General features: G+C 42.3%; 4 protein-coding genes across 7 annotated transcripts; 3 read left to right on the plus strand and 1 right to left on the minus strand.

Moving 5' to 3' along the window:
• The first annotated feature begins 36,859 nt into the window (after positions 1 to 36,859).
• LOC121972928 (dirigent protein 23-like) lies at positions 36,860 to 37,342 on the plus strand. The gene has a single exon (XM_042524541.1). It carries the CDS (start codon positions 36,860 to 36,862, stop codon positions 37,340 to 37,342), a length of 483 nt encoding a protein of 160 aa, XP_042380475.1.
• Positions 37,343 to 67,578: 30,236 nt separating this feature from the next.
• Positions 67,579 to 72,105, plus strand: LOC121971658 (leucine-rich repeat receptor-like serine/threonine-protein kinase BAM1). The gene is made up of 2 exons (XM_042523018.1): positions 67,579 to 70,705; positions 71,486 to 72,105. The coding sequence occupies exons 1-2, from the start codon at positions 68,080 to 68,082 to the stop codon at positions 71,890 to 71,892; spliced, it is 3,033 nt and encodes a 1,010-aa protein (XP_042378952.1). The 5' UTR covers positions 67,579 to 68,079; the 3' UTR covers positions 71,893 to 72,105.
• Positions 72,106 to 73,857: 1,752 nt separating this feature from the next.
• Positions 73,858 to 84,749, minus strand: LOC121971659 (regulator of nonsense transcripts UPF3-like). Of its 2 annotated transcripts, none has more exons than XM_042523019.1 (12): positions 84,376 to 84,749; positions 79,991 to 80,097; positions 79,686 to 79,781; positions 79,480 to 79,578; positions 79,274 to 79,353; positions 78,634 to 78,741; positions 77,371 to 77,521; positions 75,802 to 75,869; positions 75,032 to 75,719; positions 74,824 to 74,945; positions 74,692 to 74,745; positions 73,858 to 74,490 (listed from the first exon to the last, which is right to left on the minus strand). In XM_042523019.1, exons 1-11 carry the CDS (start codon positions 84,513 to 84,515, stop codon positions 74,707 to 74,709), a joined length of 1,698 nt encoding a protein of 565 aa, XP_042378953.1. In that variant the 5' UTR covers positions 84,516 to 84,749; the 3' UTR covers positions 73,858 to 74,490; positions 74,692 to 74,706. The 2 variants fall into 2 exon arrangements, with proteins under 2 accessions (XP_042378953.1, XP_042378954.1); XM_042523020.1 differs by having other exon boundaries at positions 73,858 to 74,512.
• Positions 84,750 to 93,817: 9,068 nt separating this feature from the next.
• Positions 93,818 to 97,543, plus strand: LOC121971661 (protein WHAT'S THIS FACTOR 1, chloroplastic-like). Of its 3 annotated transcripts, none has more exons than XM_042523021.1 (2): positions 93,818 to 95,684; positions 96,533 to 97,543. In XM_042523021.1, exon 1 carries the CDS (start codon positions 94,279 to 94,281, stop codon positions 95,653 to 95,655), a length of 1,377 nt encoding a protein of 458 aa, XP_042378955.1. In that variant the 5' UTR covers positions 93,818 to 94,278; the 3' UTR covers positions 95,656 to 95,684; positions 96,533 to 97,543. The 3 variants fall into 3 exon arrangements, with proteins under 3 accessions (XP_042378955.1, XP_042378956.1, XP_042378957.1); XM_042523022.1 differs by having other exon boundaries at positions 93,818 to 95,669; XM_042523023.1 differs by lacking the exon at positions 96,533 to 97,543 and having other exon boundaries at positions 93,818 to 94,210; positions 94,311 to 95,903.
• The last annotated feature ends 24,353 nt before the right edge of the window (positions 97,544 to 121,896 follow it).

The following is a 121,896-nucleotide window of genomic DNA, read 5'->3' on the forward strand; positions in this document are numbered from 1 at the left end:
GAAATGGCCCAGAGGCGAGCGCTGCTGGCGGATCTCTCCGGTGGCGGCGGAGAGAGCAGAAGCCTCTGCTTCGGTCCATGATGGCGGCGGCCGAGTGAACCCGAGGGAGGAGATGGTGTCTTCGCTCGCGAGGGAAGGAGGCGGCTGAGATGTTACTGGGCGGCGTCAATGTCATCGGCGTGAGGGAAAGCTAATGGCGTTGGCTCTTGCGCGAGGATGGCAGCAAGGAAGCATGACCCCCCCCCCCCCTTCCTCTCTGTGCTGGGTTGCGGCGGAGACCAAAAAACATGAACCCGGCCTCTCCCCAAAGTGAACAGTGCTCTCCTTTTAAAACCAAAACCTAATTTGATCCCAAATGTCCAAAATGCCCTCCTCTTTCCTCCAAATCTCTCTTCTGCCCCTTAATCACATCCGCATCACAAGCCTCCCCTTCAAGTCTAGTCGAAGGAGGCGCAAGTCTGATTGACTAGACCAAGCCCAAAACAGAATCGCTATCGAACGTAAAATCACTGGGTTCGTCTTATCATGTTGAACAAGTAGCTGTGGCGATGTCGAAAAGTGACATCGAGCGAGCGACAAGAAATAATGCGGTCTAGGCAACAGAAATAATGCTGATTGAGTAGAAAGACAGGCGATCAAGCCGAGGGCGTGATCAAAAAGATACCAATCAGGCGATCAAAAAAATGCGAACCGAGTAATCGAGAGAGCGTTGTGCGAGAGATGGCAGCGATGCCGAGCGAACTACAAGAAATATGCCAAGTCGACAACCGGAACGATGCCGAGAGAGCGGCAGAACGTGATGCCGAGTGGGCGGCAGAGCGCCCAGCGAGTGAAATGATAGTCGACCGAGCACCACATGGGATACCGAGCAGGCCGAGTGACCGAGCAAGTGATCAAGAAAATGTCGTCCAGTCGATCGTAAGATGCTGGCCGGGCAATCAAAAGGATGTCTGGGTAGACGCCGAGCGACTGATGTCGAGCGCACAAACGCAAAGATAACGACCGGACGATCAGAAGAATATCGATCGTGTGGATAGAAGCCGAGCAGACGATGCCGGGCGTGCAACCGCGAAGATGCCGACCTAACGACCGAACGGGTGATGCCGAACGGGTGACTAAGAAGATGTCGGCGAGTCGACCATAAGATGCTAGCCAGGCCATCGAGAGAATATCGAGCGTTCGAGTAGTCTATGTATAGCCGAACGGATGGTTGAGTAATACCGGTCAGATGACTACAGGAGTGCTAAACGAGCGACCCAGAGAATGCTGACCGGGCGATCATAAAATGTTGATCCGTCAATCGAATAATACCGAGCGAGATGATGATGCCCAGGAGACGATTACGGGAGAACGAAAAATACGGAGTTGGCGTCTCGAGTGGGTGTGAGGCTCATGCAACAAAAAGGCCTGGAGCCCGAGAGATGTCGCGATCAGCGAACAATGGAGATACCCTAGTCTGAGACCATTGGCGATAGCTTGATAAACTGGTTCATGTGCAGTGGAGACTGCTTGACCCCAAATGGGGGAGATAGAAGATCCGATAGACTGGTCTGAGACCAGTGAAGACACTCGACCCCGAACGGGGGAGATAGAAGATCCGACAGGCTCGACCTCAAATGGGGGAGATAGAAGATCCGATAAGCTGATCCGAGACCAGTGACGACCGCTCGACCCCGAACGGGGGAGATAGGACATCTAATAAGCTCAACCCCGAACGGGGAAGAAAGAATATCCGATAAGCTCGACCCCAAACAGGGAAGATAGATGCTCTGATAAGCTCCACCCCGAACGAGGGAGAAAGAATATCTGATGCATTAGTCCGTGCAGCCGGGTTTTTATAGTCACCGATTCGACTATGGGGTTTAACGTCGCCGCTCGACGGTCTTCAAGCCGGGGTTTTATAGTCGTCGGTTTGACTCTGGGATTTAACGTCGCTGCTCAACGGTCTTCGGGCCGGGGTTTTTATAGTCGCCAGTTCGACTCTGGGATTTAATGTCGTCGCTCGACGGTCTTCAGGCCAGGGTTTTTATAGTTGCCGGTTCAACTCTGGGATTTAACGTCGCCGCTCGACGGTCTTCAGGCATAGCTCACACCCGACCGATTGGCACGGGGTCTTCAGCATCGAGCCCTTGGCTCGGATAATATGCGCTGGCCGATCGGCACGGGGTCTTCGGCATCAAGCCCATGGATCGGATAATATACGCTCGGCCGATCGGCACGGGGTCTTCGGTATCGAACCCTTGGCTCGGATAATATACGCCCGACCGATCAGAACGGGATCTTCGGCATCGAGCCCTTGGCTCGGATAATATATGCTCGGCCGATCGACACGGGGTCTTCGGCATCGAGCCCTTGGCTCGGATAATATACGCTCAGCCGATCGGCACAGAGTTTTCGGCATCGATCTCGTAGCTCAGATAATATGCGTCCGGCAGATCGACACGGGGTTTTCGCTCAAGAAACTATGATAAATATTATGACCGAAAGAGAATGTAACTGAAAAACTGACCTGCCGACCAGCAGAGGATTTGACTTAATTTCTCGACTCCCGAATACCCGTGGAGTGAGGAGGATATGATATGCTCGTCGCAACTCATCAAGGCCATGAGGATGGCGAAACTTTCTGGGTCGTCCGTCTTCACGTTCCAGTACAGGTGTGTTCCCATAGACGGCGCCAATTTGATCCTGTCGGGAAGCTGAGAAGACGGACCTGCCAGCGTGACGTGGCTGGAATGTTGACTGCATCTCCATAACCCGGAGGGTGAGCTTTTTCTGTGTTGACCGAGTCGCCAAAAGTCCTCTGGTCAATAATCCCTACAGCCAGCGACCGGGTCGCCCTGGTCTCTAGTACCTCGGTGCTCGAGGCGAATCCCACAAATATATAAGCAGTCGAATACTAATAACAGAATAGTGAAATAAATGCAGGAAAGGTACGGTAACGTACCCTGGCCCCGGGGGGCGCCCTCGGATGGATGGGTGAACTGATCGCGCTGCTGATCGAGTCGTCACGGCCCTGACGAGTGGATGGATGTGAACCCGCTGAGGAACCAGATCTGAGGGCGACGACACGGAATTCGATGAAGCCTGGATCCAGAAAGCGGCATGTAGGTCGGGATATGACAACGACTCGCAAGCCGATACGCGACACGCAGGCCAGATAGTATAGATAATTTATAAGCATAATAATGGTGCGAAGAATGAAATACCATAGCTCGATGGCCGAAACCAAATCGGCTCGCAGGCCGAACATCATCTTAGCCCAAAGGCCGGAGTAAACAAACTTGAGCTTGCCAGATGGCGGCTGTCCAGAGAGTGACAGAGGCTGCTAAGGGAGGCAGAGGCGACACCCACAGTCGTTGGAAACAACCGTGGTGATGGGAGACGCCGCTGGCCACTGGGGGAGGCGACGCTAGATGCGGGCGGCAACTGTGGCCGCGGGAGGAGGCAGTGACGGCTACTGGTGGTGACTGCGGCCACGGGAGGAGCGATGGCAGTGAACGGTCATGGCTCGTAGGACAGCGACAGTGGTCGGACGCTTCTGCCGAGGAGAGGAGAGGTGAGGGAGAGAGGAGGCAGCCTCCCCTCGACGGCATCCGTGTCGGCGAGAGAAGAAGACGATCCCGTCGGGGATAGGAAGAGGCAGAGGAAATGACCCAGAGGCGAGCGCTGCCGGCGGATCTCTCCGGCGGCGGCGGCGAGAGCAGAAGCCTCTGCTTTGGTCCATGATGGCGGCGGTCGAGTGAACCCGAGGGAGGAGATGGCGTCTTCGCTCGCGAGGGAAGGAGGCGGCTGAGATGTTACTGGGCGGCGTCGGTGTCGTCAGCGTGAGGGAAAGCTAATGGCGTTGGCTCTTGCGCGAGGATGGCGGCAGGGAAGCATGACCCCCCTTCCTCTCTGTGCTAGGCTGTGGTGGAGACCAAAAAACACAAACCCGGCCTCTCCCCAAAGTGAACAGTGCTCTCCTTTTAAAACCAAAACCTAATTTGATCCCAAATGTCCAAAATGCCCTCCTCTTTCCTCCAAATCTCTCTTCTGCCCCTTAATCACATCCGCATCACTGCACAACAATCGAATCTCAATCGATCGGTCAATCGATTAGGACAGTCTGAATCGATCGGTGGATTGATTCAAAAGCTTTCTGTGTTCTCGCGATCGCGTGACAACTTCCAGCTCCAATCAATTGACCGATCGATTGGATATTCCCAATCGATTGCCCGATCGATTGGGAAGGCCTCTGTGCTCGCGACTTATGCTCCCAATCGATCGACCAATCGAATGGGTCATTCCTTCCTTCGCAGCACACTCCAATCGACCGGCTGATCGATTAGACCCTGGTTCAATCGATTCCCCAATCGATTGACCGACATGGACTTGACTCAATCTCAAGTCCAAAGTCTCCAACCCAACTCCTGGTCAATTGTGACCTGTTGGATCTCCATGCCTAGCATTTGGCCTCACCCGACCAACCTCGAACTAGCCTTCTAGCCTCCTCCATCAGCCTTGCGTCCCTCGGATATCTCCCCATCCTTCACGCCTTGCCTTCAGGAGCTTCCTTCTACCTCATCCTAGTTGTCGAGTTCTCCTTGCCAAGTTACACTAGGACTTATCTTGCCAAGACCACACGCTTGGACTTACACCCTTTTCCAAGATCACACTTGAACTTTCCAATTGTTTGGCTCCTTACCAGGACTTTCTCCTTTGCCAAGATCACACTTGGACTTTCCAACTGCCTGGCTCCTCACCAGGACTTTCCACTTGCCTGACTCCTCACCAGGACTTTTCAAATGCCTAACATCCAGTTAGGACTTTTCCAGTCATGTCTCCTGTCAACCTTGACCTACTTGACTTATATTCTTATCAACCTGGTCAACCCTTTGACCATCTCCATAACCGGACGATTGCTCCAGCAATCTCCTTATATTGTCAAACATCAAAACTCAAATCCTGACTCAAGCTTGACTCAACTCAAGCTTAGTCAAACTGGTCAAATTTGACCTAGGGAAATTGTCCCAACAATCTCTCCCTTTTTTATGTTTAACAATACCTCTAAGTTAGGCTAAATCCCATAGCCTTAATCTCTTCTTTATACCAAGGCTAAATCTCATAGCCTTAACCTCTTCTTTATCACAAGGCTAAATCTCATAGCCTTAACCTCTTCTTTATCACAAGGCTAAATCTCATAGCCTTAACCCTTTCATGACAAGGCATGAATGAAGGTTTCCTTCATTTTCTCCCTTTCCTAGAGGGCAAACTCTCCCTGCTTGGGATGAAGGTCTAACTTAACCTTCCATTCTCCCCCTTTGTCACACATCAAAAACTAAAAACAAACTCTTCTCCATAAGAGTTAACTCTATGTTGTTTACAACCTCATATGTTGTTAACAACCCCACAATGAAGATCTCATATTCTCCATTGCCGCTAAAGCTCCCCCTTGAGCTCTACTTCACTTCACAATGCTCATCCTAGAGCATGCATCAACTTCCCAATGAAACTCCCATTCATTGTATTCAATGCTCCCCCTTGAGCAGTAAGCTTCTTCTCAATGCTCATCCAAGAGCATTTTTCACTTTACCAATAAAGGTCTGATCCCCCTTCATTAATCCAATGCTCCCCCTTGAGCATTAACCGACTCCACAATGCTCATCCGAGAGCATTTATCATCCTAGTAATGAAGATAACCAATCTTTCATTGTTCCCCAATACTCGACCCTGAGTATTATCAATCACAAAGGTTTAACCCCCTTCCAAGGTCCTTGAAGATAAATATTCATGCATTCAAGGAGTAACTCCCCCTAAAAACATGGTCAAACTTCTGTTATTGCACCAACAATGACTTGGAGTTCTTAAACAGTTAGGAAAACCAAAACTTGAAGTGTTGAGGTTCAAAATTCAATAATGAAATGAAACCTCAACCTAAACTTCACCTAAGGCTACCTTAACCAATCCATACGTGTTTTTATCATGAAAACACCCCCTAAATGTATACAAGTGTATTCCAAAGGATTAGGAATGGTTAATGACCTTTGAAAACCAAAATTTGAAGTTTTGAGGTTCCAAAATTTGAAATTGAAACTAAACCCCATCCTAAACTTCACTTTGATTTATCTTAACCAATCCATACTTATTTTCATCAAGAAAACTCCCCCCTAAATGTATACAAATGTATTCCAACAGATTTGGAATGGTTATTGAAATTTGAAGTGGCTTAATGTGCTGAAATCAGGCTTTTTCAGCCATAATCAGACTTCCTAATCGATTGAAGTTGGGACTCAATCGATTGAAGCTACTTCAATCGATCAATTGATCGATTCCGCAAGCTTCTGCTTGTAGAAATTCCCTCTGAATCGATCAGCTGATCGATCTAGCTTGGGTCAATCGATCAGCTGATCGATCCACTGACTCTCTGTTCATTGGAATTTGCTTCTCAATCGATCGACTAATTGATTAAAACCATCCCAATCGATCGACTGATTGATTGGGTTTCTGATTTATCTGAAATTCAATTTCAGCAGACTTCAAAAACTCTCCAAAAATTCTACAAACCTCTAAAAATCATGAAAACTCATGTAGACATTATTTAGAGTATATTCTATCAAGGAAAAATAGTTTTCTATGAAAATACTTCCTATTTTCAAAGATTGACACAAATTTGAAAACTCTTGAAAACTTCAATGTTTTCTCCTAGTTTGTGTCTAACTTTTCAATGATGAATACTATCAAAAGATAGTCTTCACCAAGGTTTTTAAAAGTATTTTAAAAATATTTTAAAAATCAATATTCAACCATGTTCTTTGGGCTCAATGCACATGACTTGTACATTAGCTTTTTCAATGATTGGAAAACACATAACTATGTGTTTTGATGAACCTAAAACTCAACAAGATGCACTAAATCAACATCTTGAGTTTTGTTCACCATCCTAACATCTCACTTGTATCTAATGTATACTAAAACACATACAAGTCACTTTATGGTTCTTTGTGAGATGTATATTTGGTTTTGCCCTAAACTAAGGGATCATGCATATCTACCTAGGCATTTTGATGGTTATGAACGGATGCCAAGGATGTTACTTGTTAGTGAATGTCATTGGTCCTTAATTGCAAGGAATTAAGCATGATACATGATATGTTATGGCATACATAAAAAAAATAATTTTCAAAAGAAAATTTCCTATAACTACATGATGTATGTATGACATGACATGGTATTTTTATATTTTTCATAATAATCATGAATGTAAAAAATAAATATGATGTCATGACATATGATGGGCAAATAAAGCATGACAAATTAGCATAAATAAAATACCTAAATTGCATATCTAAGTGTTCTTAAACCTTAGCTAATCTTAAAATTAAATCCTAGATTGCTCAATTTCATCAAGAAATTGTCAAACCCCAACTTGACATTTCTTTACTCTCTTGATTTATTTATTCCAATTAAAATTAAGCACATTCCTCAAATTTTGGCATATTTATCCTTCCAAAGGAGTAATCACCTTATATTTTAAGCCCGGATTTGCCCTTGACTCCCTAAGAACATACCAAAATCCCAACTTGGTAGTTCATATGATTCTCCAAATTATGCCAATTTAATTCAAACATAATTCCTTAAGATTTGGAACATGTTACTATTTCCAAGAGTAACAATTTGGATTAAAATTTATATTTCCCTTAATTTCATAAGAAAATGTTGAATTCCAAATTTGACATTACTTTTGCTCCTCTCAAGTGTGCCAATTTAAATTAGATTTAACTCCTCAAATTTTAATACATTTTACTCTTTCAAGAAGTAACACTAATAATCATTCTCATTTTCAAAGGTTAGTAAAACCTTGAAAATGTTCTCCAAGTGCCAACTTCATCAAGGTTGGGTTGACTACCCTTCCAATTAGAGTTGACACTCTCTAAACCCATCTAGAGTGTAGAGAATATGCTCCTAGGAACCCAAAACCTATTGGTACTCCTTGGATGCTCTAGGTACTCACTAGGGATAACTTCCCTAGATATCTTCCTAAGGACCTTTCTAGGCTTCTTAGAAGCCTTGGTCACCTCTAATAGGTCATTTCTAGGAATAACTTTCCTTGTAACCTTCTTTGTGACTTTATTAGGCCTTTTTGGAGCCTTAGTCACCTTTACTAGATCACCTTTAGGGATGGCCTCCCTTGTGACCTTCTTTGTGACTTTGTTAGACTTCTTAGAAGTCTTAGTCAATTGATCTTGCCAAAAGAACCTTTAGGGATTCCTTCCCTAGTATCCTTGACTTGACCTTTACACCTAGGGTTGGTCCCATAACTATATGGAACCCTATGAAAGAAAGTCACATCCTTCTTGGCTTTAGGTTTGTATCTCAAACTCCTATATCCATTGGATGACTCTTGTCTAGCTTTTCCTAGGTTATGCGCATTTTGACCCCTAAGCATATTTTCCATTCTTGCTAAGGTCCTTTCTAAATTATCAAGTCTTGACCTCAAGACTTGGTTCTCCGTCATTAAATCCATAGATTTGGATTTTTCTTGACCCCTATGAGCATTTCTATATTTAGGTATGTATCTATAATTCTTAGAGTTATTGCCTAAGTTACTATCTACCTTCCTAAACTTAGGTGTAGTAGTTCTAGCATGAGGAGGAATATATTTATCCTTAGTTCCAGCATGTTTCCTACTTTCATGATAATTAGCATTAAGACGATAAGAATTATTTCTAACATGCATTTTATCATGACTAAGAGGAATTGCACTATTAAAGTTTACCTTGGGCTTGCTCTTAAAAGCTCCCCCTTGACTTGTGCTTCCTCCTTTGACTTTGGTTGTTTTCTTCCCCTTGGACATTGACTTTGATAATGTCCATTTTGGTTGCACAAGAAACACACAATGTGTTCCTTGCTCTTCTTTGTTGTGGGCCGGGATTGTCTCCTTGGGCTTCTTCTTGCCTTGGGTACTACTTGACTCTTCTTCTTGGCCAATTTGGGACACTTGCTCTTGTAGTGCCCATGCTTCCTACACTCAAAGCAAATGATATGGTTTTTATCTTTTACAATTGAGGTTTCTATACTTTTTCTTGTAGGGATGATGTTTGATTCTCCATTTGATGTAGCTTGAATTGTGGAGGTTGCATCATCATCTTCTTCTTCTCCTTTTGAGGATGTGGGTGCTTCCACCTCTTCAACTCTTGAGGATGTGGATACTTCCACCTCTTCCTCTCTTGAAGATGTAGAAGATCTCTCATCTTCTTCTTTCTCCTCCTCTTCCTTCTTCTCCTCGAATATTGATCTTATGTCAACATCGGATTGGTCCTTTTCTTCTTGGACCAATGAGCCATTCTCCTTGGGCTCCTCTACTCCTTGGAATTGTGATGAGTTTTCATGATAGGCAATGATCTTTTTCCAAAGATCACATGCACTTGTGCATTCACCTACGCTCACAATAATATTAGAAGGTAATAAATTTAACAAGATTTTTGTGACCTCCTTATTCACCTCCGCTTGCTCCCGTTGTTCCTCGGTCCAATGTCGAGGTCGGAGGCACTTCCCCTTTTTGTCCTTTGGAGGCTCAAATGGATCTTCCAAAGCAACCCATTGATTCTAATCCATTTTGAACCAAGTTTCCAACCTCGTCCTCCAATAATTGAAGTCCTCTTTGTCATACGGAGGTGGAATTCGGATATCCCATCTGAGTGGTCCTTCGGACTCCATCTTCTTCCTCTAGCTTCTTGCTCTCTTGGCGATTAGTCCGTAGAAGAGCGACCTCGCTCTGATACCAATTGTTGGGACCGATGTGCCCGCTAGAGGGGGTGAATAGCATTTCATCACGCTCCTTGTTGTTGATGATATGCGTCATTTGCTTTGTCTTGATGATGACATGCAGCAGAAATACAATACAAGACTCACACAACGCTAACACGTAGATTTACTTGGTATCCACCTCAAGATGAGGTGACTAATCCAAGAATCCACACACGACACGCTATCTCCACTATGAATAACTCCTTCTCGGTCGTAGCCGGAGGCGGAGAAGCCTCGTATAAACTCACATATCTTCCAAAAGGGAAAAAGCTTTCTGAGAGTTGTTTCATGGATCCGCAAGAAAATACTTGGGTTCTCTCCTATTTTTTGGAATGCTCCAAATTCCACTTGAACATCCAAATCTGGATCAATACCAGCAAAAACATCTCTGAACAAGGTTCTAGCGCCATGCCAAATGTGTCCGAAAAAGAAGAGCAAAGCAAACGTAGCATGACCAAAAGTGAACCAACCCCTTGGACTGCTACGAAAAACGCCATCAGATTTCAAAGTAGCCCGATCTAATTCAAAATTTTCACCTAATTGGGCACGTCTAGCATATTTTTTAACAGTCACAGGATCACTATAACTGACTCCATTGAGTTCGCCACCATAGAACTCAACAGTTATTCTGAAGCTACAAAGATAGTTATTAAATCATTAGCACCACATAAAAACATTACTCCTAGAGTAGCTGTTAATACGAATAACATAAACTCTGTTATAGCCATTTCTGTACATTCAATGTACTCTACGGATAGAGGAATACATAGAGTTGAACATAGTAAAATAAGAAATTGAAAGATTTCGTTGAAATTGTTTGTTTGTAAATTTCCCGAAAAGCTAATTATAGGTTCTGTTGGTTGCTACTCGGAAAACCTAAAGGTTCCACTGTACAAAAATTTTGTACAAAGGTCTGAACCTTTTTCCTAGCTACCATGTGTTCTTTTAAATTAAATTTTGGATCGCCTGCGGAACTTAACACGTTTGATCCAAAACTTAATCTATTTGTTCTTTTAGGTTTTAACTTGGATCTCCTGCAGAACTTAACACGTTCGACCCAAGTCTCCTTAAGTTATTAATTCCATTAAATACTAATTTCCATAAAAGGTTCCCAGTACTGACGTGGCGAGGCACATGGCCTTCTTGGATATGGGAGCAACCACCACCGACTAGACAAAACCTTTAATAGAAAGCTAATATTTAATTTCCTAAAATAACTTTAGGTTAACCAAAGAGAACAATCAAATCACAAGGAAAAGAAAGAAAACAAAAGAACACAACATCGAAAACATATTCAAATACTAGATCATAAGCCTCTTGTATTTGGTATTATTTCCATAAATAACTAGCATGATGCGGAAATAAAATTACTAATTATACCTTGTAGAAAAACCTCTTGATCTTCTACCGTATTCCTCTTCTAACCTCGGACGTTGTGTGGGCAACGATCTACCAAGATGAGAAACCACCAACCACCTTCTTCTCCTCCAAGCAAGGTTCGGCCACAAAGGAAGAACTTTACCAAAGAAGAAAATCAAAATACTAACCAAGCTCCAAGAGATGCTAACTTTCTCTCCTTCTTCTTCTTCTTCTCCAAGTAGTATCCGGCCACCACAAGAACTCCAAGAGAGATGAAGTATTCGGCCACCACAAGAGGAAGAGAGGGAGAGGATGGCCGACCACACCAAGGAACAAAAGAGGGATAGAAAACAATAGAGGTTGTGTCCCATGAAGGCACCCTCACCCCTTCTTTTATATTCCTTGGCCTAGGCAAATTAGGAAATTTAATTACAATAAATTTTCCTTAATTTCCTTGACTTGATTTAATTGAGATAAATAAAATAAAATTTCCCAAATCAATTTCAAGTGGCTAACCACATCATTGGAAAACAAAAGAGGACAAGTTTTAATCAACAATTAAAACTTCCTAATTTGTTTCTGGAAATTTTAAAAAATAAAATTTCTCTTTAAAATCTCTTCATGGTTAATAAAAGGAAATATCTATAATTTTAATTTTATTAATCATGTGAATAATTTTAAAGAGAAAATAAAACATCTCTCCAATCTACAAATAAGGAAAGAGATCTAATCTCTTTCTTTAATCTTTTGTAAATCTTTTACAAGAGAGATATTTTAATTCTAATTCTCTTTAAATTATATCTTCCACATTATAATAAAAATTAAAATTAAAATCTCTTTTTAATTTAATTTGGCCGGCCCCCACTAGCTTGGGTTCAAGCTAGGGCCGGCCACCCAATAATATACCTAGGCCAGCCCTAGCTTGGTTCCCAAGCTAGCTTGGCCGGCCCCTATTGGGTGGGTATAGAAGGTGGGTATAGGTGGGTATAGAACTCTATAAATAAGAGGCTACGATAGGGACCGAGAGGAGGAATTGGTTTTGGTCTCCCGATAAAATTAAGCATCCCGTGTTCGCCCCGAACACATAACTTAATTTTATCAATGATAATTCATTCCACTAGAGAACTATCATTGAACTACCGCACCAATCCCAAATTACATTTTTGGGCTCCTTCTTATTATGAGTGTGTTAGTCTCCCTGTGTTTAAGATATCGAATGTCCACTAATTAAGTGAGTTACTGACAACTCATTTAATTAATATCTAAGTCCAAGAGTAGTACCACTCAACCTTATCGTCATGTCGGACTAAGTCCACCTGCAGGGTTTAACATGACAATCCTTATAAGCTCCTCTTGGGGACATTATCAACCTAGTATCTCTAGGACACAGTTTCCTTCTATAATCAACAACACACACTATAAGTAATACCATTTCCCAACTTATCGGGTTTATTGATTCAACGAACTAAATCTCACCCATTGATAAATTAAAGAAATAAATATCAAATATATGTGCTTGTTATTATATTAGGATTAAGAGCACACACTTCCATAATAACTGAGGTCTTTGTTCATTTATAAAGTCAGTATAAAAGAAACGACCTCAAATGGTCCTACTCAATACACTCTGAGTGTACTAGTGTAATTATATAGTCAAGATAAACTAATACCTAATTACACTACGACCTTCTAATGGTTTGTTCCTTTTCCATTTTGGTCGTGAGCTACTGTTTATAATTTATAAGGTACTGATAACATCATCTTCTGTATGTGACACCACATACTATGTTATCTACAATATAAATTAAATGAACAACTACAAACAAATGTAGACAATTAGACCAAATGTGATTCTTTATTCATAATAAATGTTTACAAAGCTTAGGCTTTCAGTATACATTCCAACAGGTTCTTCTCAACACAAACACAAATACAAGAAGAAACCCTAAGAATACAAGTGAAAACCCTTTCTTCTTGCTATTTGTTGTTGCCTCTTGAACCTTGAAGATGCTCCTCAAGTGCCTTCAAGAACTGGCGTGAGTGCTGGAGAAATCACCATGAGAATCGCTGTAAGCTCACTAGAAAAGATCGCAAAGATCTACAGAGAGAACGCTCCGCAACGGCTATATTCTGTGCTCCCAATAGATTGAAATCAACCCCAATTGATTGCCATGTCAGTTCTGCACAATCCCAGCCGTCCATCACCCGTATCCTGCGCAACAGTCGAATCTCAATCAATCGACCAATCGATTGGGACAGTCTGAATCGATCGGTGGATCGATTCAGAAGCTTTCTGTGTTCTCGCGATCGCGCGAAACTCCCAGCTCCAATCGATTGACCGATCGATTGGAGATTCCCAATCCATTGCCCGATCGATTGGGAAGGCCTCCGTGCTCGCGACTTATGCTCCCAATCGATCGACCAATCGATTGGGCCATTCCTTCCTTCGCAGCACACTCCAATCGATCGGCTGATCGATTGGACCCTGGTTCAATCGATTCCCCAATCGATTGACCAGCCTGGACTTGACTCAATCTCAAGTCCAAAGTCTCTAACTCAACTCCCAGTCAACCGTGACCTGTTGGATCTCCATGCCTAGCATTTGGCCACACCCGACCAACCTCGAACTAGCCTTCTAGCCTCCTCCATCAGCCTTGCGTCCCTCGGATATCTCTCTATCCTTCACGCCTTGCCTTCAGGAGCTTCCTTCTGCCTCATCCTAGTTGTCGGGTTCTCCTTGCCAAGTTACACTAGGACTTATTTTTCCAAGACCACACGCTTGGACTTACACTCTTTGCCAAGATCACACTTGGACTTTCCAATTGCTTAGCTCCTCACCAGGACTTTCTCCTTTGCCAAGATCACACTTGGACTTTCCAACTGCCTGGCTCCTCACCAAGACTTTCCACTTGCCTGGCTCCTCACCAGGACTTTCCAAATGCCTAACATCCAGTTAGGACTTTCCCAGTCAAGTCTCCTGTCAACCTTGACCTACTTGACTTGTATTCTCATCAACCTGGTCAACCCTTTGACCATCTCCATAACTGGGCGATTGCTCCAGCAATCTCCTTTTATTGTTAAACATTAAAACTCAAATCCTGACTCAAGCTTCTTAGTCAAACTGGTCAAACTTAACTTAGGAAAATTGCCCCAACAGCAACAACTCAGAGGTTCAGACAGACCATTTTTCCTTCACTGGAGGGTTCCATACGACGCTCTTCCAAGCTCCGGCACTGCACAACCTTCTCTACTCAACATGGTAAAGAGGGCAGATCTAGGCTGACGGTTCTTGGTAGATCTCCTTCGCATCCAGGAGATTTAGTCGGAGTGGTATCTTTGGACAAAATTGCGCTTCCACTGTCATTGATTACATCTCTGAACAACAACGTCATCATTCACCGGATTTAGGGGATTTTCAAGTGATAGTGGTCTCCTTCCTCGATGGTTCTATTAGTGACAGACAGAGCACTTCTCATGTTTGGTTGTGGAGAATTGGATTAGTTAACTAGGATTTATTTGTTGTTCTTGTTTGATTTTATAGTTTAGTTTACTTTCATGTTGAGTGTTCATGTTTAGTTGTTAGTTTACTTTGTGTTTAATCTTTTGTTATTTTCTTATGATGCATGTTAATTATTTTCGGTACTTTGTTTAGTTCATTATGCATGATTGTTGATCTTGTATGGTGACAATGTGGTACAAGTTTAGCTTTTATGCATCATTAGGTTATGTTTAATTGTTGTTAAGTTGTTTAGTTTAATTGCTTTTGTTTAATTGTTGCTTTCTTTATGCATGTTTGAGTTCTTTGTTATGTTTCATGTTATGTCTATTGATAAATATTTTTGTATCATAGCGTGACAATGCGGTGTAGGAAAATTTTTAATGATTAGATAGGATAGCTGGTTAATTTCTTTACGCATGTTTCTTTTGTAGAAAGGATACTTATAGTGTAGAGTGACACTGCGCTCTAAGCTCATTTTTGTTGGTTAGTTAGGATTTCCTTTATTGTTTAGGTGCAGAAAACCCCAAAACAAAACCTCGGTTCGATTTTGTCTGAAAACAAACATCCTGTCGTTAGTTCCACGTGAGAGACGACCTAGTCCTCTACTATACTACCTAGTGTAGATTAAGGGGTTTGGTTGAGTATGAATAAATTAATTTGATGTGAATGAGTGACAACCACTTTTATCACACATCAAATTTTGGCGTCGTTGTTAGAGAACGAACTCGGGTCACCCGCGTGACAGGTGGGAATACTCACTTCTGAGGGACGAGAAGGGTGCGTGCATCACTTCCGGGGGACGAGAAGCCGGGAAACAAGTCTGCTCGAGAAGAAGGCCAGAGTTGAGTTTGGGTGAGCTCAACTTTGGATGGTTGAAGAATCACCCAAGTGACCAGAGCAGTAGCTAGACAAGTCAACGTAAAGTTGACTTGTCCAAGTGCCTGGACTAGTTCGGGAGCTTAGACCAGCTTGGGCCAGCAGAGGCACCCTTTTGGAGACATTGCAACGAGGATAGAATTTGGGTCTACGTCATTTTTCCTTGACTTTCTCTTGTACTTTCTCATTCTACCGCTAAGATTCCTTACTTAGTGGTGCATGTGTCTTTGACTCACCGAGTACACTCTTAGTTACTATTTTCAACTTTGATATCATTTTATCCCATGTTGTATTAGAGTCACCATATATTTTACTTAATACTTATACTTCTACCTTCTCCTTAAATATATTTTGCTTCGCATCCTTTAACTTCCACCTCTTAATTATAAGAGTCGTATATATTTTCTTTCTATTGATACTATATTTGAGTCGTATATCCAACACTACTAATCTATGTTGGATAATTAGGCTTTCTCTAGGAAAAATCTTACAATCTTTACAAATCTTTCTATCTTTTTTTTAACCATAAAAAAGTCAATTTGTAATTTATTATTTCCACTTTTGAATATGACTAAGTGATATTCTCTTTTCTTAAAAAAAAAATATTAGCTAATATAAGGTCATATGTTATCGCAAAATCTAACATAGTTTTCCCTTCCTAATTTCACATTTCAAACTCATAACCCCCATGTACCCTCTCATATTCCTCATTTTTTATTTTGACATGCTCATTTAGATCACCTTCTATTAAAATTATTTCATTTGATAGAATGTTTTATAATATTTCATTTAAGTTGTCCCTAAACATTAATTTGACAGCTTCATCTAACCCTACTAACTACTCTTATAACTTTATCCTTTAACGAATTATCTGTTGGTGCAGGTTATACTAATAATCAAACTCAAATTTTGATGTATGACAAAAGTTAGAGTTAGATTATGTTGTAATCTAATCTTTTACCAAGTGTGTAGAATATGAACTTGATGAGTCTAGAGGACTGAAACACCAAGCTGAAGTCCAACTAGATTGATAGCTGACATGAAGTCTAGATTGATTGAGATTTGACAGGAGGAAGATTAGTTGAGTTGACAACTAGCTGAAGTCCAGATTAGTTGTGATCTGGTAGGAAGTTCTGGTGGGTTAGGGGACCTGACATTAAGGAAGTCTGCGATTAGTAAGTGAAGGTAATAACTAGAGGAGAGATTCAGTGAAAATGTATTTTCGATTGAGGGAACAGTAGACGTCAGTTTGACTTAGAGTTTCAGCAAACTCAAAGTCAGGACTGGACAGTCTAGAGACTGTCAAATATTTAATTACTACTCTTATTTCCATATTATTATTTGTTGTGCTAACTTTATGATGCAAGACCAGCTTAGACCAGCTTGGGCCAGCAGAGGCACCCTTTTGGAGACATTGCAACGAGGATAGAATTTGGGTCTACGTCATTTTTCCTTGACTTTCTCTTGTACTTTCTCATTCTACCGCTAAGATTCCTTACTTAGTGGTGCATGTGCCTTTGACTCACCGAGTACACTCTTAGTTACTATTTTCAACTTTAATATCATTTTATCCCATGTTGTATTAGAGTCACCATATATTTTACTTAATACTTATACTTCTACCTTCTCCTTAAATATATTTTGCTCCGCATCCTTTAACTTCCACCTCTTAATTATAAGAGTCGTATATATTTTCTTTCTATTGATACTATATTTGAGTCGTATATCCAACACTACTAATCTATGTTGGATAATTAGGCTTTCTCTAGGAAAAATCTTACAATCTTTACAAATCTTTCTATCTTTTTTTTAACTATAAAAAAGTCAATTTGTAATTTATTATTTCCACTTTTGAATATGACTAAGTGATATTCTCTTTTCTTAAAAAAAAAATATTAGCTAATATAAGGTCATATGTTATCGCAAAATCTAACATAGTTTTCCCTTCCTAATTTCACATTTCAAACTCATAACCCCATGTACCCTCTCATATTCCTCATTTTTTATTTTGACATGCTCATTTAGATCACCTTCTATTAAAATTATTTCATTTGATAGAATGTTTTATAATATTTCATTTAAGTTGTCCCTAAACATTAATTTGACAGCTTCATCTAACCCTACTAACTACTCTTATAACTTTATCCTTTAACGAATTATCTGTTGGTGCAGGTTATACTAATAATCAAACTCAAATTTTGATGTATGACAAAAGTTAGAGTTAGATTATGTTGTAATCTAATCTTTTACCAGGTGTGCAGAATATGAACTTGATGAGTCTAGAGGACTGAAACACCAAGTTGAAGTAGAACTAGATTGATAGCTGACATGAAGTCTAGATTGATTGAGATTTGACAGGAGGAAGATTAGTTGAGTTGACAACTAGCTGAAGTCCAGATTAGTTGTGATCTGGTAGGAAGTTCTGGTGGGTTAGGGGACCTGACATTAAGGAAGTCTGCGATTAGTAAGTGAAGGTAAGAACTAGAGGAGAGATTCAGTGAAAATGTATTTTCGATTGAGGGAACAGTAGACGTCAGTTTGACTTAGAGTTTCAGCAAACTCAAAGTCAGGACTGGACAGTCTAGATACTGTCAAATATTTAATTACTACTCTTATTTCCATATTATTATTTGTTGTGCTAACTTTATGATGCAAGAAAATCATGTGGCTAAAAAGGGAGCTCCAGGTTCCCATACATAGTCCAGGATCCCGAAAGTTCGAGCGCTCGGAGGTGGTCCAGGCGCCCGGGCAAGGAGGCGAAGCAACGGGGTGACTGGTTAAAGTGGTGCACACTGGTTGGCAGGCACACGTCAAGTCTAGGTGCTCGGACTGGTCTGAGCGCTCGGAGATGAATGAAATTTCAAAGATTGAGTTTCACTAAGGTGCAACCATGTCATCAGCATTCTAGGGGCCCAAGGGTGGTCTGGGAGCCCAAAATGGCCTATAAAAGGGCCTTTGACCAGAAGCTTCAAGAGATCATTCACTCCAACTTTTGTACTCACGCGCTACTTCGAGAAGACTCTGATGACACCGAAAGACTACTCCGACAATTGACACTCAATTGTTCCTCTACTTCTTTTTTGTTGTTGGTAACATTTACTTTATAGTTCTTGTACTCAAATTCTATAAATCTTTGCGAACTGATAGTGATTGCCCAACAAAAGCACTCATCGAGTGCGAGTTTTGGAGTAGAACTTGTCAAAGACTCTGAACCAAGTAAAAATTACTTGTGTTAGTGCTTGATTCTTTCTTTCTTTCTTTGGCTGCATATTATCGTGATTTTAAAGAAAAAGCTACGAACGCTATTCACCCCCCTCAGTATCTTTTTAATCCCATACTATGTACAACAATATCCATTCTATTTTTTGATTTATTCTTTCTTGTGTACCATAACTTAAAACACGAGTTCTCCATCATTTTTACCTTCTTTCCTACCCATTTTATCTTTTGTACACACAAAATACTAATTCTTCTCCTAATCATTGTATCTACTACCTCTATTGATTTATCAGTGATAGTTCCTATGTTTTATGTTCCAAATATTAGATTATTAGTTTTCATATCATATTTATTCTTATCCAACTTATAGTGTGAGAGCTCATGCTTATTTAACACTACACTCATGTTTTCATGGAGATATAGCGGATCTTGTAACGCGAACTCTTACATATTTAGTGTTGGAACAATCCCAATGGTCCGCAGGACCATGTGTTTTGGTGTTTGGGCAAAGAGTTTAAGTTAGGTTTACCCTCGTTATTTGATATGTGTACTTGAGTTGTGCAGGACTGCAGGTGACACATGTGACTCAGGTTGACGACTTCGGGTCTGGTGAAGGATGGAGCATCCGAGGGACCGTGGACAAGGCAGCGAGGACAAGGGCCGAGGGAAGCAACTTCGAGGCATACGCGAAGGATGGCATTGGGGATGAGCCGCAGGCTTGGATGCATCTGAGGCACGAGAGCCAAAGGAAGTAAGCTTGAAGGCAAGAGGTCAAAGCTGCAAAGAAGAGTCAAGTGAGTCGTGAGGGTCCGAGTGCTGAGAGAAATGTACTCGGGATGGGAACCCTAGGTATAGAGTTCTACCAGTCGACTGGTACTGGGATCAGTCGACTGGTGGTGAGCACAGAAGCTCTCTGTGCCCGAAATGGCTGGGATCAGTCGACTGGTCCTGTGACCAGTCGACTGGTAGATAGCCGTTGAGAGAGCCGTTGGGATGACACTAGTTGACTAGTGCAAGGACCAGTCGACTGGTAACGGGCAAATCAGCAAGGCTGATTTCCTCAAGCTCTATAAGAAGGAGCTTGGGATGGCCAGCACAAGTTGACGAAATTAGACTTGGTTAAAGCCTAATTAGTAGTCACTAAGTGCTCAAAGGTTCCCTTGTGTCCAAGTGTTTTTGGTGAGTGTTGTGGTGAGGTTTCTCCACCCACAAGGAGGTTGAGCTAGCCGGAGTTTGCCGAGGAATAATCCACCGACAGATTGAGGGATCGTCCACCTTACGGACACGCCATAGAGTAGGAGCAAGTTATCTTCGAACCACGTAAACGAACCTGTTAGGTGTTTGCATTTCCATTCTTGTATTTGGTGTTCATCTTTCTATTTGTGTTCGTTTGTATTCCGCTGCGCTAACATCATAGGAAGCAAGGATTTGGGGGTGCCGTCCATTCAACCCCCCTTCTAGCCTGCCGCAAGATCCTCCTACAAGTGGTATTAGAGCGAGGACGCTCTCCATCGGATTAACCGCCGAGAAGAGCAACGCTTAAGAAGATGACCGGCTTGATTGAACCTCCAAATTTTGAAGGAGGAAGCCTTGGGGACATCACATATTGGATGATGAAGATGGAGATCTTCTTCGACACGGATTGGGACACCATGATGGTGATCAAGGACCCGTTCGAAGTCCCTAGAGACAAGAAAGGGAAGAAGCTCCGACCACGACATGGGACGGAGGAGCAAATCTCACGATCAAAGGCAAATTCAAAGGTAATATCAATTTTAATTGATATGTTGCCTAATAATGTTGTGAGCCGTGTAGGTAAATATGAGAATGCCCATGAATTATGGAGCAAAGTGAAGAAATTTCCATAGGAGAAATTTTTTCCGACACAAGAAGAAGAATAAAAATCCAAAGAAAGTGATGAAGTGGTCCAAGAGGAGAAGAAGGACCAATCGGATGTGGAGCCCAAGGAGTTGGGCTTAGTAGCTCAAGAAGTTGAGGAGGAGCAAACGAAAGTTGAGTCACACTCAACATTCGAGGAGGAGAAGGAAGATGAGGCATCATCTACATCCTCAAGAATTGAAGAAGATTTCAAGACAAGTGAAGAAGAAGAAGTCTTGGAAGTCAACATAGCAAGCACCTCCACCGAAGTGAAGGCAAAGAACAACATAATTTGCTTCGGTTGCAATGAAAAAGGACACTACAAGAGTAGGTGTCCATTGGGTAAGAAAGAGGTAAATCCTAAACCCATTCAAGTTAATTTAAACACTAATAAGGGTTGTAGGAATGAAGAATCCCAAAGGAGAAGATTGCGCATTGTGTGCTTCACGTGTGGGGAGAAGGGACACTACCACAACAAATGCCCCAAGAAGGGGGAAATCAAGAAGCTTGCGCATCTAAAGAAATGGGAGAAGAAAAGGAGCTTAAATCAAGGGGGAGCTTCAAGGGTAAGGGAGGTATACCCTACTTTGAATCGTAATTCAAGTTTGAATTCTTATACTCCCATGCATGCTAGGAATAATTCTTATTATTTACCCATGCAAAATTTTGATTTTAGATATCATGATAGGAATAGGGTTAATGTAGATCAAAACCCTAGGAAACCCATGCATGATAAAGCTAGAAATGGTAAACCTAAGGAGAACCAAGGCATTAATCCCAAGAAGGGGAGGCATATGCCTAAGAAGGCTAGGTCTTGGAATGTCCATGGTGAACATGTTGATTCTAGGTTTAGGAACCTAGAAAGGGAAAATCAAGATTTGAAGGCAAAGCTTGATCAATTGGAGAAATTCCTTAAGAGATTCACTATTGGATCTAAGGGATTAAGTATGATGTTAGGTAGCCAAAAATCCAACAATGATAAATCGGGTTTGGGATACCGATCTAGTCCCTCCAAGGCCAAAAGGAGACCATGTGCTAGGGTGTCACATGATAAGGGCAAGGTAGAGTCATCTAAAGCTAATGAGAAGAAATATGCTAGGGTTGCATATGATTATGGTAAGGATGATGTGTCTAAGGTGCACCACTGTGGTTTAGCCATAATGGAGAAAACATCTAAGAAGATTGCTAAGGTTAAGAGCTCTAGGGGAGCTCAAAGAGTCAAATTGGGACCCATGACCAATGGATCTCAAGTGGGTACTACTTGGGAGTCTAGAGAAGCTATGGAGTGTGCCAAATGGTTTGGAAACGGACTTGAGTCTTAAACCTAGGGATTTGACACACATGGTTTGTGTTTCATGCAAGAAATATGGCATTTGGGGGTCATATAACATGAAAATTGGTTTTGGATGTATAGATGTCATATAAACCAATGCTAGGGATGCATTATGGGTTGGTATGGGCAAATACATCAAGAGGAAACCAAAACTAGGACTTTAGGTCAAGGTTCAATTGAACCATTTAGCTAGTTTTGGATTTTGTGTCAATCTTGAGATTGGTGATAGATACATTTTGTAATATATTTTTTCCAAGTAGACAAGGGTACAATAGATCTCTCCACAAAATTTGGGGATTTTTGGAGGTCTAGGGAATTTCTGGTGCATTTCTGAAGTTGTCCTGAAAAGGTTAATTTTTTTCAAAAATAGGATACCAGTCGACTGGTACAGATACCAGTCGACTGGTAACAGTAGATTTTGACCACAGAATACTTCTGTAATGTTCTGTCGAAGGGGGCAGTCGACTGGCACTCAGGGGCAGTCGACTGATACCAGCCTGATATTATTTTTCAGTGCTGTTCTTGACCGTGTCAACTCGTTTAAATGTATGGGATCCATGGGGGGTAAATACATGAGTTTGGGTCAGTTTGGATGATAAATTTTCAACAATTGGGATATTGTTGGAGAACTTTTTGGATGTTATGCAAAGGGGGAGAAATAAGGTTTAGTTGGGAAAACCTTAAATGTCTTTGCATAGGGGGAGCCTTGTGATAAGTTCTTAAAAATCCCTGTGGAAAAATCCTAGCTCATTGGGGAGCTTAGGTGTTGGGGGAGCCTTGGGATAGGTTCCAATGCATGTTGCATTTCCATTCGGCGGTTGCCAAGTGTGTAGCCTTGGCAACGTAAGTCCATTCGGCGGTGTAAGTCCAAGTGTGTAACCTTAGAGACGTAAGTCCATTTGTTATTAGCATGTTTATTTGCTATATGTTTTTCCTAACTTAAACGTATTGTCAAACACCAAAAAGGGGGAGATTGTTGGAGCAATCCCAATGATCTGCGGGACCATGTGTTTTGGTGTTTGGGCAAAGGGTTTAAGTTAGGCTTACCCTCGTTATTTGATATGTGTACTTGAGTTGTGCAGGACTGCAGGTGACACATGTGACTCAGGTTGACGGCTTCGGGTCCGGTGAAGGATGGAGCATCCGAGGGACCGTGGACAAGGCAGCGAGGACAAGGGCCGAGGGAAGCAACTTTGAGGCATACGCGAAGGATGGCATTGGGGACAAGCCATGGGCTTGGATGCATCCGAGGGGCGAGAGCCAAAGGAAGTAAGCTTGAAGGCAAGAGGTCAAAGCTGCAAAGAAGAGTCAAGTGAGTCGTGAGGGTCCGAGTGTTGAGAGAAATGTACTCGGGATGGGAACCCTAGGTATAGAGTTCTACCAGTCGACTGGTACTGGGATCAGTCGACTGGTGGTGAGCACAGAAGCTCTCTGTGCCCGAAATGGCTGGGATCAGTCGACTAGTCCTGTGACCAGTCGACTGGTAGATAGTCGTTGGGCTGGCACCAGTCGACTGGTACAAGGACCAGTCGACTGGTAACGGGCAAATCAGCAAGGCTGATTTCCTCAAGCTCTATAAGAAGGAGCTTGGGATGGTCAGCACAGGTTGACGAAATTAGACTTGGTTAAAGTCTAATTAGTAGTCACTAAGTGCTCAAAGGTTCCCTTGTGTCCAAGCGTTTTTGGTGAGTGTTGTGGTGAGGTTTCTTCACCCACAAGGAGGTTGAGCTAGCCGGAGTTTGCTGGGGACTAATCCACCAACGGATTGAGGAATCGTCCACCTTATGGACACGTCGTGGAGTAGGAGAAAGTTATCTCCGAACCACATAAACGACCGTGTTAGCGATTTGCATTTCCATTCTTGTATTTGGTGTTCAGCTTTCTATTTATGTTTGTTTGTATTCCGCTGCGCTAACATCGTAGGAAGCAAGGATTTGGGGGCATCGTCCATTCAACCCCCCTTCTAGCCGACCGCAAGATCCTCCTACATTTAGTACTACATCTGAGTTCTAAAGATGTAGCAGTCCTTACTGAGACATTACAGTTAGACCCTGTAACACGTTCCTTTTAAGGATAACCTAGCATTAGCACAATAATTTAATGAATTCATTCATTGAATATTTGTTATAGTTTTAACGATGGTTGTCAGCCTAACACAACCCTCCTCCTTTATCAGGCTTAGGAGCTACATGTATCTCGTGTGATGCAATTTTATCATCCGAATACCAACTGCAAGTACCCTCATGTGGACGATGCCACCACCACTTCTTCTTCCTCCTTCACCAACGGTCGGGAGGCCGGATCCTCTGGACCGCTTTTGCGGTCCAGAGGATGGTCCCTTTACATGCATTGGTGGAGATGAATGGTCCCCACCTATTTTACAAGTGGGGGTCATCCATCCCACCAATGCATGCAAAGGGACCATCCTCTAGACTATATAAAGCGGTCCAAAGGATCTCCTCTAAACGGCCGGCGACCACTTCTACTCATTCACCGCCATCGACCAACCTTTCCTCACCTCATCTCATCCATCAACCATCAAGTGGGCCTACCTTCATCACATCTTCTCCTGACTCCATTTCTGCCCGACACTGCTTCTCCGCCATCCAGCACTTTCGCCATCGTCGGAGATCCTCTCTTCTTTGGGTTCGAAGAAGAGGGACCTCGACCTTCTCAGTCTAGCCAGAGACTTCGATAACCTTCCAACCATTTCTCCATTCGGTCGACCATCTGTTCTTCGGTTTAGAAGAAGAGATCTGGTCGCCCTTTCCTAGCAGCGGTCCTCTTCTGGCGAGCTCATAGCCACCTCTCCTCTTCGGGTTAGAAGAGGAGAGCTATTCACTTCATCCGCAACACCTACTTCCCATAGACATTTCCGGCCTTCATCATATTCTGAGCAGCAAGCTTCCTCTCCAATTGTTGATGTGTCAATTTGATTGTGTTGATGTTTTTTATTAAATACTCGTATGAAACTTGATCTTCCTGAATTAGATTGTACACACTTGGTCTTAATTGTTTCATGCAGACAACTTGTTTGATGAAATGCTCCAACCGTATTTAAGTTCATACAATAGTTAGGTTCTTTTTGATGCATCTTAGTTTGCTTAACTCTTGCTTTATACAATCTCTTTCAATTTCTCAGTGTTGTCTTCATTTAAATGCAATTAGGTTAGATTAGATTAGATTTCTTTAATGTTTTAGGTTTAATTAAATGCTTTATTTTATGTTGCCTTTTATTTTCTACAATTATAGTTAGGTTAGACTTAACTCTCATTATTTACATTGTCTTTTGTTCATTAGATTTAGTTTAATACTTATTTTACTATTTCATTTCTTAATTTTAGAATTCAAAATATAAATCCCCTAGCTAGTTTAATATTAAAATCCCTAAATAATAACAAATCAATCCTAAGTTTATCATCATATCGTTATATTCCTTGTGAGAGACGACCCGAGTCATTTCTCTACTACCTTCATGTTGAGGGGTTCGGTAAATTTAATTGTAATGTGATACACTTGTAATACGATATACAGGTCACTCGTATCAGTGGTCGCTATGCACATGTCTTGTATCAGCTTTACTCGAAGTGGAATCGAATTCAGAAGAACATCGGAGTAGTCATTGGTGCTCCTGGGCTTCCATGTATTTCACTTGTTGTTATGTATTTCTAAAATATTCCTGTCCAAGACCAAAGGTGGGTCAAATCCTCTGGAACATCGGAGATTGTTAACTTTTGTTGAGTCTTTCAGCTTCTTCAACTTTGGGTGAGCTTTATCTTTGTGACATGGTCAATTCTTGCATAGAATAACATGCATCGTAGGGTTCACCGGGAGTTATTCCGGTGAGGTCTATCCAATGACTAGTAAAGTAAATGAGATCGTGGAGAGAATAGCAGAGTATATGAGATAACAAAATAGAACTTGATGTTGGTTGCTACTCGGAAAACCTAGAGATTTTACTGTACAAAAATTTTGTACAAAGGTCTGAACCCTTTCCTAGCTACCATGTGTTCTTTTAAATTAAATTTTGGATCGCCTGCGAAACTTAACACGTTTGATCCAAAACTTAATCTATTTGTTCTTTTAGGTTTAGACTTGGATCTCCTGCGGAACTTAACACGTTCGACCCAAATCACCTTAAGTTATTAATTCCATTAAATATTAATTTCCATAATTGGTTCCCAGTACTGACGTGGCGAGACACATGACCTTCTTGGATATGGGAGCAACCACCACCGACTAGACAAAACCTTTTACAGAAAGCTAATATTTAATTTCCTAAAATAACTTTAGGTTAACCGAAAAGAACAATCAAATCACAAGGATAAATAAAACAAAAGAACACAACATCGAAAAACATATTCGAAATACTAGAACGTAAGTCTCTTGTATTTGGTATTATTTCCATAAATAACTAGTATGATGCGGAAAAGGAAAAAACTACTAGTTATACCTTCTAGAAAGACCTCTTGATCTTCTATCGTATTCCTCTTCTAACCTCGGACGTTGTGTGGGCAACGATCTTCCGAGATGAAAAACCACCAACCACCTTCTTCTCCTCCTAGCTAGGTTCGGCCACAAAGAAAGAAGCTTCACCAAGGAAGAAAATCAAAACACTAACCAAGCTCCAAGAGATGCTCGCTTCCTCTCCTTCTTCTTCTTCTTCTCCAAGTAGTATCCGGCCACCACAAGAGCTCCAAGGAAAGAGAGGAGTTCGGCCACCACAAGAGGAAGAGAGGGAAAGGATGGCCGGCCACACCAAGGAACAAAAGAGGGAGAGAAATAATAGAGGTTGTATCTCATGAAGGCACCCTCACCCCTTCTTTTATATTCCTTGGCCTAGGCAAATTAGGAAATTTAATTACAAGAAAATTTCCTTAATTTCCTTGACATGATTTAATTGAGAAAAATAAAATAAAATTTCCCCAATTAAATTCAAGTGGCCGACCACATCATGAAGAACAAATTGGACAAGTTTCAATCAACAATTAAAACTTCCTAATTTGTTTCCGGAAATTTTAAAATTAAAATTTCTCTTCAAAAATCTCTTCATGGTTGATAAAAAGAAATTTTCATAATTTTAATTTTACAACATGTGAATAATTTTTAAAGAGAAAATAAAATATCTCACTAATCTACAAATAAGGAAAGAGATCTAATCTCTTTCTTTAATCTATTGTAGATCTTTTACAAGAGAGATATTTTAATTTTAATTCTCTTTAATAAATTATATCTTCCACATAATAAAAATTAAAATTAAAATTCTTTTTTTAATTTAATTTGGCCGGCCCCCACTAGCTTGGGTTCAAGTTAGGGTCGGCCACCCAATCTTATACCTAGGCCGGCCCTAGCTTGGTTCCCAAGCTAGCTTGGTCGGCCCCCTATTGGTGGGTATAGAAGGTGGGTATAGTACTCTATAAATAAGAGGCTACGATAGGGACCGAGAGCAGGAATTGGTTTTGGTCTCCCGATAAAATTAAGCATCCCATGTTCGCCCCGAACACACAACTTAATTTTATCAATAATAATTCATTCCACTAGAGAACTATTATTGAACTACCGCACCAATCCCAAATTACATTTTTGGGCTCCTTCTTATTATGAGTGTGTTAGTCTCCCTGTGTTTAAGATATCGAATATCCACTGATTAAGTGAGTTACTGACAACTCATTTAATTAATATCTTAGTCCAAGAGTAGTACCACTCAACCTTATCGTCATGTCGGACTAAGTCCACCTGCAGGGTTTAACATGACAATTCTTATGAGCTCCTCTTGGGGGCATTATCAACCTAGTATCTCTAGGACACAGTTTCTTTCTATAATCAACAACACACACTATAAGTGATACCATTTCCCAACTTATCGGGCTTATTGATTCATCGAACTAAATCTCACCCATTGATAAATTAAAGAAATAAATATCAAATATATGTGCTTGTTATTATATCAGGATTAAGAGCACACACTTCCATAATAACCGAGGTCTTTGTTTCTTTATAAAATCAGTATAAAAGAAACGATCTCAAATGGTCCTACTCAATACATTCTAAGTGTACTAGTGTAATTATACAGTCAAGATAAACTGTTACCTAATTACACTACGACCTTCTAATGGTTTGTTCCTTTCCATTTTGGTCGTGAGCTACTGTTTAAAATTTATAAGGTACTGATAACATCATCTTCTGCATGTGGCACCACATACTATGTTATCTACAGTATAAATTAATTGAACAACTACAACTAAATGTAGACAATTTGACCAAATGTGATTCTTTATTCATAATGCATGTTTACAAAGCTTAGGCTTTCAGTATACACTCCAACAATCTCCCACTTATACTAAAAGACTAAGCTGCCATATCTGCTGCCATACATCTGATTCTCAACCCTTCAACATGCCCATCAAAAGCTCTTGCCTTAAGGACCTTAGTGAAAGGATCTATAGGTCATTACCTGATGCAATCTAGGCGGCAACAACTTCTCCTCGTTTATATGATTTCTCGTATTGGGTGGTACTTGCGCTCTATTGTGTTTACTTGCCTTATAGACTTATGGTTTCTTTGAGTTTGCTACTGCACCAACGTTATTACAATAAATTGTAATAATCTTTGGACAAACCAGAAATCATATCTAAGTCTATCTTGAGGTTATTGAGTCATTCAGCTTTTATGGCTACCTCAGAGGCTTGCTATATACTAAGCTTCTATGGTGGAGTCCAGAAAAACACCTATGCTTATCACTTTTCCATAGTTATGACTTTACCTCCTAAAGTAAACACAAAACCCTGAGGTTGACTTATTATTGTCCTTATCCGATTGGAAATCAAAATCCGTGTAACCCACAGGGACCAAATTAACTGCCTTGTAAGCTAGCATATAATCTCTAGCGCCTCTATATGCTTTACTGCAGTCTAATGTCCTTGTCTAGGGTTACTTTGATATCTGCTAACTATGCCCTTGGCAAAACAGATTTCTGATCTCGTGCATAGCATACATTAGGTTGTCTAACTGCCGAAGCATAAAGAACTGCCTACATGTCCTCAATCTCCTTTGATGTCATCGGAGACATCTCTTTAGATAAAGACACTCCATGCTTAAAAGGTAAGAAACCTGTCGAGGAGTTTTGCATGCTTAAAACGAGCAAGGATTTTCCGATGTATCAAGCTTGGGATAAGTAAAATATATTTGTTCTTTCGATCCCTTATTACTTTGATCTAAAAAATATATACATTCTCCCAAGTCCTTTATATCGAATTATTTGGACAATCATACCCTTACTTCTGACAACATTTTGATATTGTTTCCAACTACCAAAAATGTTATCTACGTATAGTACAAGAAATACCACGACGTTTCCATCACACCTTTTGTATACACAAGACTTATCCATTTACTCAATAAATCCATAGGTCTGGATTACTTTGATAAACCGGATGTTCCAAGACCTTGAAGCTTTATCTCAGTCCATAGATTGATTGAGCTTGCACACAAGATGCTCTTAGCCCTTTGCAATGAACCCTTCTAGTTGCTTTATATGGATGCTTTCATCAAGACTTCCATTAAAGAATGCTGTCTTGACATCCACTTGTCAAATAGATAAAAGAATCCGGATAGACTTAAGCATGGCTACCAGTGAAAAAGTTTCCTTTTTCATCAAGCCTTGCTTTGAAAGTTACTACCTTCCTTTCTATCCCTCTTTTCCTATTATTGACCTTTTTACATCCAAAGGCTTTTACACCATTTGGTGGTTCTACAAGCTTCCAGATTTTATTAGAATACATATATTCTAATTCTGTTATTCATTACTCTTTGCCAAGATGTTGCATCTTTATCTTGGAGTGTTTCGTCATATGTCCGGAGATCAGGTTCATGTCCTCCAGGGATCGAGTCCAAAAACTCTCCCAAAACATGAATTTTTTTAGGTTGCCTAACAACCCTCCCACTATGACAAGACATTTTTTTTTAATTGTGTATCATTTGTGATACGTGTTACAGTTTCCTTGTGGTATCTCATCTTGTACAGTTGGTACTAGATTAGACATGCCTTTTATTACAAATTTTCTTATGGGCACATGATTTATTACATAGTCCTTTTCTAAAAATCGGTCATTGATGCTAACAATGACCTTCTGATTTTTAAGACTATAAACCTACTTTCATTTCACTAGGATAACCCACAAACAAGTGAATTCTTGTCCAACTTATCATTGTCTCTCTTCTGCATATGTGCTGGACTACCCGAATCCGAATATGCTTCGAAATAGGCTTACGCCTATTCAGCAATTCTATATGAGTAAAGAGTTCTGACTTTAGAAGGTACTATATTCACTCCTGTTTCCAGAGTATATCCTTAAAATGATTTTGATAATATTCTTAATAACTCATCAATCTACTTATTTCCATAAGAGTCCTATACCTTCCTTTTCCTACACCATTCTGTTGGGGTGTATCAGGTGCAGTTAGTTGGGATTGAATCCCTACTTCTGATAAATGACTCCTAAATTCTCCCAAGAGGTACTTGCCACTACGATCTTACCGTAGTGTCTTGATACTTTTACTTTGTCGTTTCTCCACATCAGCGTCGTATTCTTTGAACTAATCAAAGCACTTAGACTTGCGGCACATCAAGTAAATATATCCGTATCTCAAATAGTTGTCTATAAAATAGATGAAATATTTGAAACAACCTCTTGCTGTTGGAACCCCAAGGTTGGTTTTGGTGTGATCAACAAGTTAAGTTAGGTTCTGTTGTTTTCTAACCTTGTGTCTAAGTGTGCAGGAGCTTAGGAGCATAGGTACTCGAGCGGAAGACGCAGCTAGCGAGAAGGACGGCACGCGGTGTGTCCGAGGGACGAGGCGCTGCGGAAGAGTACACCGGCGGACGAGAAGGAAGTGCGCGCGATGGTTCCGAGGTACGAAAGCCGGAGCGGAAGATTGCTCAGGGAGCAAGAGACGCAGCTAGCGCGAAGGTCGGCACGGGGTGCGATCGAGGGACGAAGTCTGCGGATGAGTACGTGGACGAGAAGGACACGCGCATCCGAGGGATGGAGGGAAGCACGCCCGAGAAGACCGGAAGATGGGTTCGGTGAGCCCTTCCGGATGTCGAGATCACCCAATCAAGCGGATCCGAGCGGAAGACCTGGACCGAGACGGGACTTAACGGAGAAGTGGTCTCGACAAAAAGTCAACTCAGTTGACTTTTTGCTCCGGCCATCCGGGCGCCCGGACCTGATTTTGACCAAGATCGCGATTTACGTGATCTGAACGTTGGGGATAAAACTTTATCCCCAGCGCCCAAATCCTTCCAGGCGCCTTCACCAAGGCTATAAATATAGCCTTGGTCCGTAAGCTCTTCATCGATTCGTAAATTGTAAACAACACTTGTGTGCTTCCACTGTTTAGATTAGCTTCTGTCTTTCTGTGCTTACACTGCTGTAAACGAGGCTTCTCCGCCTGAAGGAGCTCTTAGTGCGATCTTCATCCTTGGATTAACAACCTCCCCGGTTGTAACCAAGTCAAATTCGGTGCCTCGTTTTTATGCTTTATTTTCTGTTTAATCTATTTTTTATGTGTTAGCTTAATCGTACGAGAAAGGGTTGTGTTTGATTTTTCAGGGCTATTCAACCCCCCTTCTACCCGGCCGCATCGGTCCTACAAGTGGTATCAGAGCCGAGGCGCTTCAGGAGGACTAACCGCCGAACGAAGCAACAAGATGGCCGGATCCAACATCCACGCACCAAAATTCGAAGGGGACTTCGCTAGCTGAAAAAATCGAATGGAGGTATTTCTTGAAACAGATTATGATTTATTACTAACAATGGAATTTGGCTATGAAGCACCAGAGGACAAAGCAAGAAATCAATGGTCAAAGAAGGAGCAGGCTGACCACGTGGCAAACAAGAAAGCAGAATTCCATCTGCTAAGTGTACTTCCAACACAAGAAGTCAATCGAGTCGGTACCTACAACTCGGCAAAGGAGGTTTGGGAGAAATTCCTGGAGTTACACGAAGGAACATCCGAAGCCAAACTTGCAAGACGGGATTTACTTCGTAACCAGCTTACAAACCTCCGATTTGAAGAAGGTGAAACAATTGCACATCTACACTCGAGGATTCAGGAACTCATCACTAGACTTACGAATCTCGGAGAAGAGGTAAGTAACCGAGATTCGCTAAGGTATGCCCTAAATTCCTTTCCTAGAAACTCAAAATGGGCATCACTAGTAGATGCCTTTTACATTTCAAAAGATCTAGAAAAAATTTCATTAGACGAATTCTTTTCAACTTTTGAAGTGCATGAGTCAAGATGTGCAGGTCCGAAGGAGCCCAAGAATAATGTCGCTCTTAAAGCTTCGAAAGACGAACCTGAGTCAGAATCTTCTCTCGACGACGAGGAAATGGTAATGATGGTAAGATGATTTAAAAATATTTGTAAATCTAGGAAATCTAACCATCCGCAGGGAAGAAAGAAAAGAACCATCCGCTGCTACCATTGCGATGAAGAAGGGCACGTCAAGGACAATTGCCCTAAACTGAAGAATAAAGGGAAGGACAAGGGTAAGAAGCCTATCCAAAAGCGCAAGGCCCTAAAAGCGACGTGGGACGATACGTCGTCGGAATCAGAAGTCGAGGAGTTCTCCGGGCTCGCGTTAATGGCGAGTCATCAAGACGACGACTGCGAGTCAAGCTCTTCCGAAATGAGCATCGAAAGCATCGATGAAGGGGGAGCCACGTCCGAAGAGAGCAGCAGTTCAGGGGGAGAAACAGACAACGAGATCGACAAGGTAAGAGAGGTACGATCTCTTCCTCCTGATAAAATGTTTAAATTCATTAAAATTTTAACAAAAGATTACTGCAAATTAGAAAATAAAAATAAAGATTTAAAAGCAATATTAGCTACATCTTGTCCGTTAGAAATGCTAAATAAATCAAATTTAGAAAATGAAAAATTAAAATTAGAAATTCAAAATTTAAAAATTCAAGTAGAAAACTTGAAAAATTCTGCTTGCTCATCTAAAACCAATTTTAGAAGGTTCAATAATTTGAATTGGTATTATAGATATCACCAGGGACAAATTAAAAATATCTCTAGAAAATATGTCCCTAAGAAATTTTTAGTTAATCCAGTAGGTTGGAACCTTTATTGGGTTCCTAAATCTTGCTTAGTGTAAATTTTAAAATCAAAGTTAGCGCTTTAAGTGAGAAAATTAAACAAAAATTCCTTTATGGGCTTTGACTAGAAAGTGGTTGTTGCTCCAATAACCAAGAAGGCCTAGTGCCTCGCCACTGCCTGGAAGGCAAATATTGAAATAAATGTTTAATTAATAAAGCATTAATACTAGAATTATTTAATGCTTTAAAAAGTTATTCAAACATGTTTCAAAATTTTGACATAAATTTTTTTAAATAATTAATTTTTCAGAGCCAACGCGCAAGCTTGTTTGCATCACTTACAAACCAGTAATGGAGACCATGGGATTTACTTAAAAATCCCTCTCCCACTTAGTTATTTATAAATGAGGAATTTTAACTATGCCAGCCTACTAAATATGTAAACCAACATGCACACACAGCACAATATAAAAGCAATAAATAGAAAATCTAATTTTCAACTATTATGGCTTTTATCTCTAGTTGTCCTCCGTGTGTTGTCATCCCAAGCTGCTGTCATATTTGGCCACCGCCACTGGGTCTAGCGGTCGCATCCATCTTGCTCCTAGTTCCGCTGCGCCTCTGGTCCTTAGAAGGTTCCACGCTTTGCAAGATTCGATCCGCGACATAAATAGAATTTTACATTTTTGATCCTATATTCCATAAAAGGAATATACATGTATCTAGATCAAAAATAAAATCCTAATAAAACTAAATACAGCTCCTGCTGTATTTTATAATACAATCATGCACACATATATAAATGCCCTTGACATGTCCAAGGGTCCAATCACACACATAATAACTAAAAGCCATAATAGTTGGATCCTGCATCCACAAAGTTAGCACATCCTACTATTAACCTGCCTAAATTATGTATGACATGTGCATAATTAAACTAATACCAAATACACGGAGGCAAAACCCTAGCTCTGATACCAATTGTTGGTTGCTACTCGGAAAACCTAGAGATTCCACTGTACAAAAATTTTGTACAAAGGTCTGAACCCTTTCCTAGCTACCATGTGTTCTTTTAAATTAAATTTTGGATCGCCTGCGGAACTTAACACGTTTGATCCAAAACTTAATCTATTTGTTCTTTTAGGTTTAGACTTGGATCTCCTGCGGAACTTAACACGTTCGACCCAAATCACCTTAAGTTATTAATTCTATTAAATATTAATTTCCATAATTGGTTCCCAGTACTGACGTGGCGAGGCACATGACCTTCTTGGATATGGGAGCAACCACCACCGACTAGACAAAACCTTTTACAGAAAGCTAATATTTAATTTCCTAAAATAACTTTAGGTTAACCGAAAAGAACAATCAAATCACAAGGATAAATAAAACAAAAGAACACAACATCGAAAAACATATTCGAAATACTAGAACGTAAGTCTCTTGTATTTGGTATTATTTCCATAAATAACTAGTATGATGCGGAAAAGGAAAAAACTACTAGTTATACCTTCTAGAAAGACCTCTTGATCTTCTATCGTATTCCTCTTCTAACCTCGGACGTTGTGTGGGCAACGATCTTCCGAGATGAAAAACCACCAACCACCTTCTTCTCCTCCTAGCTAGGTTCGGCCACAAAGAAAGAAGCTTCACCAAGGAAGAAAATCAAAACACTAACCAAGCTCCAAGAGATGCTCGCTTCCTCTCCTTCTTCTTCTTCTTCTCCAAGTAGTATCCGGCCACCACAAGAGCTCCAAGGAAAGAGAGGAGTTCGGCCACCACAAGAGGAAGAGAGGGAAAGGATGGCCGGCCACACCAAGGAACAAAAGAAGGAGAGAAATAATAGAGGTTGTATCTCATGAAGGCACCCTCACCCCTTCTTTTATATTCCTTGGCCTAGGCAAATTAGGAAATTTAATTACAAGAAAATTTCCTTAATTTCCTTGACATGATTTAATTGAGAAAAATAAAATAAAATTTTCCCAATTAAATTCAAGTGGCCGACCACATCATGAAGAACAAATTGGACAAGTTTCAATCAACAATTAAAACTTCCTAATTTGTTTCCGGAAATTTTAAAATTAAAATTTCTCTTCAAAAATCTCTTCATGGTTGATAAAAAGAAATTTCCATAATTTTAATTTTACAACATGTGAATAATTTTTATAGAGAAAATAAAATATCTCACCAATCTACAAATAAGGAAAGAGATCTAATCTCTTTCTTTAATCTATTGTAGATCTTTTACAAGAGAGATATTTTAATTTTAATTCTCTTTAATAAATTATATCTTCCACATAATAAAAATTAAAATTAAATTTCTTTTTTTAATTTAATTTGGCCGACCCCCACTAGCTTGGGTTCAAGCTAGGGCCGGCCACCCAATCTTATACCTAGGCCGGCCCTAGCTTGGCCGGCCCCCTATTGGTGGGTATAGAAGGTGGGTATAGGTGGGTATAGTACTCTATAAATAAAAGGCTACGATAGGGACCGAGAGGAGGAATTGGTTTTGGTCTCCCGATAAAATTAAGCATCCCGTGTTCGCCCCGAACACACAACTTAATTTTATCAATAATAATTCATTCCACTAGAAAACTATTATTGAACTACCGCACCAATCCCAAATTACATTTTTGGGCTCCTTCTTATTATGAGTGTGTTAGTCTCCCTGTGTTTAAGATATCGAATGTCCACTAATTAAGTGAGTTACTGACAACTCATTTAATTAATATCTTAGTTCAAGAGTAGTACCACTCAACCTTATCGTCATGTCGGACTAAGTCCACCTGCAGGGTTTAACATGACAATCCTTATGAGCTCCTCTTGAGGACATTATCAACCTAGTATCTCTAGGACACAGTTTCTTTCTATAATCAACAACACACTATAAGTGATATCATTTCCCAACTTATCGGGCTTATTGATTCATCGAACTAAATCTCACTCATTGATAAATTAAAGAAATAAATATCAAATATATGTGCTTGTTATTATATCAGGATTAAGAGCACACACTTCTATAATAACCGAGGTCTTTGTTTCTTTATAAAATCAGTATAAAAGAAACGATCTCAAATGGTCCTACTCAATACACTCTAAGTGTACTAGTGTAATTATACAGTCAAGATAAACTGATACCTAATTACACTACGACCTTCTAATGGTTTGTTCCTTTCCATTTTGGTCGTGAGCTACTGTTTAAAATTTATAAGGTACTGATAACATCATCTTCTGCATGTGGCACCACATACTATGTTATCTACAGTATAAATTAATTGAACAACTACAACTAAATGTAGACAATTTGACCAAATGTGATTCTTTATTCATAATAAATGTTTACAAAGCTTAGGCTTTTAGTATACACTCCAACACTTGATTGCTCGCCTCTTACCTTTACAGGAGAACCCCCAAGACTCAGCATTAAAGGGCATTAAAAGTATCAAAGAGTCATTAAAAAGTTATTAAAGTGTTATTAAAAGTCATTAAAAGTAGTCATTAAAAATCATTAAAGGGTGATTAAAGAGTCATTAAAAAATCATTAAACAGTGAAGTCATTGTGTAATGGTCGTGTCCCTTTGTATGCCGGGAGATCAAAAACTTGATGAGTCGACGGATCGGGAGGTTAGCAGCTTGGCGAGTCAAGAGGTCGGCGGGTCGGCGGTTCAGACCTGCTCGGCAAGTCGTATATCAACTCCGCAGCCACGTGGTTCTTTACTCACCTCCCTATCAATGTATAAACGTTTGTCTATAAATAAGGTCCAAATTGTCACGCAATTATTTGTATAGAGATCTCTTATGGCACCGGAATCCTTCACCGGAGATGAGAAGCCCACTTATTTCCACTTCTACATGCACGACGACTACGGCGGCGCGAACCCGAGCTCCGCCAAAGTCGTGTCGGGGCCTCCGGCGATGGCGGGCGCGGGGCCGCGGTTCTTCGGCGACATCGTGGTGCTGAACAACGCACTGACGGAGGGGCCGGAGGCGACGTCGCGGGCCGTGGGGAGGGCGCAGGGGTTCGCGGCGCGAGTGTCCAGGGACGGGACGGTGTCGGAGCTGGTGATGACGGTGGTATTCGAGGAGGAGGGTCCGCACAAGGGCAGCACCATCACGGTGCTCGGCCTAGTGGATCTCAGCCTGCCGGTGAGGGAGCTCCCTATCGTCGGCGGCACGGGGGTGTTCCGTCTGGTGCGGGGGCATGCCTTCACCAAGAGTCACGACTACAACCTCGACACCGGAGGGGCGGTGGAGATGGAGTTCCACCTCATACACAATTAATAATTATCAGATAAAACTACCGTGAAGGGGCCATCATACCCAATCACGTGATTTGATAATAAGATCCTGCATGCGGTAATCTAATCTCAGTCCACGACTATGAGTTGACCAAAAATAAGCCCACTCGAGCTCACAGTGACGGTGGTTGGCGGTCAAATATTATGTGATTTATATTACGTGATTGTGTGTTTACTTTTAATTGTGTGGATTGTTATTTTACTATGTAATTGTGTGTTTATTTTTAGCTGTGTGAGCTTATTATACTGTGTGGTTGTGTTTATATCCCATCGTGTGAGTTGTTGAATATGTTATTATATTATTTGTGTATGTATATTGGTCCCAATTGTCATCGGTACAGGGAGATGCTGTCGGATTTTTGTCTAACAGAGACTCCTCTGGGGTGTGACAATTTTTGGTATCAGAGCCAAATTTGCGATGCCTGTTTTTCGTGTTCCGGATTTTCAAGTTAAGCTGATACCAACTTTTGGTATCAGAGCAGGTTTGTGACGTCTGTTTTTTGTGTTCTGGATTTTTTAGTTAATCTGATACCAATTTAGTGGTATCATAGCCACAGGTTTACGAAGCCTGTTATCGTGTTTTGTATCTCATGATTTGGTTTTTCGACATGACTTTCCCGATTTTGGGACTAGGCAGCGACAGTAATCTCCAAGTTATAGGAGGTATGTGGTTTCTGTTATTACTTGACTAGTTGTTTATACCATGTATGACTTGTGTTGTGTCAGCCATTAGTTAGCTCAACTGGCAGTGTTTTCATAAGTAGCTCAAAACTTTAACCACATGATCATTTACTAAAGGTCTTGAAATTTATATTTTAGATCAAAGTGTTCGACCTTCAATTGTCGACAGTTATCGGAGGACATTATACGGGTATGACTATGATATTGTGGTGATATTCTCTGATGGGTAGACTTTTAGTCTGGAGGTTGAGTGACCATTTGGATTTTGGATTGTAATTTTTGTACTGCGGATACTTGAGTATTTGGAAGGATAAGGATATGATTGGTTTGTCTCACTAGAGATTTATGATAATAAACTTCCCCACTATATGTTATCTTTGTAGTGGTACGACATGGACATGTAATATTAAACCATGGTAGATATATCTAAGTTTGTTGGCAGTGGGTGTTGAAGGATGAATGTTTTCCTGTTTTCTCTATCATTGTTCAGGCGACGATCAAGTTGATTAATATTGTGGATAGTTTGAGATTGATGGATATTATGAGATCAAATATTGCAATATGTTGATTTCTGATGATTTATTAGTGAATATCCTTTTTCTCAACATCTAAATGTTATGGTATTTGGTGATCTGATACTCAATTAGTGGATGTTTAACTTGATGATCTATTATTTAGTGCATGACATTGATGGTGATATGAGGAGCAACATGTCTAGGATATTTATGGAGTTGGTGATTTGTAGTTGGTGATTAGATTTCAGACTTGTTGTTAGTGATCTTAAGGTTGGGAATGTCTGCTGTACGAACATTATGAGTTCTTGGTTTTACTATTTAGGTTTACCATATCTTAGATGTTTTCATGAATTTGATGAATCTAGTATTCTTAGGGAAGTTTGGAATAGTGGTAGTTGTCTTAGTGACAATATTGTGGTATATTCCTGATCCGAGGTGGATCAAGAACAATATTCTCGCATACTTCTAGAGATGTTTTGATGAGAACATCTCTATGCGAAGTTAGTAAATGCATATGTTGGGCTATCTTCTGTGGAAATTTTATGGAGACATTGTCTCTAGCAAGAGTATATCAGTGGATCCACAGAAAATAGAAACTGTTACCAGTTGGTAGTAGTCTCGTGCCAGTAGTTAGAATTCCTGTGTAAGGAAAATGAGAGCCCTTATTTCCATTGGAGATTAGGTATGTTTCCGAGTCACTTCTTATCCAGGAGGAATTACTGTAGGAAACACATCAATCTGGATTTGTTATATATTCGGATGATATATGTTGTTTAGAGACTTGGAGTGTTCCTATTGATGGAATGACATGAAGAAAGACTAATGACATGAAGAAAGACATCGCGGATTTTGTAGCTTGATGTCTAGTGTGTTAACAAGTGGAGGATCTGTTGAGATCGAGTGTTATGGACTTCGGAGATAGTTGATTTTATCCACAGTTGGCTAGATAGCAGTGTGAGCGTAGCGGAAGCATAGTGAGCTTATAACCCACACGGTTATCTCTTGCGGTTGGAGATTTGATCTAATACTAGGATGGATTAGTATATGAGTATGTTACTTGGTTGTTACCCTTAGAAGAGAATTCCGGAGTTGAGGGATAAATTTGGGAATCAAATTTTTATTAGTAGAGGAGAATATAATATACCAAAAATGTAAATAAGGATGTAAATACTTGGAATTTGACAATATTGAATTATTATAAGGAAAATAAATATATTGGTCAAATAATTTATCCGGAAATAAGTTTGTGCAAATTTTAGAAAATTTATGGAAATTTTTTTAGATTTTAAATGAGACGTTTTAGATTTTATAGGGATCAACGGGTAAGATTTAAAGCCTTTTTTAAAATATTCTATTTAAAAAAGGAGTTGATTGAGATAAAGTTAGGTTTCCGATTATTAAACCCTAAGTAATGTGTTGTCTCCCTCCACACGCATGTTCGCTATCACGAACGAAACTGCGCCCCGTGCACGATCAACAGCCAGCGGCCGCCCCTTCGCACAGACCGCCTGCAGCCGCGAGTCACCGCCGGAGAAGAAGACGCCACCTCCTCTCCACGCGCTTCCCTGTCGCGTCTGCTCGCGACGTTGCGCGCCGACCGCCGGAAGCTGCTCCTCTTTCCTGTTCGTGCACCGGCAAGTCCCCAGTGGGCATCGTCACACCGCTAGCCACGAACCCCGCCGCCGGCGCCGTGTTTCCACGCTGCCGCCCCCACTGCCCAGTCGCTCCTCCGCGTCTCTCCTTCACCAAGCGTACAACGACGCTGTTCTACCGTGAGGACGACGATGACGCCCAACGCCTCCCTGCTCCAATGCCAACGTAAGCTGTAGCCGGCTCGCATCCAGACCAGGTAGTTGCAACCGCGTTCCAGACCCTCCACGCAACTCCTTGTGATGCTGTCGGAGCGCTTCCGCCGCGGCACGCCACATCGCCTTTGTCGAGCTTGCAACGCTGGTTGCGACTAGCCATCGTCGCACTACTCCTTCCATGTCTTGGATAGTAGATCGCCGTCGGAGAGCCGAGACGATGTTGGCGAACAAGTCGTCGCTGCTTGCCTCCCCTCTCAGTGAACAACTGCTGCGTGCATGGATGCGCCAAGAAGCTGCTGCGCACCACCACTGAAGTTGGTACCTTTCCTTCGCCCCTATCATGGTCGTCTCCCTACCTTCGTCGTTCTATCATGAGGAACTGCGGGCACTGTCGACCATCGTTGCCATTTGCTGTGGAAGATGTAAGTATTAATTAATAACAGTTTGATAAACTTTTTAATCCAGCAATTAGAATTAATTGATATAATTAATGATTTATTAGTATGTAAGATTGTTGAAGTTGATAAATGACGAGTAATTCACAGATTGGGTAAATGATGAATGAATTAATTAATAATAAGTTAATTAATTTGATTAGCAGATTTACAAATTTAAGGAGTAGTGGATTAATTGAATTATGAAATTAAATAGATTCAACTAGAGTTTTGTTTCATTTCATGTTGTATCGGTGATGTTGAATCAATTTGGTTAGGGAATTGACAATCGAATTAATTACTACATTGAGAGGGATCAAATTGTAATATTGGATTAGGTGGATTAATCAAGGAATAAGATTGATTTCAAGTTAATTAGTTGTAATCAATTTCATGTTTAGGTTGTGGTAGTCTAGCTAATTGTTCAGTTGGTTAGAGATAAATGTAGTATTTGATCTATTTTATGTATGGGATTAATTGGTGTTACGTAATTAGATTGGGATTAGGTTTTTCTATTTGATGTATGGTAGAACCTAGTTACAATATGTATCCTATATATATTGTAGGGTTTTGATTCTGATTTGAAGTGAACTCTAGGGTGCGAAGATATTCCGGCATGATCTACGTATAAAGGCGGGTACTTCTTGCTTTGTTTCTTTTAGTACTTTGACCTTGGTGCATGAACTATTTTTGAATAAGAACTGCTTTACCTTGACTCCACTCTTATTTTCATGCGCTTGATACTGTTGGAACCCCAAGGTTGTTTTGGTGTGATCAACAAGTTAAGTTAGATTCTGTGTGTTTTTAACCTTGTGTCTAAGTGTGCAGGAGCTTAGGAGCACAGGTAGTCGAGTGGAAGACACAGCTAGCGAGAAGGACGGCATGCGGTGCTTCCGAGGGACGAGGCGCTGCGACGAGGAGCTGCGGAAGAGTACACCGGCGGACGAGAAGGAAGTGTACGGTGGTTCCGAGGGACGAAAGCCAGAGCGAAAGACTGCTCGAGGAGCAAGAGACACAGCTAGCGAGAAGGACATCACGTGGTGCGTCCGAGGGACGAAAAATGTGGATGAGTACGCCGGCGGACGAGAAGGAAACACGCGGCGGTTCCGAGGGACGAGAAGCCGGAGCGGAAGCCTACTCGAGAAGACCGGAAGTTGGGTTCGGGTGAGCCCTTTTCCGGATGTCTGAGATCACCCAAGCGAGCAGATCCGGAGTTGAAGACCTGGACCGAGGTGACCAGAGCCAGAGTAGAGGACCCGGATCGAAAAAGTCAACAGGAGTTGACTTTTGGGTCCGGGGCGCCCGGAGCTGACCAGGGCGCCCGGAAGTTGATATTTGACCAGATCGAGTCAAAACTCGATCTGAACATTGGGGGATAAAATTTATCCCCCCAGGGCTCCCGGAACCCTCCAGGTGCCCCGACCAAAGCTGTAAATATAGCCTTGGTCCAGAAGTTTTTCAACAACTCAGAACAATTCATTTCCAACGCTTGTACGCTTCAGTTTTAGATTAGCTTCTTTGTTTTGTGCTTTCACTGCTGTAAGAGGCTTCTCCGCCTGAAGGAGATACTAGTGCGACATTCCTTGGATTAACAACCTCCTTGGTTGTAACCAAGTAAAAATATCTTGTGCCTCTTTCTTTAGTTTCTGTTCAATTTATTTTATGCAAGTGTTTTGTTGAAAGTTTGAGAAGGGTGTTTTTGTTTTTATTTTTTACAGGGCTATTCAACCCCCCTTCTAGCTGACCGCAACGGTCCTACAAGTGGTATCAGAGCCAAGGCGCTTCAGGAGGACTAATCATCAATCGAAGCAAAGATAATGGTCGGACCAAGCATCTACCCGTCGAAATATAAAGGGGATTTTGCAACCTGGAAGAAACTGATGCAGGTATTTTTCACAACAGATTTTGAATTAATTTTAACAGTAGAACTTGGCTTTGTAGCTCCAGAGGGTAAGGAAAAATGTCAATGGACAAAAAAGGAGAAGGCTGAATACGTGGCGACCGACAAGGCAGAATACCATCTGCTAAGCATTCTTCCGCCTCAAGAAGTCAACAGGATCGGGAACTATGACTCGGCAAAGGAACTTTGGGAGAAGTTCCTCGAGCTGCACGAAGGAATGTCCGAAGCCAAGCTCGCCAGAAGAGATCTACTTCGCAATCAGCTCACCAGCCTGCGACTTGGGGAAGACGAGATAGTTGCGCATCTGCACTTAAGAATCAAAGAGATCATCACCGGACTGTCGAATCTCGGAGAAAAGGTAAGTAATCGAGATTCGCTAAGGTACGCGTTAAATTCATTTCCAAGAAATTCAAAATGGGCATCACTAGTAGATGCCTTTTACATTTCAAAAGACTTATAAAAAATTTCATTAGAAGAATTTTTCTCGACTTTTGAAGTGCATGAATCAAGATGTGCAGGTTCAAAGGAACCCAAGAACAACGTCGGCCTCAAAGCTTCGAGAGACGAACCTGAGTCAGAATCTTCTCTCGATGACGAGAAAATGGTAATGATGGTAAGAAGATTCAAGAAACTTTGTAAATCTAAATCTACTAACCATCCGCAGGGGAAAAAGAAAAGGACGATCCGCTGCTACCACTGCGACGAAGAAGGGCACATCAAGGATAACTGCCCCAAGCTGAAGAACAAGGACAAGGAGAAGGGTAAGAAGTCTATCCAAAAGCGAAAGACCCTAAAGGCGACGTGGAACGATATGTCGTCGGAGTCGGAAGTCGAGACATTCTCTGGACTTGCTCTAATGGCAAGTCATCAAGACGACGACTGCGAGTCCAGCTCTTCCGAAATGAGCATCGAGAGCATCGATGAAGGGGGAGCCGCGTCGGAAGAAAGCAGCAGTTCAGGGGGAGAAACACACAACGAGATCGACAAGGTAAGTCAGGTACGATCTCTTCCTCCCGACAAAATGTTTAAGTTCGTTAAACTTTTAACAAAAGATTACTGCAAATTAGAAAATAAAAATTTAAAAGTAATTCTAGCTAAGTCCTGTCCCTTAGAAGAATTAGACAAATCAAAATTAGAAAATGAGAAATTGAAATCAGAAAATAAAGATTTGAAAATTCAAATAGATAATTTGAAAAACCATGTATGCTCATCTAATTTTAGAAAATTTAAAAATTTAAATTGGTATTATAGATATCACCAGGGACAAATTAGGAATATTTCAAGAAAATATGTACCTAAGAAATATTTAGTTAATCCAGTAGGTTGGAACCTATATTGGGTTCCTAAATCTTACTTAGTCTAAATTTTTAACGAAATTAATGCTTTCTATGAGAAAATTAAATAATGAGTTTCTCTATGAGGCTTTGTCTAAGGAAATGGTTGTTGCTCCAATAACCAAGAAGACCTAGTGTCTCGTCACGACCTGGAAGCCAAAATATTGAAATAAATGTTTAATTAACTTTCGGTCAAAGCATTAAAATTAGAATTAATTAATTCTTTTAAAGTTTTTTCAAACATTTTTTTTCAAAATATGTTTTCTACTTAGAAAAATACTTACGTGAAATTTTTACTTAGAAAATTTTACCAAAAAAAAATATTTTAAGTTAGAATTTTTTTTCTTTCAAAAATAATTTTTTTTCTTTCAATCCCATTTTTTATGTGATCAAATGGGGAAAAGGAAAAGTATAAGTTTAGGAGGAGGTAGACCAAAATATTTAACTTATTTTATTTTTGCACTTAATTGCAAATTTAGTTAAGTTTATTTTATGTCTATTTTTACCCTATCTTAACTTGGGTTGCTCACACCAAAAAGGGGGAGATTGTTGGAACCCCAAGTTGTTTTGGTGTGATCAACAAGTTAAGTTAGGTCCTGTGTGTTTCTAACCTTGTGTCTAAGTGTGCAGGAGCTTAGGAGCACAGGTAGTCGAGTGGAAGACGCAGCTAGCGAGAAGGACGGTACGCGGTGCGTCCGAGGGACGAGGCGCTGCGAAAGAGTACACCGGCAAATGAGAAGAAAGCGTGCGGTGGTTCCGAGGGACGAAAGTCGGAGCGGAAGACTGCTCGAGAGCAAAAGGCACAGCTAGCGAGAAGAACGACACGTGGTGCGTCCGAGGGACGAAGACTGCGGATGAGTACGCCGGCGGGCGAGAAGGAAACACGCGACGGTTCCGAGGGACGAGAAGGAAACACACGGCGGTTCCGAGGGACGAGAAGTCGAAGCGGAAGCCTACTCGAGAAGACCGGAAGTTGGGTTCGGGTGAGTCCTTTTCTGGATGTCTGAGATCACCCAAGCGAGTGAATCCGGAGTTGAAGGTCTGGACCGAGGCGACCAGAGCCAGAGCAGAGGACCCGGACTGAAAAAAGTCAATCGGAGTTGACTTTTGGGTCTGGGGTGCCCGGAGCTGACCGGGGCTCCTGGACCCCTCCGGGGTGCCCGGAACGTACCGGGGTGCCCGGAAGTTAATATTTGACCAGATTAAGTCAAAACTCGATCTGAACGTTGGGGGATAAAATTTATCCTCCCCAGGGCGCCCGGAACCCTCCAGGCGCCCCGACCAAGGCTATAAATATAGCCTTGGTTTAGAAGCTTTTCAACAACTCAGAGCAATTCATTTCCAACGCTTGTACGCTTCAGTTTTAGATTAGCTTCTTTGTTTTGCGATTTCACTACTGTAAGAGACTTCTCCGCCTGAAAGAGATACTAGTGTGACGTTCCTTGGATTAACAACCTCCTTGGTTGTAACCAAGTAAAAATATCTTGTGCCTCTTTCTTTAGTTTCTGTTCAATTTATTTTATTCAAGTGTTTTGTTGAAAGTTCGAGAATGGTGTTTTTGTTTTTATTTTTTTCAGGGCTATTCAACCCCCCTTCTAGCCGGCCGCAACGGTCCTACAGATACCTCCACGCGATCTTTGAGAAACTCATTTCCATATCTATATAGTCTCTCGTTGTTGTTCATGATAGGTAGCAGATACTAGATACCATGGTTGTATGCTTTGACTATTTATTTATGTACTCTATTGAGCATGCTGGTTTCATGTAGCATACCTAATTTTTTACTTATATTGGTATAATGATTATTTTTTATTTATGTACTGTATTGAGCATACTGGCTTCATGTAACATACCTAATCTCTGCTTATATTTGTATACTGACTATTGCATTTGGTGCATCATATCATAGCATGCATGTCAACGACCAATTCTCCCTTACGGTCGAGAGAGTCGTTGACCAGGGTCGCATCCTCGGCCACTTGAGAGAGTGGTAGCTGGAGTTGATGCCGCTTGTCCTATCGTGCTTCCACTTGGTCACTCGTAGGTAGTGATAGCTGGAGTTGCGAACAGCAGGGACCCCCGTTGCAGATGTAACTAGTTAGCTACTATACAACTGTCCACTTGGCCACTCGTGGGAGTGGTAGCTGGAGAGTTGTACAGTCTGTCACTGACCCCGCCTCTCGACCATACAGGGGTCATGGTGCAGAGAGGTGGGCGGGAGTGACCATCCGTGCATACGCTGTTATTATACTTGCTTTGGCTGCTGCTATTTACATATGCTATTATTGCTTACTTATGCTGTTGTGGTATACTTATGCTGTCATCGCTTACTGCTGTTGTTCACTTATGCCGATATGCTGACTTATGTTGAGATATACATCTCACATGTTACCCTTGTCGCTATGAGAGCTCTGTAGCAGAGTTGTATTACTCCTGATCTTCTATTACCTAGCCTAGGATATGGTTTCATGTATGAGCACATATTATGGTTTTATTTTAGTATCTGTTATTTCCCTTATGAGACTGTATACTGTTGACACTCTCTACTTGGATATTATGTTCATGCACTATCTTTCCTTTACCCGCTGAGTCTCAGTACTCACCACCCCACAAAATAGTTTTTCTTTCACGAGGTAGCAGGTAGATGAGTCATGGATGCTTGGAGAGTCCCGGCTGCTAGTCTCACGTCACACTCGAGGATAGTCTTTTTTATTTTGTTACTGTTTGGGTGGTATGTTGACTTTGCGTATTTCATTTTCCAATAAATCGATGTAGATTTTGGAGTCTAGTCTGGTGGTCGCAGGTATTTTAGTTAGTGACTTTGTTGGTCTTACATTCGTATTATTTTATAATTTTTTGTTGTGTTTACTTTCAGCCGTGTGGGCTGTTATTATACTACATGGTTGTGTGTTTACTTTCAGCTGTGTGGGTTGTTATTATACTACGTAGTTGTGTGTTTACTTTCAGGCGTGTGGGTTGTTATTATACTACGTGGTTGTGTGTTTACTTTCAGTCATGTGGGCTGTTATTTTACTATGTGGTTGTGTGTTTACTTTTAGCTGTGTGGGCTTATTATACTGTGTGGTTGTGCTTATATCCAGATGTGTGGGTTGTTGAATATGTCATTATATTATTTGTGTATGTATATTTGTCCCAATTGTCACCGGTACAGGGGAGATGCTGCCTGATTTTTGTTTGGCAAGGACTCCTCTGGGGCGTGACAGAAGGTGCCTTCAACCCCTTGAAGGCGTCTTAGACTGAGCAAAATGTAAGTGTTAGTAAAGATAGAATCTTATCTTCACTTGCCTCGCTGGAGGTGCATTCCACCCTGTTGGAGGCGCCTTTTAGCCTCGGATAAGATTTTCTATGAGCTATAAAAAGACTCCTGAATCTAGGAAATATTCAACAACTTCTGTATTATCTTTTCTAGTCATTTATGAGATATGAACGTGTGTAAAAGACTTCTCCGCCTTCAATGAAGGAGTTCTTAGTGACGCCTTAGATTAACAACCACCTACATTGTAACCAAGTAAAACTCTAGCATTTTACCTACTCTTTTTAAGTTGTTTTCATTAATATTTGTTGTATATATATTTGCTTAATTTAATTATGCATCCTTGCTAAGCAAAGTAAGAGATTCACTTTAACTTTAATCGTAGGTAATTCACCTCCTTCTTGTCGGTCCTGCTGCACTAACAATTGGTATTAAAATCCGACCGCTTCAGAAGGACTAACCGCCGACTGAAGTACAAAGACGATGCCCGGAGCTAGCATCCACCCACCAGTGTTTGAGGGGAAGTTCGCATTTTGGAAGCGATGAATGGAGGTATTCTTTACGACAAATTTTAATATTTTATTAATAATGAAATATAGTTTTGAAGCACCAAAGAACAAGAACGAAGAAGAACTCGAAGAACACCTCTAGACCAAAAAACAGCACAATGAGTTTATGGCAACGGTAAGGCTGAATTTCACTTTATAAGCGTACTACCGATTAAGAAACTTGACAAAATTGGCAACTATAAGAATGCAAAAGAACTTTGCGAAAAGTTCTTAAAACTCTATGAAGAACCAAAAAAAGCCGAATCTAACTCCTTGATGGACACCGAGTGGTCGTCCAAAGAACCCGAGACCGAGGAAATTATCGGAACAACATTTATAGTCGAATACCTACCTGAAAATAAAGAAAGCTCATCTGAGATAAGCATCGATAAATGGGAAGAGTCTTCAGAAGAAAGTAGTGACGAAGGGGGGTATCGGACAACGAAATTGTAACGATAAGTAAGGCACGTTCCTGACCTCCTGAGGAATTATTTGAATTCATTAAAATACTTTCTAAAAATATGGTGGATTTAAAAAAAGAAAATGCAAAGTTAAAATTAACTCTAACAAATGCATACAATTTGGAAGACTTTGATAAATTAAAATTTAAAAAATGATAAATTAAAAGATAAAATAGAATTACTAGAAAAAGACAATTTATGCTTAAATTCTTTACATACTTTAGAAAGAAATTACAAATATCATCAAAAGCTTAACTGGTATTTTAGATACTGATCCTGTCCGAGCGCTGAGTCGACGGACGCTGGGGACGTGGCACTCTCCGCTGTCTCCGACTGATGGTGTAGATCTCCGGTGAACCTGCAAAGAAGCCGAGCCGGGAGGGGTTTCCCGGCGACGACCCTCCGACGCTCAAGTCAAGCAACGAAGAAGCAGAGTAACATTACTATAGCTACAGTGATCAAGATTGCATACCTCCGTCGAAGTCTGGGGGTCCTTATATAGGACCCCGGGGAGGCACGAACACGCTTCTCGATGAGTGCACGTTTCCCCAAACATACCTCAGTAGGTCGTATCAGAAAAGCATGTCTGACGTCATTCCGCAATCGTCCGAGCATATCCTTGATGTGACGGTGGAAGCTTCCACCGTACGATACTCTGTCCACTCCTGCTGCCAACCATGTTGTTTGTCGGCGGCAGGTGTCTCGAGAACGAAGTTACCAGTTGCCATTTTTGTCTCTTTGCGCCATTACTTATCTCCGGGCCGAGCAGACCAGCCGCTCGACGCTCATAGCCTTTGGGAATGCTCCGGTACCTCAGACCGGGGGGAAAGCCATGCTCGTGTGCTCGGATGGGATTGCGCCTTCTCGCCCTGTCACTCGGCCGCTCGGCCTGGACTCTCGGCTTAGAGACTCTTTTACCTTGAGCATCGGAAACCCGCCCCATGGTCGGGTTGTCTTTCGTTCGGCCGCCTGGGAGACCCGGGTCGGGTGCCTAGTCAGCCGGATGTCCGGGGATGGTCCGCCAGTCCGCTCGGGACGACCGTGTCGTTGACCCTTGAACTCCACGTGTCGTTGACCCCCCGCTACCGAGGGTCCCTCATCCTTATTACCGGATCACATGTCTCCCGCTCAAGTCTAGTCGAAGGAGGCGTTAAGTCCGACTGACTGGACTATGAGTCTGGCCAATCGACAGCCGACCCGCCAATACCGAAAGTACGAAAGTATACTTCCGCTCGGCCCCTGTGGGGTTGAATATAGCCAGTCGGCTAGTTGCCGAGGGCTGCCCCAATGGCTGGTGATGATGTCCTCGAGATCTTCTCAGAATGCATGCAAATCTCCGCCATTATGGTTGAGCACGCGGGTTCTGCCTCGTGATGGGGCTCATTAAATGTTTTCCTCTGACCGAGTGCCACGTGGCGCGGCTGACGTCTTCGTACGACCGCCACCTTATGCCCGATATGACGTCCGTTGGTTTGAAATGGACGACGTGGTGTGGGCCTAGGTTCCTGTGACCTGAATCCGACGGCTCAGGACGATCAGGCATAACCCTATAAAGCCTTCGCCCTTCTCCTTCGCCGCATCTTCGCCTTCGCGTCCAGAAGCCTCCTCCTGCTCAGTGCCCCGACGACCCTGCTCCTCGGCATTTCGGCGATCCCTTGCCTTCTTCCTTCGCTTCTCATCTTCTCTGTAAGGTTCTTTGTCTTTCCCTCTTTCTTTCTGTGTTTTCTTTGCGTTCTTTGTTGAATTCTCGTCTTTTGGTTACTGTTCCATTCATCTCCTTCGATCCTTTGCATTTTCTCCCAATTTCCGCCTTCTCACTGTTGTTCCGGCGATGACAAGTTCCTCTCAGCCCGCGGACCTCGCTCTCGGCCCATGGTATACTACCATGGAGTCGCGGTTCGATCGGCGCGATGCCGAGAGCCTGATTAACGCTTTCGACATCCCGTCTGATTTCGAATTGATCTTACCTTCTCCTTCCGCTCGGCCACATAACCCTCCGCGCGACACTATCTGTTTTTTCCGCGAACAGTTTACAGCCGGTCTGCGGTTTCCTCTCCACCCCTTCATCGCGAAATTTATAACTTCTTTGGCATTCCGCTCGCCCAGTTGGTTCCCAACACTTTTCGCCTTTTGTGCGGAGTTGTGGTATTATTTAAGATACACAACATTTCCCTCTGCCCGGAAGTCTTCTATTATTTCTACTATCCTAAGCAATCTGAGCCGGGCACTTATCTGTTTCAGGCTCGGCCCGGCTTAGTCTTTTTTGGTAAACTTCTCTCTTCCAACAAACATTGGAAAGAAAACTTCTTTTTTCTTCGTATGCTCGGGCAGCTCCCCTTCCGTACGAAATGGCAGGTCGGACCGCCCATCTCCCCCGAGCTGAAGAAATATAAGACTCGACCGGACTACCTTCAAGCAGCGAATCTGCTAGCCGGTTTGAAGCTCGACATCAACAAGCTTTTACTTGAAGGAGTGATGTATATATTTGGTCTGAGTCCGAGCCGGACCCCGCTCCCGAACAGCTTTGGTAAGAACTTCACTTGTACATTTGACTTGAGTTCTAACTGATTTCTTTCTCCTCTTCTTGCAGCGAACATCGTAATGGAGTCTGTGCTGTTCAGGATTTTGAAAAAGAAAGCGGCCGCGCTCGAAGCGGCAGCAGCCAGGGAAATGGAGCAATTGGGCATTGCTCCGGTCGGCTCTCACGAGGACGAGAGTGAAGCACAAGCAGGGGAGTCGGCCGCTCAGGCTTCGCCTGTGGATACGGTCGGCGGTGCAACTCCTAGCCAGGAACCGACCGTTCGAGAGGAAGACTCCGAACCGGAGGATGAGCTCCCGCTCGACAGGAAAAGACGGCGAGTTGAGAAGCCTCTCCGTTCGGTAACCTCCGCAGTGCAAGCGTCCGAGCGGACGGGCACCGCCTCTCAACGCGGCAAAGCACCATTGGTCGAGGTGCTCTCCTCCGACCGGACTCCCTCTCAGCTGGATGCGCCTGCAGCCCCCATCGAAGCCGTGCCGGTTAGCTCCCTTCCTCCTGCACCACGTCGAGTCCTCCGCTCGAGCATTTTGTACACAATGTCCAGCCCGGCCTCTGATCCTTTGGTGTCAGCTCAGACGATTCCGAGTCGGCGCCGCACTATTAGGGCCATCCTGCACCTCCCTACTGAGGCGTTTATGGCCGAGTCCGATCGGCCGACAGCTACCGAACATATGATCACCATCAAGGGGCCCCTCGCTGAGATGTGGGCGGACACCCGGGCCCGTGTGACCATGATACCACTCGACAAGCTGGCTGACAGTCATATGCAACAGTCCACAGGGGTAAGATTCATTTCTGCCCTTTTATGTAGCCTTCCCGGTCGGCCTTTTAAAATGCCTTTGTATATCAGAGATGGATGAAAGAAATTGTTGTTGCCAACTGCTTGGCAATGGTGGAGGAGGAGCTGAAAAGACTGAAGAGTCCGGGCCGCCCGTCTTCTTCTCGAGGTCCCTCTTATGCTGAGCTGCAGAAGGAGCTCGCAAAAACCAAAGACCTGTTAAAGGCCGAGAGGAAGAAGACAACCGACCAGGCATACATGTTAGACCAGCTTGACAAGCAGGTCAAAACCTATGACCGCAAGATTGAGCTCGCTACCACTCGAAAGAACACCACTATCGCGGATCTGGATAAAAAGAATGTGGAAGCCCGAGTTCTGGAGCAGCATGTGAATGAGCTAGCCGAGCTGCTAGAAGGAGAGCAGAAAGGCCGCTCGGAGGAGGTGACTAAACTCAAGGACTATTTGAAGGACTTGCAGGATGCTCTTGATGCTTCTTGTGTCGCCTTCAAGGAGTACCAAGAGGCGGAGCCGGGCCGCGTTGCCACCTTGAGGCAAAACTACATCCGCTCGGCGAAATTTGTGGAGAAGGTGTGCGACCAGCTGGTCATCGCCTTCGAATTGGCCATCACCGCCACGGCGGACTATCTGAAGTCCAAGGGTCAGCTCCCCGAGTCCGTGGTCATCCCTGCTACGGAGCATGCGGCGCTTCTCACCACCATCCCGAAGCATATTTTTGACTACCTTGAATGAAGTATTTTCAGTAATTCTCCCGATCGGCTAAACCTTAATTTTAATGTGGCATCTGTAACTTTGCCTTCGGCCGACGAACTTTTAAATTTAATTTTTAGAATGCCAACTTTTGCTCTGTTAGTCTTTCGTTTCAAGTGCTCTTCATAACTATGCCGACCGATCGTTCGACCTTTTTTTCCGCCTGTTTTAACTTCCTTGCCCGGTCAAGCGATCTTCCTTCCAAATGGAACTTCCGTTAGTTTTTCGTTTAAGTATTTTTCTCAACTGCGCCGCTCGGTCAAGCGATCTTCATTCCAAATGGAACTCCCGTTAGCTTTGTTAGGACCTTGACGTCCGCTAGAGGGGGGGTGAATAGCGTCTCACCCAAAACTTTACTTCCTATAATGTTAGTGCACAGCGGAATACAAAAACAAACTAACAAATACGAAAGTTAACCTAAAACAAGAAAGAAGAAGACAACAAACCAAACACAAACCCTAACACAAGGTATTTACGTGGTTCGGAGATAACTTGCTCCTACTCCACGGCGTGTCCGTAAGGTGGACGATCCCTCAATCCGTCGGTGGATTAGTCCCCGGCAAACTCCGGCTAGCTCAACCTCCTTGTGGGTGGAGAAACCTCACCACAACTCCAACCAAGATCACTTGGACACAAGAGATCCTTGAGCACTTTGGTGACTACTAATTAGGCTTTAACCAAGTCTAATTTCGTCATCTTGGCCGGCCATCTCAAGCTCCTTCTTATAGAGCTTGGAACAAATCAGAACCTGATTTGCCCGTTACCAGTCGACTGGTCCTTGCACCAGTCGACTGGTGCCAGCCCAACGGCTCTGCTACAGTACATCAGTCGACTGCTACAGTCACCAGTCGACTGCTACAGTAACGCTACAGTACTGCTACAATAACACTACAGTGCTGCTACAGTAACCCCTAATTCTAGGATTTTACCTCGAGTACATTCACTCAGCACTCGTTCTCACCCGACCAACCTAGACCTAGCCTTCTAGCCTCCTCCATCAGCCTTGCGTCCCTCGGATGCCTCCCCATCCTTCACGTCTTGCCTTCTGGAGCTTCCATCGGCCTTGTCATTGTTGTCGGGTCTTCCTTTGCCAAGAGGTCGCGCCTCCGGGACTTCATCCATTGCCAAGTCACACTTGGACTTACGTTGCCAAGACTACATGCTTGGACTTACACCGCCAAGACTCATCCTTGGACTTTCCTCCTTTTCCAAGATCACACTTAGACTTACGTTGCCAAGACTACATGCTTGGACTTATACCGCCAAGACTCACCCTTGGACTTTCCTTGTTGTACCTGTATCCTGCACACTCACAATGCATATCAAATACAACAATAAACCTAACTTAAACCTTTGCCCAAACATCAAAACTTAGGGCACCTAGATTGCTCCAACAAGCTTTTCGTTGATCGACGCGACGCTGTCCCGTTCGGGGGGTTTATAGTCGCCGACCCGACTCTAAAGTTTAACGTCGCCGCTTGACGGTCTTCAAGCTGGGGGGTTTATATTCGCCGGTCCGACTCTAGAGTTTAATGTCGCCGCTCGACGATCTTCAAACCGAGGGGTTTATAGTCGTCGGTCCGACTCTAGAGTTTAATGTCGTCGCTCGACGGTCTTCAAGTCAGGGGGTTTATAGTCGTCGGTTCGACTCTAGAGTTTAACATCGCCGCTCGACAGTCTTCAAGTCGGGGGGTTTATAGTCGTCGGTCTGACTCTAGAGTTTAATGTCGCCGCTCGACGGTCTTCAAGTCGGGGGGTTTATAGTCGCCGGTCCGACTCTAGAGTTTAACGTTGCCGCTCGACGGTCTTCAAGCCGGGGGGTTTATAGTCGTCGGTCCGACTCTAGAGTTTAACGTTGCCGCTCGACGGTCTTCAAGCCGGGGGGGGTTTATAGTCGCTGGTCTGACTCTAGAGTTTAACGTCGCTGCTCGATGGTCTTCAAGCCGGGGGGTTTATAGTCGCCGGTCCGACTCTAGAGTTTAACGTCGCAGCTCGACGGTCTTCAAGCCGAGGGATTTATAGTCGCCGGTCCGACTCTAGAGTTTAACGTCGCCGCTCGACGGTCTTCAAGCCGGGGGGGTTTATAGTCGCCGGTCCGACTCTAGAGTTTAACGTCGCCGCTCGACGATCTTCATGTAGTTTGCCGTTCGGTGAATAACGCTCAGACTCTTCGTAATTTTTTGTTATCTTCAATCCTGTAGCCAAAGGATACATACGAACGGAACGTACATGAAATGAATTACACTAGTGCACCTTTTATCCAGCACGGTACGACTAGAGGTGGTTTGCACTCCATGGTCGATCTAGTCGCCGTCCGCCTTCATCTTCCAGGTAGTAGGCACCCGATCGGAGCTTCTCGATGACTTTAAAGGGCCCCGCCCAGGGAGCTGCCATTTTGCTCACGTCGCCGACCGGCTTCACCTTCTTCCATACAAGATCACTGACCTGGAATGCTCTGGGAATTACACGCCTGTTGTAATTCTGCTTCATTCTCTGCCTATACGCCATCAGCCGGACGACTGCTTTAGCTTTTGCTTCGTCCACCAGGTCTAACTCCAGCTGCCTCCGCTCGGCATTGTCCTCATTGTAGCTTTGGACCCGATCGGACTCCACTCCGACCTCGACTAGGACGACCGCCTCGCCGTCGTACACCAAGCGGAACGGTGTTACTCCCGTTCCCTCCTTTGGGGTTGTGCGGATGGCCCATAGTACGCCGGGCAGCTCATCTACCCAGCTTCCTCCTATGTGATCGAGCCGAACCCGAAGTATTCGCAGGATCTCCCGATTGGCCACTTCGGCTTGACTGTTGCTCTGAGGATACGCCACGGAAGTGAAGTGTTGTTCGATGTAGTATCCTTTGCACCATTCTTCAAGCTCCTGACCAACGAATTGTCGGCCGTTATCCGAGATGAGTCGACGAGGGATGCCGAACCGACATATTATATGCTGTCAGATGAACTTTTTGACTATCTGCTCGGTTATCTTGGCTAGTGGTTCGGCTTCGACCCATTTAGAGAAGTAGTGGACTGCCACTAGTAGAAACCTCCGCTGACCGATCGCCATGGGGAAAGGCCCTACGATATCCATGACCCATTGGTCGAACGGGCAGGATACTGTGGACGCCTTCATTTCCGTCGTAGGCCTATGGGATAAATTGTGGTACCTTTGACAAGAAAGGCAGGTAGCGACGGTCCGAGCGGCGTCTTCCTGTAGAGTTGGCCAGAAATATCTGGCCAGCAAGATCTTTCTAGCCAAAGACCGGCCGCCCGGCTGATCTCCACAAGATCCTTGGTGTACCTCTTGGAGAATGTACTCTGCGTCCTCCGAGCTGACGCACTTTAGCAGCGGTCGAGAGGATGCCTTCTTGTAGAGTTGGTCCCCGATGAGCGTGAATCGGTCGGCTCTCCTCCTCAATGGTTGGGCTTCCTCCCAATCGGACGGTGTGGCCTCCGATCGTAAAAATTCAATTATGGATGTCCTCCAATCGCTCGGGAATGTGAGACCTTCCATCCGGTTGATGTGCGCCACCAGGGACACTTGCTCGATTGGTTGCTGGATGACGACCGGCGATATCGAACTGGCAAGCTTGGCCAGCTCGTCTGCAGACTGGTTCTCGGCTCGGGGGATCTTCTGTAATGACAACTTCTACGAAGTTGGTCCTGAGCTTTTCAAAGGCCTCCGCGTAGAGCCTGAGCCTCGCGTTGTTTATCTCGAAGGACCCTGAGAGTTGCTGAGCGGCCAACTGGGAGTCTGAGAACAGAGTCACCCGGCTGGCTCCCACGTGTCGCGCGGCCTACAGGCCGGCTATTAGGGCTTCGTACTCCGCTTCATTATTGGTTGCTCGATAGTCCAGCCAGACGGACAGGTGCATCCGCTCTTCTTGAGAGGCAACAGGATGTCAATTCCGCTTCCGAGCCGAGTGGACGATCCATCCACAAATACCTTCCACATAGCTTCGGGCTTGGGATTTTGCACTTCGGTCACAAAATCTGCCAAGGACTGGGCCTTGATCGCCGAGCGGGGTTGATATTGAATGTCAAACTCACTTAGCTCCGTTGTCCACTTGATGAGCCGCCCAGACGCTTCTGGATTCAGGAGCACTCTTCCTAGCGGGCTGTTCGTCATCACGATGATTGTATGCGCCAAGAAATAAGGGCGTAATCTCCGCACGGCAAGGATCAAGGCAAAAGCCAATTTCTCGAGACCAGTGTAGCTAACTTCAGTATCCTTTAGAATGTGGCTTAAAAAGTACACGGGTTGCTCTTCGCCGTTCGACCTTACTAATGTCAAGCCCACAGTATGCTCGGTCGAAGACAAGTAAATACGGAGCGACTCTCCTACAGTCGGTTTGGCCAGCACGGGTAAAGAATTGAGATAAATTTTCAGCTCCTCGAACGCCTGATCACATTCCTCGTCCCATTGAAACTTGGTAGCCTTGCGCAGAATCTTGAAAAAAGGAAGCTTTGGTATGCCGTTCGAGAGATGAATCGTGATAGCGTCGTTATCTGACCGGTGAGGCGTTGTACTTCTCGAAGATTTCTAGGAGGAAGCATATCTTGCAATGCTTTTACCTTGCTGGGGTTCTCTTCTATGCCCCGCTCGGTCACAATATAGCCCAAGAAACGCCCGCCCTTTGCTCCGAACAAGCACTTCTGGGGGTTCAGCTTGACCCCATATCTTCTCAGTGTCTGGAATGTTTCTTCCAAATCCGCATAAAGGTCCGCCGCTCGGCAGGATTTGATAAGTATATCGTCCACATACACTTCCAAGTTGCGCCCGATCTGCTCCCGAAATACCTTATTCATCAGCCGCTGATAGGTAGCTCCCACATTCTTTAGTCCGAACGACATTACGTTGTAACAGTAAGTGTCGTCTGCAGTGACGAAACTGACTTTCTCTTGGTCTTCTCGAGCGAGCGACACTTGATGGTAGCCCTGATATGCATCTAACATGCATATCAGCTCGCATCCAGTCGTGGAGTGTACCAGTTGATCGATTCGGGGCAAGTGGTAGAAATCCTTTGGGCAGGCCTTGTTCAGATCCTGGAAGTCGATGCAGACTCTCCACTTGTTGCCTGGTTTGGAGACCAGCACCACGTTTGCGAGCCAGCTCGGGAACTGCACCTCCCGTATGTGGCCGACCTCCAAGAGCTTCTCCACCTCCGCCCGGATGATGATATTCTGCTCGGTACTGAAGTCCCTCTTCCTTTGCTTTACCGACCGAGCATCCGGTCGGACGTGAAGCTCGTGCTGCGCTATGCTCGGCGAGACTCTTGGCAGCTCATGGGCATTCGATCAGCTTCTCTTTCTGACTTGCCTCTAGGTCGGCTGCTATGAAAGTCGTGGCCTCCGGTCGAGAAGGGTTGATCTGTAGCTCCTCTTTTTCTTCATAAACTAGATAATGTGGCTTTTCGATTATAGCGTTTACCTCGACTCGTGGCACTTTCCGAGCGGATCTAGCCTCGGCTCGGACCATCTCTACGTAGCATCGCCGGGCTGCAAGCTGATCTCCTCGGACCTCCCCAACTTGATCTTCAACCGGGAACTTGATCTTCTGGCAAAAGGTGGAGACGACCACTCGGAACTCGTTGAGAGCCAGTCGCCCCAAGATGACATTGTACGTGGAGGGAGCGTCGACCACGATGAAGTTGGCGGTCCGCGTTCTTCTGAGTGGCTCCTCCCCCAGCGAGATAGCCAGCCGGACTTGTCCAACCGGCAAAACTTCGTTACCGGTGAATCCGTAGAGGGGGGTTGTCATCGGCAGCAACTCTGCTCGGTCGATTTGCAATTGGTCAAATGCCTTCCGGAAGATGATGTTGACCGAGCTGCCTGTATCAATAAAAATACGGTGAATAGTATAGTTAGCTATTACCGCTCGAATGATGAGGGTGTCATCATGCGGGACGTCGACTCCTTCGAGGTCCCTAGGCCCAAAGCTGATCTCAGGCCCGTTCGTCCGTTCCTGACTGTAACCCACTGTATGGATCGTGAGCTGCTTTGCATGCGCCTTCCGTGCCCTGTTGGAATCTCCTCCGGTCGGGCCTCCGGCGATGATGTTGATTTCGCCCCTTGAGGCATTTCCTCTGTTCTCTTCCTCCCGAGCGGACGGCTTAGGTCGTTCATGCGACGCCCGGGGATTAGCTCTGTGCGGCTGGTGAAGGTGCTGCTCGGGTGATTCTCTGGCTGCTCGCCGCCCGGCCTCTTGGTGTCGATGTCACCTATCAGGCGATGGGGATCGGCGACGATAACTCCTGGGAGCGGGATGAGCGATCGGAGGGAGACTCCGACAATCCCGGGTGGTGTGTGTGGCGGATTGGTGGAGCGAGCAGAACATGGGAGTCCACACCTTCCCTTTTGGCTTAGGCCGATCGACCGCATCTTGTTGAATGGCGTGCGACCTCGCTTGCTGATGGGGACGAGCCATCTCTGCGCGGGGTCCTCTTGGCGGTTGATAATTGGAAGGCGGCTTTCGCTCAGCGGGGAATGGTGGCTCGGCTGGTGCTTCCTTTTTCCTTGCCATTTGAGCTTCCTCCACGTTGATGTACTCATTGGCCTTGTTAAACATGTGGTCGTAGCTGCGGGGCGGCTTTCTGACGAGCGCACGGAAGAAATCCTCGTCCACAAGCCCCTGTGTAAATGCATTCATCATAGTTTCCGAGGTGGCTGTCGGGATGTCCATAGCCACCTGGTTGAAGCGTTGGATGTAGGCCTGGAGCGACTCCCGCGGCCCTTGTTTGATGGCGAATAGGCTGACGTTGGTTTTCTGATAGCGTCTGCTACTCGCGAAGTGGTGGAGAAAAGTCGTGCGGAACTCCTTGAAGCTTGTTATTGATCCGTCCGGCAGCCTCCGGAACCACCGTTGTACCGACCCAGAAAGGGTGGTGAGGAACACTCGGCACTTCACCCTATCTGTATATTGATGTAAAGTGGCGGTGTTGTCGAACTTACCCAGATGGTCATCCGGGTCGGTGGTCCCGTTGTATTCTCCGATCGTCGGAGGCTTTGGTAGTGGGTCTCTCAGGATGGAGTCGGAGAATTACCGATTGATCTGCTCGGGGGATGAATCCGTCCGGGGCGCCTTGCCCTTCCTAGCGTCACGGATAGGCGCCTCGTCGGACGATCCCTGGTTGGCTAGAGTCAATTCTGACGGTGTCTAGAATAGTGCTCGATGGAATGGAATAGGGGCGGTCGACGCGTCTCCTGGTGTGCTGGTCTGCCCCTTGTTCTGAGCCCACGTAGAATATTATTCCGGTTGGTCCTCCATTGTCGCTCGGCCTCCAGAGACGGATGCAGCCTACTGCGTTATCCTTTCTGGTTGAGCCTTCTGCTGTTGCTTAACCATCTTTGCGGCTCGCGCTTGAATGAGTGCTTCGAGCTCCTCATGAGAGAGCGTTACCAGGAGTTGACGTCCAGCTTCTTCCATCTTCTAGGCTCGGATTCAGGTGCGTTCCCACAGACGGCGCCAATTTGATCCTGTCCGAGCGCTGAGTCGACGAACGCTAGGGACGTGGCACTCTCCGCTGTCTCCGACTGGTGGTGTAGATCTCCGGCGAACCTGCAAAGAAGCCGAGCCGGGAGGGGTTTCCCGGCGACGACCCTCCGACGCTCAAGTCAGGCAACGAAGAAGCATAGTAACGTTACTGTAGCTACAGTGATCAAGATTGCATACCTCCGTCGAAGTCTGGGGGTCCTTATATAGGCCCCCGGGGAGGCGTGGGCACGCTTCTCGATGCGTGCACGCTTCCCCAAACATACCTCAGTAGGTCGTATCAGAAAAGCATGTCTGACGTCATTCCGCAATCGTCCGAGCATATCCCTGATGTGACAATGGAAGCTTCCACCGTACGATACTTTGTCCACTTCTGCCGCCAACCATGCTGTTTGTCGGCGGCAGGTGTCTCGAGGACGAAGTTACCAGTTGTCATTTTTGTCTCTTTGCGCCATTACTTATCTCCGAGTCGAGCGGACCAGCCGCTCGGCGCTCATAGCCTTTGGGAATGCTCTGGTACCTCAGACCGGGGGGAAAGCCATGCTCGTGTGCTCGGATGGGATTGCGCTTTCTCGCCCTGCGGCTCGGCCGCTCGGCCTGGACGCTCGGCTTAGAGACTCTTTTACCTTGAGCATCGGAAACCCGCCCCATGGTGGGGTTGTCTTTCGTTCGGCCGCCTGGGAGACCCGTGTCGGGTGGCTGGTCAACCGGATGTCCGGGGATAGTCCGCCAGTCCACTCGGCATGACCGTGTCGTTAATCCTTGACCTCCACGTGTCGTTGGCCCCCCGCTACTGAGGGTCCCTCATCCTTATTACCGGATCAGATACTATAAGGGCTAAAATATTAAAGTGGAACGACAATTAATTCCTAGAAAATATTTAGTTAATCCAGTAGGACATAATTTATTTTGGTTACTAAATCTTGTTTAGATAATTAAATAAACTTTTGTTTGCATGCCTAAATTATCTTTATCTTATTAGCCAAAATAATGTATGATAGAAATTTAATTTACCTAATTTATTCTTGTCAATAAAATCAATTATTTTTGTTAACTTTCTGATAAAATTTATTTTTGCTAAAAATTTTATCGGTACAAAATGAAAATATTATTTACAAACATGATGTTTTCTATTATAATAAAATTCTTTGACATTTCTCGAATTTTATTTGAATTATTATGGATCGTTTTCTAAAAAGTTAATTTTTTAGGAAAATAGAAACTCTAAAAACTTTAAAATTTTCTAGTATTCGATAATATGTTTTTCATATTCAGAAAATTTTAAAAGAATTTTTAGAATTGAAAAATATTTTTAAGATTGATTTTCATAAAATTGATTGTTCTAATAAAATCAATTCTGTTCGTTAAACTAACTTTCTTTTCTGTGAAAACTTTTTCTACTGATAAAAATTATTTTTAAAACATGTTAACTTATTGATAATTCTTGTTAAGTACCCCCTAGAAAATTATTTCAAATTTTCTAACAGTTTATTTTTTTTAAAATTTATTTTTATGTGATTAAAGGAAGGTACAAGTTAAGGGGTAGTAAGAAATTTTTTAGAATTTTCATTACAATATTTGATTCTAATTGCAACTTCTTTACATAAGTTATGTTATTGCATTTTTAACCCTAACTTGAACTTGGGTTAATGCACATCATAAAGGGAGAGATTGTAAATACCCCGTGGTAGTTTTGATGTGGTCAACAAAGTTAAGTTAGGTTCTGTGTGTGTTTGATCCTTGTGTCTAAGTTTACAAGAGCTTAGAAACACAAGAAGTCGAGTGGAAGACGCAGCTAGCGAGAAGGAAGGTAGGGAAAAGGAGCCGACGGGCTCAGTGCATCCGTGGGATGAGGTGTTGCGGAAGAGTACACCGGTGGACGAGAAGAATATGTACAACGTTCAAGGGATGAGAAACTGGGGAGGAAGTTTGCTCAAGGAAAAGGTCGGAGTTTGGTTCGAGTGAGCTCAATTCCGGATACACGAAATCACCCAGGCGATCGGAGCAATGGAAGAGCCAACGGGGTGCTACGGAGCTGCTGGAGGCGCCCTCAATGTGATTGGATACGCCTCCGTGCATTTCTGTGGGAAGGCGCCTTCAACAAGGTTGAAAGCTCCTTCAACCACTCATGGAAGGCGCCTTCAACCCTTTGAAGGCGCCTTAGACTGAGGAAAGTATAACCGTTAGTAAAGATAAAACCTTATCTTCGCTTGCCTCGCTGGAGGCGCCTACCACCCTGTTAGAGGCGTCTTCTAGCCTCGGATAAGATTTTTCAAGGGCTATAAAAAAATCTCTGGATATAGGAAATATTCAACAACTTCTGTATTAACTTTCCTAGTAATTTCTAAGATATCAACGTGTGTAAAAGGCTTCTCTACCTTTAACGAAAATTTTTTTTAGTGAGTTTTTCAATACCTTGGATTAACAACCACCTAGGTTGTAACCAAGTAAAACTCTGGCCTTTTACTTACTCTTTTTAAGTTGTTCAATGTGTCCTCTTATTTTCTTTTATTTAGTTGTTCAATTATTTCATTATTATTATTGTGCTACTAATCAAAAGAATAAGAAGGTGTTGTTTTTTTAGGCAATTCATGCCACTCTTGTCGGCCCCACTGCGCCAATAAGTGGTATCAAAGTCAGAACACCTCAGAAGGACTAACTACCGACTATAGCACCGAGACGATGGCCAGACCAAGCATCTACCCATCGAAATTCGAGGGAGAATTCGCGTTGTGGAAGAAACGCATGGAGATATTTTTTTAAAATTGATTTTAAAAGTCTTTTGATAATTAAATATAATTTTGTAGCCCCCAAAGACCAACAAAGAGTAGAAAAAGAAGAGTATATTTGGACTAAGAAGGAGCTTAATAAATAAATTATAAATTATAAATTTAAATATTCATTAAAAACTAAATTATATATTTAGAAAAAAATATAATATTCTTATTAAAATTTATAATTTTATTCTAATAAATAAATTTAATATATTTATCTATATTTTGCATAATTAAAGTGTAAAATCTATAAATTCAATATCAAAACTATTATTTTTTTATTTAAAACTTGATTCATGAACTTACTAATAAATATGTTCACGAGCTAATGATTCGAGTATTGTGAAACTTAAGCTTGGTTTGTTTATCTTAATGAGCCTTATTAAACGAGTTTTTATCGAATTGAGTTTCAAATAACTCAAAGCGACTTGGTTCATTTACACCCTTAGATAAATTAGAGATTAGAAGGAGGGTCAAGGCATAATTTGGCATGTCCCCTTCGATGCTCAATTCAGATTTACAGAGACAATAAAGAATAATAGAGAATAAAAACAAAGAATAGTAGTATAATGACAATGTCCAACGCAATCCGCATTCGGTCAGAGACCAAGAGATGGGCTGACTTTTGATGTGTACGTGGTCGAGCTCCTTTGAGGGATCAGAAGGTGATTCTTCTTGAATCGATTTCTACCGAATCATGATCAACCTATGCTGAGTCGGTTTCTATAGAGTCTATCTTTACGAGTCTGTCGTTGTTGGGCGGAGGGAGGTTGAGAATCGAACGAAGATCTCAGTCTCTAGTAAGAAAGGACATAGATAGAGACTTAGGAGGGCAGCTGAGTTCAGGCTCGGTAAAACCCCTCCGATGCTTTAAGTCAGAATTGAAGAAGAGAGAGCAAAATAAGAACAAAAAAATGAATGGAGAAATATCATAAGAATACTAGTTTCTTAGTTGATTGTGGATACTAGCTTTGAGCCTACCTTGAAATGATTGCCTTATACATAGAGAAGGAGAAGAAGAGATGTTTCCCTTTATCAAGGACACTCCTTTCTTCGTACAATGCCTTAATTCAAAGGGCTGTGTAATTTTGACATCTATAATTGTTGTAATCGACATGCCTTTCTCCCGTCGACATGCCTTTTGATCAATTGTTATTTCTCTTGTAAATGACATGCCTTTGTGAGAATAAACACCTCTTCTAATCTCACTTCATGTTGTTCCTATACTCAAAATAACATAGATACAATATTTAAGAACGTCATCCATTCAGGCTCGGGCATGTCATAGTATCGCATAATACAATACTTGAGCGCTACGGGAAACTACAATGCTCGGCGATGTTATTGATCGAGCGCTATGGTACCCGGGAAGCTACATTGCTCGGGAATGTTACCACGAGCACTTGAGGATGCTATGGTCTCGAGATCATCACCACTCGGGTTCGGGCACTCAAGGTCGCCACCCACTTGGGCTCGAGAGTGTTACAATACTCTAGCGCAACAGTTGCTTTGCCCACTCGAGCTTAATACTATCAGTATAAGGTGATCGAGATTCATGTTTACCGAGTCAAATGATCAACCATATGCACTCTATATTGACCATATCTCTCTCTATATATATAACTTAATTATAAAAACAAATTAAAGGGAGTAGAAGTAAAACAGAGATGAATAATTTTACCCCTCCAGTTTGGTATTATAAAAAACAAAGATCTTAAATATACTTGAATAGTAAGAAAATTTCACCAAGGAGCTTGGTATTTATGGCAATGGCATGGCTGGCCATGAGCTCATAAGCTTGCGATAACTAGGCCATAGTTGGGAGCTCTTGAGCTCCCAGCCCATCCAAGACATGGCCACGAGCTTGCAAGCACCTAGCCAAGCCACGAATAGAAGCCCATTGTGAGCTTGCAAGCTGGTGCAAATGGAGGGAAGAGAACTTGGTGGAGAAGGCAGGAGAGCTCAATTTTAAATGGAAAAGATATTAGAACATACAATTGATCTTATTTTATTTTATGATTTCGAGTTATGGAACACCACGATAATTAGTTATGTTTTACATTAAAATTTCATCACATTTGATAAATAAAGATATCCTTGAATATATAACATGGAGAACTATCTAAACATAGAAAAAGATCTCGAGAGTTAAAGATAATCACTACATTTAAGCTTCGTTTCGACATGCCAAGTGATCAATTATGATCAATTACATAAAAGGGTTCCCAAAAAAAACTTGTTCTCCACCTTTTCCACAGTAATACTAAGTAAAGCAACTCCAAAAGGGTCTCAAAAGAACTAGGGAAGTCCAAGGATTCCTCCACTAACTTAAAGCCAATTCTTTTTTCTTTCCTTCATTATCTTTTCCAAACACTCACATAAATTAACAAAGATAAAATGAATCTTGTCTGATTTTTTTTTTTAAAAAAATACTGATGCTTGTTCAGAGACACTGCACAAGGTTTGGCATTATAAAATTCAAAAGAAACCAAATGATCAAGAAGCTTCCTGCAATGCACCACCCTACTAGGAAAATGTGCAGCAACTGAGGCTTCAAATTCTTCCCCATATCATTTCACTGAGGATGAGACATGGCAGCTTCCAAAGATACTCCCTTGTCCTTGAAGCTATTGAGCTCCTCTCCTCCCAGCGTGCATAGGCCTTCAAGGAATGCAGATTATTATTATTTTATGGCAAAGAAATTCTAAAAAGGTCTGTTTTTTTTTTGCTGGTTTATTTTTGTTCTCGCTTTAATTCCCAACTTTCTCTTTTTGTCTTTTTCTTTGCCTGAGCATGTTCACCATCTGCTTTCTTTGAGAATGCTAATGTGTGAGGTGAATACTGTGCCCATTAAAGGTAAAGAGGCTCTTGTGTTCATGCCTTGGTTGGTTTTGAACAATACTGAAGAACATCTACTTTCTGAAGATCAATATTAATTCTGTATTGTTTTGATACAATTCGTTTCTGAAGATCTCAATAGAAACCCACCCTTGCAGTTTTAAATCATGTCAGATGGAGATCTTTCCACAAGTTCATACTGTCACAAAAGAACTAAACTTATCCTACTAGTGGAAGAGAATATATGCAGACTGATAAACAAAGAGTAGCAGCAGCTATGCATGCTAAGAGAGAATATATGCCAATTAATAAACAAATTCAGACAGAAATATGTTCTTTGATGGTCAAAAGAGGAAGTTCTTGATATGCACTAGATAGATTTTAAAAATATGTAAATGAAAAAAATCAAAATCTGCATCCGAGAAAGAGTGATCAGGGACCACTGGCAGCTAAGGAAGAATCTTGGAATTCTTGGAAGAAGAGAAAGGCCTTCTTGTGGCCATTAAAGAATTATAAAAGAATTTTTCGAATTTAATTTTACAAATGAACTACTTGAAACAAAGCCAAAGAGATGTACAACTTGATGTTGGAGGATATTTAAATAAACTTCAGATAGGTATGCATACAAGTCTAAGAGTAAACCAATAATCCAAATTGTCTTCTAACTTAAATATGATAGTAAACATCAAAACATTGTTATTAACATTAACTATAAGGAAGGTAACCAATTATGCAACATTTATTCATTTTCTTCTTCTTTTTTCACTCATCTTCAGTTTCTTCCTCATTCTAAAAGCAACAAGAAGAGGAAGAGGTGGACATGAAAGAAATACTCAATGATGGAGGATTTGGGTAATGAAAGAGATGTGACTATTCAAGCATTTGTGACACAATTTGAGGAGCTAACCTTACTTCTTGAGTGTTCGAACAATGGTTCTTACACTCCATTCTTTATCCCCAATAACCCCCTGAAAAAAAGCATAATGCTTCCATAGTGCTAATCTTAACTTTATGAAGTCGTTAGAATCATCTAATATCTCCAAAATTCAACAAGTAGATTGAAGATTTTACAATATATCGCAGCAAAGATTGAAAAGGAAGTGAAGAAGAAGCCAGAGAGCTATGTATAAGTCGTATAAAGGTATTACTGGTGTCCATTGAAGAATTCAAACTTTGAATGAAAGTGTTGTGAATTAAGTACTTATGATCAGATTCAAGTTTCTAAGGAGGTTGCAAAGCATGATAGTCAAAGCAGCTCTTTGAATATTTTTATGAATTTTATCCCAAATTGCAAAAGTAGTCCTTATTCTATTTGATATGAATCCAATAATCAATACTCCAATCAGACTAGCATTTATCACAATAATGGTGCCTACCCTAGAAGAAGTCACCTTCCAGCTTATGTACTGATATCACAAAGAGAGGTTTCAAATACAATGAATAAATTCAAACAAAGTGATGAAGGTGAAGTAGCTAGCTAACTAGCCATGGTGGAAGTGGAACCATGCAATTGATTATGAATCATACAAAGACTCAAAGTAAAAAAGGAGTCAAGTAGAATCACCAGGAAGCAAAGAAGGCCACTTTGGTAAAGAAGAGGAAGAAAAGAGAATGGCTCAGCCTCCTGTTCCATCCATATGATACAAGAGCACTCTTTCCCATGTGAAGGGGCGCAGACATTCATCTTTAACAAGTCTTTTGAAGTGGAAGGGGGATCTTTAAGACCCCTCCTCTGAAGGACCATGCACCTTTGGGAGGGACATGAAATAAAGCCTAACAAAAGCTTAATGATTCCTTTCCTCACCACAAATCCCACACACCATAGCAGTCATTTCTATTATAATCGTGTCAATTATATATATTACAGTCATCATTCCACTTCTTTAAATGATATAATGATTCAGTTATAATCACATTTTGCTTTACTGACTAGAGTGGGAGGAGGACATGAACTGGCAAATGCTGCAACAGTGAAACACTTTACATCTTCTCTGGCAATGCCTTTATCTTTTCCTCTAATTAAAGAAATCCAAACTATCTGGTGAGCTTTGAGGTCCTTGTGGTGATTTTGGACATTCAGAGCAAGGCTTTCAATGGCAGGTGCAGGCTCTGAGATGGCTGAATGAGGAATCAGTTGCAGTCAGGCCATGGTGACTCATTCATTCATCAGCTCCAGCTTCTCTCCTCTGCAGTTTCTCACTGCAAATGAAAATTTTCCAGTTTGATGTACAAACTTATTGAACCCCAAATATTCTTAACAGTAAACACTTTATTAGCTTCATAAATCCTTAAAATCTACATCTTTAATGGAAATCTGCAACTTCTGTCAGCAGTCATGTTTTTCCTGCCAGTATATTCAAATGCCACCCTCTTAATCCTGTTCCCTCTTTCACTTCATATTTATTGTCCCCCACGGCTTCGATGCGATCCACTTGAGCATGAGGTGAAGAATAAATCAATAGTAAAATCAAGAACAAAAAGATCTGTTCTTGAAGGAACTTGCCAAGTACTTATCTTAAAGTCTTCACAGTGAAGTCTTTCTTCCTCCAAAAGATTTCCTTATATCTGAAGCTATATTCTATGTTAGATAGCGTCATGGCCAATGCTTCATCAAAAATGGCACCTTTTCTTCTTCTTGTTCTTCTCATGGTGTTGGCCGTCGCAAGCCCTGCTACGTGTGCTTCGCTTCGCGACGATGCCTCAGTCTTGGCTTCCATGAGAGCAGGCTTCCAGTCTTCCGGCCCGGAGCTGGAAAGCTGGAGCGAAGCCAATCTGAGCTCAGTGTGCTCGTGGTTTGGCGTCCGGTGCAACCACGGCCGCGTCGCCGGCGTCGACCTCTCTAATTTGAACATTTCCGGCCGCGTCGCGGTCGTGGTCTCCGGCATGGATGCGTTGGTGAAGCTCTCGCTCGCCGGAAACCAGCTCGAGGGAGGGATTAAGCTCGCGGATTTGCCGAGCCTTCGGTTCTTAAACATTTCGTGCAACTTATTCGACGGCGGGATCGAGTGGGGCTACGCGAGCCTGCGGAGCCTCGAGGTGCTCGACGCCTACGACAACAACTTCACCGCCTTGTTACCGTCCGGCGCCGCGAATTTGAGCCGACTCAGATACTTGGACCTCGGCGGAAACTACTTCACCGGGCAGATTCCGGCGAGCTACGGAAATTTGGCCGCGCTGGAGTACTTGTCGTTGAACGGGAACGACCTCCGCGGCAGAATTCCGGTGGAGATTGGCAACTTGACGAGCCTCAGGAAGCTCTACTTGGGCTACTACAACGTGTTCGACGGTGGCATCCCGGCCGAGCTCGAGAGGCTCGCCGCCACTCTAGTCCACCTCGACCTCTCGAGTTGTGGCCTCGAAGGGAAAATCCCGGCCGAGCTCGGCAAACTCGTCAACCTCGATACGCTCTTTCTCCATTCCAACCGCTTGTCGGGGCCGATCTCGGCGGCACTCGGCAACCTCACACGGCTCACCCTGCTCGACCTCTCCAACAACGCGCTCACCGGGGAGGTACCCCTCGAGCTCGCCGCTCTCACTGAACTCACCCTGCTCAATCTCTTCATCAACCGGCTCCACGGCTCGATCCCAGAGTTCGTGGCCAGACTACCGAAGCTCGACACGCTGCAGCTGTTCATGAACAACTTCACCGGCGTGATCCCAGAGAAGTTGGGCTCCGGCGGCCGGATGCGCGTGCTGGACCTTTCGTCAAACAAGTTAACGGGCACCATTCCCGGCGATCTCTGTCCACTTAAGCAGCTCAAAGTTTTGATCTTGTTGAACAATTTCTTGTTCGGACCGATCCCTGAGAGCTTGGGCAAGTGTTGGAGCCTCACGAGAGTGAGGCTCGGACAGAATTATCTCAATGGCAGCATTCCCTCAGGGCTTCTCTACTTGCCCAGTCTCAACCTGTTAGAGATGCAGAGCAACTACCTCTCTGGTAGAATACCAGCCAATGATGATGATTCCGGCCAGAGCCGCAACCAATTGGCCCAGCTCAATCTATCCGACAATTTGCTTTCTGGTTCAATTCCGACGTCAATCTCGAATCTCTCCTCGATCCAGACCTTGCTATTGGGCAGCAATCAACTTTCTGGTCCGATTCCCGGCGATGTCGGCGAGTTGCGGCACATGACGAAGCTCGATCTCAGCCGCAATGCCCTCTCTGGCCTCGTCCCGCCGGAGATCGGCTCGTGCACCCAGCTCATATACTTGGATCTCAGCCAGAACAACCTCTCCGGGACGATCCCCGGAGAGATCGCAGGGATATCCGTCCTCAACTATCTCAACCTGTCGCACAACCACCTAAGCGACACGATTCCGCGGTCGATCTCGGGGTTGCGGAGCCTCACCGCAGCGGATTTCTCCTACAACGATCTCTCCGGAGAGGTGCCCGCCGTCGGACAGCTGGCCTACCTGAACGCTTCCGCGTTCGCAGGAAATCCTGCTTTGTGCGGGGCAGCGGTGGGCCAACTGTGCGACGCTCGCCCGGCTGCTCTTGCGCGGCCGCGCGAGGGAGCGGGTGGCGATTTCAAGCTGATCGTCGCGTTGGGGCTGCTGCTCTGCTCGCTGGTGTTCGCCACAGCCGCGGCGGCTCGGGCGCGGACGTACCGTCGCAGCGGCGGGGGCGGGGCGGGGGAGTGGCAGCTTACGGCGTTCCAGAAGGTGGGGTTCGGCGTGGCGGAGGTGCTGGAGAGCATGAAGGAGGGGAACGTGATCGGGCGCGGCGGCGGCGGGACTGTGTACCTCGGACGGGCGGGAGGCGGAGAGATCGCGGTTAAGCGGCTGCGGGGCGGCGGCCACGACCACGGCTTCCGGGCGGAGGTGCGAACTCTGGGGAACATCCGCCACCGCAACATCGTGCGCCTGCTTGCGTTCTGTAGCGACGGGGAGACGAACTTGCTGGTGTACGAGTACATGGGAAAAGGCAGCCTGGGAGCGGCGCTGCACGGCAAGGGAGGCGGAACGTCGCTCGGTTGGGGGCGGCGCTACCGGATCGCGGTGGAGGCGGCCAGGGGGCTCTGCTACCTGCACCACGACTGCAGCCCGCGCATCGTCCACCGTGACGTGAAGTCCAACAACATCCTTCTCGACGCCGGGTTCGAGGCCCACGTCGCCGACTTCGGCCTCGCCAAGTTCCTCCACCACGACGGCGCTGCCTCCGAGAGCATGTCCGCCATCGCCGGATCCTACGGCTACATCGCTCCAGGTACAACAAATTCCGTACTATTTCCATTCAATTCTTCTTCTTCTTCTTCACAACATCTGCATCATTTTAATTATAAAAAACTGTTCTTCGTTTGATTCTTTTGTTTTTTACTCTCTGCAATTTCTTGTTTGATTCTGCTTAAGGACTTTCTGAGTTTGTTTTTTCCCACAGTGGCAACTCTCCTTCTAAATTTAGCATATGAACTCCAACAAATCCTAGTTGAAGAATTCTACGCAGATAATTTTTCCATATCAATGATCACACTGTACATGAATTAGATTGTCTCAGACTCTCAGTAAATAAATTATAAATCTACGATAGAACACAGACGAATGAAATTCATTGATCCGACCAACAATTGACTGACGATGTTCAGTCATCTATGGTCCTATTTGACCTGGGACACAATCCATCGGCATGAATGACAGAATCCAACATCAAATCTTTGGGCTCCAAACCACGTCGATGAACTTCAGCTCCGGTTCATGCAGCCCAACGAGGAGGAACACGGAAACAGGGACGTGACGCTGCGGTGGCTGCACGCATGGCGTGGCAGAGAGGGACAAGTTATTCCAATCCACAGGATCGACCTGTGTAAAATCTTCGTTCCCAAAGCTGCGATCACTGCTTGGTCTTCATGCTCTGTCAAACATTTACTCAGAAATTTCTTGATCTTGGTGAATGGTCGTGGGAATTGTTATATGTTTTTGGTTTTCTGGCCGTATTTATTTTATTTTATTTATTTTTGTGGCATTTTGATCGATGTCTTCGTGGCTGCAGAGTACGCGTACACCCTCAAGGTCGACGAGAAGTCGGACGTGTACAGCTTCGGCGTTGTGCTGCTCGAGCTCATCAGCGGTCGGCGGCCGGTGGGCGACTTCGGCGACGGCGTCGACATCGTGCAATGGGCGAAGTTTGCCACGGGCGGGAGCCGGGACAACGCGGCGGCGATCGTCGACTCTCGGCTCTGCGCCGCGCCGGCCGACGAGGTGGCGCACGTCTTCTTCGTGGCGATGCTGTGCGTGCAGGAGAACAGCGTGGAGCGGCCGACGATGAGGGAGGTGGTGCTGATGCTGTCGGAGTTCCCCCACCACCTGCCGGAGAGCAACCACCAGTCGCCGGTATCGCCCTGTCCGTCGACGCAGGACCGGAAACGGGGCCCACTAGTTCCGGATCTTTTGACGTAGTTGTAATATTCTGATAATTTCGATAATTTCTAGGATCGAACAACGAAGTGTAAGAAGGGGTTCTTTGTAAAATAGGTAATTATGGTGAGGTCATATGAGTGAACGATGCTTTATTCCTTTCCTTTAATTTTGGTTTTTGTTTCAAAATTCACATTAATATTGTTGAAAAATTAGATATCCTCTCATCTAAATTTTTTGATGAATTAATACAAAGATTATCTCATCACTAATTTCTAAATTTTCTCTCATATAAGATTATATCATTACTACTTTAATTAACAACAGATTATATAAATATCTTTAGCCGGCTCAATTTTATAGTTCCATGCGAATATTTTTTGATTTATTTTGATAGTCGATAAAAAAATTTTATGAAACAAAACTGATTACCTCCTTAATTAAAGGGTATAGTATAAACTGAATACTTGATACCAACTAAAAAATAGAAATCACATTCAAATAACATCATCACTGTGATATTGAATTTCAAATGTGGTAATAAGGTTATAAATAAATCAAGTATTCGTGAATAAGTTTAGTGTTCGACTTGGTAAGAGTTTGTTTATGTTCGTTCAATATACATAAGATCAATTAAACAAATAAACTTGAACAATTCGTTAAAATAGACAACAACCTTGAATACATATGTATTCAGCTCGTTAATATTTATGATCAATATTCGTGAACAACGCTTGTGAATAATGTTCACAAAATATATTTATTAATAAAAATATTATCAATGTGCTAAATAAAAAATAAAATAAAATAAATAAATAAATTTAAATTATCAAACTTAATAACCAATCAAATAATCAAACAAGTTTGAATTGAGAGTTCGATAACATCTAAATAAACCAAGCTCAAGTCAAGCTTAAACTCATAAAAAATAAACCAAGTTAAACTTGAACAAACATTTCAAGGGCTTGGTTCATTTTAAGCTCGACTCGACTTGGCTCAATTACCTTAGCTCATTTATAACCCTATGTGGCAGAAGACAATTCACTTACTCCCAGCGCTCCCGTCAATCTGTCCCTAGATTAACACAGAGAAAATAAATTATGGATAACTACTAGTCATTAGTACAAGTAGCTAAGGTATGGGGAAAGACATATTCGGACATGTCAAGTTTTGATCCTAAAATTTTATATGATAATACTCTGTCTTAACCACCGCACTACCCTAAAAGGACATGATACAAAAAACAATATTAATGTGATCTAGTATTTCAAAAATCAATGTCATTATAGTGTTGATTTTCAAAATATAACACCAAAATGATACTAATTTTACCACTAAAATAGCCAAATTGATCATTATTTAACATGTTTATAAAATTAAATAAGAATCGAATATTGATAACATCTAAGAATTATCCTCCTCATAGTTAGATTTCTTTATTTACTCCCTTCCAATAAAGGTGATAAATTTTATATTTTACCAAATTTAAAACTTTGATGCTTATTTTTAAAAATCAAAATCACTGCAGTAGTGATATTCTTTGAAATCTACCGTGTTCTTTGAATCCAACATCATAATAATTAATAAAAGGGGTAAAATAAAAAAATAAATTTACTCCATAGGATAACTATAAATTAGATAGAAATCCGAAAATGAGCCTTTGTTCAGCTTTGTTTTTTTTTTTAAATAGCCACTCTAAGATCCAAGCTGATCTAATGTGAATGATCAAATATTTTGGATCATACTGATGAAAAAAAAAATTTCTTTTGTTGTTTCAAGAAAATAATTCGTCTATGAACGTGGTTAAAACTTTAACCTGGAAAATCCAAAGATGAACTTTAAATGTACTCAACCCTAAACATCAAAAATGATTTCATTCCATGATTCGCCAACATCCAGACTGGAATCATTCTGAAAACAAGAAGCATTTCCATGAAACTAAACATTATCGAGGCGTTAAATTCAAATTTTCAGACATGAGCTGTTAAAACTTGAAGGCACCAGAAGTGCATCTCCACAGACGTCATGGATGTACTAAAAACCAGTAACATCATCCACAGACATCACTTGGCACGATTTCAACGCTATCGACTCTAAAAACACTAATGACAAACTTATATTTGTCGAGAAATACTAGTTTCCTAGTATCACACAAGTATTCACCAAAACGAGTTCACTGAAACATCATGGCCATACAAGGCTTCTCAAACCTATAAACAACGGTAGAAACAAAACCAACCAAGAACAGTTGCTCCGAAAAGCTCCCGCACTGTTGTTGATAAAATACTTGAGAAGTTCTACTGGAGGTTTGTGCTGGAAATATCTTAGCCAACATAATGGAGTGGGAGAAAGACTTGGCACTCCAGGCCAACAACTGCAACTACCATCCTTTCACAAACTAAAGCTTCAAGTAGATGGTTATTCACAGAAAATTGCAGACCATTAGCAAATTTATTTCACCTTCGATGTGGTTTAGTTCATCCTTTTCCTTACTGACGAGTTATAGCTGTGCTTGTGGACCAATTTGGTAATAGCAAAATTCAAGCAGCATTTACCCAGAGAGGCACTGCCACTGCACTTTACATCATCAAGAACTCATAACAATGAGCTTGAAACAGAACATTGCCACAATTGGCTAATCTGCAGCATCATATGTATCCTGCTGTTAAGATGATCAGACAAAGGAAAGCTAACACAGGAGCACAGGCGTGAGAAGTTATGGAAAACTAAAGGTAGGGATGTTGCAATTAACTGCATATCAGTTCAAGGTTGCAGACTAGGGGTATGCTGGTTGGTGTTAGAGGCATGAAATAAGGAAAAAAACAAGAGTTAAAATCTTACCATTCAGTACAAAATTCATGAAGCCGAGCCTGACTTCTGAACCCATACTTGTCTCTGCATATTATTAGCCAAGATTAAGTATAAGATTGTAAAATTTCACTAATTGATTATCATTATTTCAGGATATTTCACCTCATACGAACTATAGGCAGTAGAACCTCTCTTGGAATTCTTTCCTTCTGAAGGATTCAAGGAGCTATCTGTGTCCTTCAGACTACGTAATGATCCACGACGCCCAACATGCCTATGAGAACCTGAATAATTATCAAGTAAGCATCAGTTACACAGACTAACAGAACAAAATGATGTACAATTGCTATACAAGTTTGACAGGCCACACCATTTTCAGCTCCAGAATAATCAACTCGTCTGCCTCCGTGAATCTTTATATCTTCACTTCTACTTGCATAGGACAGATCAGGTTTTCTTTCTCCATAACCCAATGGTGTTTCATGGGCAGCAAGCAAGTTACTACCACGTGCATTGCGTGTCTGAATAACCACCTCGTCCTCCCGAACTTTCCCAACTGCCTGTTGAGACACGGATAAGCCTTCTGAAGAATTAGCTGACAGCTGGACCACTTCAGGAGGAATTCTATCATTAGATTGAGATCTATCTGGACGACGAAGAGGAGCCCAAACACCACGATCAGGTCTGTCTTTATTCCTAGTTCGCCTTTCATGTTTTTCGCTCGATACAGAAACATGTTTGTTGTCTACAGCAGCCTTACCATCTGTATATTTTTTATCATCATCAGAAACAGATGCAAGCGATGAAATACATGGTATGTGATCCTTGGAATTCAAGCTTGCACTGGGAGGTCGAGATGGATGCTTGTCCTCTACATTTGCCACTTGCATTTGTTGTTCAGTATGGGTGGTATTTATAAATGAAAAATCCATACGACCCTCCTTTGTGAGTATGCTTTTAATGATCCTTCCACTCGTCTGGTTTTTTTTAGATGAAAAAATAGGTGAACCTTTGACTGGAGATGCTACAATCTGGTGTTGTGCTAAAACTCTAGGCGCCTGATGAAAGTACACAGTAGTTGTTATGACATGATAAAACAATGATTAAGAATGAAAAAGCACATCATCATCTGTTGCTTACATCAGAAGATTCTCTCTCCTTCCCTTTCAAAAGCACAAATCTGGTTTTTCCAGATTCAACTCCTGGGCCTACATGAATTCCAATAATTAAATTGCTGATTAAGAGATCATAGCCGACTCATGCTTCTGTTGTGTGTGTGTGTGCGCGCGTGTGTGTTTGTGTGTGTTAGTTACAACTGTTCGACAGTTTGTTATTTGCAATATTCTATACAAGTGCTTTTAGCAATTACAATTTGTCAGTTTACAAGATGAAGTTGGTTATATGAATTATCAGAATATCAAAAACACCTTTTAGAAATCTTATTCAGAATAGGATCATTAACCCAACCAGAAGTAAGAGCATGGATATGGATACAGTTGAGCATCTGAGAAAGAATTTTATCATTTTGGCCCCTCCATCTTCTGACAATTTTCTTCAAGAAGCAACTCTTGACATGGATTAGGAACCCTCGTTGGGGAAATGTAAAAACCCAATTACATGAAAAGTTGAGAACAGCCCTTAATACCAAAGAAAGAGAAAACTCTATTAACAGCTCTCTTCTAGTCAGACAAATGAATTGATAAGCCTACAAAAATTTCCAAGATCAACTTAGCAGCAGAGCAGAACAGAAACTGTCATTGGCATAGGTAATGGTAAGTCACCAGCATATAATCATTTTAGAAAAGAGAATACCACCAAATCAACCTAACTTCTGTATTAGAATCCATGAGACAAATGAAGAATTGCTACATAATGATGAAAGATATGGTGATGAAGGATATCCAGCCTAATGCTATTAACACTCCTGAACTCCTCAGAACAAATACCATTAACCTTGTAATGGAAGTTGAAAGAGGAAAGACAAGTTTTAATCCAACCAACTGAAAAAAAGAAACATTGTCAAAAGCCTTTTGTAAATAAATTATTATAATGATAGAAGGAATCCTCCTAGATGAAGAGTGGCGTCCTAGAGAAAGAACATCAGCTAGTGCTTTGCTTTCAATACAACATGATGCTCTGGGGCAAAGTGTGATCACTTATGTCATTCTTTGGTGAAACTTAACGAAAGATAGAAACCTGGGAAGAACTTGCACAATCGTTCAGCATTCTAACACGCAGATTCAAAGGACAAAGAGACTCTCTAAAGAAATAAGAGCCGATGAAATGTTTGCTTGTGCTCAAACTGTCCCTCACAATTGTCTGTGTGTATATATAAATATATATTCCTCACGTGCTACAGAAGGATATAATTGAGTTATTCTATTAAAAGAGAACAACAACTTCACTCGTATATGTGTGTCTTCCTCCCAAACTAAAAGAAACATTTGCTAGGGAGTACATCTTTTTAACTCCCAAACTAAAAGAGTAGGCAATAATCTTTGAATCAAATTATACTGTGTGTGCACGAGCCGTAAGAGATCATTCATAACAACAGTTTGTAATCTCCTAACTATTTATGTTTAACTACTAGAACTAGTGTTTGGACAACAACCTAATAGATGCCTGGATCCCAGAATCAATAGCAGACTAGAACAGTCAACCAAAAACCCATCAAAAGAGGATGTTCATGAAATCAGAAATATAACATACCAAATTCATCTTCTACTCCTTCCTTCTCAATCGTAGAAGGTACATTAACAGATTTATCTGATGCAGACATCTGGTCTTCCTTTCTTGACATCAAAATGTATGTTGGTTTGTCTTTAAGGCCTCGTTTTTTCATGCTATCCTTAAGCACGTACTGAAAGCACCAAAGAGCATAAAAGACATGAGAAATGATACTAGTAAATAGAAACGAGGTAACATAGTAAAAAATAAAAAATAAATACCAAAAATGAAAAAGAAAAGATCAGTGAGCAAGCAATACAGAAAAATGTTAGCCTTGCAGAAAGAATTAGGTAAAATACAAACATGCATTAAAGTATCCACTGATGGCACTATTGGATAAAATATATGTGCTGAACGGTCAAGTATGATAGAATTCCAAAATTTGGAAAATAGAAGAATGCCATATGGATACTTTCCAAACACATTCAAGAAATCAGATTACGATATGTCTTATTGCCTAACAGTGACTTTCAAATGATGGCAATATGATTTCTAATCAAGTCAGCAAAACCCACTTGAGTGCCTATTCATCATAAAGGATCCCAACAGATATGATGAGATAAATTATCGCCATATTATATTTGAAGAGCTTCTCTAAAAAGGCCATCCAAATGTGTATGAAAAGGAAATGTATATGCCATCCAAGATGACACATACAAAAACAAAAGCAAAAACAAAAACAAAAACAAAAAAAGAAGCTGGCACTGTCCAACGTACTTCCATTATGTAGCCCATCATGACAAGTATAAGAAAAATACTGCTGGAGCAAATGTGCCATCACCTTCTTGAGTTTATTGCGTTACAAAAAAAGTAAGCTCAACAACTGCCTTCCCACAGCCTATCACCTGATCATGACCATATTGAAGACCTTCCAGGAAGCTAAGTACAGACCTCAGGTCTAGCTTTTCTATTAAATGGCAATTGCTAAAGATAATATATCATGGTTTTCTATATTGGTGCTTCTATAAATGTTAGTAGCTTCACCAAACTCTCTAGAGGCTATCACCAACCACACTAAGACATTTAATAACTTCGGTACAAGTGTAATGCAAATGATATCAAGGACCAGGCTGCTTTACAAAAAAAAAACAAAAGAAAGAAAATAATTAAAAAGCATTCAATTGAAAAAGCATAAAATGCATAAACATTTTAAATAATATGCTTCACATTCATGCCCAAGAACTTGGAGAACAGAAAATCAATTCAAAACTGAAAAAAAAAAGGCACAGACAAAGAAATGCATACATTTGAAGTTGCAACTTTACGCCTATCAGAACCTCTTTTGGCAGAAGAACTTGAAGGGCTAGCAGAAACTCCCAATCGTTTACTAACTTTACCATTGCCGAATAATTTCTGCAGAAAGAATAATATCTGAACATGTGAAAAGATTATACCAAAAGCAGCAAAAAAACAAAAAAAAACCTTTGTAGTTAGTTTGAAAGCATTAAATAGAACCACAAATTCCTAAATCATCGATCAGCCAACTCAGATCCAAACAATAAAATATCCAAATAATAGAGACTACTGATAAATTTGTTAAAATAAACAAGCATAATAAATAGGTTCCTTTGACATTTTTCATACTAAAAATCGTTGTTAGATTCACATACAAAATAATAATTCACAGAAATAATGAGAACCCAACAACAGTCAAGCTTATGCTACTCAGAAGGCACCTCATAAGTTTCTAAATGGCCAGTAAGCCACACAAAATACAAATGCCCAATCATGTTTGCCAAGGGTAATAGGTAGCCCAAGGATCTAAAAGGTTGCCCACGGAAAACACAGTTCCTAAGATTACTTGATGAGTTCAAAAGGTGAATCACAAAGGAAGATGGCTTTGTTAGATACTATAAACTTGATAGAGAAGAGACTTTTATGATACCTGAGAACCATTTTTAGCTGCTCTTTTCCGTCGAACAAAATCCATTAATGGTGTTATTATGGGTGCTTCCTTTATAGCACCTATACAAAAGCAAAAGATGAAATAAAAAAATGGTTTTCTCTTAATTAAGCATCTTCATTTGAGCAACTCCTACTTTTTTAGCACTATCTAGCTAAGATGATTTGCAGCTACATTTAGCAACTGACCAGCTCTTTCAGCTTCTTTCCTCTCTAACTGAATCTCTGCACTAGGAAGATGTTCTGCGGGTTTTGATACAAGTTCAAGAAACTCCATGTATTCAGGATCTAAAAGTTAATGGGATATACAGCTATTTAGTAAGAATGGATGGTGGCCAGCACCAGTGTAATACTTGTAAGTTTGATGATATGCGCCAAAGTTGAAAATAGATTACCCTTAGATATGGTCCCTTCACGACCATCATTTTTTAACCACAGCTTTGGAACTCGTTGAGATGGTGCATACTCTACAAGAGCCTTAAACTGAGCACCTGGCATAATTATTTCAAGAACCCATCATACAAGAACACACCATGAAAAAAAAATAATTTTAAATTGTTTGTTGCAACTAAGTAGATATAATTATACAGAGAAAAACAAAATGGACATGTTATATTATAAGTTAATCGTTAGAGAATATAATATGCACATAATAGACCATAAAAAGAAAAAGCAGCAGGAATGAAATAAAGTTAAATACCCTTCTCATTGACGAATATGTGCCCACCAAAGAACTCAGCAAACTCAACCACATCTTCTGGTCTTTTGAAGTTAATATATGCTCGAGAATGTCTTTGGTCCTTTTGGCTGCAGCATTCAGAAAATTTGGATATTAAAGTTAAAACCACAAACTAAAAGTAGAGTCTTTCACAAACTAAAGTAGAACCTTTTCAAACAAAAGAGATAGTTTATCATGGTATTTGTTTATAAGAATAAAACATGGCCATACAAAGGATAATCCACAAATTACATACATTGTTTTTAGATTTTAGTATATATTTCCACTAAGTGCTACAAACCATCAACTTTGGCCTAAAAATAGTCCAAATGAAGGTAAGAGAGGAGATGTCAAAATATTTAAGGAAGAAGGAATTCACAAACACCAACTATCAACTAGAATTAAAAAACTTGCTGGTATACTATATTCGGATTTTTTTTTCTTTGAATTTGTAACATATCCAACTAAGAACATCTTTTTAAAAACTCACGATTAAAACAATAAGGCAGTAAAAAATTGATAGAATGCCATAATCATTGACAATAAATGTATAGAGTTGTTCATATATTGAGACAAAAACAATTTTCCTCCTAATGATAGGTTGAAAGACATGAACAAGTCATAAATCTTCATATCAATAACACAAGGATTGGAATCGGCTAAAAAATTTTAAGTAAATAATAACCATAATGGAAAAGGATGTTATCATACTAGAAAATATCAATTTAAAAAAAAAAAAACTTCATAGTAACTAAAAGTAAAACAAGCTTATTTTTATCTTTATGCTAATTTTATTTTAAAATGCAAATACAAAGAAAGAAAAGTTAAATCATACAATCCTAACTATGATAATTTTGCTAATTTGAATAAGAATTGAACATTTCATAATGTTATTTGTCTAAAGCCTTAAATTATGTCAGCTATAGAATTTTTTATAATTTCAATAGGTGGATGAATTATCTGATCATTTCCAAGAATATAAAATATCCTTATTTGTTTTAATACATTTCTATATGGTTTTTAAGTATCTAAGATTTGTTTTATAGGTAGATGAATTATCTGATTATTCCATTCTTGAAAGATATCATAAATAAAAAATCATGGTAGTACAAGGCTTACAATCATCATTATCAAACCATGTTTGTCCCAGGTATTGTCTACATGAACATTATCCCTTACTCAAGCTATACAAGGCTAAATCACTAGTACAAGGCACAGAGTAATTTTATAAAAAATAAACATGCTAATCAATTTAAGTATTTGATGATTATTTTTAAAGTGAAAGTCCAAAATTTATATAATCTACAATATATTAAATATGAGAAGATGATGTCCCCTTTGTTGGATCAATGTTTTAACTAAATCAATATCTCTAGTTGAGCTCAGTAAAGAAAAAAAAAAGTTCCGCTTGAATTCAATAAGACTTTTTACAACCAAGCTTGAACGAAAAAGGGCAGTCCGGTAACGAACTCTTAAGAAAAATCAACAAGCATGGACATAGTCAAATGCGCTCAGCTAGGCTCATTTCAGCCCAACTTATTTTACTACAATAGAATAATTTGACAAACAACATTGATCTATTGAATATAGTTGTGTCATTCACTAAGTTAACCAAGTTGAGCAACTGATATGCATTGAGTGTATTAAATTTTGCGTCTTTGGAATTTTTGAAAACCAAACCAAAGGTTGAACCATTTTCTTCACTAGTAGTTAAACTGGCCCTAGTGTTCTAAAAAGAGACCTATGCATTTTAGACAAGGACCTAATTACATATGTGATGTGATTCCGTTAGCCAATTCCAATGACTAGGTGTGTTCCAAGGCAGACTAGGCAGGCATCTTATATGGTGGGGAAAAAACACTTGTTTAGTGATGATCAAGAACTTACCAAAGACTTTTGTGATGAAATCTTTCTGATTGACTAATGTTTTTGATGTAGTAACTAGTAACACAAACCTATTAAGTGTTGAATGTGTGTTTTACAGATGATAAGCACCTTAAATATTGATTATATGTGTGCAACTAGTAAATATGACTTATTCTACACTGTCAAATTATGTGTTATTGATGTAGATTTTATCTTATGTGGATTTATGAATTGGATGAATTGAATACATACTATGTTGGATATATGCTAAAACTTTTATCTAGAATAGTGTTATTACCTTTTAATACCAACTCTATATGCTTCTGCCTAGCATATATGCTTTATCAGTGAGTCGACCACCTTAAAACACCTTTTAAAACCTTAATAGAACATCAGTCTAATTTTGAGAAGATCGGTTAGGATTTGAGACAAATTGCATTCCATGAGGATTAATTGTCATTGAGCAACAAAGACAGAAGCTCCACTCAAACTCTCCCTTCAACATTGTAATTTCAAAATACACATTCAAGTTCAGCAACAATGGACCAAAAAAAAGAAGAAAAACGCAGCAATTGAGGATATAGGAGCTTATTATTCTGTCAACATGAAGTTGAATAAGACGTGACATAGTCTTTATTACCAACTCATAAATTGAATTTCAACAGTCATTACTAGAGAATTTCTTTATTATCAACATTTTCAGTCAATCTTGACCATTTATCACCTGTATATGTGTGGCTTTAAGGGATTTTATTTGTCACAGACCAAGAGACACAAAATCAAGAAAGGTTGTCTCAGTGCTGCTGATCATATCCAACTCAGTCAATCTCAGTGGATTGGCTAGGTCCACAAACTATGCTCCAAACTCTAAATGCTAAACAAATATAACCTAGAGTTGCTGAGTTGACAAACTATGGTCAAAACTTTATATATAAACATATATATCCTAGTTCAACTGAATTTGCAAATTATGAACATGTACTTCAGTTGATATTTGCCTAAGTACATTATCCAATCCCATATGAGATTTTTTTGGATGCTATAAGAAATTTTAATGAAATATTTGCTTAGTACCTAAGACCCAGAACATCTTAACCAATAAGCATAGTTTTGACCAAATTACCTAAACCAGTATATACCATATACCACCAAGATGGTTCAAAATCTCCATTGTAACACCATTTATAGGTACAATTGACTAGTTTTCTAATCATTGAGCCAAACTCCAAAAGTTATCTAATGACAATTATTAGTCACCCTCACGTCACCTCTTACTCATCAATAGGAATTATAACTTACTCAACTATATCGTTTACCTCCCAAGTTCACTAACTCTCACTTTTGTCAATTTTCCATCATTGCATAACTCAGAATAACAAAAGTTCAAACATATTACTACAAAGAGACAAACTTGTCAGTTGGAGCATTGTTGCCACTGGAAGTGCTTGAGCCATGCCATGTTGCTGATTCTTCATGAAGGGGAGAGGTAGGATTAAATGCTAACCATTCAACTGATTTCATTTGGATTTCTTACCTCATTCAGTCAGATCTCACTAAATTTCAACTTTCAGAAAAATATTATCGTTGCATTACACGAATAACAGGCCTTGATGGATGAGCCACATGGATGGTGCCTTTTCAAGATGACCTCAAGTATCTCATCACGTCGTGTGAATAGGTGATAGTGATATACTGGGATGATAATAATAATTTCAGACTAGATAGATTGAACTTGGTGGTGAAATTTTGAATACTACAAAATTTTCAAATTTTAAACCAAAAGGAAAAAGTTAACACAGACATGATTGAATCCAATTTGTTCCAGTGCAACTCAATCTAGATCCGTATATAACCTCAAAATAGTGCTAGAACAATCGCCACAAAATAAGCCTAAATGAATACCTCTATTGCCATAAAGTCCAATCCATTCCCAACTGCAACTTAAGCACAATCTGCGTGGATGATTATGGTGTTAAATGGTGCCTACAAAATCCTATCGAACCATCAAACTAACGACTTCCACATGAGGTATGCCATTTAGCACTGACTAAAAAAACATGATGTGCTTGCACTGTTGTTTTGGAATATTCCTAATAAATCTTTCCTAACAGCTTATTAAGAGTTAAATCAGACCAACAACAGAATTAAGAACCCAATAGATTGTAAACGGAAGTTTTATAAGTAAGCTAAACGCAAAATGCAGGAACAGGTATATTGCAAAAGCATTAATGTTATCTCACTGAAATGTCGATAGGCAAAACTAAGAATCTAGTGCATTAACTAAATTAATTCAGTTGTATTAGAGAAAAGGAAAAAAAAACACACACACGCACAAGCAGCTAGAATACGTCAAAAATTTCAAATTCTAACCCAAAAGGAAAAAAGTTAACACAGAAATGATTGAATCCAATTTGTTCCAGTGCAACTCAATCTAGATCCGACAACCAAAAAAACAAAAACGTTTTTTTTAATTAAAACTAGGCACGATAAAGTTCCCTTACCTATTCTTCCCGGGGCGAAAGCAGAACCAATCGTAGCGACCAGCGAACCTACTGTCGATCTGCTCCACGAGCGTCGTCGAAGACATCGACGAAGGCAGGCGCCGAACCACGATCTTCGTTCGATCGGTAGGATCCTTCATCAACTCGATCCTACAAAACCCTCCAATTCGACTGAAACTCGACACTCCCCCTCCAAGTCTCGCCGCGGTAATCCGCCAAGGAGTCGATCCGTAGGCGGAGTCAAGACCTCGGATTAAGGCTAGGGTTTTTCCCCAAATTTGGGTTGCAATCCGACGTCAGGAATCGAGAGGTGCACGAATCGGCGTGAAGAGGCCGCAGCGACAAGATGTATGTCCACGTTAGGGAAAGAGATGCGTTATATGTTGAAACATTTAAGGAGTTTTTTTATTGCCGTTTTTGCACCGTTTTATCCGATCTGTTATCATCAGCGTTTACTAAGAGATAAAACGAAAAAGGTATATTGATTTAGCAAAATTAAAGGATTACTGTAACATTTGGAGAAAGGGGTTAATTTGGTAAATAATATAAATTGGACATCCTTTTTATAACAAATCAAAATAGCAGATCCCCTGGTTAAAAACATGGATTAAGGGATGATCGACTCTCAATTATGGTTGGATCATAAAAAAATGGACTAGGAGATTATAGATTGGGTCGGAGCAGGCGGTCGGAGGTCGCTTGGAGGTTGTCCCCTGCTAAGCGCCTGATAACCTGAATATTTGCCCACTTCCGACGGTCGTCCCCTGCTAGCTACAAAAGACATAACTAGCGAGAAGGATGGCACGAGAGAAAGCTGACGGACTCGGTACGTCCGATGGATGAAGCGCTACAGAAGAGTACGTTGGGAGACAAGAAGGAGGCACGCGGCGTTTTCCGAGGGACGATAAACCAGAGCGGAAGATTGCTCGAGAAGGTCGGAAGATGGGTTCGGGTGAGTCCTATTTCGGATGGCCGAAATCACCCAAGCAAGTGGAACCGGAACGGAAGACTCGTACCAATGCGAACGGAATCGAAGCAAAAGACCGGATTGAAAGTCAACAAAATATTGACTTCCCAGTCGGGGCGCTCAGACCTAGTCCAAGGTGCCCAAACCTAGTTCGGGGCGCACGGACCTAGTCCAGGTGCCTGAACTTGGTATGGGCGCTCGGATCTAAAATCTCAGCCAAACATAAAGTGACATGTTCCGTTGCGACAGGGATAAAGTTTTATCCCCATTCAGATGCTTGGAACCCTTCTAAGCGCCCTGACTAGGGCTATAAATACAGCCTTGATCCAGTAGCTTAGAACAACACTTGTAAACGCTTCTCTTTTGTTCTACTACTTGTTTGTGAGTCGTCAACGCTATAAGAGGTTTTTCTGCCCGAAGGAGACTTTGATAGTGAGCTTCAACTGCCTTAGATTTTCTATCATCTGATTGCAAACCAAATAACTTCTTTTGTGCCTTATCTCTTTCTTTAATTAATTAGTTTTTTGTTATGCAAGTGTTAGTTTAATAAAACTGTAAAGTTCAAGAAGGGTTTTTGTTTCTGTTATTTTTATACAGGGTCATTCCCCCCCCCCCCCCCCCCCCCCCCTCTAGCTGATCGCCAAGGAACCAACACGCTGCTCAACTGTTGATGGTGTACACTCTCGAGTTTATAACTGTCGCTCGGATGTGGTCATCGACTCCTGAGTTTATAATCGTCGTTCGACTTTTGTTCTTGTTGACTCATGAGTTTATAGTCGTCGCTCGACTTTTAACTTGACCAAACAACACAAGAGTCTAAAACACCTAGGATTTTTATTTATTGTTCCCTGCACTTACAAGACATATGTTTATACAATTGTATCTTAATTTAATTACGTACCTCTCATCCGACCCTATAGGGATGGAGATAGTTTGCGCTCTAGAGCCGCTCAAGCTTTCTCTCGTCTCCATCTTGCAAATAGTAAGCTCCCGAGTGGAGCTTCTGAATTGTAACGTCCTCCCCACGGGGGCTTCTAATTTGGTGACGTCGCCGACCGACTTCACTCTTTTCCATACCAAGTCGCCGACTTGGAACAACCTTAGGATTATCCTTCAAATGTAGCTTTGCTTCATTCACTGCCTATATGCCATGAGCGGGGCGATGGCCTTATCTCGTACTTCATCTACTAGGTCGAGCTCCATGAGTCTTCAGTCGACATTTCCATCGTCATAGAGTTGCACACAGTTGGACTCTACTCTAACTTCCATTGGAACCACTGCTTCACCCTCGTACATCAGCTGGAATTGGGTTATGTCGGTCACCTCTCTGGGTGTGGTGCGATGAGCCCACAATACGCTGGAGAGTTCATTGGTCCAGCTGCTTCCAGCGTGGTTGAACCGAGCTCGTAACCTTCTGAGGATTTCCCTATTGATGACTTCCGCCTGATCATTACTTTGGGAGTAGCCCATTGACGTGAAAGCCTGTGGAATACCATAGCCCTTACATCACTCCTTGAGCCTCCGTCCTACGAACTATCTTACGTTGTTCGAGACGAGCTGGCGAGGGATGCCGAGCCAACACAGGATGTTTTGCCATATAAATTTGATAACTATATGCTCGGTTATCTTGGCTAGCGGCTCAGCTTCCACCCATTTCAAGAAATAATCTACTGCCACAAGTAGAAATCTTCGCTGACCGATCACCATGGGAAACGGTCCAACGATGTCCATACCCCACTGGTCGAACGAACAAGACACCGTGGATGCTTTCATCTCCTTAGTGGGTTGGTGCGAGATGCTATGATACTTCTGACATGACAAGTAAGTGGTCACTGTCTGAGCAGCGTCGTCTTGCAATGTGGGTTAAAAGTGTTAGAGCAATTTGGGTACCCTAAGTTTTGATGTTTAGACAAAAGTTTAAGTTAGGTTTATTGTTGTATTTGATATGTATTGTGAGTGTGCAAGATATAGGTACAACAAGGAAAGTCCAAGGGTGATCTTGGCAAAGGAGGAAAGTCCAAGGGTGAGTCTTGGTAGTGCAAGTCCAAGCATGTAGTCTTAACAACGCAAGTCCAAGTGTGACTTGGCAATGGATGAAGTCCTGGAGGCGTTACCTCTTGGCAAAGGAATACTCGACAACAATGATAAGACCGATGGAAGCTCTAGAAAGCAATGCGTGAAGGATGGAGAGACATCTGAGGGACGCGAGGCTGATGGAGGAGGCTAGAATGCTAGGTCTAGGTTGTGCGGGCAAGTCTGAGTGCTGAGAGATTGTACTCGGGAGGGAAACCCTAGGTTTTAGGATTTACCAGTCGACTAATAAAACCATCAGTTGACTGGGCAGTCGACTGGCAGCGAATAGAATGCCTCTGTTTGCTCGGCCAGTGTAGAGCAGTTGACTGGTAGTTTTACCAGTCGACTGGTATCGAGTCGTTGAGGTATAACGATCGAGTTTTTACAGAGGGCAATCAGCTGGTACTTTTACCAGTCAACTGGTAGACGGGTTTTTCCAACCGGTAGCCTATATAACCAAGACTTGGAAGTTTGGTTAAGGTTGACAAAAATAGAAGTGGTTAACCCCTATTAGAGTCTCTCAAGCCCTCATGTGATCGATGTGCTTGTATTCAAGTGTTTGCGGTGAGGTTTCTCCACCGATAAGGAGCTTGAGTTAGTTGGAGGTTTTCCGAGGAGTTATCCACCAACGGATTGGGATCGTCCACCTTACGAATAGCCGTGGAGTAGGAGTAAGTGATCTCCGAACCGTGTTTCATAAACGTGTTAGGTTGTTTGTGTTTCTTGTCTTCTACGGTCTAGCTTTTTCTTGTTTGTTTTGTTTTGTATTTCCGCTGCATACTAACAAGTATAGGAAGTAACGATTTGGTTAAGATGTTATTCACCCCTTCTAGCAGACACCAAGGTCCCAACAAAAAGTATCCCACTAACAAGATCTTTCGTGCAAGTGATATGTCGCCACGATGACTACTGCAGGAGTCTTGATGAAATTCTTGCAAGATGTACTCAATGTCCTCCGATCTAACGCACTTGAGCAGCGACTTTGAGAAATCTCTTTTATATAACTGGTTTCCAATCAGAGTGAACCGCCCCGACCCTTTTTTTCAACAAATGAGTTTCCTCCTGATTGGGTGGTGTGACGCTCGATCGGAGAAACTCTATTAATGGTGTCCTCTAGTCGCTCGGAAAGGTTATTCCATCTGTCCTGTCGATGTGTGTTACTAGTGAGACTTGTTCAATCGGCTTATTAATAACAATCATTGATAACAAACTGGTTAACTTAGCCAGCTTGTCAACGACTTCGTTGTCTGACCGGAGGATATTCTGTATAACCACTTCTTAGAAACTTGCCTTCAACTTCTCGAAAGCTTTGGCGTATAGCTTGAGCTAGACGTTACTTATTTCGAACATGTCCAATAGCTACTGAGCTACCAGTTAAGAATCCGAATGGACGAGAACTCTTGTGGCTCCTACATGTCGAGCTGTCTGTAAGCCAGCTATCAGGGCCTCATATTCGGCTTCATTATTTGTAGCTTGATAATCCAGCCGTACGGACAATTGCATCCTGTCCTCCCACGACGATATCAAGAGGATGTTGATCCTGCTACCTTGCCGAGTGGATGAACCATCCACATATATCTTCCAAGTCGCGCTCGGCTCGGCGTTCTGGACCTCGGTGACAAAATCAGCTAAAGCCTGAGCCTTGATTGTCGTCCGCAATTGATACTTTATGTCAAACTCGCTTAGTTCGGTGGTTCATTTGATCAGCCGTCTGGATGCTTCTAGGTCAAGGAGAATTCTTCCCAGTGCAATGTTGGTCATCACCACGATCGGATGTGAGAGAAAATATGGACGAAGTCTTCGAGCGGCGAGTACTCAGACGTACGCCAATTTTTTAAAACTGTGTAATGAGATTCTACATCTTTTAATATATGACTTAGAAAATTCATCGGATGTTGTTCAGACCTGTTTTGCCACACCAATGCCGAGCCAACTGCATAATCCGTGGATGACAAATAAATCCATAGTGACTTGTCGGCGTTGGATTTTGTCAATATAGGTAGGGAGGTAAGGTACTCCTTAAGCTCTTTCAGCGCCTTTTGCACTCCGCGTCGCATTGGAATTTCGTCACGCGACGTAGTACCTTGAAGAACGGGTGACTCTGATCGGACGATTTGAAGATGAATCTTGATAGTATGATGATCCATCTGGTCAGCCGTTGGACCTCCTTCAAGTTTCGAGGTGGGGGTATGCCCTGCAATGCCTTCGCCTTACTCGGATTTGCCTCAATCCCCCATTCGGTGAGGATATAGTCCAAGAAGCAATCACTCTTTGCTCGAAACAGGCACCTGTTCAGATTTAGCTTGATTCTGTATGCCCTCAGAGTTCGGCAAGTTTCTTCGATATCTGCACAAAAGTTAGAGGCTCTGAGAGATTTTATTAAGATGTCATTGACATATACCTTCATGTTATGACCGATCTGCCATCGGAACACCTTGTTCATCAATCTTTGATAACTAGTGTCGACGTTCTTCAGTCAGAATGACATGACATTGCAGTAATATGTCCCATCAGTCGTGATAAAGCTGACTTTCTCTTGATCTTCACGGGTAAGCGACACTTGGTGGTAGCCCTGGTACATGTCGAGCATGCAGATCAACTCACAACCAGTTGTGGAGTCCACCATTTGATTTATTCAGGGCAGGGGATAGAAGTCCTTCGGGCAGACTTTGTTTAGATCACGGAAGTTGATGCAGACTCACCATTTGTTGTCCGGCTTGGAGACCAGCACAATGTTGGCCAACCAACCCGGAAATTGTGCTTCACGAATGTGACCAGCATCAAGCAACTTTTCTATCTCCACTCTGATAATTTGATTTTGCTTCGAGCTGAAATCCCTCTTCTTCTATATTATTAGTCGAGCGTCTGGTTGGACGTGAAGCTCGTGCTGAGCCACACTTGGCGAGATGCTCGGGAGCCCATGTGTCGACCAGGCAAACATATCATGGTTTCGCTTAAGGTAGGTGATCAGCTCTGCCTTCTTCTCCTCTGTCAGGTCGGCAGTGACAAATGTAGTGGCTTCCAACCGACTGGGATGGATCTGAACATCCGCCTTTTTATCATAGATCAGCGCGGGAAGTTCCTCCATGATGGTGTTCGCCTCCAAACGCTAGATCTTCCGCGTGGCCCTTGCCTCTGATTTAACCATCTCGACATAGCACCGCCGAGCGACCAACTTGTCACCTTTTACTTCGTTCACCTCATTGTCCACTGGGAACTTTATTTTTTGATAGAAGATAGACACCACAGCTCGGAACTTATTTAGGGTCAGTCGACCCAATATGACATTATAGGCGGATGACTCATCCACAACAATGAAATTTATGGTCCTGGTTCTCTTGAGAGGCTCTTCTCCGAGTGATATAACCAGCTAAGTCTGGCCAATTGGTAATACTTCATTGCATGTGAATTCATACAGCGGGGTTGTCATGGGATGCAACTCGCTCCGGTCGTTTTGCAGCTGGTTGAACGCCTTCTTAAAAATTATATGCACCGAGCTACCTATATTAACAAAAGTTCGATGAATAGTATAGTTAGCTATTACCGCCCGGATGATCAAGGCGTCGTTGTGAGGGATCTCCACTCCCTTTGAGTCTTGAGGGCCGAAACTGATCTTTGGTCCCTCGACCTTCTCTTTGCTGCATCCTACAGCATGTATCTCCAGTCGTTGAATGTGCGACTACCTTGCTTAGTTGGAATCACCGTTGGTTAGCCGATCAACAATCATTCCGATTTCACCTCGAGTGGCGTTGCTTCAGTTTTCCTCTTCCTGAGCCGAGGGTCTAGTCCGCTCAGCTGAAGCTCGGGCGGGAGTCCGCGGGACTTGCATTTCCCCTTTGTTGAGGCTGGCGATGGCGTTTCTCGTCCACCGGTCTCTCTTCTTCTCTTTGACCGTCTGATCAGTGTCGATGTCATCGCTCGGGAGTTGGTGAGTGACGACGGTATCCTGGATGAGCCAGTTGGTTGGAAATTAGCCTCAAGTCGTAGCAGTCTCGAGTGTTGTGTGTCGCCGATTGATGGAACGAGCAAAACAACGATGTCCAGGTCCTGCCTTTTGCAGTTTTGGGTCGACCTACTGCTACGTGTTGCACGACATGTGTTCTGGGCTCCTGGTGCTGTTGCGCTACTCCTAATCGGGGACCTTTTGGTGGTTGATGATTGGTGGTCAGCCACTGTTCAAGGGGAGCAGTATGCTCGGCAGGCGCTTCCTTCCTTCGCGCCGCTTGAGCTTCCTCCACGTTTATTTATTCGGTGGCACGATAGAGCAGGTGGTCGAAGTCTTTTAGCAATCTCCGGATGAGTGAGCGGAAGAATTCCCTTTCAGTAAGCCCCTAGGAGAAGACACTTAATTATCAATATCTCCGAGGAGACCGATGGAATATCCATGGTCACCTTGTTGAACCATTTGATGTAGGCCCTCATTACCTCCTTAGACCCTTGCTTTACCATGAATAAATTAACGCTCGTCTTATGGTGACAATGACTGCTAGCAAAATGATGCAGGAATGCTGCTCGGAAGTACTTGAAGTTGTGGATTGATTCGATTGGCAATTGCTTGAACCAGCGTTGCGCTAATCCTGAAAGAGTAGTGAGAAAGACCCGACACTTCACTCTGTCGGTATACTGATGGAGTGCGACCACGTTATCGAACTTGGTCAGTGGTCATCTTGATCGGTCATTCCATTGTATTCTCCGATTGTCAATGAGGTGTAATGTCAAGATAGTGGGTCATCTAGAATCCCTTGAGTGAACTTCCTGTTGATTCGCTTATTGACCATGCCTTGTTGTCAGCGACATTACCTCCCAAAGGAATATTAAGAGATATGAGAATGGTCCCACTGCTCAACTGAGTGGTGGTAGCCGGTCAGTCGGGACTCCTCCGCTCGACCGAGTGTTAAGGTTGTTAGGTGTTGAGCAGGGGACGACCACCAGGCGGCCTCCGACCGCCCACTCCGACCCAATCTATAATCTCCTGGTTCACTTTTTTATGATCCGACCATAATTGAGAGTCGACCCTCCCTTAATCCATGTTTTTAACCAGGGGATCTGCTATTTTGATTTGTTATAAAAAGGATGTCTAATTTATATTATTTATCAAATTAACCCATTTCTCTACATGTTATAGTAATCCTTTAATTTTGCTAAATCAATATACCTTTTTCATTTTATCTATTAGGTAGCGTTTGGTTCTCTTCTAGGAATCAGAATGGGAATGAGTATCATAATATTATGGAATGGGAATGAGTATGAGCTTGGGTATCATTCCTAAAAATAATGTTTGGTTAGTTGAATATTTTCAATCGGAATGAACTTAAATTTTCTTTTTTACACTCAGAAGAAAATAAGAGAAAAAGTTAGATGGAAGATAAAGTTGAATGCGAGAGAAACATATGATGAGAGAGAATGATAAGAGAGAAAGTGTGTTGAGAACGAAAGAGTGATGGGAAAAATGAAGAGAGAGAAAGTGTGATGAGAGATAATGAAAGATTGAAAAGAGAAAGTATGATGAGAAAATGTGATTAGAGAGAAAGTGTGATAGGAAAAAATGAAGAGAGGGAAAGTGTGATGAGAGACAATGAGGAGAGAGAGTGTGATGGAAGAGAATGAAGAGAGAGAAAGTGTGATGAGAGAAAATATGGAGAGAGAATATGGTAAGAGAGATTGAGGAGAGAGAAAGTATGATAAGAGAGAAAATATGATGAAAAAATGAGGAGCGAATGAAGAGAGAGAAAATAATGAGAGAGAGTGTGTGATGAGAGAGAATATAGAGAGAAAATGAGGAGAGAGTGTGATGAGAGAGAATGAGGAGAGAGTGTGATGGAAGAGAATGAAAAGAGAAATAGTGTGATGAGATAAAATATGGAGAGAGAGTATGGTAAGAGAGATTGAAGAGAGAGAGAAAGAATGATGAGAGAGAAAGTATGATGAAAAAATGAGGAGAGAATGAAGAGAGAGAAAATAATGAGTGAGAGTGTGTGATGAGAGAGAATAATGAAAGAAAATATTTTGATGATAGAAAATGTCTGATGAGATAGAATAAGGAGAGAAAAAGTATGTTGAGAGAAAATTTGATGATAGAATGAGGAGAGAGAGTGAAATGAAAAAATTGAACAAATATATTAAGCATATTTTCGTCCAAAACTTAATTTTTATTTCCATTCCATCAAAACCCAAAGGAGAGGATTAGTTTCATCTATACCCAAATTTTTGAGTTTCATTACAAAATCTTGATTTCATTCCTATTAACCAAACACAAGTTTAGGAATGAATTCATTCCTTCATTCCCAAACCTCTAAACAAAACGTCACCTTAGTAAATAACAGATCGGATAAAACGGTGCAAAAACGACAATAAAAAAAACTTCTTAAATGTTTCAACATATAACGCATCTCTTTCCTATCGTGGACATGCACCTCTCGATTCCTGACGTCGGATTGCAACCCACTTTGGGGGAAAACCCTAGCCTTAAACCGAGGTCTTGACTCCGCCTCTGGATCGACCCCTTGGCGGATTACCGCAGCGAGACTTGGAGGGGGAGTGTCGAGTTTCAGTCGAATTGGAGGGTTTTGTGGGATCGAGTAGATGAAGGATCCTACCGATCGAACGAAGATCGTGGTTCGGCGTCAGGAATGAAGAAGCAGGCAAGCGTGACGGTGTTGTTCCTCCGCCGCTCAGCATTAATTGGCTTCTTTCTCTGAACTGGCCTGGAAACGTGGAACCCTAACTTCAAACCTTTGTCATCTCTGTTGCCGCTGGAATTTCACCTTGAAGTTATTTGATGCCAACATGATTGCTGTAAATTTCTTCACGTTATTACCAGTGCAAAGTTCATTTTTTTTCTAGCTAAATATCAATATAGATCGATGCCCATCCTCTTTGCTTTTGGCATATTTAGTCATGCGATGCTTCGAAGAGGACTCCTATCTCTTGGGTATGGCAGCAATATATCCTGGAGCAGTGCATACTTGAATAGAGATGGATCATATCCCAATTTGGTTTACACTGTCTTCCAGAAGCGCTGGATGACAAGGCATCGAAGGGTGCAAGATAGGAGCAAGAAGAAGAGAGTGCATGACCTCGAGATTGCCACAGAATGCTGGAAGGTCGTTTCAAAAATTTTAACCATAATGGAGGTGTTGAGGAAAGAACCAGAACAAGTAATCCCGCTAAAATTGTTGGAGCGGTATAGGCAGCATATCAATCTAAGTAAGCAGCACAAGGTTGAGGACTTCATCCGCAAATCTCCTAAGCTGTTTGAGCTCTACAGGGACACAAAGGGGGTAGTCTGGTGTGGATTCACAGAAAAAGCTGAGGATCTTCTTGAACAAGAGGCTAGACTTCTGGAAGACCACTCGCAGAAGAATGTCGAGTATGTTACGAGGCTTCTCATGATGTCTGTGGATAAAAGGCTTCATGTGAATAAGATAGCAAATTTTAGGAGAGATATGGGCCTTCCTTATGATTTTAGGCAAACGTGGATTCATATGTTTCCTGAACACTTCAAAGTTGTGAGAGTAGACGATGATGAATACTTGCAACTGATGTCCTGGAACCCTTCATGGGCAGTTACAGAGTTAGAGAAGAAAGCTATGGCAGCAGGAGTTATCGCAGAGCTTCAACCTGAACCTGGAGTTCTCTCCCTTCCTTTTCCTTTGAAATTTCCACGATATTATAAAGTTTTTAGATATGGTGAACAGATTGAGCATTTTCAGAAGAGGAATTATTTGTCACCATATGCCGATGCCACAGGACTAATGCCTGGCTCACAGGAGTTTGATAAAAGGGCAGTGGCTATTATGCATGAGATATTGAGTTTTACCATAGAAAAGAGACTTGTTACCGATCATCTCACTCACTTCCGGCGTGAATTTGTAATGCCTCAAAAACTAATGCGACTTTTGCTTAAGCATTGTGGCATATTTTATGTTTCTGAAAAGGGGAAGCGATTTAGTGTCTTTCTGACAGAAGCATATGATTGTTCGGAGTTGATAGATAAATGTTCTATAGTGCAGTGGAAGGAGAAGGTTCTCAAACTTACTGGATATAGAGGAAGAAGAAAGAAAATCAAGACTTACGAGTCTTCTGATTTTGAGAATGATTTGATTGATAGAAACCATGACAAGGAAATTGCATTTGTAGAGGTTGAACATGACGAGAGTGTAGACGCAATTGACGATATTTTCATAACAGATGAATCTGAAATGGACATTAGAGAAGTATATGATGCATATGAAGATTGAACCTTCGATGTCAGGTTTGATCAATGGCAGTTAAGAATTTTAGCCTATACTTTTAGCTTTGCAGATTTCACAAAATTGACTCTTATCTTCTAACTTCTGCTTGTTGTTCATCTTGTTGTTCTCCAAAATCATCTCATACCACTATTTCCTGTGATTTTTTTTGTGTGTGATAACTTATTTCACATCATTGTATTCAGAGTTTTGGACACATTTCCTTTTTTAAGCTAAAGCTGTATTTCTGAATCCAAGTAGGAGATAGTATTACTTGATACTCCTTTTTCATTTTTTGAATTGAAGATGTCATTCCATCTTATTTAAGTAAAATATCTTGCAGGATTAGGTCTATTGCTTGCTTTTAAGTAAAAATGTCTGATCTAGCTAACCCTTAATCTTCCTTTGGCTTTGTTTTGATGTTTTGATATTCTTAGTTATAATGTTAAGCTTTGTCTGCTTTGTTTTCTTTTGAGCTATACAGATAAATACAAATGTGGAAGACATAAAGATCACAAAAAGTGTCGATTATCTGATTGTTCAGTGTAATTAGCTAGTTAATATATCTTTCAATTTGATTCTATGGACTACTGTGAAGCTGTTGGAACAAGATTTACTTTTTCCAGTCTCTTGTTTGAATCTCTAGCTTTATCTACATTGAGTCAAGCGAGGGCACCTTCTCATGCGTTGCATCATTTTTTTTTAGTAATTCAAGTATTCGGGTTTTATTCAACTAATTCTAAAAATAGATGGTTTTCTTTCAATTCGTCTATTGAGTAAATTCTTTAGGATAGTATCCTATTTTAAATTTAAATTTTGATCTTATTATTATTCCTTTGAGTGTTTCATTGTGTGACTGGTGAAGGGCAACCTTCTTCTTTCTCAGGGCATGAAGTAAAATCTAAGCCAGTTCATGACTGAGTTCACCTCATTCAACCATTATGATTTCACAAGATCTAACAAAATCCAAATCTAGAATAGAAGAGTTTAAATCTGAAGAGATAAAAAAGTGTCCGAACATCATATCAAAATCTGGCGATTGATATTAGTGTTCACTGGCATCGCCGGCCGTCTCAAGAATCAGAGACCGCAGTAGTGGTGGCGGCGCAGTCGAATCCGCACCGGCAGCGCGGGCCTACATAGGAATAGAGCTCATCCGTGCTCCTCGCTGCCACATTGATCCCGAACCAGAGGAAGAGGAAACCCCTCTCAGGTTGGTCGACGACCCCGACCGGGCCGGTGATCTTCTTTTGGTACCTCAACAAGTAGCCTCCGTCGGAGACATTGAGCTTGCAATCGCCGCTGAGGTACACCTCAAAGCTCCCATCTGGATGCAGGATGTAGCTCTGCATGCCTGCGGGAGGATCCCGGTGGGAAATCATACTTCTCCAGCATCTCGTAGGCGGTTGGCTTGTCGTCGTCGGAAACTGGGGTCTCAGCTAGCGACGGTGCAAGGAGCAGAAAAAGGAGAAGGAAAAAAACTGCTCCGCGGATAGAAACGCCAAAAAGATGGAATTTTGAGGGCGAATCCATGGTAGGATTAGGAATTTATGGGGAAGGAGCCACCAAAGCTTATATCGAAGAGGAAAAAGCAGGCGAAGAGAAGGAATTATATTTGTTCCAGAGACTTGGGTGCTTGAAAACTGAACGAGCTGCTATTGCAATCGTAAAAACCTTTGAATTGATTGAGGAACAATGTTCACTATCGACCATTTCTGTAGTAGAAGCTGCAGCGATGACTGGAACACGACGGCACTGACCAGCAAATGCATTGCGGACGGTGGCTACCAAAAAAATCCAGAATATTTACATTCGCTATAACTAGTTAATAGCAGTTTTTCTACGGTAGGCTGAGCTTGATTGGATCGAAAGATAAGAAAGAAAGGAGAAAAATCTGAAAATCAGATCACATTTTTTATACACGACTTTGGCTTCTTTCTCATCTTCTTCATTCAAATCAACTCAAAACCTTCTATATTTTTTTTTTTTGGTTGAGAATTGAGATAGTTTAAGATGCAATTGTAAGAATTTGATCTTCATTGGGGCAAATGAAGACTGATCTGGCGATAAAGGGGGCCATCAAACAGTCAAAGATAGAGATAGTAGTTGATGTGAAAATCAGAGTTAAGGTGATCAACAATGGTCAATGGTGATCAACGGTCCCATCAAAGATAGCTGAGTGGAAAGCAACATCAACTATCGATCGAGCATGAATTATTCGATCTGCTAGGTGGTTTGTCTGAGCAGATCGTCCGTTTGGCTAGGAGCACTACGACAAGAACATCATACGCTCATTACGGATCGGAGAAACGCTAAGACGACTGAAGCGCTTATCCTGTTGGGCAGAAACAATCTACTGCACCAAGTCACTGCGGGGAAAAGCAACAGAGGTCGACCGAACAGAGGAGTCCCGGTTGAGCGACCACCCCTGCTCGGTCGAACAATGAGACTATTCCCGTATCTCTTAACATCCCTTTGGAAGGTAATTTCGCTGACAATAGGGTATGGTCAACAGATGGATCGTACGACGGGAACTTCTACTGTCTTATCAGGAATTTGCATGTCATGTTAAGGTATGGTGTCATAGACACTTTTCTGCTATGTCCTTTCATAGGACAGTTTGGAGAACGTGTCCATGCTTTGAAGAGCATGCACGTCGTCCACTATAACACTATTTAAAGGGGGGTTCATGTACCGACGGAGATACGCGTTATTCACTATTCACACTTGTGCTTTCACTGCTGCTCCGCTTTCTTCTACTATTTCGGTGATTGATTTGAGCGTCGAAGGGCTAATGCTGGGGACCCCTTCCATGGTCTGGCACTGACGTTTCTTGTGTTACAAAGTGGAGCGAAGTCTACATGCAGTCAACCAAAAAGTCATATCCCTAGCTAGTCTTCTTCACGATTTTCAGACAGGATCATATTGGCGTCGTCTGTAGGAACGTAGCCTGTATCCGAAACGCAGAGATGGAGGATGTTGGATGACTCACAACGGTGACATTGACACATGAGAAATTGGATATGTTGATACAAACCCGGGTAGCCAAGATGGTGAAGAACAACAACAATAGGCGTGGCCGAACACCAGGTACATGAACCCGCAACATCAGCAGCGGGCAACATGCTGGAAATTGAGACCGAGCGGAACATGTCTCCATTCGACAGAATAAGAGGTCGATCGACACATACGGGGACGTGCCCAATGCGTCAATCCCCTTTCATCGAGCGTTGTTCCAGACTCCATCGGAGGAACACGACCGAGTAGACAAGGAGCCAGGATCCTCTTCAGACGACGCGCCCGTTCAGGATGCGCAGAAAGGAAAAGCACCAAGATATGATGATTCGTCCGAACGGAGCAACAGATAGTTCTTTCAGGGGATTATGGACGACCCACTACCCCGACATTACACCCCATTGACGATCAGGGAATACAATGGAATGACCGATCCGGATAACCACCTGACCAAGTTTGTTAACACGGCCACACTCCATCAGTACACTGACGGAATGAAGTGTCGGGTCTTCCTCATCACCCGTTCAGGATCAGTGTAACGCTGGTTCAAGCAACTGCCAATCAGATCAATCCACAACTTCAAGGACTTCCGAGCAGCATTCCTGCATCATTTTGTTAGCAGTCTTCGTCGCCAGAAGACGAGTGTTAATTTATTTGCGGTAAAGCAAGGGCCTAAAGAGGCACTAAGGGCCTACATCAAGCGGTTTAACAAGGTGGCCATGGATATTCCATCGATCTTCTCAGAGATGTTGGTAAGTGCCTTCTCCCAGGGGCTTACCGAAAGGGAATTCTTCCGCTCACTCATCCGGAGGCCACTAAAAGACTTCAACCACCTGCTCAAGTGTGCCACCGAATACATAAACATGCAGGAAGCCCAAGCAGCGCGAATGAAGGAAGTGTCTGTCGAGCATACTACTCCCCTTGAACGGTGGTCAACCACCAATCACCAATCACCAAAAGGTCCTCGAACCGGAGTAGCACAGCCGCACCAAGAGCTCAGAACATATGTCGTGCAGCACGTAGAAGCAGGTCGACCCAAAGCTGCAAAAGGCAGGACCTAGACGTCGTTGTTTTCTCGTTCCATCAATCGACGACACACAACACTCGAGACTGCTATGATTTAAGGTCGATTTCCAGCCAACCGGCTCCTCCAGGATACTGTCATTGCTCACCAACTCTCGATCGATGACATCGACATCGATTAGACGGACAAAGAGAAGAAGAGAGATCGTCAGATGAGCAGCGCCATCGCCAGCCTCAACAAAGGGGAAATGCAAGTCCTGCCTGAGCTTCGGCTGAGCAGACTAGACCCTCGACTCGGGAGGAGGAAAACTGAAGCAATGTCACTTGGGGCGAAATCTGAATGATCACTGGTGGGTCAACCGACGGTGATTTCAACCGAGCAAGGAAGTCACACGCCCAACGACTGGAGATACATGTTGTAGGATGCAGCAAAGAGAAGGTCGAGAGACTAGAGATCAATTTTGGGCCTTGAGACTTAGAGGGAGTGGAGATCCTTCACGACAATACCTTGATCATCCGGGCGATAATAGCTAACTATACTATTCACCAAACTTTTATTAATACAAGTAGCTCAGTAAATATAAATTTTAAGAAGGCATTCGACCAGCTGCAAATCGACTGGAGCGAGTTGCTGCTCATGATAACCCCGCTGTATGAGTTCACTAGCAATGAAGTATTGCTGATCGGCCAGGCTCGGCTGGTCATATCACTCGGAGAAGAGCCTCTCAAGAAGACCAAGACCATAAATTTCATTGTGGCGGATGCGTTGTTCGCCTATAATGTCATATTGGGCAGACTGGCTCTAAATGAGTTCCGAGCTGTGGTATCTACCTTCTGTCAAAAAATAAAGTTCCTAGCGGACAATGAGGTGGGCGAACGAGTTAGCCACTCGACGGTGCTATGTTGAGATGGTCAAATTGGATGCAAGGGCTGCGCGGAAGATCTAGCATTTGAAGGTGAACATCATCATGGAGAAACCTCCCGCGCTGATCTACAATGAAAAGAAGGATGTTCAAATCCATCCGAGTTGGTCGGAAGCCACTACATTTGTCGCATCGACCTGACAGAGGAGAAGAAGGCAGAGCTGGTCGCCTGCCTTAGGCGAAACCATGATGTGTTCGCTTGGTCGACACACAAGCTCCCTGGCATCTCGCCAGGCATGGCTCAACACGAGCTTCACGTTCGATCGGACGCTCGGCCAGTGAAACAGAAAAAGAAGGACTTTAGCTCGAAGCAAAATCAAATCATCCGAGTGGATATAGAAAAGTTGCTTGAAGTTGGTCACGTTCGTGAGGTACAATGTAAAATACGACAACAACGGCAACAAAAACTAAATAAATAATAAGGTTAAATAGAGGAATAATCTTAGTGGAATTTTCTGGAATTTTTCAGAGGTCGTATGGTGTAGGTTACGGGGATAAATTTGGACCATGGAAAAGCCTGTTTGGGCAACCCCATTTAAATGAGGAAATGTTTGATTTTTATATTTTCTCTTTTCTTTTTCTTTTGTTTTTCTCTCTTTTCCCTACGTTTTTGCCCATGCCCTAAGCCCCAACGCCAACCCTTCGTCGTGTTCCCCTTCTCTTCTTCTCCTCTTCGCCTTCCTGTACCAACGCCGCCTTACGTCGTTTCCCCTTCCCCGAGTAGAAATCCCGTCGACCAAGGGAATACACGAAGCCTCGCCTCTTCCTCTTCGCCTTTGCCTGATTTCGCTCCTCTGCCCTAGAGCTTGAGTCGTCGTCGGTCGAGACTTCCCTCTGCCCTAGCTTCGGCCGAATTCTCGCCTTCCTGATCCGAGGCACGGTGCTCGGTGCCCTAGCTTGAAGCCGCCGCAACCTTTTCTTCCAGGGAAGCCAAGCTTTTGGGATGTGCCCTAGAGTCGTCGTTGAGCCTTCTCCTTCCGGTCCGGCACAATGGTGGCGCCATCTTTCCTCTTGTGTCGTGCCCTAAATTTGGGCCCACAACCGCCCAATTGTCGAAGTGTGATCCACTGCAGAGCTCTCTAGGGGTTGCCGCTGTGCCCTAGCACGGTCGTTGATTCTGCCTTTTCCTCTCTGGTCGTGGTGATCTTGGAGGTAGGTACACTTCCTAGTGGTGATTTGGGTATTTGATCTCAGTATTGTATTGATTGGGTGCTTGGTTGGTTGGGAGGCAGTGGGTGCAGTGGATCAGGTCACCTCTGTCGTCGACACGGGATAGCTGCCTTTGCTAGATCCGTGAGCAGCACTGGCATGTGAAGCGGAGGAGGTAATGGAAACTATTTTGTGCTAGAATTATAGGTTTTCAATTACTCTTCCTTAGTCCAGTTGCTTACTTATTTCTAGCAGCAATTAGTTCCCAGTGTTCCAGCACAAATCACGGCTGTGAAGTGAGGTAAGGGTAGCTAATTGATCTATGTTGTCGATTGTGGTTTGAATTGGATGTTGTAATTAGTCGATCATGTGTAGATTGATTAGATTTAGAATTAATCTAATGGAATGATTAGGGTTAAGACAATTAACCCTAGTTAACCGTTGGATTTAATTTAGGTAGGCAAATGGTTATGTTGATTAGGGTTTTCCCTAATTTAGTCTTGAGGATTTTATTTAGCTATTTAATTCTTATGAATTTTAGCTAAATAAAAATATATATTGATCGATGTAGGACTCTAATTCGAGACGAGCGTCTCAACGTCGGATTTGACTTGATTGGATCTTCTATTTGAGACGGATATCCTGACTTATCTCTTTTGATATGTCATGTTGATATGCTTAGTAGATTTTTAACAAGTAGTAATAATTATATTTATATCTGCATCGGTATGTCACTATTTGTTTCGGAGCCTGTTTTGTTTATTACCTATTTAGCATTCATGCCCCTGTTTATTCTTTATGTTATAGAGGTAGTGACATGTCATGCCTTATGATATACTGGACTGGTTAGATATCATATCTGACCTGTGTACCTAGATCATATTATTTGATCCACGTATTTTGATACATGTTTTATGGAGGTAGATATGGTCAGGATCTTCATGCTTAGTATCATGCACTATCTCGCATGATTGCATGCTGAGCGATTGACAGCTCCATTATTGTTGAGCACATCGCCAGTTATATGGATCTACACGCACAACCACTCATGGGTTAGTGGTATATCAGGTAGGGTGTATGACATTTATGCTCTGTTAGGCTCCGCTGGTCCACTTATGGGTAGTGGTGACGCAGCATGGTAGCCGACAGACAGATTTTCTCTGTTTGGCTCCGTTGGTCCGCTCATGGGTAGTGTGACGTAGCGTGGTAGCCGGCAGAGATCCCTCCTCTGGACTAGCTCAGGGAGATGAGAGCATTGAGCTCCTCCACTTATGATTTGGGATAGGAGGATAGGTGTACTCCGACAATATCCCGTCCACTCGGTCACTCATCAGGAGCAGTGATGGCAGAGTGCACAGTTGTCATATCCCTACTCACTCGGTCTCACCATCGTGTGTAAGATGGCTGACTGGCGTCAGGGGTGACCATGTCATTGACATCATATGCATGATTGCATTTATTACTTGTGTTTGCTGTACTTATTTGCTGCATATTGGATGGATGCATATAATTGACATGCATACAAGGACATGTTATTTTCGGTCTGACGACCTATCCTGATAGGAGGTCCTGGTGAGTACAACTTCTCTTTTTTTTTCCTATTATTTTCTTTCAATTTTGCATTGTATATTATCTTAGGAGACTGTACGCATATTTATTACTATTAGTTTTAGTTTGCTATGCATGTCAACTTGGTATCCGCTGAGGAGTTGACTCTCGCTAGTCCCCCATCACTTCGTGTCACGACAATTTTTTGTTTACGGACTTGGGTTCCTTGTTTGTGTTGATATACTATGTTGATTTATATACTTGTGATGTTGGATTGTACTCGAGGATTTTATCGACTTCTAGTCTACTGCATTTGTTTTTCCGCTGCATTGTTTTTCTCTGTTGTGTTTTGCGTTTTTCGTTGTGTAGTGGAGTAGGTGGTTTTCAAATATAAACTGCGTGATTGTTTAGTTGTATTTTATTATTATTGTTTCGGCCATGTTGGCCGAGGTATATGTGGCCCAGAGGGCATTGTAGTAGAAGTTTCATATTGTCACCCGTACAGGGGAGATGCTGCCAATATTTCTTCTGGCAGGGACTACCTGGGGCGTGACATACAATTTCTGAGTTGGTTGGCTAACATTGTACTGGTCTCCAAGTTGGGCAACAAGTGGCGAGTCTGCATCTACTTCCGCAATCTAAACAAAGCTTGCCCGAAGGACTTCTATCCCCTACCCCGAATAGATCAAATGGTGGACTCTGCGGCATGTTGTGAGCCGATCTACATGCTCGTGCGTACCAGGGCCACCATCAAGTGCTGCTCGCCCGTGAAGATCAAGAGAAAGTCAGCTTTATCACGGCCGATGGGACATATTGCTACAACGTTATGTCATTCGGACTGAAGAGTGCCGACGCTACTTATCAAAGATTGATGAACAAAGTGTTCCTATAGGAGATCGGTGGTTGTATAAAAGGGGAGTTGGATAGCTAGGTTGCCCCCAATTTAATTGCTTCTCTACAAAACATTAGTGCGCAAGCAGAAATACAAAAAACTAAAGCAGTGAAGGCAAACAAGAATATAAACGCTAACACGATTCCTTTACGTGGTTCGGAGATTGTTTGGTCCTATTCCACTGCTTGTCCTTGAGGTGGACGAACCCTTAATCCTTCGGTGGATTAGTCCCTGACAATCTTCGGCTAGATCTTACTCCTTATCGGTGGAGTATAACCTCTCACAAAGCTCTCTTCCTCTTACAAGATGGAACTTAGGTTTAGGAGGAAGAGAAAGACTTGGAAGCTTTGGGCAAAGACTTAAGAGTTATTCAATAAACATGAGTAACCTCCTTCATACTCTAAAGCTACCTATAAATAAGAGGAGAAAGTTTATCGTCATATCATCTCGGCACCAGTCGACTGGTACTTCCATCAATCGACTGGTGCAACCGTTGGACACAGCCAACAACTACTTGGCAGAATTAGGGTTTCTGCCAATGGTCACCAACGGTCACTTACTAGTCGACTGGTAAAAGTACCAGTCGACTGGTCACTGCTGGTTGAGCGAACAGAATACTTCTGTTCACTCCCAGTCAACTGCAACTTCCATTAGTCAACTTGTCCCGGTTACACACTCATCCTATCCGGAGTCGCCCTTGAAACCCACTTCCTTGGCTTTCGTCCCTCAGATGCACCTGAACCCACGGCTCCTCTCCGTGCCATCCTTCACGTTGTCTTGAAGTCCGCTTCCTTTGGCTTCACTCTGTTGCTCCTCGTTCGGCGGTCCCTCGGATGTCTTCCAGACCATCCTTTACCGACTCAAGGATCCGAGCCCTTGGATGAGCTTCCTAAACTTGGTCGTACCAAGTTCCTCATGTGTTTCACCAAGTTCTGTAAGACTCAAACACATATCAAACACATATGAAAGTTTAACTTAAACTCTTTGACACACACATCAAAACTATGATCGTACTGATCAAACTTAGGTCGATTGCACCAATAATCTCCCCTTTTTTGATGTGTGGTAATATGTTTAAGTTAGGCATAAATATTAACTTTGAAAATTACAAGCAATATGTAAATATGAAGCATAAAACCCAAGCTTCCCCTTAACATATGCTCTCAACCTTAATTTTCAAGTTTTGCACACAAGTTGGTTTCTAACTTAAACCTACCCATTTCTCCCCCTTTGACACCAGCAAAAAGATTGTACCAAACAATCATGTATACCATGACATCAAATATAGACTAAACGAACCACAACTAGCTTCTGAAAATGCTAGAAATATGTACCAATCGACTGCAAACTATTGCAGTCGACTGGCACTTGCCAATCTAAATTCCAGCATTCTGAAGCCAACTTCAGAAATATATAAAAAATTCTAAAAAATTTAAAAAAATCATGAAATTTTGAAAACATATTTCTTTTGAGGTCCTCTAACTAGGAAATATATTTTCATGAAAAGTCAATGTATTTTTGAAATTTTGACCAAAACTCAAAAACCTTGAAAACATGTAATTTTGTATCAATTTGAAACCTAGTTTTACAAACATATGTTTCAAAATAGCTATACCACAGTAAATAAAATATAGAATTATTTTCAAAACATTTGAAATATTCAACTATGATCTATGGGCAAGATGTCCATTAATTAAACATTTGTTTTCCCCATAGTTGGTCTATAATTACTAAAAATTTGATACATTTCATAATTTATCAAAATGACATAAGCATAAGTGAATTATAAGTATCATCCTATCATCTCACATTCATGTTTAAAATGATAAAGAAAATCATGCTTATAGTCCATTGTGAGATGAATATAAGGTAACATATACTTAGCCCTTTTTGTCATAAATTTCTATCAAGGCTAAGTGTTTCCCCTTTAGGTCTTTGTCAATCATTTATGGAAAAATTTGAATTATGGCTTCCATGGTTGACTAATCCAAAATCCTCTAATCCTTGATGATTGATTTTGATACCCAATAGAAGTTCTTCCTAATTGAATTTACCAAATACTCCTTGGGAATCCATTTTCTATCTATGGTCTTTGTCTTGGATTGCCCCTAGTAATTAGACAATGATAGACTTTTTCATTGTTGGATTCCTTATAACCTAACCTCGTTTACCCTTTGACTCCCAATGATCATATTTAGGGTCTTAGAGCCAATGGTGAATTTTTCAAGGGCTTTGGTAAGGTATTCTACCTTTTCCCTTAATTCCTTATTTTCTTCTTCTAAACATGAATCATTTGAACTAGAAGAAGCATGCATACTAGAGGAATTGCTTAACTTAGAGGACATGGATTCTAATTTTTCTTCAAGCATACAAATATCATGTTTCAAAGATTTGTTTTTACTCTTTGCTTTGAACAAATCATCATTTGTACTTGAAATGATTTTAATTAAAACATGAGGGGGAAGATTATGTACCTCACTTACTGAGATGTCCGAATCCGATGTTTGCCCTCCCCCTTCACTTGAGCTCCCTTCTTCATCTTCACTTGAGCTCCTTCCTTCTCCTTCGGATGAAGTGGAGGCAACATCATCAATTTCCATTAGCGCAAAATGGGAGACATGGTGTTCTTCTTCCTCCGATGATGATGGATCATCCAATGTTGCCTTTAGGTTTTTAACCTTCTTCCCCTTTTCTTTTGTCTTCTTCTTTTCTTCCTTCTTCTTTTCTTCTTTCTTCTTCAAGAGAGGACATGTATCCCTCATGTGTTATTCTTCTTGACAATTATAGCAAATGATCCTCCTAGTTCTACTCTTACTTCTTGAGCTTTTCCTAACATGAGATTTGTTAGTAGAAAAAGTTTTAAGAGCTTTTCTCATCTTCCTTACCATATATGTCTCTTGATCGCTATCTATTGAGACACTTGACTCTTCGGAATCGGATGATGGTGGAGATGGAGATTTCTTCTTCTTCCCCTTTCCCTTGTTTACCACAAGGGCTACTCCTCTTAATCTATTGGCTTCTCCATCTAATCCTTCAATCGGAGTCTCATGGAGCTCCATTGTTGAGAAGAGTTCATCTAGAGAAGATTTCTCTAGATCCTTTGAAATGTAGAACGAGTCTACAATTGAGCTCCATGTCGACTGTCGAGGTTCTTGGGAAAGCATTGATAGCTTTCATCATAATGTCCCGGTTGGAGAGTTTCTTGTTGGAACTCCAAGGTTGTTTTGATATGATCAACCAAGTTAGGTTAGGTCCTGTGGTGTTTTAACCTTGTGTGTAAGTGCGTAGGAGCTTAAGAACACAAGAAGTCGAGTAAAAGATGTAGCTAGCGAGAAGGACGACACGGGAGAGAGACGATAGGCTCGGTGCATCCGACGGATGAGGTGCTGCTGAAGAGTACGCGGGCGGACGAGAAGGAAGCGCGCGGCGTTTCCGAGGGACGAGAAGTCGGAGCGGAAGGTTGCTTGAGAAGGTTGAAATTGGATTCGGGTGAGCCTTATTTCGGTTGGCCAAAATCACCCAAGCAAGCGGAGCCGGAGCGAAAGACTCGGATCGAAGCGAGCGGAGCCGAGATGGAGGCTCGGAGAAAAAGTCAACAAAATGTTGACTTTTATATTCAGGGCACCCGGACTAGTCCGCTTCAGGCTAGGACTAACCACCGAACGAAGCACCAAATCAATGGTCGGACCAAGCATATACCCACTAAAATTCGAGGGGGAGTTCACTAGCTGTAAAAAGCGAATGTAGGCATTTTTTTAAAACTGATTTCGATTTATTGTTAATAATGGAGTTCAGTTTTATAGCACCAGAAGGCAAAGAAAAATACCAGTGGACGAAAATAGAGCAGGTCGACTACGTGGCAAATGGCAAAATAAAGTTTCATCTACTGAGCATCCTTCTGCCATAAGAAGTCAACCGGATCGACAACTACGACTCAGCAAAGGAGCTTTGGGAGAAGTTCCTTGAGCTACACGAAGGGACGTCGGAACTCAAGCTCGCGAGACGTGACTTACTTCGCAACCAACTAATCAACCTACGACTTGAAGAAGACGAAACAATTGCACATCTCCACTCGAGGATTAAGGAGCTCATCACTGGATTGTCGAATCTCGGAGAAAATGTAAGTAACCGAGATTTACTAAGGTACACATTAAATGCACTCCCAAGGAATACGAAATGGACATCACTAGTAAATGTTTTTTATATCTCTAAGGACTTAAAAAAATATTACCTTAGAAGAATTATTTTCTACGTTTGAAGTGCATGAATTGAGATGTTCAGGTATGAAGGAGCTGAAGCACAACATCACCCTCAAGGCAGCAAGAGACGAACATGAGTCGGAATCTTCTTTCGACGACGAGGAAATGGTAATGATGGTAAGACGCTTTAAGAAGTTGTTTAATTCAAGTAAAACTAACCATCCGCAGGGTAGAAAGAAAAGGACGATCAGATGCTACCACTGCAATGAAGAAGGGCATATCAAAGACAACTGCCCCAAGCTAAGGAACAAGGACAATGACAAAGGAAAGAAGTCTGTCCAAACAAAGAAGTTCAAGACACTAAAAGCGACGTGGGACGATGCGTCGTTCGAATCGGAAGTCGAGGCCTTCTCCAGACTTGCATTAATGGCAAGTCATCAAGACGAGGACTATGATTCAAACTCGTCCAAAATAAGCATCGAGAGCATCGATGAAGGGGGAGCTACGTCGGAAGAAAGCAGTAATTCAGGGGGAGCCAAAGATAACGAGATCGACAAAGTAAGTCAGGTACGATATCTTCCTCCCGATAAATTATTTAAGTTTGTATTAACTAAAGATTACTACAAATTAGAAAAAGAGACTAAAAATTTAAAATTAATTCTAGCTAAATCTTACCATTAGAAAAGTTTGACAAAGTAAAATTAGAAAATAATAATTTACAAAAAGAAATAAATAACTTAAAAAATCTTGCATGCTCATTTAATACAAGTTTTAGAAAATTCATTAATCTAAATTGGTATTTTAGATATCACAAGGGACAAATTAGAAATATTTCAAAAAAAATATATCCATAAGAAATATCTAATTAATTCAGTTGGCCGGAACCTATATTGGGTTCCGAAATCTTGTCTAACTTAAACCTTAACTTAGACTTAGCGCTTTCAGTGAGAGAATTAAACATTTAATTTCCTTATGAGGCTTTATCTAGAAGTGGTTGATGATCCAATAACCAAGAAGGTCTAGTGCCTCGCTACAGTCTGGAAGTCAAATATTGAAATAAAGTATTTAATTGACTAACTGATAAAACATTAAATTGAAATTAGATAATGCTTTAAAAGGTTACTCAATTTTTTAAAATTTGCCAAAAATATTTTTTGAAAACTTAGAAAAATTTCTCAAATTTTTGCAATGTTGTCTAACTTAGAAATTTTTGTTTAACTTAGAAAGTCTTATTCTCTACTTGAAATTTCTTTTACTTAATTTTTTTTAAAAAGGTTTCTAGAAGTATTGCAATTTTTTTTTTGTGATAACAAAATTTCCGAAAATCTTTCAAAGTTTTTTTTTAAATTAGTACCTTTAGATTTTTCTTGGTACTCCATTTTTATGTGATCAAAGGGGGAGTAGAAAAAGATTAAGTCTAGGGGGAGGTAGATTCAAATTTTTTATTTTTTACACTTTATTGCAGAATTTATTATTTTAACTTTATGTCTCTTTACCATAGCTTAACTTGGGTTGCTCACATCAAAAAGGGACAGATTGTTGGAACCCTAAGGTTGTTTTGATGTGATCAACCAAGTTAAGTTAGGTCCTGTAGTGTTTTAACCTTGTGTCTAAGTGTGCAGGAGCTTAGGAACACAAGAAGTTGAGCAAAAGACGCAGTTAGCGAGAAGGACGGCACGAGAGAGAGCCGATGGGCTCGGTGCGTCCGAGGGACGAGGTGCTGTGAAAGAGTACGCGGGTGGACGAGAAGGAAGCACACGACATTTTTGAGGGACGAGAAGTCGGAGAGGAAGGTTGCTCGAGAAGGCCAAAATTGGGTTTGGGTGAGCCTTATTTCGGTTAGCCGAAATCACCCAAGCGAGCTGAGCCGGAGCGAAAGACTTGGACCGAAGCGAGCGGAGTCGAAGATGGAGGCCCGGAGAAAAAGTCAACAAAATGGATTTTGATCGGAAAAAGTCAACAAAAGTCGAAGATGGAGCCAAAGATGGAGGCCCAGAACCCTATTTTTATCCACAATAACGTGGATTTTGACCGTCGTGTCGGGGATAACTTTTTACCCCACTTCAAACACCTGGAATCTTTCCAGGCGCCCCGACCAAAGCTATAAATATAATCTTGGTACAGAAGCTTTTAAATTCAACAAGAAATTGTAACAACACATGTGCGTTTCTATTGTTTTGTTTAGCTTCCTTCTTTCTGTGCTTACACTACTGTAAAAGAGGATTCTCCGCCTGAAGGATAATTTAGTGTGATCATCTTCCTTGGATTAACAACCTCCCTGGTTGTAACCAAGTAAACTCCTGTGCCTCTTCCTTTTAGTTTATTGCTTTTAATTATTTATGCAAGTGTTATTTTAAAAGTCCAAGAAGGGTTTTGTTTTTATATTTGTGTAGGGCTATTTAACCCCTCTGATAGCCGGCCACCAATGGTCCCCAACATTTCTCACCGACACTTGTTAGTCCACTTAAAATTTCTTTAATTTTAGCATGAAGTGAAGATTCTCCTTTTTCAAGTTTGATGTTGTCGAGTTAAGTTCAGAGAAGGTCTCTTCTTGCTAACTTTGCCTCTGATGTGCCTTCATGAAGCTCTATGAGCTTTTTCTACAAATCCTTGACACTTGTGTAGTTCCAAATCCGAGTTAATTCTTGTTGAGGAAGAACATTTAAGAGATGGTGCATTGCTCTTGAGTTTGCTACGTGCTCTTCCCTTTGCTTCTTGTTCCATCTTACTTTCTCGATTAACTCATTATTTTGATCCCTAGGCATTTCAAAACCATTTTATATTATTAGCATAATACCAAAATCGATTTCAAAGAATACCTCCATTCTCTTCTTCCACCAAGAGAAGTCTCCTTCGAATTTGGATGAATGAATACTTGAACCATCCATTTTGATGAAGTGCTTTTCTTGGCGATTAGTTCCTTGAAGGGCGTCCTTGCTTTGATACCACTTGTAGGAGATTGGTGGCAGGCTAGAAGGGGGGTTGGAGAGCTAGGTCACCCCCAATTTGATTTCTTCTATATAAAACATTAGTGCGCAAGCGGAAATACAAAAACTAAAGCAATGAAGGCAAACAAGAATACAAACACTAACATGATTCCTTTACGTGGTTTGGAGATTGCTTGCTCCTACTCCACAGCTTGTACTTGAGGTGGACGAACCCTTAATCATTCAGTGAATTAGTCCCCAACAATCTTCGACTAGATCTTACTCCTTATTGGTGGAGTACAACCTCTCACAAAGCTCTCTTCCTCTTACAAGATGGAACTTAGGTTTAGGAGGAAGAGAAAGACTTAGAAGCTTTGGGCAAAGACTTAGGAGTTATTCAACAAGCATGAGTAACCTCCTTCATGCCACAAAGCTACCTATAAATAAGAGGAGAGAGTTTATCTCATATCATCTTAGCACCAGTCGACTGGTACTTCCATCAGTCGACTGGGGCAACAGTTGGACATAGCCAATGGCTACTTGGCAGAATCAAGATTTCTACCAATGCTCGCCAACGGTAACTTACCAGTTGACTGGTAAAAGTACCAGTCAATTGGTCACTGCTGGCTAAGCAAACAGAATGCTTCTGTTCACTCCCAGTTGACTGCATAGTTGACTGGACTAGTCGACTGCAACTTACATCAGTCCACTGATCCCGGTTACATACTCACACTCATCCTCTCCGGAGTCGCCCTTGAAACCCTCTTCCTTGGCCTTCGTCCCTCAAATGCACCCGAGCCCGGGGCTTCTCTCCGTGCCATTCTTCACATTGCCTTGAAGTCTGCTTCCTTCAGCTTCACTCTATTGCTCCTCGACCGGCGGTCCCTCGGATGTCTTCCACACCATCCTTCACTGACTCAAGGATCCGAGCCCTTGGATAAGCTTCCCAAAATTGGTCACACCAAGTTCCTTATGTGTTTCATCAAGTCCTGCAAGACTCAAACACATATCAAACACATATGAAAGTCTAGTTTAAACTTTTTGACACACACCTCAAAACCATGATCGTACCGATCAAACTTAGGTCGATTGCACCAACAGTTCCAACGGCAGATTGGCCATAATATGGAGGTATATGTTGATGATATCTTGATAAAATCCCTCCGAGTCGCTGACCTTTGCACAAATATCAAAAAAACCTGCTGAACTCTGAGGGTATACAGAATCAAGCTGAATTTGAATAAGTGCTTGTTTGGAGCAAAGAGTGGCTGCTTCCTGGGCTATATCATCACCGAACGAGGGATCAACGCGAATCCGAGCAAGGTGAAAGTGTTGCAGGACATACCCCTGCCTCGTAACTTGAAGTAGGCCCAACAGTTGACCGGACGTATCACCGCACTATCAAGATTCATCTCCAAATTATCTGACTGGAGTCACCCGTTCTTCAAGGTACTACGCTACGCGATAAAGTTCCGACGGGACGCGGAGTGCGACAAGGCGCCGGAGGAGCTTAAGGAGTACCTTACCTCCTTACATATATTGAAAAAACCCAATGCCGACGAACCGCTATGGATTTATTTGTCATCCACGGAGCATGTGGTTGGCTCAACGTTAATGTGGCAGAACGGTTCTGAGCAACAGCCGGTGTATTTTCTATGTCATATATTAAAAGATGTAGAATCCTACTACACCAGTCTCGAAAAATTTGAGTACACGTAAGTACTCGTCGCTCGGAGGCTTCGTCCATATTTTCTCTCATATCCAATTATGATGATGACCAACAGCGTACTAGGAAGAGTTCTCCTTAACCCAAAAACGTCCAGACAGCTGATCAAATGGACCATCGAGCTAAGAAAGTTTGACATATAGTATCAATCGCGGACCACAATCAAGGCTCAGGCCTTAACTGATTTTGTCATTGAGATCCAAAATGCCGAGCTGGATGCGACTTTGAAGATATATGTGGATGGTTCATCCACTCAACAAGGTAGCGGGATCGACATCCTCTTGATATCGCTGCGGGAGGACAGTATGCAATTATCCGTACGGTTGGATTATCGGGCTACAAATAACAAAACCGAATATGAGGCCCTAATAGCTGGTTTGCAGGCAGCTCGGCATGTAGGAGCCACAAGAGTCCTCATCCACTCGGATTCTCAACTGGCAACTCAGCATCTATTGGGCACGTTCAAAATAAGTAACACCCGTCTCAAGTTATACGCTAAAACTTTCGAGAAATTGAAGACAAGTTTCCAAGAAGTGGCTATACAGAAGATCCTCTGGTCGGACAACCAGGTTGTTGGCAAGCTGGCTAAGTTAGCCAATTCATTATCACCGATCGTCATTGATAAGACGATCGAACAAGTCTCACTGGTGGCACACATCGACAAGATGGACGAAATAACCTTCCCGAGCGATTGGAGAATGCCACTGATAGAGTTCCTCCGATTGGGCGTCACACCAGTCAATCAGGAGAAAGCTCGTTTGTTGAAAAAAAAGGGTCGGATGGTTCACTCTGATTGGAGACCAGTTGTATAAAAGAGCTTTCTTAAGGTCGCTATTCAAGTGCGTCGGATCGAAGGACATTGAGTACATCTTGCAAGAGGTTCATCAAGACTCCTGCGGTAGTCATCCGGGTGACAGATCACTGGCATGAAAGATCTTGTTGGTAGGGTATTTTTTGTTGGGACCTTAACGTCCACTAGAGGGAAGGTGAATAACGTCTCACCCAAATCGTTACTTCTTATACTTGTAAGTACGTAGCAGAAATACAAAACAAAACTAACAAGAAAAAGCTGCACCCTAGAAGACGAGAAACATAAACAAACCTAACACGTTTATGTAACGTGGTTCGAAGATCACTTACTCCTACTCTACGGCTATCCATAAGGTGGACAATCCTAATTTGTCAGTAGATAACTCCCCGAAAAATCTCCGCTAGCTCAAGCTCCTTGTCGGTGGACAATTCTTACCACAAACACTTGAATACAAGCACACCGATCACACGAGGGCTTACGTTATGTAGGCCACGGGTTGGAAAACCCCGCCTATCAGTCGATTGGTAAAAGTACCAGTCGACTGTCCTTTGTGGAAACTCAGTCGTTACACCCCAACGGCTCGATACCAGTCGACTGCTCCACACTGGCCGAGCGAACAGAGACATTCTATTCTCTCCCAGTCGACTACACCAGTCGACTGGCAAAATCATCAATTGATTGGTAAACCCTAAAACCTAGGGTTTCCCTCCCTAAGTACAATCTCTTAGCACTCAGACTTGCCCGCAGAACCTAGACCTAGCCTTCTAGCCTCCTCCATTAGCTCCGCGTCCCTCGGATGTCTCCCCATCCTTCATGCCTTGCCTTCTGGATCTTCCATCGGCCTTATCATTATTGTCGGGGTTTCCTTTGCCAAGAGGTCGCACCTCCGGAACTTCATATATTGTCAAATCACACTTGGACTTATGTTGCCAAGACTACATGATTGAACTTACACTGCCAAGACTTACATTTGGACTTTCCTCCTTTGCCAAGATCACATTTGGACTTTCCTTGTTGTACCTGTATCCTACCCACTCATAATGCATATCAAAGACAACAATAAACCTAACTTTAACCTTTACCCAAACATCAAAACCTAGAGTATCCAGATTGCTCCAACACTTTTGGCCCACATTGCAAGATGATGCCTATAGTGTTCGAAATCACTCATTTAATTAAGGAGAGTTATTGGATTAAATTGAAATTTAATTAGAATATAGATTTATTTAATTAAGGGGATTTATTAGATTAATTATAATTTAACTAGATTTCAAATTTATTTAATTAAGGATATTTATTGGGTTAATTGTAATTATTCATTTGATTTAGTTAAGAATTTTTTTTACATAAATAGACCTAATTAATTAAGTTAGCCTACAATTAAGAAATTTAGATTAGTAAATTATATTAATAAAATAGTATGATACAAATATATAAAAACTTAGTATTTACATAATTTATGTGTATAAATTATTCATCTAATCAATATGGAAATAAAATATAAATAATATATATATAGGCGCTAACTGTTGCATGACATGATTTGAATATGTTGAGTCTCTCGACTCATAGACTTTAACCTTTCTTTTTCAGACAATGGAACAAATGAGATAGGAGACATTGACCAGTGAGCCAACTCAGAATAATGGTAGTACAACCCGAAGACCTTCCAGTGTAATTTCTGCATTTAGCTATGTTATTTTTCAAACCGTCTATGTAATTTTATTTGAACTAAGAAACCGCTATGGAAGTATGAGTATGTGGCACTCGCATTTTATGTATTATTAAAAAAAAGTTGGAGTGTTACAACACCGCTTGGACGACGACCACTTTCTTGTCATGTTAGAAGTATCATAACATCTCGCACCAACCCACCGAGGAGATGAAAGCATCCACGGTATCCTATCCGTTCGACTAGTGGGGCAAGGACATCGTTGGATCGTTTCCCATGGCGACTGGTCAGCAAAGATTTCTGCTCATGGCAATAGATTATTTCTCAAAATGAGTGGAGGTCAAGCCGCTAGCCAAGATAACCAAACATATGATTATCAAATTTATATGGCAAAATATCCTATGTCGGTTCGGCATCCCTCGCCAGCTCATCTCGGACAATGGAAGACAGTTCGCATGATGGAGGTTGAAGGAGTGGTGTGAGGGATATGGCATTGCACAGGCTTTCACTTCAGTGGACTACCCCTAAAGTAATAGTCAGGCGGAAGTCACCAATAGGGAAATCCTTAGAGGGTTATAGGCTCGGCTCGAGTAGGGTTGTAATCGAGCCAAGCTCGAGCTCATGCCAGCTCGAGCTTTAGCTCAAGAAAACTACATAGGCTCGACTTGAGCTCGAGCTTGATCGAGCTTGTGAGTTTGAGCTTGAGTCAAGCTCAAGCTGAGCTCAAGCCTGACTTGGAAAAATAAATTAAAAACCTATTCAAGTAGGGATTCGAACCATAGACCTCAAATACACCAAATGACATACTCTAGCCATAAACTCCTCCTTAAATTATTCTTCATTTTAAAAGTAATAATAATTTTAATTATTAAAATATTAAATTAATCTGGCTTGACAAGGCTCAACGAGCCCTCGAGTCAGTGTTAAATAAGCTCGAGCTTAGCTCGACAAGCCCTCAAACCAGTGTTAAATGAGTTCGAGCTCGGCTTGAATGTTAAACTAGCCGGTTCGATCTCGGCTCGATCTTGATCAAATTCGAGCTCGAGTCGAGCTTTGACTGAGCCGCTCGCGAGTGGCTCACGAGCGGCTCGGCTAATTTGCACCGCTAGGATCGACCACGTTGGAGGCAGCTGGGCCGATGAACTTTCCAGCATATTGTGGGCTCATTACACAATACCTAGAGAGGCGACTGGTATAACCCCGTTCCAGCTGGTGTACGGGGGTGAAGCAGTGGTTCCAGTGAAAGTTAGAGTAGAGTTCGACCGTGTGTAGCTCTACGACGATGGAAACACTGACCAGAGACTAATGGAGCTCGACCTGGTAGATAAAATACGAGACAAGGTCGTCGTCTGGCTCATAGAGTACAAGCAGTGAATGAAGCAAAGCTAAAACCAGAGGGTAATCCCGAGGTCGTTCCAAGTCGGTGACTTGGTATGGAAAAGAGTGAAATCGGTTGGCGACGTCACCAAATTAGAAGCCCCGAGAGGAGGACCTTACAAAGTCATTCAGAAGCTTCGCTCGGGAGCTAACTATCTGGAAGATGGAGATAGGAGAAAGCTTAAGCGGCCCTGGAGCGCAAACCATCTCCAGCCCTATAGGGTCGGGTGAGAGGTGCATAATTAAATTCAGATACAATCGTATAAACGTATGTCCTGTAAGTACAAGGAAACAATAAATAAAAATCCCAAGTGTCTTCGACTCTTGTATCGTTCGGCTAAGTTAAAAATCAAGCGGCGACTATAAACCCATGAGTCAACAAAAACAAAAGCCTCCTTTCGTATACACCCATCGATGGATGACCTGGACGCAGAGACACTCTCTAGTTGCTGGCTAAAGGGATATCTTGATGCCTACTAGAGTAGGACGCTGATGGGATGCTAGACACTTGCAGGAGCACACGGATACCATGGTTGGAGCTAGCAGATAGTATAACAGTCTGAGTGTGAGATGAGGGAGCAACAAGATGACACCATAGTGGATGGAGTCATGCAATAGAGCATGAGAACTGTATGTGGGTTACCTTATTGGATGAGGGTGATGTATGTGAGGAGAGACCACAGCGAGTGGAGTCATATAGTAGAGCATGAGGACTGTATGTGGGAGAGCATGTTGGGGATGAGAGTGATGCATAGGTGCATAGATCCACCCTAGAAAGATCTATCTAGTCCGAAGCAAATGGCTAGCGGTAAAGACATGTCAAATCCATTTATGGTTGGGACTTTGCCAAAAAGTCTATGAGGGTGAATAGGCTCACTATAAAGGCCTATCTAGTCCATACAAATGGCTCGCGGTAAGGACAATACCAAATCCATTTATGAATGGGGCTTTGTCAAAAAGCCCAAGATAAAGGCGGTAAATTGATCGCGTTAAAGGCGCACTAAATTCGTTGATAGCTGGTCACTTGCTCAAAATGACTTCATGGATAATTGGACCATGACACAGGAGGAGATGGATCGAGATAGCTTGGAGTCACTGGAAACTCACGGACACATGGGAGACGTGAGAGACATGGAGGAGGTGCGGGGCACCTGCTTCCAGGAGACATAGGACATAGCATGGACAGTGATGATGCGGACACATGAGCAGCTAGACAGAGATAGCAGATGATGCAGGATGATACCTCAGCTTCGGTATCTGGTACTGAGGATGAGCTTGAGGAGATACAGATAGATGGTACACGAGTGAGCACATGTACACAACTATGGTTCCCCTTCTAGATTTAACAGTTCGTCAGACATGACATAAGGGGTTCCAGGATCACCTTGTATGTTTGTGCATTTTGATGATATATATTTACTATTTCATAAAAAAAATTAGAACAAAAGCTGAGTGGCGACTATAAACTCAGGAGTCGATGACCACAGCCGAGCGACGACTATAAATCTGAGAATCTACGCCATCAATAGTCGAGCGGCGACTATAAACCCTTGAGTCAACAAATTCAACAATCAAGCGGCAACTATAAACCCCAGATCAACAGTCGAGCAGCGACTATAAACCCTTGAATCGACGAATTCAACAGTCGAGTGGTGACTATAAACCCTGGATCAACAGCCAAGCGATGACTATAAACCATTAAGTAAACAAATTCAATAGTCGAGCAATGACTATAAATCCATTAGTCAACAAGAGCAAAAGCTGAGTGGAGGCTGTAAACTTGGGAGTTGAAGATCACAGCCAAGCGGCAGATATAAACTCAGGAATAAAGTTAGTGGAGAGTTGAGCGAGGACTATAACACAGGTTCTACTATCGATTGACAGATAAGATTTTTAATTACAATGGTAGAGAGGTCGTTCGACATATGCTGAAATGAGCAATCAGATGTCTCGGTGACTAGTTACATAAACAAGTAGAAGCGCAAGGATTCATACTTAGAAAATTTACACATAGCGTTATAAGATAGTTAAAAGGTCGAACAACCTCAGGGGAGATGAATGATGATGCATGGAAGGACACTTCAAAATTTAACAAAAGTGGAGAAGTATGGAACGGGCATGCATTCATTGACACTTAGAAAAAATTTTACAAAACATCAGAAAGGAGCACAAGAAGCAACTTAAAGTCTAGTCAGACGACTAGTCGAGATAGTCAAGTACATCGTCCGGTAGGCACTCGGTGAGATTCTCCGGGTTTATGATTTTGTTAGTCAGTGCGAGAGGGAGATAGTCATCGTCCTTCAACTATTGGAGGGTCCCATCGATGCCAAAGTTGAAGAGGTAAAGCGCCCGATTCATGAGCCGGTAGTTGAAGGGGTCTGAACAGAGATAATCGCATTTGAAAACTTCAAACCGGTCGGGCTCTTCCTCTTGGTAAGCTTTGAGGGCTACTCAAGACACCTCCAACTCGGCCTTCAGCGAAGCCAGCTCGGCATCCTTGGCATCGAGCTGAAGCTTACTAGCCACTTGCTCCTCTGATCGGCTCTCCCGTTCGGTCACTAGAGCAGCCCTCGCCTCCTTGAGATTTTGGGCCAAGACTCGAGCCTCCTTGTTCTTGATATCCAAATCTTCGATGGCTCAGAGCTTCCTGCCGTTGGTGGAGCTGATCTTTGCCTCAAAGGAATTGGCCTACTTGGTGAGCCTCTTAAGTTGTGAGGCCTACTCGGCATTCTTGTTTGTCTCTGTATTGAGCTACTCGGAGCTCCTTTCCAAATTGGCCTTCAGTTGAGCCACCTCTATAGTCAGCTGTTCAAATGAGCTCGGAAGGCTTTAGAGGGGCTGCTCGAGGCATGCAGCTATTGGACTTCGTACTCCAAAAAGATCAGCCTCTGGCATATGGCCAAGCTCTCGACCCAAAACTGTAATAAAAATAAGTTAGTAAGTGTCGAGCAGGAAATAAACAAGTAAATAAAAGAGTAATATACATACTCCAGTTGTCTTCTAAGTATGGTTGTTCGCGAGCTCCCCTGGTGAAATGGTCATCGCACGGGCCCGAGTATCAGCCCAAACTTGTGCCAGTAGTCCTTAAATCCTAATATGACATTTGGGGAAGCAAGGCTCGGTGTCATCCGGGTGGCGCCACTCATCAGTTGGCAAGTGGAGGCTCGGAGGCTGCTTGGCCGGTGGACTTGGGAATGGGGGAAGACCGAATAGTGGATACCTGGGCGGCCGACAAGAAGGAGTGTGGAGGCATATACACGATGGGCGGGGCGTATATGGTCTCCAATGGTAAGCCTCGGATAGTGAAGGTGTCCGATCGGATGACAGGGAAATAGGAATCGTGATGGCCCCCTGCTTGGGAAAGACGGATGTACAGTCTCACCCCGCTCGGAAGAAGGACACAAGCCGATATAGGCAGGGATCTGCAAGGCAGAGGTTGTCAAACAGGATAAAGCTTCCCCTCGGTGCCTCTTGTGTCGTTGTATTAGGGGATCACCTAAGGTGGCTAACTCCGAGGGCATCGCGATCAGTAACATTGAAAGTCGATCAGGAGGAAGGTCAGATGTGGTGGCCGTTACATTGCTAGCCTTTGTCTGACATGCTCCAGCCTCACTGGCCGCCACGTGGCTCCCTCCCACTTCACTGGTCGGATCGTCGGATTGGTCGACTGGCTGTAGGCCATGACTCTGCACCTCAGCAACGCCAATGGTGTTAATCTCCGTGTCTGTGAGCTTGCTCTTGCCACTTGGGTGTGCCGTCAACATGATTTGAGTTGTAAAAAGGAAGGAAAAATAAGTCAAATTCAAAGATTAAGAAAAGAAAGAGCATACCTAGGGCAAGAGGCAGCCGCGTTAGGATTGGGCTCAGTCTGAACACGTATAAGACACTCTCCAATAGCAGCTCATGGATATGATACTTTTGACCGACCAAGCTAGAAGCTGCTTGGAGATAGTCTAATTGGCTTCGATATATGCTGAGCAACGGAGGCTTCATCACTTCCATCTGCTAGTTGGTCGGGAAGTCGGGCCGATCAGGAAAATGAACAAAAAAATAATGCTCCCTCTAGTACCTATTGGAGGATGACATTTTTCAAAAACGACAGAGCCCACTCAGGCTTGGAACTAAAAAATCTCTGGCTCGAACAATTTGGGGATAAAAAAAATGAAATACCCAATGCATTAAGGGGATGCCATTTAGACGAAATAGCACGACTACCCCCACACAGTAACCTAAAGGAGTTAGGCACTAATTGGTGCAGAGAGATACATAAGTATTTACATATAGCTCAAAAGAAATGGTGGACGAGAAAATGAAGACCGACACATAATTGGTCCTTAAAGAAGGGCAAAAAGCCGATGGGAGGTAGATGGAGCCGATCGTAGGCAAAGGTGATGGCGATTTGATAGTCGGAGGAGAAACGGTAGGTGAATTTCATCTGATCAATTTCATCTCTGTTGAACTTAGACCCGGTAGAAGTGTACCAAAACCTGGGGATGAATGCAGGAGGTTGAGGGGAGACAGCTATAAAAAATCGAGAAAGAAATGAATCGCGAACTCAACGAGAGAAGGAAAGAAGGGGTTTACTGAAGAATATCACTAGCGAAGACGAAGAGAAGAAGAAGCGTCAAAGAACGTGCGCGAGAAAGAAAACACAAGGAAATGTGAAGATGAGGTTGAGGGGAGACAACTATAAAAAATCGAGAAAGAAGCAAATCGTGAACTCAACAAGAGAAGGAAAGAAGGGGTTTACTGAAGAATATCATTGGTGAAGACGAAGAGAAGGAGAAGCGTCAAAGAACGTGTGCGAGAAATAAAATACAAGGAAATGTGAAGATGACAGTGAGTAACTAAGGGCTTGTAAATCCTGCAGGTGACCGCTCTGTGCCGTCTGATCGATGGTTGTAGAAAATAAGGTTGAAATCTGACTGTAGAATTCGAAGAGGTGCTTATCACATCAACCACGGATATTCGCTTGTCACATCAAGTGT

This window comes from Zingiber officinale, chromosome 4A, assembly GCF_018446385.1.
Source record: "Zingiber officinale cultivar Zhangliang chromosome 4A, Zo_v1.1, whole genome shotgun sequence".
NCBI lineage: Eukaryota > Viridiplantae > Streptophyta > Magnoliopsida > Zingiberales > Zingiberaceae > Zingiber > Zingiber officinale.

Bases quoted from the DNA above. Each gene is read 5' to 3' on its own strand.
- LOC121972928 (XM_042524541.1), top strand. From the start codon at position 36,860: ATGGCACCGGAATCCTTCACCGGAGATGAGAAGCCCACTTATTTCCAC.
- LOC121971659 (XM_042523019.1), bottom strand. From the start codon at position 84,515: ATGAAGGATCCTACCGATCGAACGAAGATCGTGGTTCGGCGCCTGCCT. The intron at 80,098-84,375 runs GTAAGGGAACTT...TGAATGCTGCAG, and splicing joins TTTCGCCCCGGGAAGAATAG to CCAAAAGGACCAAAGACATT. The intron at 79,782-79,990 runs GTATTTAACTTT...TAATTATGCCAG, and splicing joins CATATTCGTCAATGAGAAGG to GTGCTCAGTTTAAGGCTCTT.
- LOC121971658 (XM_042523018.1), top strand. From the start codon at position 68,080: ATGTTAGATAGCGTCATGGCCAATGCTTCATCAAAAATGGCACCTTTT. The intron at 70,706-71,485 runs GTACAACAAATT...TCGTGGCTGCAG, and splicing joins CTACGGCTACATCGCTCCAG to AGTACGCGTACACCCTCAAG.
- LOC121971661 (XM_042523021.1), top strand. From the start codon at position 94,279: ATGCCCATCCTCTTTGCTTTTGGCATATTTAGTCATGCGATGCTTCGA.